This window comes from Triplophysa dalaica, chromosome 10 (assembly GCF_015846415.1).
Source record: "Triplophysa dalaica isolate WHDGS20190420 chromosome 10, ASM1584641v1, whole genome shotgun sequence".
Taxonomy (NCBI): domain Eukaryota; kingdom Metazoa; phylum Chordata; class Actinopteri; order Cypriniformes; family Nemacheilidae; genus Triplophysa; species Triplophysa dalaica.
Window position 1 is genome coordinate 18542300 of NC_079551.1, and position 144179 is coordinate 18686478.

General features: G+C 39.3%; 4 protein-coding genes and 3 long non-coding RNA genes across 10 annotated transcripts in view; 3 read left to right on the plus strand and 4 right to left on the minus strand.

Moving 5' to 3' along the window:
• Nucleotides 1-7489: 7489 nt before the first annotated feature.
• On the minus strand, nt 7490-108603 carry LOC130429885 (V-set domain-containing T-cell activation inhibitor 1-like). Of its 3 annotated transcripts, none has more exons than XM_056758730.1 (4): nt 108278-108603; nt 104242-104291; nt 101543-101725; nt 99795-100612 (listed from the first exon to the last, which is right to left on the minus strand). In XM_056758730.1, exons 1-4 carry the CDS (start codon nt 108286-108288, stop codon nt 100404-100406), a joined length of 453 nt encoding a protein of 150 aa, XP_056614708.1. In that variant the 5' UTR covers nt 108289-108603; the 3' UTR covers nt 99795-100403. The 3 variants fall into 3 exon arrangements, with proteins under 3 accessions (XP_056614709.1, XP_056614708.1, XP_056614707.1); XM_056758729.1 differs by having other exon boundaries at nt 101543-101869; XM_056758731.1 differs by lacking the exons at nt 99795-100612; nt 101543-101725 and adding an exon at nt 7490-8984.
• Nucleotides 9173-22053, plus strand: LOC130429888 (uncharacterized). The gene is made up of 2 exons (XR_008907699.1): nt 9173-21274; nt 21451-22053. It is a non-coding gene; the product is annotated as an uncharacterized LOC130429888 (long non-coding RNA).
• On the minus strand, nt 39348-42304 carry LOC130429890 (uncharacterized). Of its 2 annotated transcripts, none has more exons than XR_008907702.1 (4): nt 42152-42304; nt 40729-40766; nt 40322-40642; nt 39348-40200 (listed from the first exon to the last, which is right to left on the minus strand). It is a non-coding gene; the product is annotated as an uncharacterized LOC130429890 (long non-coding RNA). The 2 variants fall into 2 exon arrangements; XR_008907701.1 differs by having other exon boundaries at nt 42107-42304.
• si:ch211-165i18.2 (uncharacterized protein LOC100149646 homolog) lies at nt 50205-57781 on the minus strand. The gene is made up of 2 exons (XM_056758714.1): nt 57273-57781; nt 50205-52511 (listed from the first exon to the last, which is right to left on the minus strand). The coding sequence occupies exons 1-2, from the start codon at nt 57552-57554 to the stop codon at nt 51027-51029; spliced, it is 1767 nt and encodes a 588-aa protein (XP_056614692.1). The 5' UTR covers nt 57555-57781; the 3' UTR covers nt 50205-51026.
• LOC130429886 (ladderlectin-like) lies at nt 76666-78142 on the plus strand. The gene is made up of 6 exons (XM_056758732.1): nt 76666-76757; nt 76866-76933; nt 77180-77265; nt 77361-77483; nt 77652-77763; nt 77970-78142. Exons 2-6 carry the CDS (start codon nt 76873-76875, stop codon nt 78038-78040), a joined length of 453 nt encoding a protein of 150 aa, XP_056614710.1. The 5' UTR covers nt 76666-76757; nt 76866-76872; the 3' UTR covers nt 78041-78142.
• A 19811-nt stretch (nt 108604-128414) lies between the features above and the next one.
• LOC130429887 (uncharacterized) lies at nt 128415-131272 on the plus strand. Its single transcript, XR_008907698.1, has 3 exons — nt 128415-128453; nt 128620-130451; nt 130585-131272. It is a non-coding gene; the product is annotated as an uncharacterized LOC130429887 (long non-coding RNA).
• A 6649-nt stretch (nt 131273-137921) lies between these two features.
• The window catches only part of LOC130429882 (uncharacterized), a 7635-nt gene continuing 1377 nt past the window's right edge, over nt 137922-144179 (minus strand). The window contains exons 2-5 of the mRNA XM_056758716.1: nt 143496-143545; nt 141594-141920; nt 141043-141369; nt 137922-139047 (exon numbers count right to left, since the gene is read on the minus strand). Coding sequence (XP_056614694.1) covers nt 138833-139047; nt 141043-141369; nt 141594-141920; nt 143496-143545 — 919 coding nt within the window. The 3' untranslated portion in view covers nt 137922-138832. The remainder of the gene's footprint in view (nt 139048-141042; nt 141370-141593; nt 141921-143495; nt 143546-144179) is intronic.

The window sequence follows — 144179 nt, forward strand, 5'->3', positions numbered from 1 at the left end:
TTCTCCCATATGATTGCATAGTGTTCCACACTACCTGGGAAGCAAGCAGGCCTGCCTTCTGGCAGCTAGTGTCGATGTACTTAGGAGGTACGTGGTCAACCTCTTGGCCAGGATGTAGAGAAAATCTTGCCCTCAACATTCAGGACTGCGATGCTCCTGAACTGGCTAGTGGTGGTGGAGTTTGTTTCCTTCGGGATGAACACTGTAACAGCTCGTCGCCACTCTGAAGGGTTAAACTTGTTCTTCCAGGCCACTCTCAGGAGGTTTGAAATATCTGAAACCCTGGTCAGTACTTGTACAGTTTATAAGATATCCCGTTGGGGCCTGGACCTGAGGCTGCTCTCGCTTTCCGTACAACTTCTACTACCTCACTGAGTTTGGGGAGATCAGCGTTGAACAGGCAGGATGGGGGGGCTGGACAATGAACATAACCTGGTGATCCCAGCGGAGTAGACTTAGCTGGGTCAGTGTACTGCTCCTTGATGAAACTCTCCAGCTTCCCGTTTCTATTATCCTCCAGTAATTGTCTTGCATACTTGCATCCTTTTCCTTCTGCGTTTGCGGATGTGTCTGCCCTCTGACGGCTGGCTAGGTTCTTCTTCACCTCCTCCCATAGTGGCTTCAGGTTCTACTTCTCCTCTTTGCTTGCCTTTCTCCACTGCTTTCGGAGCTGGCGTTGCCTCTTCACCAGTTGCTAGATCTCTCACTCCCTCTCTTCCCTTCTGCTTCTCAGCCACTACTCCAAACCTGCTTCTGCACTCCACGTACAGGATGTCTCCAATGCAATTCAGCTTGGCTTCCAACTGGTCACGCAGTGAGTGCTTTAGGATGGCGGTGAGGTCCTCGTCGAGCTGCTGCCACACTGCCACTTCGTTTGCTTTCGGCCATTTAACTAGCTTCCTTCTGCCCAGGTTCTTTCCTATCTGTACTCTGGCCTGGTTACATTTACATTTAGTCATTTAGCAGACGCTTTATCCAAAGCGACTTACAGTTGGGGTAGGCAATGGAAGCAATTGGGACAGCATAAGAACAACAAAAGCATAAGTGCAATCAAAAAAGAAGACTGGTCTCATGGAACCTAACACAGTATACAGAGCCATTCATTCATTCTTTCATTTTTTTTTTGCTGGGGTTTGTTTATTTTACTTAACGACTACTTATCTTTTGGGAATTCTGCTGTTTAATATTAAAACTTAGGTGATTTGTCACATAGTGTTATGTGTGTTCGACTTGACATTTTTAAAAACATAACATATAAGTTTATTTTGCAAATAATTCATAAGATATGACTGCGTGCAGTGTTGGGTAAGTTACTGTGAAAAAGTAATTAATTACTAGTTACTCATTACACATTCAGTAGTGTAATTAGATTACTGTCCAAATTACTCTGTCCAAAAAGTATTAAGTTATTCATTACTAATTACTTTCTATATCCTACATCAACCTTGATTAGTTAAGTGATTCAAGGATAGACATGAAACGGCTTCTTTAATTAATTCAAATAAATAATATTATTAACTGACCAAAGTATTACAAATGTGAGAATTATACATTAAAGCACAGATTTTAAAGTAAGACTTTGTATTTTGATTTCAATTACACTATTGCACACGCATGTATTTCACAAAGTATTTAGTTTAATTACACCAAAAGTAACTGTAATTAAACTACAGAAAACATATGAGTAATCCCTTACTTTACTTTTTCAAGGGAAAAGTAATTAAATTACAGTAACTAATTACTTAGTAACTAGTTACACCCAACACGGACTGCGTGTATGAGGGATTTTATTAACAGAAGAATTCAATAGACGGCAAAACTATTTTCACAGGTAATGAAATGACTTTTTTGGTCAAATTTGTATTGAACATTATTAAATTAGTTGTTTGGCAAAGGGTTCCTTAAATACAGAAATATGTTGTACCAGCAATGTCCAAATACAGCTTTTATTTGTTCTAGAAATGTCAAATGTGGTAATTTGCATATGGCCCCGTGCACAAGAGAGAACCAGATTTTTTCCCCCCACTTCAAGCACTGCTTAGACTCGTACACAGCCAAGTGACAGTCATCAGAAGTGCAGCACTTGTTTTTCTTGTCATCATCCATGTATCGCTACGGCTGGCTCACCATATATTCATTGCTACAGTACAAGGGTCAAAGACTAATTTTGATGTCAGCTCAGTCAGCTTGAATCTCTTTACAGGTAGACTATTATTGCTGGTGGCTCTTTGTATTGCATTGTATATGTTTTCCAAGGCTGAGTTCATCACAGCAGTCAATGATGGAACAATCTGAGAGACAACTGCTTTTGGATAAGTAAGAGCGTTTTACTTATAGGCCTTATAATCACAGCTTCGTATCTGTGAGAATATTGATTTAAAATGTATGTCTTCATTCACTGAAAGTATCAGTTTCTGCTTTTTTTATTTGTTGACAGTAGATTTAATGGTGAAATGATGATGATTTCCATAGATCTCATGTGGTGTCAAGCTGCAGAGACTTCAGATCAATTGACTGATTTGGGACAAAATGTGACTATAAACTGTGATCTGGATGAAGGAGACATTTATTGGTTATTACTGAAAGTACCAGATCCTCCTGTGATATTACGCACTTTATCAACAACGTCTTTATTCTTCAACACAACATTCAGACAGAAATATTCAGTACAAAATAAAACTCATCTGTTTATAAATAACATCACTGTTAATGAATTAGGAGTTTATTACTGTATGAAAAAACATACACCTCCAAAATTCAGCAGTCGCATCAGACTACAGATAGATGGTAAGTGTTGTAATCAAGTTTATTCACATTCAGTCTTATCAACACAAATATGCCTTTAATATGCTGCAATAAAGTAAACTAATAGTAAAAATGTTATAGATCCATTGTACAATGTATTATTAAAATATTGTAAAGTGACTCATTATTTGCAGAGCCAACAGAAAGTCACATTTTCTGTAATTTAACATTGTGACACATTTTTGTGGACGAAGCTTAGGTGGGGGCAGAAAGATCCCCCTGACCACATAACTTACGTAAGGTATCATGTTTTATTAGCTTCCTTTTGACAATGACTAGAAAAATATTTCTCACTGTCTAGGACCACAATTCTTCTTAAAAAAAGTTTACTTTAGTGCAAGGAACCTGGCCAAACTGCACGCACTCCCTCAATTGATGGACGAACTGACAGGTTATCCTCCAGTTAATACCGTATATTCTCTTTAATTTTCTTGTAGTATTATTTTATTAAAAAGTGTATTTATATTTTTTAGCATTACCTTTTGAACGCATAGGGTATGCTTGCAAATTTTGTTAGTTATACATCTTTAGCCAGAAACAAAACTAAACTGTTTGTCATCTTATTTTCTTTAGTTGTCACAAGTACATTAGTATAAAGGGAGCAGAACAGTGAGAAGACTCATGTTATGTGTCAGGTTTGTTTTCAAGTAAATGCATTTGCTAACGTTTGCCGCTGTAGTACATGCAGGTGTCTAGTACGCTCTCAGTTTATCTTTAATATACACACTTGGTTTCTCTGTCTGGTAAGTGTATGGGTTAAATGTCTCTATGACAACTCCACTAGCCTTCAATAAGTTCAAAATCATTAACTTTTCTTGATTTCCTGATAGAACCACAACAAGTCATACTGTAAAAGGGATTTCTACCATTTTAGTACAACTTATTTAGTATAATTTATTATATGTAAACAAAAACATGCAGAAAGACGGAAACTGAGAGACATGCTTTTAGATGAGTAAGAGCGTTTTACTTATAGGCTTACATTCTGTAATTTAGCAGTAAGCAATTAATCAAAGACACAGATTTGTCTGATCAAATTTTATTTTGTTTTTAAGGGCTTATAATCACCAATTCACAATTTGATACCTTTTCATTACACACCTTATTGCGATCTTCCTGTTTAAAGTAAATGTTGTATGTTTGTGGTTAACGCTGATTGGTCAACTAAGTTTGAAAGGAACAGCAACTTTGACCAATGCAAACCTTTCGACACGCCCATTTCTCCAACCTGCAGAGACCCTACTAAAGGTAAGGGTCAGTTTCTAACATTAAGAGTCTTTCCCCCAAAATAAGGCTTTCAATAAAAAGGATAAGAAACGAAATGCTGGTTGCCACTGGGTTATAATTGTCTTTCGTAATTAAAAAAATAAAAAAAATGTGTAAAATGCTAGCATTTAGGCCTACCATGAGGCCCTTCCTATTGTTATTACTAGAGCCTAATGTTTAATGTAATAAGTATATAAGTGTAATTTTTTCACTTGAAATATGATAGGAATTAAGAAAATGAAAGAAAACCCTTATGAGGAACCACTCCAATGGTTGGTCAGCCAAGCATATACATTGTGGTTTGATAAAACGATTAGACAAGCTCAAAAACATGTGACTATCACCTGATGATAAACACAGAATCATGCTGACATGTAACAAATAGGCTCCTCCTTTTATGAGAGAAGTTTAGTACGGTTTTCTGAAAATTGGATCAGAGACCAGGTAGAGAGTGAGACGGATTGTGACAAACAAGGTAATTTACTCAATATAAATTAACTTTTCCATGTTTATCTGACTGAGGAATGTTTTGGCAAGTAAAAGCAATGAAATGACCATATCTTTTTATATTGCTGGCTCAGAACTTGTTGATAACTACACAAGTTTTTGACTTTTTTCATTTTCACTTCATTATTTTTCAAAGGAGGAAGACCACTGCTGAAGGATTTACTGAAAGGTTTGCAATTTTTGTCTGTCACATTTTGTCTAAAGAATGAAGAGGAAGGTATTTTATTTTTGAGAGTAAAGCAAGTGGGTCCTTTATTAAACTAAACACAAACACTGTCACAAAGTGTCCTGTTCAATATGATCAAATTCAAACACATTCAAATTAATATATATATATACCACGTGTTTCAATTTTTCAAAGTAGTTTTATAAGAAAAATTAAAAAATCATAAAAAGGTATAGTAAACCAGACATGTTTTAATTATGACGACATGTTTTCTTTTACATGAAAATGGCATTTTAAAAATAATATGTTAAAGAATAAGGTAAAATATTATAAAATGCAATATAATATGATATCACACGCATCTCTGGTTACAGTTGTTGCTGACACAGTGAGCTATGTGACAAATGTATATATTTTTTAAATAACTAAAATAACATCTACATCTTTCGAGTGTGTGTTTGATTGCGTTTTTAATTTTTGAATTCAAATTCAGGCCTTTTTACACGACAGAATTCAAGACTTTACGAATCTATTGATACTCTGTTTTATGTTAAAGACGAAACTACCCATAACAAACTGACGTGTTCAGGAAATCAAAAGCAAAACATGCAATATGACAGGAGGGGGCTTAGAACCTTATCAAAAAGTAATAACCGATTATATTTCTGAACCATAATCGGTGAACAGATGAGAGAAATTTAACATTTATTGGATTGTTCTGTTTATTTTCTATTTGTGGAATACAGAAAAAGACCTGAAACACAAACACATACCATACCATGTACCATACATTTACACATTAAAGACTTTCAGAACAGGTTTACAAAAATAAAGATCTTTGGTGTCACTGTTTTGTGCCTCTAAAAATCTAACTGTTCCCTTAAAAAAGCAGGTCTGAACACTAAGGCAGACAAAGATATAACCAAATAATTAACTTTAAAATGTTAATCCTTTAAAAAGTTTAAACAAAAATACAGGAAGTGTATTAAGTATTTTTATGTTGTTTGTAATAAACTATATGAATTGGTAATGAATCACCAAAAAAATGTAATCTCTCATGCGAACAATTACAAGTTCTGTGCATGTTGTGACATGATGTTAACATGATGTAGAAAGACATGACACACTGTTTAAGGTATATTATGAAAACATTCTTGCATGTTCAAGTGCAACAAATCTGACTGTAGTTTTCATGTAACAGAAATCCAGAGGAAATAGCCGCCTACTTGCCCAATCTTATTAGATCAGTAGTAAGTTGGGGTAGAAGAGGGATACCAGAAAAATTGCTAATGTTTGACTTCCACCAAATCAGGTGCAGGAGCAACCATAGTGGCATCCCCGTCATGCTAAGCTGTATAGTTTTAGATCTCATCCATAGTGTGAACAGAAACTAATCGTAATGATTTTGATTAACAGATTAAAGCTCTTCAGAAGAAGGATAAGACTCCTGTGATCTAGATGTTTTACAAACCCATTTATACGCAAAGAGAAAAATACTCAACAACACCACAGATACGCAAAGCACAGTAATTGATATAAACATTATGTTTGTGTCTTCTGATTTATTTCCTCCTCCTGCTTCTTTTGCTTCCGTTGATTCTGCAACAAAAAAGTTAACAAAAACATCACTTTGGTGTAATAAAGCCTTGACATTAAAACATTCAGAGAATCATTTACTGTATTTAGATTTTAAAGAGGTCTTATTTGCATCATCACATTTTAAGCTTTATTTAGGGTTGTTGTCTTCAACAGAAAACAGTGACAGTTTCAGTGTGCTACGGTCTGTAGCAATCACCCCGTGCCCTAATATTCCTTTCCTGGACTTTATTAACCAGTCCGACAGCTTTTCTGTGTAATACACTGACATATTGTGGGCCTAAATTGTATATTCAAGTTGTGCCTTTGAGAACTAAAATCATTCCAGTGATCAGTCCAACATGGGAGTCAAACACTAGACAAGTAGTGAAGTTTATACACTGCACAGCTTTTACACACTAGTTGGTGTATTTTGCTCTTGTAAATGTGGTTCTGGATAATCTGCTTGTTTTTCTACATTTGCATTTCCTGATGGGGCAAAACTGACACCATTTTTTAAAGTGGCAATCTGTGATAATTTTTGGGTAAAAATAATCCGAAATCAATTGTTGAGTAAATCACATATCAATGTTCAAAATGATTATCTTATCTTTCCCTGATTTACAAAGGTAAGCTTATAACAATATTTGCACATTTGTCAGGTCGCCTCCTGCAGGAAATATGAATTTGTGGGAGGACTTCTGGCTAGTTTATCACATGTGCTGTACTCGCACTGCTACGGTTGACAGAGTGTTTAGTCGCCTGAAATTTAAATCATCATCTAGTTTGCTGTGTTTAAAAGCGATCATCTGGAGAATGTCATGTAAACATGTCATGATAGTTGAGGACTGCAGCTTTAAGAAACAAATAATGATAAGTACATATTCTAGTAATCCCCCAAAACAAATCAAAGACTTTATAAAAGCCCATAATAGGACCCCTCTAAAAGAAAGAAACCGTTTTTACTAGGGGTGGTTGTTAAGGGACCTAACTATCGTGATTCTTTTTAAAAGATTTTAGAATCGATTGTTTTATCCCAGAATCTGTTTGTACTGTACTGTAACAAAATTCACATGTTACAGTATATGACTGTACATCCGTGCACTAGCTCTTACAGGGACAGCAGCAGCTTAATAAACATTTCTGTTTTTAATGTTCATAAAAAAATACTCACTTCTGACTGATTCACCTCTGTAAATTTAATAAGGTTTAATCTATGTTTTATTTGTAAAGTGAAGAGTATGAAGTGTTATTTTACATTTGATTATTTTTTCCAATTTCTGTACCTGATAACTACTGTTAGACCAGCCTGAGACACCTGAGAAGCACTGATTATTATTGTATATTTGCTTTATATTAGAAAAGAATCCTTATTGTTGAGCCCTGTGTGTGATGTGAGGACCTGTCTCAAACAAGACATGTTAGATGATCTCATTAGAATAGGTTCAAGGGGCCAAGATAAACCAAATTACAGGTCCTGGCTACAAAAAGTCTTTAGAGCTCAGAGGAATTGTGCTCTTCTGTTGTTTACAACAAATAAAGAAAAATGTAGCATTCAATTATTTAATTTGTTAAAAATGTGCTATAAAGTTAAGGGCTGATGCCATCAGTGCCATCCATCTCAAATGTTAGTCTAGAGCCATGTTTAAATCCCAAGTGTGGAAATCAAAAATCATAAGTGATAAATTGTAATATCGAATCGCAATAGTTATCGCAATAGAATCGCAATTCTCATTATCGCAATATGTAATGAATCGCCACACAAGTATCGGGATAGTATTGAGTCCCATTCCTAGTTTTTACTCACCATTAATAAGCAGCTGGACATTCACATGTTCTCCTGAATGTACGATGTAACATTCATATTCTCCGGCATCAGAGTGTTCAAGTTTGTTGAGTTGGAGGGAGAAGATTCCTCTTACAAACCCATCAGGAAAAATGTCTGTTTTGTTCTTGAACCTTTCTTCCTGATGCTCCACTGACCCTTTACCTTTAAGTATATCATAGACATGCATGCTGGCATTATGTCTCCAATGAACATCAACGTCTTGAAGTTTGTACTCATTTATATTTGAAGCACATGCAAGAAAACAGAACCTCCAATAACCCCGTCAACTGTGACCTGTGAATACGCTGAAATGAGAGAAAACATTAAATGCAAACACATTCTGGTATTTCTGCATATGCCATTCATTTATCTTTCACCATTAGTTTGTGTTTAATGCTTTGTTTACAATAGGTTGTTTTAAAGCACCAACTCGTGCTATAGTTATGCCTGCCATTTACAACAATTATTATTTCATAATAACATGAAAAAAAGTGTACTCAGGCTACCTACCATTAATGAGCAGCCAGACTTTCACATATTCTCCTGAATGTAAAATGTAACATTCATATTCTCCAGCATCAGTGTGGATAAGCTTGTTGAGTTGTATGGAGAAGATTCCTTTCAAAAACTTATCAGGAAAAAATTCTGTTTTGTTCCTGTACTTTGGTTCCTGATGCTCCACTGAACCTTTACCTTTAAGTATAGTAAACACGTTCATACTGGCATTGTGTCTCCAAAGCACATCGATGTCTTGAAGGTTGTGCTCATGTGTATTTGAAGCACATGGCAAGAGAACAGAACCTCCAACAACCCCATCAATTGTCACCTGTGAATATACTGAAACAAGAGAAACATTTAGTACAAACACTTTCTGGCATTTCTGCATATGACATGAATTTATCAGCATTAGTTTGTGTTTAATGCTACGTTTATAGCAAAGCATTTTAATTTTGAAACTCAGAAGTTTTTCTACGGTTATCTCTGCTATTCACACTACTTCAGTGTTTTCGACCTTTAAAAACTGATACTTTTGGAGACACTGCAGATCCTGTTTTAGTTTGGAAATTCAGTGTAGACAGAAGGAAATTCAGACTTGAAAGAAAATGAAGCTGTGGATGCACACATTTATTCCTTATATAATATTGCAACTGTCCAGATGTGCAAATTGCACCATAGGCTTCGAGTTTCTCTTTGGATGTCAGTGATCGGGGAGTCAAGGCTTAATGGTTAAAGAGTCAGACTCGTGACCAGAAGGTTGCTGGTTTGATTCTCAGGGCCAGCGGGTAACGACCGAGGTGCCCTTGAGCAAGGCAATATACTGTACCCCTACTTGCTACCCGGGCGCTGCAGTGATAGCTGCCCACTGCTCCAGGTGTATGTGTGTTCACGTCTTGCTGTACATGTGTTCACTACTCTCTGGATGGGTTAAATGAAGAGGTCACATTTCGGGTATGGGTCACCATTTCTGACAAATTGGTAACTTTCACTTCACTTCATTTAAATCAATGGTTCTCCAGCTTTTTCACTGTAAAAAGCTTGAGGGTCCCCCCTTGTATGGTCCCCAATGCTTTGTGCCCCCCCCAAATAAAGACTTATGATCTTTAACTTAGAATTTTTTTAAACCAAAGACATATGCAATTATTCTACAATGCTGGAACATCAATTCTTTAGGTTGGTGGTCATATTTTTTTTATGTTTGATTGCAAAATAATGTATGATACATCTCTATATTTCATACAATTTGTAATCAACACATTCACAGCGCACACCCATATCATAAGCAGCACAGACCTTTCTCTGTAATATAAAAAAAGCAAAAAGTAAATAAAAAAGTACAGACAAGTTTGTATTGTACTTTTATCCCCTGCTTAAGTAAAGAAAGCAGTGGTTCCCAAACCTGTTCCGGGGGACCCACTGCTCTGAGCTGAAATGAGTCGAAAGACTTATCACAACAGACTGGGGTGGCATGCAAATTGAAGCGCTGTGGTGCTTCAATCAAATCGTTTAGGGATCTTTAGGGATCTAGAGAGATTAGGTGATATTAGATTCATATTGTGAGAAAATGGCAGCAGTTTTTTAACCTTGGATGCATACAAGCGTGTTGGTGGGGACCCCAATACAATATCAGAATACTCATAAATGCCTTGCCACCCGCTCTTAACTGTTACGCTGGGCTGGAGTTAGTGGGCAGAAGAAAGTAGTCCCCCAGTACACACTTGTGCCGTCGAACTGCTGTTATCTCAAACTTGTGGCATTGACCTGAATATATCTACTTCATTCACACACAATTTTAAGCAATATATTAATGCAACATTGTTCCCGTAGTCGTGTTATATGGCTCTATATCAGCATGGCAGTAATTGTCTCCTGTTCTCGGCCTGCGGCCTTGTGCGTCTAGCCTACTCACAGCCATGCTCATATAGAACTACATTATCACATTATTGACCATTATATGTTTTCTCAAGAATTGCTGAGTTTAATTTATACCAATAAAAGCAGTATTAAACATAAATGCACTTGACTAAACAGTCTCTGGTGATCCTCACCTTTATCAGTAGTCCAGATATTTACCAGAAGTGCATAGATGTAGCAGCGGCTGCAGCGACAGAAAAACAAAGTCAGGGCTCTAGTCTAACATTTGAGATTCAATAGTTGGTCGCACCAGAGTCGTGGGGTGAGGCAAGTAAAAGGAAACACTGAAACTGCATTCAAACTTGTTTAATACATAACTAATTAATTACAAATTAAATCAAATCATTATTGTTTATACATACACTTAAATTACTGTATGCTTTGCCAAGCTCTAAACATATTGTCTGGACTTGTTTTTTGGTCACTTCTGGGCCTTTTAAATTTATTTGATTAAATCGTCTCATGTCTTTTGTTTGAGAGAAGACCTAAGGATATTTTCTACTGGCCTTGGCAAAAATAAATGTAATAAAGCAAACATACAAATGAAATAATTAGGGCCAGGTGTTTCATGAAGGTTTGAAACAGAAACTCAATGAAGAAATCAAATGTAATGTAAATGCACTTTATACTCTTCACTGTACAAATTAAGTATATATTAAAGCTTATTTAGGTTACTTAGGTTAATATGTCAGGAGCTGTGTGTTTTGTTTGTCTTAATTTAGATTAATCGTGATTTTCACTAAATATTGCTTAAATCTACCCGATTTGTGCAATCATTGTGATATCGCAGCGGTTTTGATCATGTGTTAGTGAGCAGCTTGTCTGGGAAGCACGGCTCTATGATCAGTACAAAGTGCTACCCCTTCTGAAATCACTATGAGTTTGGGGAAGGGGAGACTATTATGCATTCTGACTTTTTTACACTGTTAAACGTGTTGGCTTCTCATGCTTAACATGGTCATCTTGTTCAAAAACGAGTTGGACTTATGACGTAGTATTTCTGTGGTTGATACACTCCCCCAGCACTCAGGAAAGTCTTATATACATCTGGATCCCTGTTTCGTAACATGTTTCTCTGATTCTAACAGTCAGGACAACTTTTTGCTACCTCATCTATCTCTTCATCTAATCTCAGCGGTGGGGGTGTAATGACGCGATAAGCCCACAATAGTCAGCCAGATTGTACAGTCAGATAATTTTGTCGAATAAGGTAGGGTTTGTGTTTGTCTAACATTTTCCCTCTCTTACCCTGAGAAATCAAGGCTATCACTTCTGACAGGACAGGGTCAGTTCATGCGAATCGGTTGACTTGCACAGCAGTAAGAGGTGGACTCTGTACTTCTTTGAAGTAAAAGATCTCAGCTTGTTAACATTCTGGAGGTGAGTCTGGCAGAGCCCGTCTGGACAGTCCATCTGTGTTACAGTGCTGCTCAAATCACTTGTATGTGATGTGGTACTGATGAGAGAGGGAATACATGTTTGAAGTGGTCTGTGAGCAGCGTAAATCTGTCGATGTCATGTCCTAGGTATTCAATGGTTGGGCTAAATAATTCACATATGTCTATCTTTACCCGAAGGCCGTACTCTTTTAACTTCTGTAATGTTGCATTAGGGTTTCTGAGATTATCTTCACCATCTTTCCCAGTGATCAGTAGGTCATCGAGATCTGTACTCCATTTAAGCCACTCAGGATCTGGTCCATGGTCAGGACAGGGTTGATAGTGACCTTAAAATCACCACAAATTCTGACAGATCCATCCTTCTTCAGGAACAATTGGTGTTCCCCATTCGCTAACACTCACTTTCTTTAACACTCCTGCTTTTTCCAGAAAATCAAATTACGTCTCCGCCTTTAGCTTAATTGCATATGGAGAAGGGCGGGCCTTTAAGCATTTAGATTTACTGTCCGACATAATGGACAGCTTTTCCAGTAATAACTTTCTTTCATGCTGCCAAGTTTTTCTGAAAATACCTCTGCATGCTTCCTCAGGAAGAGGAAGTTAACTGACTCAATTAAATGCCAATTTGGCTTTATTTTCTCTAGTCATGATCGGCCCATTAGTGCTGTGTGGCTATTACCTTTCACGACATAGAGTGGCAGTTTTACCTTCTGTTTCTTCAGCTCAACAGTCAAACCACAACTCCTAGAAGAGGTACAAGCTCTCCTGTGTATGTCTTTAAAGTCATCTTAGCCTCTCTGGGAGACAGATATGGCCAGTTCTTGGTAAGTTGATTATGCCATGAGCAAAACAGCTGCTCCAGTGTCCAGTTGCATGGGAATGCACTTTCCATCTAGCAGTGACGTCACCCAGAATCCCGCAGAATTTGAAGACGCAGACATTACATGTGTAAATTGAATCCTCTTGATGTCTTGTTTCGTTTTCTACCTGTCAACTTTGTGGACTTGGATAGAAGTACTTAACCCTTGACCTCTTTTGCAGCCTTTTCCATAGAAACACTGATTTCCATTGCACGCTCCAGTATCAGATAACTTTCATATAAAATACGTTTTTGAATGGTCTCACTGCGCAGTCTGTACACAAATCTGTCTCTTATAGTGTCATTCTGTGTTGCTCCAAACTCGCAGTGTTCAGAGAGGCGTTTCAATAGCGCAACAAATTGTGCAATTGATTCTCCCTCTAACTGGTTACATTTATGGAAGCGAAATCTTTCTCCAGTGATGAGTGCTTTTTGGTGCATAATGTACTTTGAGCAATATTACAATTTCCTTGAATGAGCAATCACCAGGCTTATTAGGCTGGTCCAAGCTACGCAGTAGATTATATATTTTGCCGCCCATTACACTCATAAAGGTCGGCAAGAGAACTTCATCTTTTATCCCGTTAGCCTTGACAAAACACTCAAACCGCTCTGTGTACGAACTCCATTGCTCAATACTTTCATCATATTGTCCAATTCCCCCAACTAAACCAGCCATCTCTCTCTCAATGTACTTTCCCACTCGCGGTTTTGTTGTTTCCTCTTCGATCACATTTTGGATTGACTTTCTGGCGTGAGGCAGTTTACTCTTTTCCTTTACTTTTATTCTACTAGAGCGAGTTTTACCCACACATTCTGTGCCTCGGATGCACATGTGGATTATCAATAATGTGTGCCAAATTCTGTCTAACTCACCCAGCAGTGTCGCGCAAGTAAATTGCGTTGATCCTCGTCGACATTTTTGTTAGGTCGCTGGTAAAGTATCAGTCAATATGATAAAGACACGGTGTCATAACTTCATGTAACTTTTTACTGGTTTCAGTTTGCAAGCACAACACTTCTACACAGCACATTCGCTTAACACACATCTGGGATTACACAGGTCTCTTAAAGGAATAGAAAACAATATAGTGCGAAACATACACAACACCGAGAACACATTGATGAAGAGGAATCAAGGGCTCCATCCGAAATCGCCTACTTCCATACTATATAGCAGGCCAAAATGAGTATGAGTCATGAATAGTATGTCCGAAAACTCAGTGTGCAAAAAACAGTAGGTGAGAAACACTGGATGGTCTACTACTCTGCAAAGATTTGTGTATATGGATGGACACTTATCTATCCCATTATGCCACGGGAGCTGAGCAACGGTTACATTTAAAAAATAAATCAAATACATCTAGCGGAAAACTTCAAGGCGGACTTTTGTTTCTAATGTAAATGCTGTGCAAAAAGTTCTTTACTGCTTTTACGTTTCATGTGTCGTTTGTCTTAGCGTGTTATGCGCTAGTTAGTTGTTGTGTTTCCCCTTTTAGTATAGTCTATAAACTTTACTAAAAAGGAAAGTAATATTTCTTAGATTTGATATAAGATCTGCTGATCACTTGGTGGACAGGTGAATTAAGTTTGTCGCTATTATTAGGTCTGCTGAATCCGATAAAGTGTATAAAATAGGTATGGTTAATCAACATTAATTATACGTATTTTACTGTGATCAAACTCATAGTTCCCCGAAATACACTACAGTAGTAACAATGTTTTTTTGGTGCATTGATTACATGGGGCAAGACAAGGGTTTTTGTTTGATAACCATTGTAACTCAGTGCTCCAGATTTACTTTTACATTAGCATATAAATAACATTTCCAATTAAAACAATTAACCTGAAAATAAGAATGTAGTTCATTTCTTCTAAGAAACAATCATTGTAAGCCCAGCAGTCACACATCGATTACAAAATTAACATTTGTGATTCAACCGAGTAAACAACCCAGAAACTAATGACCTTTTTATTAGCATGTTAGCACCATATTAGCCCTTAAATGCTAAGTTAGCTAACAATCACGTTAAACATTTCACAAAAAACTATCCTCACCTGATGATCATGGTGCGAAATATTATGAATCCATGAAACAATGTAATATTGTCTTAATGAAGTTTACTTGTATGTTTATTTAATTGTGTATATGTTTATGGCGAGGTTTCGGACCACTGCTGTGGTTGTACCCCTTCTAGCAACAACCGGTTACTTTCGGTTTCTACGGAAGTTCAAAAGCGCGAGCGTCACGTGATTCAAACTGCTGAAATCGCATCATGTGACAGTATGTACCGAATTTGAATAAGTAACTAACTTTCGGCCTTTAAAACAGTGCGTTCTATATAGTATGAGTGGGAGTGCATTTCGGACATAATAGTCTTGTTCGAGTTGACCCATACTAGCCTCTTGCCACCGACTGGCAAGACCAGCCGGTTGCATCCGGGGGAGGAGTAAAACGGCCGTCAGGTCGGACACTTTTCCAGTAGGGAGCTGCAGCAAACTAAGGGATATTCATTTCTTTATCAGGGATTAATTGAACATGATAGGAATACCTGATTATATGAATTAAGATCACTACAATAAACATAAAATATTACACAAAAATCTAATTTGTGAGAATACTCGTAACCGAGTGTGTCAGAATATGAATAACATAAACACACATAATCAGATTAAAGTGTGTCGTCATCAAGGCTTTCACAGCCGATTTTGAGCAACTGTAGCGTCTGACCTTGGCGAATGGTCTCGTTTTGCTCTCGCGGTACTTTAATGGCACATTTGATCTTAAGGCGGCTGCAGCGCCGATCAAAGTTGGACAAATTGTCTAACCAGAAAGCATTGCTGTTGTCAGAAGGCTACAGATTTTTACGCCGCCGCATGATGTCGAAAACAAGCCTTCTGCGTTCGCCATGTTTTATAGTCATGTGACCTGTATGCTCTTTGACCGATGGTGTATCAACAACCTATACGTGAGCGTCAATAAAAATATAATTTTGTCACGAGAAATTCATTTATTGGCACTAACAATACATAAAAAACGGATGTCCGCCTTAAAGTTTTCCGGCATATTTATTTGATTTACTTTCGAAATTTGACCATTGCTCAGCTCCCGTGGCATCGTCAGATAGAGAAGTCCAGAGAAGTCCACAAAAACTGAGAAAGACAAAGATGCTTTTAAAAAAGTTGGGTTGTTCTCGTGGAAATTGTCAGGCTTTAATAAAATGTTATAGTTTTAAACATTATTGATCAATTGATGACTGTTCTGAGTGCTCCGGCTAGCCAATGCACAAGTATTGAGAGAAAATAAACTAACTTATTTCACTGACAAACACACTGAGATCAACACTCTTCATACAACCCTCAACAATGGTGACAATCGTCATAATAATTCAGATAAACGGATCAACTGCAATGCATGCTGGGAGTCATGAATGAGTTTTGTACTATGTTGATACCCAGCATGCATTGCAGCATGAAGCTTTCTTTTGTTGCTTGTCATTGTTGAGTTTCATATGCAGATTCTTGATGTCTTTGTGTGTTAAAGTGGTTTACCAGATAGTGATTATGTTAATTCTTAAAAAAATCACGGTACATCAAACTACAGATTAAAAGAGCTGACGTATTGATAAAACAAACCCAATTATTAAAAGTGATCCAAACAATTTCAAAATGTATAAATTACCATTCAGAAGTCATCAACTCTTTGCCACAACTATTGTAGTTTAACACACAGTTATGGCTAAAGGAAACCTAATTTAACATTCAAATATGAGAGCCAAGAGCTCAACTAAAGCTTAAAAAGATCACAATAATGGTGATTTTTGCAGGTTCAAAATTAATACTGATTCAATTCAATGAACATTGAAAAATCATCAATTTTTTTCAATCAATGGTTGCTTGTTTTCTTACTGCATTCAAATCATTCAACTCAGTTTATTTCAAAGAGTCTCACTTAATTTATTTACATATGTAAATTGAAACTAGTCTGATTAACTCGAAATTACAACCAGTTTTTACTTTGTACAGACTGGACATCAATATTAGACAACAAAAATAGGAGACACCTGCATGCAAAGCCGTAGAAACAACTACATTTTTGGCCAAAAAGGGACATCTTTTCATGGATTTATTACTTTTGAATGGGACTTGAGTTGCATAAATCCAATTCCGAACATGTTCAAGTACGAGTCGAGGCCGAGTCAAAATGCACACAAGTCCATGACAGTCCGGACGCAGTGCTTTCTCTCTCTCCCTGTTTTCCAACTGGGATATATCGCCCTCTGAAGGGCCCTTTGGAGTGACAACAATCATGGCCATCATACTAAAGGGTCGTTCGAAACCGAAGTGCTCTTACAGTAACTGGCCACTTCAAAGGGCCTTTCAGAATATAGATTTCGAAGGGTACAACTGATGGTCACTTCGGGCTCCCATGATTCTTTGCGCAGATTCTTTGCGTGGTGACGCCGCCTCCACTTCAAGAAACAGCCTCATTATTAACCTTGACTGGCATCTATTGTATAGATCTACCTTTCTTCCAAAATACACTTTGTAGTGCACTAATCAGTCATTTTTGTTCTAAATAATATGATCTACAAACTATTATCTTTTTCCTAACAGCTTTTTCTTATAATTTCCAAGACTTCAACTGGTAACTGTCTAAACATAACATAGCAAAGTTGATCTTGCCCTGGCGCGGTATAGCTGCTTTTTTGTTAATCCACTTTAAACTAGGAAAAGAAGATTCCCTTTCACGGTGCTTTTACAAATCTCACAGTTTTCAACAGTCACAATAAGTTTATAACTTTATTTGAACCAGATATTATTTGATTACAGTAAATATTATAGAACCAAACTACCGCAAATGTATATGTGTAAAACATCTCTTTCATTAGGCTTCCTCAATTTATACATTTATTATACACAATTTCAAGCACTGAAAGAAAATTAAATTTAATGAAAGTCATGAACCCAACTAAATCAAACACTCAAAATAATGGTGATTTGTTGAAAAATTTATTTTTTTATTTATTGCGGATTGTAAAGATTTTATTGATTCAATGTAATTAAAATTGACCAATCAACAATCAATTCCTCATCAATTCCTAAAAGGAATTTATATTTAACATACATTTGACAATACATTTTCTAGAGAATACATTATAATATAGTCACTGGAAATGAAAGATAAACACGTTTCCACCACTTCTTAGTTGAACTGTAGCTGATTTTTTTTTTGAATTTGCTTTAGTCGATTAGTTTTGCATTAAATGCAATGTTATTTTTGCATAACGATGCTAATTCATTGCAATAGAGCATAAAAAGATGATCCACAGATTAATGCGCAACATTAATGACATGTATGGACTGCGAGCCTTTTATCTTGCACACACAGAAGTTTGTATAATTTTGATTATGAAAAATCGTTTTTACAAGAAACAGGTTAACAATACACACGCGCTGCCCGTGAGCAGGGCTGAGTTCACCCCCGACAAAACGGAAACGGTGGTGCTGTTGAACACACTTTTGTGATGACGCAAGAGTTGAAATATGGCAGCTGAGAAGACCATTCTTTCTGTCCTTTTTGAAGAATTTTTAAGTTTTTAAAATACGAGTTGAATACTGCAAAATACATCTCTTCTCATATCTTCAATAGTTGCATATACCGAGCCGCAGCGGACACATTTGAATATCTTAACTTGGTGTACAATGTAATGTTGACACTGAAATGTGTTATTATTATCATTTTCCAAGCACAACCGAACACAACATATGCTGAAAGAAGCAAGCCAACATGGGGCTGCTGCTCAGTATAATATATTAAGCCTTGGATACTCACACAAGGACGAAACTTAACAATTAAACTAAATCAATTAAAGCAATTCATGTAATAGATAAATGGAAATCTTGCTGCTCTCAACCCTGGTCCGGGCAAACTTCCCAGTAGGCACCAATCAGAGGCCACATTTTTATGTTGTCATCACGTAGACTTCTTACAAAGTATTTTGAAACTACAAAAAATACAAACACTGAAGTATTTTGATGCAACATATGAAGCCATTTTCATTAACACAATCAAATACAAATTACAAAATACTATTTTGTATTTAAAATACGTATTTTAAATACATGTATCATAAATACTGACCAGCCCTGCTTATTTCCTGCTGTGAACACTCCAGTCTCTTCAAGGTGGATAACACAAATAAAACACAGGTTATATTGGTAGATTTATGTTCTTCCGTTTAATTTTTGGAAGCATCGGCATCAGGCACAACAGTCGCCTAACACACACTCAAACTGCCTTAAAGGGGCAGTTGCACAAAATAGCTTTTTAACAAAAACATATTAAACTAGAGTTCAACATACATTTATTTTCTTGAATAAAATAGAGAATAAACAAAGAGTATAATTATATAGTGAATTAACAAAACTAAGGTTACTTAATCATATATTTTGGTACGATTCACATACTACAGATTTATACAAATTAGCCACCTTGTTGAATATTTATAACTTTTTAATTAACAACATTAGGGAAACAGACTCATGACAAACAGTGGATACAAAAGGAAAACAATATTCTTTACATAATCAGTGATTTTATTGATGGTGTATTCTGTGTAAGAAAGGAGAGGACAATGTGGTCAGAGCAAAACTGACTTTGACTTCCTCTTTAAGAGGACAGTGTCTTACTATGAGAGCTCTACAGTTCAGATCGTCTTAAATACTGTGTGAAGTGAACAACATGAGGATTATTCACATTCAGATTTGTGAGTTTATTACATATTATGAGTATCTCTATTGATATATGTTTATAGACTTATACCCATGTTGTTTTTGCTTTTAAATGAATTTTCTTATATTGTTTTATATTATCTTATAGATATGTTAATGTGGTGTAAAGCTACAGAGACTTTAGATCAACTGACTTCTTTGGGACAAAATGTGACTATAAACTGTGATCTGGATTCTAGTGCGGTTTATTGGATTTTATTGAAACAATCTGATTCTACAGTGATACTGCAGTCATTCTTAAACCCACCGATAGCTTTTCACTTCAATAACACATTCAAAAATAAATATTCAGTACAATCTAAACATCGTCTGGTCATATATAATGTCACTAATGACGAGTTAGGAGTTTATTACTGTATGAACATGGATAAACCTCCAAAAGTCAGTAACAGCACACGACTGCACATCATGGGTAAGTAATATTTAATTGTACCTCGATTGCTTCACCCATGTGATAGATATGTTGTAAATACTCAAAATACGCAAAATTGCAGTTTGATATTGTGCATAAGTCGAGCTGACTGCAGTAACACAACACATTTTAGAAACAACTCGTCTACATTAGGTTGAATAATCACAATGATTTTATAGAGATCAGTAAAAAGGAAAACTGGACACTTTGGAAGACTTTCAGCCTCTTATCTGGTCTGTTAAATGCGGTTCTGATCATAACAGTTGTGGGTAAGTACATGTAGTGTGGTGCTATTTGTAAAAATATGATTGCTGTTCTCTAGATAGATGAGGTTGTAAATCCACAACCTTTAGTATATAAATGGCATTACTTAATGGCTTTTTATAAGATTTTAAACACACACTTGTTTAATAGTGCAATGAGTATAGAACAGTCTGATAAACATAAAGCCAATTCGTTTAGCCAATAGTATTGAACAAATGCAATAACACCTTGTTTTCTATTATCACATAATTTATGTGTTTATATAAGTCAGATCATCCTGTTATTACTTTTGTAACTACTATCTGTACGCGTTTGTATTTTCTGTTAAGCTCCTTGGCAGCAGTGCAAAAGAAAAGTACCATTGAAACAAATCTGTACAAAAAATATAATTATTATGCTACTGTTGTTTATGGCCTAATATAAAAGCCTACATAGAAGTTTTATAGTTTCAAAATACTGTAGCTTTCCTGTAGCTCAGTGGTAAGAGCATTGCGTTAACAATGCGAGGTTGTGGGTTCGATCCCAGGGGATTGCAAATACCTATGTAAAATGTATAGGATAAAGCAATGTAAGTCGCTTTGGATAAAAGCGTCTGCCAAATGCCTAAATGTAAATGTAAATGTAATTAGTCAAGGGAAATTATTTCGTTGGTAAAACCCCTGAGCTGTGCATCAGTTACAGCACTAATAATACATATATACATCCAGTTTTTGTAAAACATTCATACATAAAATCCTTTGTGTTCAAAAAAGTTTATGAATGTTGTAGCCTGTGGCCACGTGGACAGTGCTCCACCTTGTAGTGCAACAGGTCTTCAGACGACCCAAGTTTGAGTCCACTGTGTTACACTTAGAGCTAATAAAAGTATATTTATTGGATAGTTGGATGTTGGACAAAATCTGGAAAAAGCTCAGGACAATGTCATAACACTGACCTACAGCAGACACAAGTTACAGAACAGCATCAGGATACAAATCAAGTGAAGGTAAAACCATTAATATCTTTATTAAAATTCATTACAGAAAATGATAATTTCTGTTAATTTCTGCCAAACTTTTACTCAGGATGTGTGGACCATTGGGTTGGTTATGAAATGTCTATTTGGCTTGAGGGACAAATGCAGTTTAAATATTTATACTGTTTCTACTGTTGATATTTCAGTATGCAGCGGTGGACTTTACCAAAATGCATAAAAATGTCCGTCCCAGCAAAGACAACAGCACCTATACTGCTTGCACCTATGCTGCTATAAAGCTGCCAAGGCCAAAACCACAGGAATATAAATGACATCATATTTATTTCCAGTACAAAAATATTAACTGCTACACAAGTGTATAACCATTAAGATATTTTGACTTTTTTTGGAATGAAGAATATTGAGTTTGTTTGAAGTATTTTACCTTTTTGTTGTTGACTTAATTTAGACAGCATATCTAATGTATGAAGTGAGTTATCAATGATAAAAATGCCTTGTTAACTGTACAATGATTTTATTTGCCATTCTGGATTTAGGAACCATGAACCAGTACAATGCTCAGATTTTGCTGATAATAAACTTTTAAAAACTATAATCAACTTTTTTAGATCATATATGTTTGTTTTAAAGCAGTTTGAAAAGTGTTTTTGCATGTCAAGCTATATACACATGGATGCTGCTTTTGCATTTACTAAGGTGCATGTACAGTACATGAATAGTTTGTTTTACATTGCACAAGCATTTAAAACATTGTTCAAACACTTTCCAATAAAGATATGTGAAGTTTATTTGAATTTTATACATTATCTTTCAAATTAATAGTGGACAGTAACAAGTATTTTCATCCGGATACAAAATTATATTTTTTAGTCATGATATTGTTTTTTTTAGTACTTTCATCTTTAGATTACTAATAGGTTTCCCCATAACTCATGCTTTATGGCCCGCATGAAAAGGTGGATAAAAACAGTTTAAAAGTTAAACTCTCTGGAAAATGTACAGTTAGGGCTTAGTCAAGTGAATCTGAACAGGTTTTCGGTTGTTTCTTGTATTACACAGAATGAAAATGTTTTGTAAAGGATTATTATGGCATGAGGCTGATCACTACAGATTGGAACTGGTAGAGAATTACAAAAGAAAAAAAGTGATTTGGGATCGCTGTTCAAAGTGGGTTCAAAACATGGTGAAAAAAACGTCTCTTCTTCATGGTGACATAATGAGGTCTTATTTGACTCATTCAAATATTTAACCGTAACCCTAACCTAAAGGGGTCCATTTATTAAAGACATATTGAACATATGGGCCAACTTGTCTGTGTGGTTTATATTTTTGTAGAATTTGTGTGTTTTAATCAAGGCCACAAAAGGAGAGTCACACAGTAGACTGATAGTGTAAACTTACCCTCACAATGCTTATACATGTGTGTACTTAATTTCTCTTTCATTATGCAGAAATGGACTTCTTAATGCTACTTAAAGTTTCTGCCCAGCAAAGCCTACAGCATCTGTACATCTCTAAAGCTCATAAAACTCTATACTCACTGACCTGATTAATAGCGTTAAGTATTATTAGTGTATAAGTGTAATGTATACTGTAAATTCAGTTAATCATGGCTGTCTAAATTGAAAATTACACTCCGATATGTTCATCATTGCAAAATTATAATGCAATATGTAATTTAATTATGACGGGAGCTTCTCCTGTTGCTGGTAGAGGCGCTAATTCAGTTAACAATCCAGTGCAACGTACTTGAAGGAACTAATGACTTCTACTAGTTGTATGGGTTGGAGGACAGGTTGAGGTTGAGACAAAAATATTCTTATGAAACAGTTGAAAGCTTTGAAGTACAGTTTTATCTCATCTCTTTCAGTTTTGAAAAATATAGTTTTAATAGCCTTCCAAGTCATATTGAAGGGAAGCTATTGGTTTAGGTATTTTTGAATTGTACAATAATGTTCATTTAAGATTTCAGTTTTCCACAAGTCTGTCTCTTGTCATATTCGTTAAATAAATAAAATCAGTTGTACATGTCAACATGAAAGTAAGAAAGAAATGTTTAAGTATAAGAAAAAAGAAAGAAAGTAAGAAGAAAGAAAGAAAGAAAGAAAGGGGTATTTCCACACTCTGTGCTTTAACTTAAACTAAAAGCAGAAAATAATTCCGGTTATGTCACTTGTCACCCGATTACTTGTAAATCTCACATTTGACTAGACTGGAGGTTAAACTGTGAATCAAGAGCAATGTGTTTCTCATACCTGTAAACCTTAGGTTTTTTCTGTGGTCTAATCTAAACCTCAGATGGAAATAGGGTGGCATTGCACTTTGCAATGATGCTATAGTGTGCTTGTGCACATGTGCCCTTGTGTGTAGATTTAACCATACAGTCTACACACTAAACTAAAGCAAAACTCTTTATTCTGAACACAGTAAACAAAAGCACAAGACCCTCAAGGACATGTAATAAAGCCCCATAACACGATAGGCTCATTTTACACTCTGGTGCATAGTCTGTTTTTTTCCACAATGCAAAGTTTCTTCAATATCCATCTAGCGTTCCTTCGGCAAAGTACATGGACTCTATCAGGAGCAAGATGTTATTGTCTGTTCCTACCTTTCTGATTTCCCTTCAAAAAATGTTTTGGGCCTACAACATCTTTCCTTCACAAAGACATTTTCTAATTATACTTCTAACCGTGGGGGTCAGAAACCACAAACTGTTTTTTGAAGAGAAACCACAGATACAGGCCATTGATTGGGTGTTTTTTTTATTCTTTATTAATTAGACTGTATATAAGAGGAAAATTATAGAACTGAAGTATTTTTATTCAAGTACATTTTTAAAGTAGGCCTACTTGTACTACATGAATTTGTTTTTCCCGAATATATATATATTTTACAGCGAACAAGATCTAAAAAAAGTCTTCAGTTTTTAAGTACTTCAAGGTATAAACAATATTTATTTATGAAATGTAGTGGAGTAAAAAGCATGACATATGCTTTATAATGTAGTGAAGTAATTACTAATAACACTGAAGTACAGATGTTTGAAAATGTACCTGAAAGTAAAAACTTTGCATAAAAATAAAAACATCTTCATAATAAAACAAGGTTCCCTCTCCCTCTACATTTTCTCTCTACTTTTAAAGTGAACTTGTAAGTAGATAATGCTACAGACATTGTAAAGTAGAGGCTTTCCAAGTTTTTGCAAATACATTTTTTTTGGAGGGTGTGGTGTTTGTGTTTTTGACTGTGCTGTGATTAAAAAGATTTTTAAATCTAGACACAAGTGCACATGTGCACAAACACACAGAGCATCATTGCAAAAAGCAAACTGCAATACTGTACCACTCTTTTTCCTTCTGAGGTTTAGACCACTGAAAGTGAAGATAAACAAACACTACCAGACAATGCAAAGTCACTGCAAAAGCTTTTACGTTGCAGACCCTTCTTGTTGAAGTTATGGCTAGTAAAAAGCCTATTAAATATCTGTTTTAATTTTTTCTAAATTCCGTTGAATTTTTATCGCAAATTCCCTTTTTGTTCCAATTGTGCTGTATTCTGTGTTTTCCATTTTTAATTACACGAAAGTAAAATATTATAGCCCACTTGAAACAATACTTAAGTACACTACAGTTTTCACAGTACAACTATGGTAATATAAACCAGTATCTTACATCTTTCTTTTGTTTTTTACTTACATTCCATGCCCTTCAGTGTTTATAAATAAAATTAAATAACCGTTTATCTTTTCTAAAGTTATGTTGAGTTTTGTGAAGTTTATTGAGTTTACTTTTCGTTTTAACGACTTCAAAAATTGCCACGTGATTTCCGGTAAGGGAACATAGGGAGAATGGATGCTCACTGGTTATTAAATGCATTGTGGGAATTTTTAGGGAACAAACGGACTCACTGATGAAGTCTCCTCCCAAGGTGCAATACGGTCCTGCTCCTCTTTAAATAACGAACCTGAGGCCAACAAATCAACAAATCAAGTTCTTCTCTAGACAATTCAGCTGGAAGTTCAAACCTGAGTAATGAAAAGGCAGATTTGGATGCCCTTACTTCCTCATTTACCTTATCACTAACAGAAGAAAATTAACTCACCAATAAAGTCTGAATGCCCCACAGAGCATTAAATAGCGCCATGGCGGATTCGCTATTTACACAGAAGAGTTGCAAGAGCAAATACATGCATAGGAATGCATTGTGTGGCGAGCAAGACACGAAACAAAGTCACTTTCTGGTGTAAGGGTGTAAGCCCCGGAGGGTGGTTTATTTAAACGGACAATCTTATGAAGCAAACAACCAGAAAGTATGTGTCACGCGGGGGAATCCAGCTTGGGCATGTGCTTCCGGGTACTCTCTGCTTGTAGTGAGTTTTCTTCATCCGTGTCTGGTGTTTCTGCCGGTTGTCAGGAGCTCGTATCTTTAAGAGAAGAAAGAAAGCAACAGGATTAGAGACGGCTCAAATATTGGAGTTAGCGCATGCCCACCCCATGGCTGGTCATTTGGGAGCAGCTAACACCATGCAGCGCTTACGAGACGGGTTACACTGGCCGGGGAATGAAGTGGACATCAAGGGCTACTGTCAGAGTTGTCTGAAATGCCAGCGTACGTCACCCCAATGTCCTGCCCCCAGCCCACTAATACCGTTACCCATCATTGAGGTGCCCTTTCGAGGGGATTGGGATGGATCTGGTAGCTCCGCTGCCAAAGTCTGCAGAGATCTCCCGGGTGCAGGATATGAGAGTCATCAAGCCCTGCCGTAGCCCATGGTCAAGACCAATCGTGATGGTTACAAAACCTGACGGCACTTTCCGCTTCTGCAATGACTTTCGGAAGCTGAATGACGTCTCCAGCTTCGACATGTATCGGATGCAACGAGTGAATGAACTACTGGAGAGGCTGGGAAAGGCGTGCTACATTTCAAAGCAGGATCTCACGAAAGGGTATTGGCAGGTACCCCTGAGCCCAGCGTCCAGAGAGAAGACCGCCTTTAGTATCGCCATCAGGTCACTGGCAGTCTACGGTCCTTCTCTTCGGTCTACACGGCGTGGCAGCGACATTACACAGCATGATGGACGTCCTCCTGCGGCCCAAACAGGATTACGCTGCCGCCTATAAAGACAACCTAGTCATTCACTCGAGGAAATGGGAGGAACATCTGGATAGGTTACGGAGAGTGCTCAGGGAGCTGGTTTGACAGCAAACTCGAAAAAATGCCATCTGGGACTGACGGAAGCACAGTACCTGGGTAACCAGGTTGGTAGAGGCCTCATCCAGCCCATACCAATAAAGGTAGAGGCCATCAGGGACGCCCCGAGGCCCCTCAACAAGACCCAGGTACATGTTTTTCTATGACTATATCCGCAATTTCTCTTCCATAGCCAGCCCCCTGACCGAACTGACCAAAAAGGAGCTGCCAGAAAGAGTAAACTGGACCACGCAGACTGAAGCAGCATTCCAGGCCCTCAAGGAAGCCCTCTCCTCGTCGCCGGTGCCTCGTCGCACTGGACCTCAACTGCAAACAACCTCCAAACCGATGCGTCCGGCGATGATTTGGTAGTGGTACTATCCCAAACCAAGGATGGAGAAGAGCATCCTGTGGTATACATAAGTTGGAAACTCATGCCGGCTGAGACAAGGTATGCCAATGTGGAGGGGGCCATAAAAAATTCCAACCGGGGTCCAGTCCGGCGTTCCAGCCGGGGTCCAGTCCGCTGTTCCAAACGGGGTCCAGTCCGGCATTCCAGCCGACGACTCAGCCGGCATCCCAGCCGACGGCTGGGACACTTTACATGGATCATTTGTTTATTTTTAATTATAGTTTTTTTTTAGTTAAACTAAACTGATTTGTCTTCAAGTGTTCAAAAATAAGTATTGTCAAACCAAATCTGTCACAATTAGTGTACAGAACCCAAATGCAGGCAGACACAGGATAAGACTTTATTAAACAAAAACAAAAACCCACAATGGGGGAAAACACCACACACCAAACAAGAATCAAAACTAAAAACGTCCTCGAGGGGAAATATAACAAGGTCCAAGGTAACTGTAAATAAAAGGTCCAACACACGAAGGGAACAGGGCAATCCAAAAGGTAATCTACAAAGGATAGACACACTGGCAGGAAAAAACATGGAAAGGATACGGGAAGGAATGAACCAACATGTGGCAAGGGGTAAGGAGACACTAAATAGAAAAACACTAATGAGGGGAGATTGCAGGGGGACTGAGACGGGCAGGTGACAAGACTACACTAATGGGAACTGGCAAGAAGAGAATGGGACAGGTGAGAGGGATGAAACACTATTGGGGAGCTGACGGAGATGCAAGGGGGCGGAGCTAAAAGACACCACACCGGAGAGAGTGCATGGCATTACAAAACCAAAACAATGCCATGCCCGTTCTCCACATAAAACACATGGGTATGTCATGATCCTGCCACAAGACTCGAAAAACATGACAAGAAGAGGCAGGACCATGACAAAATCATGTCGGTATGTGTCATGAGTTGGACAGGAGAGAACCCAATAGCAGGCAGACTTTAAATATAAAGACTTTAATATAAACAGACTCTACAAACAGGCAAAACAAAACCCACGAGGGGGAAAACAAGACAAGATAAACTAATTACTAAAACAAGGACACGGACTAAGTAATCTAGAAAACAAAACACTTAATGCAAAGACTAAACTACACTTACAAGACATGGGCCAACAGGAACTTGGCAGACAGCAACAGCATACATTGACAGAAACTTTCACTATAACGTTCACATACAGACAGCTTACAGATACAAGCACAATGAACGAGCACAGGAATGCACAATGAAACATGAGGAGTATTTAAAGGGGAGACAGACAAAGGAAAATTAATGAGGACCAGGTGACAGAGATCAAACACTAAGGGAAAGCTAATGAGACGAAACCGCTCCAAGAACAAGAATAAACATGACATGATAGCGGAATCATGACAGGCATGTATTTTGTTACAAAAAAATGCAGGATTGTTACAGTGTTGTTAGACTTTTTAGACTGTAAGTCATTTAGCAGACGCTTTTACCCAAAGCGACTTACAAATGAGTTAAACAATGGAAGCAATTGGACAACATAAGGACAACAAAAAGCATACAGTTAATGAAATAAAACTGCTCTCATTACGCCTACCAAACTACACAGAGGATTTTTTTTATTATAAAAAGAGCGTTTTTGCCCTTCTTGGTCAATCAATTTCGTAACAAATTCAACATAGATAATAAACCCAAAATAAAAAATTATTATTACTGATTATTAGGACGTATGTTGTCTCTTTTCACGTTGCGTGCCTGTCTGCATTTGCACGTCATAAACACACGACTTAAAGTCTTTTACAATGAAAATATACTTACAGGCTGCGAATATAAAGCGTCAGCAAAGTTTTAATGCTTGAAATGGCCCCACTATTTAACCAAAGCTTTCACGCTTGACCAATCTTAATCTCTGTTCCAGGTTAGTGAAGCAATCGTCAGTGAAATGCGCTGCACAAACTTGACCATTCGGATTGTACATTTCTGGAACAGTGTTGTTAATAAAATGTAGCCATTCGTTTTTAGTTGTTTCATCTTTTGGCAGGGCAAACAAAGAGTCTTTTCACAAACTAACACACAGCGTCTCCCTGACATGGCTGCGGCGGTGACGATATATTGAGATTTCCTCATTCGTTTAGATTTGGGCGGTTGGTACGTGATTTGGGCTTAGTGAAGTCTTGTTACGAAATGACGTACATTCGCCGGGGTTTGGTTACTCGAGGTGGTTCAGGCAGGTCTGGGTTAGCATTCGCTTTTAGATAGAATGCATCTGTGGTTCCGACCTTTTAATTTTATGTGTCTAAAACATACATGGGCAACTTATAACACACCAAAGACACAGAAAAACACGTATTCACGCCATATGACACCTTTTAACCAGACTGGATGCTGTCCAGTATGTTGTTCTGCATTGGAAACAGCTGGTTACATACAACACGTTCAAGAGTTTACGCAATGAAGGGGAGGAGAGATACCGGTCTGTAGTTAACAGTGCAGAATTATGAGTAATATGGGCCTCTTTGAAGACTGTGGGAAATGTACCATTGGTGAGAGAGGGTTGATATTGTGGGTCAGAGCGGGGACAACAGATGGAGAGGTGGCCTGGAGGAGATGAGTGGGGATGGGATGGGATCTTGCGGCAGGTAGTTTGGTGGTTAGAAGACAGGGCCTTTGAAACATCGTCTTCAGATAGGAGAGAGAAAGAGAGGAGCGAGCATGTGTCGGGGGTTTGGGAGTGATCAAGAAGCAATGGGGCTGAGATCTGACTGCTGATGGTGGCCGTTTCTTTACGAAGAAAGATGCAAAATCATCAGCTGTGAAGTCTGATGGAGGTGAGGGGGCAGGCGGGCAAAGAAGAGCAGAGAAGAATTTGAAGAATGTACAAGAGTCAGGTGAGTTGTTGCTTCTACCATGGAAGGAGACAACAGCAGAGGAAGAAGAGAGGAGAGACAGAGGTCAGTAGGTTCTTTAGATTTGCGCCACTTTCTCTCATCAGACCTAAACGTGGTGCTCACGGCGAACATCAGATAACCAGGGGGCAGAAGGGGATGCACTAGATGGCCTAGATGTAAGAGGGCATAAGCTATCTAAGCAGGAGGTTAGTGTGGAGCAAAGAGTGTCGGTGGTGCTGTAAGTAATCAAGAGAGAGAGTTGTTCAGAGGGAGGGAGCTTGGCAGAGACCGCAGAGGATAAGCAGGAGGGAGAGAGTGTTCATAGGTTGCAGCGGAAAGTAACCAGTGGGGAAGCATGTGTGGTTTCTGGAGAAGTTAGTTTGAGATCAAGAGTGATGAGGAAATGATCCAACATGTGTAGCGGGGTGAGTGTAGCAGTATCATCTGTTAATAAGATCTAGATTAACAGATTTATGGGTTGCTGAAGTGGGAACTCTCTTGAGGTCAAACGACACAGTCAGGTTGTGGAAGTCGGCAGCCTCTGGTTTTTCAAGGTGGATTTTGAAGTCTCCAAGTACCATCCTCGAGGAAGAATGACAGAAGCGTATCCAACTCTTACAAGAAATGTCCAAGCTGACCCGGGGGACGATAGATAACTGACAACATGAGTTTTAATAGGCTGGATTACAGTAACAGGATGTGTTTCGAAGGAGATTTTGTCACATGAGGGTGTCAGCTATTTGAATATCCAGTCATTAGGGATAAGTAGACTGGTTCCTCCAACCCTCCCTGATATGCGTGGGCTGTGGGAGAAAGTGTAGTTATTTGAGAGAGCAGTCGGTGTGGCAGTGAGCTCTGGCTTGATCCAGGTTTCAGTCCGTTCAAAAAGCGAAAGACCCAAATTTCTAGCAATAGCTGTGATGAAATATGCTTTGTTTACAGCAGATTGGCAGTTCCATAAACCCATGGAAAATGTAACTAAGGTAGTTGTGGATACTTTATTAGCATTCATATTTATTTATATTTAGCCTAGCATTTGTGTGGCCTTCAACGTGATACCGGTTATTAACGAGCAGAGATGGGGACAAGTCACATATGATCAAGTCCAAGCAAGTCTCAAGTCTTGTCTCGAGTCACAGTTTAGACAAATCAAGCAAGTCAAGTCATGGGTTCACCCTGAGCAAGTCAAGTCGAGTCCTGATAAGTATCAAGTCAAGTCAAGTCAAGTCGCAGTACTAAAATAAACAGAGGTTAATTTTTTAGATACATGTTTATTTTTGCACAGAAAATATGAACTTATATACATACATTATGTATCTTATTCACATTGCTATATATGAATTATATGCATATCTGTGCAACATTAATATCTGAAAATAAAAGTGTTGCTTACACAAAAGAAATCCAGTCTGAAATGTATAATACAATCTAATTCAATTTAATTGAAACGTCTACACAGAAATGGAAATACTTGTATCTGACAGAATGCATTTATACAGGCTATGAAGCTTATAAACTAAGAATTGTGATTGAAAACTTGACAATTGCATGTTTTAAGTACATGATGCTGTAATACTTGTGCTGTCCATTAAAGTGCACAGCAGGCCTATAGGGAATTTACATGTAGTTATGGGAATCCCGTATCATTTTATTGACTTCGATATTGAATCTTGTTTATTAAAATGAACGGATCTTTTTCATTTCGGTAGAATATAAATTAAATGTATGTTAATATAGCCCAGTGATGAAGTTATGATGCTTAATCATCACCTCTCCAGTGGACGCGCAATATGCACGTTTCATACGTAATATATAATCTGGGAATATTTGTTTTCTATTTGACCTGGTTTCATTATTTTACAGCACAAAACGTTTTGTTGTTATTGTGAGTATAAAAAAATGCAAACAATTAACAGATTCGAACTATGAAATTATTCTCGTCAGTATGACCGAAAAGGTTTTAAAGAGATTTTTAAGTGCAAGTGATCTCACCGGCGCGTCCACGTAAGCCGGTCACTCAGTATATAAGCGAGCTGCTATTCAGCTTCCACACGCAGTCCACACAAACATTTGAGCATGCGCACATTTAATATAGACATTAGCCTACATGTAATACAGAGAAGCCCTTCTTTATTTTAAGATGATTATAATGTTTTAAGAACAGAAAAATCCGGACTACGCCGTTATAGCCAGATTCCCCAATGCATCTACTTATGAGATGAGACGCCTATCAGTGATGATCGATTATCACATTTATAATAATAAAAAACAACCAAAGCAAAATTATGACAAACAGAAACGATTAATTCATTAAATTAGTAATCGTTTTATTACACTGACTATAAAGAAATTACTTTCTTATCTTTAGTTGTGGTACTAGTAATGAAATACGACGTTGTGGTTGTCGTGTCAGAAATCCTTGCGTTGCATACTCTGCATCTGGCAAATCTTTTGTTTATTTTCACGGTCCAGTTCAAAGTCCTTGTAGCCAAACGTGACTATCTGTGGAGCTCGACTGTTGTCTGCCATTGTAACGGCCACAACTGTTTCAAACCGCCTGTCTATCGTAACTGCTCTACAGTAATTGGCCGTCACCTTGTTTGACGTGGTTTGAGTTGAGCAGCGTTAAAGGGACACAATAATTATTTTAGCTAATTTCATTACTTTACAAAGTTCAAGTCATTGTCGAGTCTTCAATTTAAAGTCAAGTCAAGTCTCAAGTCACTTGCTCTCAAGTCAAAGTCAAGTCAAGTCATTTTCTTCAATCAAGCAAGTCGCAAGTCCTGAAAATTGCGACTCGAGTCAGACTCGAGTCAAGTCATGTGACTCGAGTCCCCCACCTCTGTTAACGAGTTGTAATGACAGTAGGGATTAAAAAACACAATCAAAGCAAAGAATAAGGAATGTACAAGACGAATAAAAACCTGCAACAAGCTGCTTCTCCCGGACCCAGAAATATGGTCCAATGGTCATTCTGTAACCACTAACTAATAGACTCTCACCTTTGACTAGACCTGTAACGGAATGACAGAAGCGTGAGATGTGCGGATCCATACGCATAGCTTTATTCAGAGACATGATCAAAACAAAGGCAAGGTCGTACACCAGCAAACAGGTATTTTTCAGACGGGACACAAGAGTAATCTAAAAACAGGTGGGGGTTGATCAAAGGCGAACATAATCCAAAGGGCTTGACAAGAGGGGTAATTCAATACATAGGCAGAAGATCAGAACACGAGGAAACAGTCAAGACTTTGACTACACTGTGGAAACTAGAACAAAATACTTCAACAACGACAGGGAACTCGCTCCGTAAAGCTGCTACAATTAACAGCATAAACGCTTAAACAATACCCTGCCCTGAATGGTTTTTTGAGTCTGATTCTAATAGTGGGTGTGATTGGTAGCAGCTGTGTGTGATTGGTTTCAGGTGTGCTTGTGATAGTGCAATGGAGCATGGGAAATGTAGTCCTGGGTGATGTGTAACAGTCTGTGTGCTGTAAGAGTCAATATAATAAAAGGGCGACCTATGGTGGTAATCTGACGAAAGGCCACGGGTGGCATTTGTGACAAGACCTGTGGTTTAATCTTGATCCGCATGCAATGCAGAATTGTATTTGTGTTCTCATTATGATGGAGTTTCCCGTTCACTAGGCGTAGGTTATTATGGCACTTTTAGAATCACATAAGCGTGTGTCATTGTCTCACTGAGACTTTTTATGAGTCACACAAAGGAAACTTGTTATTTTATTCCTTGTCCCTCTCATTTTCATGTCATTGCTTTTACTGAAAGGGTAGCTCTGCTCTTTCTGTTGTCGAACGACTGTTGATTAAGCTGAAAAACGGCACGTGGAGGACATCTGCTGGCTAACATGTATAAATGCAAAGACTCAAGTCACATTATAGCATAATGCTATGAAAATTATGATATATATTGCAAGAATTGTGAGAACACAATTCTCCTATGGAAACCTTTGTTTAAAATAATATACTTTTATATTTTACTTACATATCTTAAGATGCAAACGTTAATCTAACCTCAAAAGAAGATATTCTAAGAAATGTCTTAGTGGTTTTGTGTTCTTAAAATAGACGTTCTTCAAATGATCAACATTTGAGTTTTGCAGAAGTCATACAGATTTGAAACTCAATGAGGGTAAAATGATGAGTAAATGATGAGAGAATTCCTAAGCTTTATTGATGTTATATGTCCTGCTGAGATTCCCTGTGGCTAGGTACTGCAGTCTTTTCATTTCATTCATTTAAAGTTTTAATCAACAAAATCATAATTGTCATAGAGATAGCTGCATGCAATTTACAGTCAATATCAACTAATATAATCTCACATCCTATATAATATTGTACATTATTATACAGGGGGTTTGTTCTTTCTCTCCACTCACTCTTCTTGCGTTTTGCATCTCTAAAGGATGGACTAGAAGGAGAATTCACCTTTGACCCATAAGTTTGTGCCAGGCTGCGGCCTTGTCTGTCCAGATACAGATCCTCTGCAAAAAACTGGTTCTCTCTGATCACTTCCAGCCAAGATCAACTGGAGCCTCAACAAACTGCATCAGGACACTTTCTTCCTTTTGATTGGCAAGACGTGCAAGTGTCTTATTAATGGATTCATAGAGCATCATTAATCCTTTTAACAAAGGTGCTTTTCAAGTAAGAAACTGATGTTTGGTTAAGGCTATTGATGAAATACTGCCACAAATCCATGCTTTTTTCTACTCTCTGCTTCAACTTCAACCTTCTTCCAATGCTTGACTGTATATGTGTGTATGTTAGATTAGTATGTGTCTAGTCTAGGTAATAAAGTCCTGTTTTATTTCACATGTGACATTGTTTGTAGTGAATGCTCATAATGCGGAGTCCCTAAACATGGAGATTCTTGCTACCTGCTCGTAATGCTAAGTGATTTCCCCAAATCATAAAATTTGATCCAGATAAGTATAATTGATAATCCCAATTTGGGCTGACATTTTTTTCCCTTACAAAGGGTGGTGGAGAATATATTACTTTTAATTGTGATCAAAGCTCATGATAATTCTTACATATTTAATGAAGAATAGTGTTTAAATAATACCGTTCCTCATTGAATCCTCGACATCATTATAAACTATAAATGGTATACTTTTATTTTTATATACAGTGAAAACAAAACCTTGTGCTTTTGTAAAAAAATACCAGGTTGCTTTTAGCTGTCTCTGCAAGAATCTTTCTGAAGTATACTTTTCAAAGATAGACTGGTGGGGCGTATCCTACCTTGAAAGAAACATCTCCATTCGTTAAGAAAAACGTCGGTCTGTGTGGAATTTGTTGTTTTTTAAATCATGGGGAGTGCTCCCTGAGTTCTCTCTTCACACTCGTGCACAATATGCAGTCTTCATAGAGCTTTATTCTGCTTAAAGCAAAAAAAATCACACAAACAAACGTGTTCTTGCTCTTGATATACAATCACTGATTAACACCAAATGTTCGAGTGTGGATTAGAACCCTGAACCTTAGAAAGGCTTGGTGAAAGCTCTTCCGCTATACCATTGAGGAACACAAGCAGTAAATCCCAATTACTTACTCCTACTTTATACCAGCACTACTAATATTGTATTATTTATATTATATTAATACAGTCACCAGGGGCCCGCTTAATATGTGGGCTGCACTGTCCGTAGATACGCCACTAGTGGTGGAGCAGAGGTGTAACAGGGGGCAGGATGGAGGGCCAGGCCCATGAAGTGGTACAGGGTGTGGTCTGTGGAGCAGAGGCAGGAATGGAGGTGGAAGGCAAGGAGATCAGTAGCGGCCATTTTGGATGAGACAGGAAGCTCGGTGGATTCGGCAACAGCCCTGGTGCGGACAAACAGCGCACACACAGCAGGCCAGCAGCCACCACCAACAGAGCAGACTCCAAGGGAAGAACCTCAGGAAAGGACACTTCTGGGACCACCAGACGTGGGACCTTGGGCAGACTAGCCAACCGCACAGACAACTGTCTAGTGTCTGCCAAACTAGAGACTTGAACCTGGAACATCATGTGAGCGAACTCTGGATTGGTGGCCATCTTGTGAACGGACTCTGGGCTGGGGGCCATCTTGTCAACAGACACTGGCTCTGGCCTATCAGCGTTGGGATGCAGGCTGCCGTGCTGCATCCTGCGGAACCTAAAGGCACTTCACAACACACATCCATTGACAGAGTCCTATTGATGGTAGACAATAGGATACAAGAAAGAACTGTTTGGTTATAAGCATTCTTTCAATTATCTTTCGCTGTGTTCATCAGAACAAAGAAATGTATACAGATTTGGCAGATCTTACATTTCATATTAAATACAGTACAAAATGTCTTTACTCAAGTCGAAATTTCATAATCCGTAGAAAATTTTCCTTCATTTAGAAATTACTTTGTTTGTTCTGAAAACGTGCACAAAATAAGAGAGTTTACAGTTATATTCTCAGTGTTAAAACAGAAGACTCAGGACAATCAGGTAAGTAAAACCACAGTAGGTGTATTTATTGAACAGCAGACAAGGTTGACAGTTGAGTATACTTTGATTAGAGTTCTTGCAGGAATGTAGAGACAATGGATTGACTGATAGCTTCTCGTTACCAGGTTGGCGAACACTCGGAGGGCTGGGAGAACATGCTGCCATCCCAGGAGCTGTTGACAGGTGAGAGGACACACATCTTGATACGACAGGGGGAGAAACACGGGGCACTTTAGAGACACATAGAATCAGCCTTCAGGTAAGTATCGATCAGATGATAGAGTCCTTTCCCAAGTTGGAGACCAGACAATGTGACAGCGTGGTAAGTGCTCTCTTATACTGGTGTGCTTGGGTAAGATTACAAGCTCCAGTTGTGCATGATTTGAATTTTAGTGATTATGATCGCTGAGTGGTAGGAGATCCTGGCGTGCTCTTGACAAGTGGCAAAAAATTAGTAAACTGTGGTTATCAGAATACGACACAAATAACACTTTAGACATAAACATTAAAGGACCAGTGTGTAATATTAAGGATGATTTACTGCTATATCATAAGTATGTCTTCAGAGGTGTATAAAGACCGTACATAATGAAGCATTATGTTTTTTTTCACCTTAGAATGTGCTATTTATATATAAACACACCGGGGTTCGTTTTCATGGAATTTACCATGTGTGCGTCGCCATATTTCTAAGGTTACCCTAAACGGACAAACTGCTCTAAAAGGTGCATTTTGCATATACGTTATCTCCTTTGGCAAAGAAGAGAAACGTGATGACATATTTGTCTCGAGTCAGCCACCATAGTGCTTCGAAAGGGTGGGGTGGAGTGAGCCGTTGGTTTCAATTTACAACCTCACCGCTAGATGCCACTTTATTTTACTGACTGTTCCTTTAAGAAATCCTATCAATTATATTATGGTAAACATAACACGATAACAGTGTCATTTCAGTACCACCCATTGCTTTTCATCTTGCATCAATAGTGTCTAACGCTGCACTTAACAGTATATGTTGACCAATTTTTCAGGATTTCAAATGCAAGGAAAACTGCAAAATTACTCAACTCAACTCAACTCAACTTTATTTATATAGCGCTTTTTACAATTTTCATTGTTACAAAGCAGCTGTACATGAGACACATTTAATACAAGTATGAATTCTAAAGCAGCCCCCCCGGCCAGGCAGATAGTGCAAAACAATATGCAAACGGTGGTGAGGAACCCAAAACTCCCATCGAGAAAAAAAACCTCAGGGGAACCCAGGCCCAACCAGGGGATTCCAGTTCCCCTCTGGCAAAAGCTGCTGCCTCTGCACAAGCTCATCAGTGCTTGCACAACAAGGCTTAATAAAAATATAAAAATTAAAGATTATCATTAACAATCTAATAGCATTTGAAATGTTGTAGAAAAAAACAAAGTTGTCGCGTCCTTTATCCAGCTCTATCCTCTTAGCACTTGTCAGGTCACCGCTTCCCATTCTCAGCTCTGCCATCAGGTCTGGGCATGAACTGCATCCTGCGGTAACCTTGGAACAAAGAGACAAGACTGGCTGAGAGTAGAGTACTGTTCTGCACTCTTTGATGCAACAAGTACATCATTTGTTGTTGGATGTGTTCCTGGTTCCGGTTGATCTAAATAATGCAGCCTAAATCCTCTGAGGATTAATATTATGGAGGTGTAGTGTATGCAAGATTAAAAAGATGAGTCTTTAGTCTAGATTTAAACTGACAGAGTGTGTCTGCCTCCCGGACCGTGCAGGGAAGAATATTCCAAAGTTTAGGCGCTAGATAAGAAAAGGATCTACCACCTGCACTTGATTTTGAAATTCTAGGTATTACCAACTGACAGGACCCCTTAGAGCGTAATGTACGTGGTGGTCTGTAATACAATAGAAGTTCATTCAAATACTGCGGCGCTAGACCATGTAGGGCTTTATAGGTAATAAGCAAGATCTTAAAGTTAATGCGATGCTTTATAGGTAACCAGTGCAAGGTTGACAGAACCGGGGTTATATGCTCATACTTTTTTGTACGTGTAAGAACTCGAGCTGCCGCGTTTTGAACCAGTTGCAGTTTTTGTAATAGGCCCGCAGGGCAACCACCTAGAAGTGCATTACAGTAATCTAGTCTTGATGTCATGAATGCATGAATTAATTTCTCTGCATCTGACAGTGACAGCATATGACGTAATTTAGATATATTCTTAAGATGGAAAAATGCAATTTTACAGGTGTTTGCGACATGGCTTTCAAATGAGAGAGTACTGTCAAATACAACGCCAAGATTCTTAGCTGATGACGAGGATTTTATGGAGCAACCGTCAATCGTTAAGCAGTATTCTTGGTTGTTACGCATAGCAGTTTTCGGTCCAGTAAGTAACACTTCTGTTTTGTCCGAGTTTAGTAGTAAAAAATTGTTACTCATCCACATTTTTAAGTCAACTATGCAATCCTTTATTCGATGAAACTGCTGGGTTTCATGAGGCATCGAGGAAATATAAAGTTGAGTATCATCAGCATAACAGTGAAAGCTAATTCCGTGTCGCTTTATTATATCTCCTAGAGGTAGCATGTATAATGCGAAGAGCAGGGGTCCCAAGACTGAGCCCTGTGGTACACCGTACTGGACTTGTGATTTGCGGGACACCTCATTGTTTATTGCTACAAATTGAAAACGGTCGGATAAATAAGACTTAAACCATTTCAATGCTATTCCGTTAATGCCGACGTAATTTTCGAGTCTATGTAGAAGTATGCTGTGGTCAATGGTGTCAAATGCAGCACTGAGGTCTAGCAGCACCAATAACGAAATACAGCCACGGTCAGACGCTAAAAGCAGATCATTTGTAACTCTGATCAAAGCAGTCTCTGTACTGTGACATGCTCGAAATCCAGACTGGAATTCATCATTAATGTCATTCCTTTGGAGGAAGGAGCATAATTGAGTTGAAACTACTTTTTCCAGAACTTTAGATATAAAAGGTAAATTCGATATAGGCCTGTAATTCCCTAGTTCTTTGGGGTCGAGTTTGGTTTTTTTTAAAAGAGGCCTTATAACAGCCACCTTAAATGCTTTAGGCACATGTCCTAATGTCAGAGATGAGTTAATAATACTAAGAAGAGGATCTATAATTTCGGGGAGCATTTCTTTCAGTAGTTTTGTAGGTATAGGGTCTAGCATGCATGTTGATGATTTAGATGATTTAATGATTTTAGACAGTTCATCGTGATCTACTGTAGAAAATAATTGCAATTTCTCCTTAGGGGTGCTGTAGTTAGTTTGTTCAGCGGATTTCACTACAGGTTGCATTGTTATAATTTTTTCTCTTATATCTTGGATTTTACTTGTGAAGTAGTTCATAAATTCATCACTGTTATGCTGATAATCAGAATCTGACGTCGATGACGACTTATTTTTTGTTAATTTAGCCACGGTGTTAAATAAGAACCTAGGGTTGTGATGGTTTTCCTCTATTAGTGTTGAAAAGTAGGCGGATCTAGACGTTTTTATTGCATTCCTGTAATTTCGAGTACTATCCTTCCATGCTATACGAAATACCTCTAAATTCGTTTTCTTAAAGTTGCGCTCCATTTTACGGGATGCTTTTTTTAGAGTCTGAGTGTGTTCATTATACCACGGTGTTGGGCTGCTATTTTTAATTTTCTTTAAACGCAGAGGAGCAACTGTGTCTAATATTTCCGAGAAAGTAGAGTTAAAATGTTCAATAGTAGTGTCAAAATCGTCAACGTTATTACTCATGCTGGATATTTTAGACAATTCAGGCAGATTATCGAGAAACGCATCTTTGGTAGTTGAAGTAATCGTACTGTATTGTCTTTGTACAAAAGTCTCCGTACTGCAAAATTACTAGGCAACTTTAGCATATAAAACAGTAAAAAATAAGCACATAAACAGAACAGCATAAAGCTCATTTGCCGAAGAGATCCCTTTTGATTCAATTGGATCCTTTTCTCCTGGTTTCTCTGTTAAAACAACAAATGGAAAAAGATTAAACATTTTATCAATCATTAGCAACATCACAATTCTAACCAATAAGATTTGTGTCCTCTTTAAATACTAGTACTTTGTTTAGATTTTACTCACCCTTAAAAAAATAAAGCTCTGCACTTTCAGAATGTTGTCTTGAGTTGCATGTGATAAGACACTGATATGTTCCTGCATCAGATCCTTGAAGGGGTTTGATTTTAATGGAGTAGTTTCCATTCTGATACTCTTCACTGAAACTTGTAGCTCTTCCCTGGTACTCTGAACCAGCTTTTCCAGATCCATTGATAATGTCATACACACTCTTGCCATTACCATCTCTCCAGTGAACCGAAATCTCTTCAGAATTGTTGTTTGTGAAAGAACAATTCAAGACCACATATTCTCCAATGACACCCCCAACTTTTAACATCTGGGAAACTAGAAAACATGCAAATAAGTGCAAACACAGTTTGTCATTGTATTTGTGGCATTAGTTGTACAATGTGTGTTTGTTAATTGCTCACCTCCAATAAAAGTCAGAAGTACACAGATGATGTAACATCTGTAGAAACAAAAGTCATAAAAGGACATCAACAGCCTGGTGATTTTATTTCCCCATTTTGAGAAATACACAACATTTTAGTGTAAAATGCCAAACCCAACTTTGTTCCATGTGCACAAAGTAAGATCTATATAGAAATCATCTATGAATTTGGTGTAAAAGAAGAGTGGCCTTCACACAGCCGAGAGCCAAACCCTCAACACCCAACATCATTGTCTGACTTCACTGATGCTCGTGTCTACTCTGAATGTCAGACTATTCCTTCTGCTCCCACCTAGAAGTCACCCATCAAATCCATGTCCAAATTAGTGAACCACTGCTTTATTGGTAACACCCCATTCAAAAACCAAGAGTTACTCAAACTCAAAAGGTTACACTTTACAACAAGGACTCATTCATTAACATTACTTGCAGTAACAAACATGAACAACAAGCAACATAATTCTTGAATATTAACTAATGCAAATATTGTTGTTCATTGTTTCAGAACAAGATTTGATTTTAAACATGCATCACTTGTCATGAACCAGAATTAACAAATGATGTATAAATATTCATTGTTAATTCATGTTAACAAAATTTAAACAAAATTTAAATTTTGTTGGTGTTTACCGGCAAATAACAGTATATACTAAGAAACTAAGAGCAGAAACATGTTCTCATGGCATACAGTAGCTAATGCTAACAAGAAATAACCAAACAAACATTTAAAGTTTCCAGACCAATTAATCGTTTCTAAAAAGCGGTGTAACAAATGATTTGTATTGAATTCACTCTGACATTCACATTTCTAAAAACTAAATTATGCCTATTTTGTAAAAAATAAACTCCAGCTTTCCCGACAGGGCTACAATGACCACATGGCATTGTCCGTTTCGAAGCCTGTTTAATTTCTATTGAAATACATCAATACTGTACATACCTGTTTCCCATGTTGGTTTAATTTAGAATGAAAACCACCCAAAAGAAGCAACTGGACGATTTAAATCAAATTTTGTTATTTTTTTAACCATCAACCATAAGAGTGCGAAAGAGCGTGATGACATAACACGCATGCGCGTTACACATGATCATTTCCAATGCTTAAAGTATTTATGTACAATTTGATCTATTCAATGCACATTTAGATTTTCCATTGTTTTTACTAAAAGAACTTTGAGCTTCAAAAGTCATTTTAACAATTGTTTTCTCACAACTTAATAAGAATAATTATATTATTATTACTTCAAAATGTTTTTAGAAGAATATTTTAAAGTTTGACCATACCAATACCATTACACAAGTATACAAACTTATGCTTTTTTAGGTAGATACTTAAAACTTTTGAGTAGATAGTTTACCTTTTGATAAAACTTGCTTGTTCTTAGATAGTGAAGATAAAATACCTTTCTCCTCTTGATTTTAACTCTTTTACCCCTTTAAATCACATAGCTCCTGTTTTAGGTGTTTTTATTCAGTTGAACGGAGTCCTGACTGCCAGGTGAAATACTTTTAATCGTACTCTTGTCATGTTTGTTTGAACAAAAGTGGAAGACAGAAATGCGCAACCTCCAAAACATCCTTTAAAATAAGGAAGAGAAAATGTAGATACAGTGTTTCCAATGCCATTTATTTTGATGGCTCATCTTGTGTGTAACATGAACAACTTCTCTACTGCTGTGTATACTCAGGCAAATGGCCCAGGTTGTGTCCTAGTATTATAAAGAATTTGTTAAACCCTTTAATATATCTTCAACATTTTAAAGAAACTCAGCAAAATGCACCAGTAGAGACTAACTCATTTTTTAAGAAATATCAAGTTGGACATTAACTAATCAAGTTTTAAAAGCGGCTACTCAACTGAAACTGCCTTGCCATCAGTCACGGAAGCTGTAAGGAGGGGAAGTAATTCATAAAACACTGATTTTTATAAAGTCTGCATTTGAAAGTTTATTACTCTGAGCCTGAGGGTCTCAGAAACCTGCAGACAATTGTTATTGACAATTGAGTCTGAGCTTAGGCCTTCATACATCGTAATTCATTCGAATTGCATTTGATCTGTGGTAAAATATCTATAAATCCAACCGGAGATCTTTATTCTGTATCGTAAGAGCTTTCCTTTGACATGAAGAGCCCTTTGCCAAAACGCTATAAATCCATTTGAATAGTTTTCATGAAAATTACATTTTTTTACCTAGACCCATACATTTTATTAATATTCAATTTATCCTTTTAAATTGACTGTTGGCTCAGTCTGAACATGCTAAACAATGATTGTTTAATGAAACAACAATATTGTTGATTACTAATTCAAAGATTTTTTTTTTTAAACGCTACAAATCCATCCTTTAAAAAAAAAATTGTTTGTAAAAGGAAATATAGCGATTTGGCATGAAACATTGATGGAACAGTGAATAGGTTTATTACACAGCGAAATGGCATCATAAACTCAACGGCATGACAAACTCATTTTTCTCTTCTCAGTCCTAGACTGGCCACTAAATGTTATACCAAACAGTCATGCTGTGTGAGAAGAACAGCAATTCGACAGCCTTTAAGGTCTTGGAGTGTGTTCTCTACATTAAAGACTATTTTTCTAGTGCTACTGCTTAAAAACTGCTCTCTGGTTCTGCAGCTGGATACAATACAGGAAGATATGAGAAGTGTCAGACACTTACAGACAGTTACTGCAACAGGGCCTAAAGACCAAATTACACATCTAAGCTTCTCAGGAAACATTAACTGCAATATTCAGTGTATAACATGGATTGATGATTATAGATTTAGACAAAATCCAAAAATACTGACATCTTAACATGCACGCTCATAACACAGTGTCCTTACAAAACATGGTGCATTAAGATTCCAGCCATAATCGATTTATCCGTCCACACTGAAAATAAAAAAGGGGCATGGCATGAAAATCAGTTACAAAACACAGCCAATCAGAACGGATTTTCTCTGTTTGTGCACCCTCTCGTACCGAAGAGTGAACATACATCTTACAGACTTCTGTAATGCTGCTAACATTTCGGATTCTTAACTTATTGTAGTGGAGTAGGCGGGGCGAGACCGTGGTTCGAGACCGGTGAGTAAGCTGTGCGCACACCGGTCTCGAATCACGTAGGAGATTGGGAGCATATAAGAGAACGAGCAACCGGACCGCCAAAGAGAGAGGACCGGGCCAGAACATGTTTTACGTTTGTATTTATGTTCTTGTGCTTTGTGATTTGTTTTGTTCGCCGGCGGTCGTCCGTGAGGGGTCGCCGGCTGTTATTATTTGATTAAAATGTTTAAATGTGTGCCGGTTCCCGCCTCCTTTCTTCCTTTTATATTGATTTTCTACACTTATATAGCCAGTCTCTCTTCATTCATATGTAATGATTATTATTCATGAGGTGCAGAATTTCCATTTGAATGAGCTTTCTGTGTGGGCGAAGCTGTTAGCCGTGATCTTTTTTCCATTCCATTCCATTTTCTACCGCTTATCCGAACTACCTCGGGTCACGGGGAGCCTGCGCCTATCTCAGGAGTCATCGGGCATCAAGGCAGGATACACCCTGGATGGAGTGCCATCCCATCGCAGGGCACACACACTCACTCATACACTCACACCCTACGGACAATTTTTCCAGAGATGCCAATCAACCTACCATGCATGTCTTTGGACCAGGGGAGGAAACCGGAGTACCCGGAGGAAACCCCCGAGGCACGGGGAGAACATGCAAACTCCACACACACAAGTCGGAAGCGGGAATCGAACCCCCAACCCTGGAGGTGTGAGGCGAACGTGCTAACCACTAAGCCACCGTGCCCCCCTAGCCGTGATCTTGTATAATTAAAAACGGTTCTAAAATAGAAACCACTGTCGCTCATCACGTTAGAAGTTCATTTATCACACTTTCTCCATACGACTATATTTTGGATTTAAATTTAGCATTCAATTATAACAGTGCCAATAAACATTTTCATTGAACTTTAAGTTAATGTATCCAGATCTACCTGCACCACTCTCAGCTGGCCTCGAATCGGGTCGGTCTGGCATGGGAGTCGAGCGCACTAACGAGGAGGCTTAAGACCATAGTCTCTAGTGTCTGTCTCTAGAGCGTTCCTTGAGGTCGGGGAGTGAGGATTACACACTGCACAACACTTGACTAGCTGGCCTCCGTTTCACTCACCCCTCTAAACCTCACTCCCATAACCGGGTCACGGCACCAATGTTACCAGACCAACCCGGTGCAGGTAGATCCGGTTACATAAAAATTTTGTGTTGTGCACTGGGGTGAAAAACAGACACAATTCTCATGAAATAACAGGATTCAAGAAAGACAATAGTTTACACAGTTTTTCTCATCATGTTAATTCGATTAATTTGATTGCCAATAATCACATAAACAGCCACTTGTTTATGAATAGGAGAATAATGTTGCATGTGATCAAAATATAACTACAATGCGGGGAGGTGGACTTCCTCTCTGTGGATTCTGCCAAATGGCCCGCTCTTTGTTGTATGAGGAATTATCAAACATCAACAAATTTCTGCAGTGTATTTTATAGATCTATTCACCTGCTATCAAAATGTACAGACTTTAACACATCAAGTAACAGAGTTGGGACAGCGTGTGACCATAAACTGTGATCTAGATGAAGTTGATGAGGTTTATTGGTTATTACTGAATCTACCAAATCCTCCAGTGATGATGATTATTACTGTATGAACACAGGCATATTCCCAAAATTTTGCGACGACACCAAACTAAATGTTATTGGTAAGTTTACCTTCCCCGATCAGATGATTATATTTATGTTCACTAGGTCATGTTATAGAACAAATATTGGACTCTGTAAATGTGTTCATTGTTTTTTTACAGAACAAACTCAACCGAGTTCACGGAGTGTCAGAATCAGACAATAGTGAGTTATATTGCAATCAAAACATACTGAACAGAATCAGACACAATGGATGACTTTATTCATTATATCAGGTGTGCTGATTTGAGTTTTAGCCTTTGTAGCCATTGATAAGCTCTTTAATGTCACCGATTCTGAGCCTACGAGGGGGTAACATAACAAAACAAGGAAATAATAATATGACATGACAGAACTAAGACTAACTACACTTAAACAAGACTAAAGTTAACATTAGACAAATACTATGACAAGACAAGACAGGACTAAGACTAACTACACTTAAACAAGACTAAAGTTAACATTAGACTTGAACTGAGACTAGACTAGACATGAACTACGACTAGACTAGACATGGACTAGACATGGACTAGACTAGATTAGACTAGACTAGACTAGACTTAACCAAGCACAGAAACTCACCATACAAATGACAATGAACCAGCACGGGACGGAGAACATAGGGGCATTATAAAGGGATCAAATCAAGAGGCGAACAGGTGCAGGACATGATATCATTAAAAGCAAAAATAAGGAAATGAAGAGGCAGGGATAAAGACGAGACCGGAGAGAGTGTTTAGAAAGCCATAAGGACAATAATTGACTCTCTCCACAAGAAAAGAAGAGGTTCTGACATGATTCTGCCACTAGATCAAGAAAACCAAGACAAGATGGGGCAGAACCATGGCACTTTTAATGTTATAATAACATTAGATCTACATTAGTGTCGCTATGTTAACAGAAATATTAACATAATTCTTTACTCTGGTAGGAATTACATGTCAATACAATCGAGAACATCAAAATGCAGATTTAAAGCATACTAGATTCACATCCCTAAAGCAACTTGAAGAGCTAAAGTGCTGCACACTGGTAAAATATGCTCTTTTTTGGTCTAAATTTCTATTATATCTTTTTTAACTTCATACTACATATAGTCATTGTTTGGATGTAACATGAGTTAATGTTAATATTGCTTTCTACATTTTCATTTGATTTCAGTACACTGAGGTGCTGTTTTCTTCAGTCTGATCACAGATTCTTTGCTTGATTACCAAATCGTAACCATACAACAGCGCTCAAGTCCACTCCATTCTCTGTAGCTAAAAAAATGTGGTGTGGTTTTTGGCGTAAATATTTCGACTGGTTTTGGTCACCTGATCAACTGTCAATCACACAATCGGGTAGTTTCATTTTGTTTTCCTAATGTAGGCTAGTATCACAATTGCCAATATGTACAGACCGAAAATAAAAATAAAGTTGTTTTATATGTTCTATAATGTGTATTATAATGTATTAGAGATAAAAAGTATGTATAGGTAACACTTCTCAAAGAGCTGGAATTGATCATAAATGGCTCAAACATTTATTCATTTAGCACACATTCATCCAAAGCAACTAAGAAATGAAAATGAAATATCAGATTTCCATAACAGGTTAACAATACTAATCAGACTTGAATGAAACCTTTTATGATGTTCAAGGTTAAACCACCAGCCTGTAGATAAAGGTGCAACACTGAGACCTTCACCCTTTGTAAAATGAACCACCCAGGGTTTCGGCAGTGATGTAATAACTCATTGTTTCATTGTGTTCAGCTCCACTGATATTCTAAACATTGCTCACTTAAGTTCTGGTGTTATAAGATCTTCAGCAAAACCATGTGTAAAAAACATGGGTGTGGTCTTAGATAGTGCACTTAAATTTGATAGGCCGATATTTTTTTAATCAGTTGTAAAATCACGTTTTTACCAATTAAGAGCCCTGGATGAAGTAAAGTCTTTTCTTTCTATTAAACACTTAGAAACTGTGATTCATGCTTTAATTTCTTCTAGAATGTAATTCCTTTTATCTGGGTATAAATTACTCTTCATTATCCAGACTACAAATGCTCCAAAATACGTCTGCAAGACTTTAAACTGGTGTTTGTATAACACTCCTGTTTTAATGTCCCTGCACTGGCTTCCAGTCCATTCGAGAATTGATTTCAAAGTGCCTTTGCTTGTTTTTGAATGTATAAATGGTCTTGCTCCCCCTTATCTTTCTGATCTGCTGTGTGAACACGATCCAGGAAGAAGTCTTAGATCTCCTGATCAGAGACTGATAACGGTTCCAAAGTCCAAACTAAAATCCAGGGGTGACCGTGCTTTTGCGGTAGCAGCACCTAAACTCTGGAACAGTTTACCTATCCACATTAGAACTGCACAAACTTTATACACTTTTAAGTTAAGAAAGTATTGTTTTGCTACATCTTATGACATGTGATATTTCTTGTTTTATGTTGCTGTTGTTATTTTATTTTTACTTATAACATTGTACACATTGGTTAATCTGTTATTGTTTTTAACTGTGCTTTATAAATAAATTGAGATACATTTGTCTTCATTTCTCAATTTAAAAGCAAAGCTTTGCAGACACATATTCATTAGTACATACATGTTGATTAATTCTGTGAAGAAATGTTATGAATTGAAACTGAAAGAACCTTCAGAAAAAAATCATATACAATCTCAGAAAGTGCAGCACAATCATACTTTATAGATTACATTTTAACAATAAATTACAAATGAAGTGACAAATCTAATATCATGTCATATATATATATATATATATATATATATATATATAAATCTCACAAAAATATTGGTCCAATGTAACAAAACGTTTTCAAGGCCTAGTCTCTCTTCTAAAAAAATAATAATATTAAAGTAATACTGTTACTGGCCCCTAGATGGAGACATTTAACCATGATGTGTCAGAACATAGTGAAAAGTGTATTTTTATCTGGTAAATGCTTTATCTTTAATATCAAACTTAACTGAGCATTAATATATTGCTTTGATTATTCTGCACTACAAAAGTTATTGAATGAAAAATATAAATATTAATAAAATCAGCCCACAACAATGTTTTATATTTTACAATGACTGGTCAAATTTAGTGGGAAGTTTCTGGTTTGTATCATGTCTGTGAGCAAGGAAAGAAGTAGCCATCTATGAAAGCGAATGGTTTCATAGTTTGATGTTGGGTCCAACCAACGTGCTTATGCATAGCACAATCTACCGACTGTTTAGGGACATTCTGATGCACTATTTTGCTGTTTAATGCATTATTAGCCAAATTATTGGTTCTGGAAAACCAGTTGTAAAATCCCCATTGGTTCTCCAGTCATGCCGTACATAACTCATACATAACCTTTTAAATTACTGTTCTGAATAATAAATAACAATACATGATTTTTTTTATTGGAACAACACGATGGTGCGTAAATAATATTTGGATTTCTTTTTATAAATGATCCTCTTGATAAATGTGCAGGTTACTTTTAAAATGTATTTCATTACAGATTACAAAATTCTTGCTTTAAAAAGTAATCTGTAACTTATTTAGTTAGATTACACAAATTTTGTAACTTAAACAAAAAAAATTTGAATACTTTGAAATACTAATAAGGTACAGTACTTAACACAAAGGGATCACCAAACTGAGGATTTGCCTTTCCTCTGCATTATTTTAAACAACATAAGTTTTAACCAGTTCTGTTTCCCCTTATTGCACAATATAGTCCACAACTAGTCTGTGAGTGTTGAACATTCATGTAACGACAAAAGGACAATAAGGGTGTACATGTATGCACATTTTTAATGTGGCAATTTATATAAAAAAGTAATTTTGTCTTGTGGAGTCCAGATTATGTAAACTTCTATTGTGTGAAATGGCTTTTTCAGGACAGAACTAAGAAACTTATCACTGTGATAACTGTGACTGTAGTTTAGGATACTTTTGCAGATTGTCAGAGTCAGAGAATCACTGATTGCTGTTTACATTCATTTCTGTTCATGTTTAAATGGAATGAATGATATTAAAATTCCAAGTAATTAAACTTGGACTTGAACTGAGCTAATCTCAAATACCTTTCGGATGTAATTGTAATTTGATTACCACCCATTTAATAGTAACTGTAATGATATGTAACTATGAAACTGCATAAACAATCAAAAATGTCAGGAAAAAGATTAGCTAATTCCCTAGATTAGCCACTAGTGAATTGTTGACATTATAGTAAAGTGTTTTTGTTGTGACAGCACTTATTCACTTTTTTATCTTTTACCTTGTCTGTAACCGTCAGAACCGATCCTTCCTGTACATAGATTACTTAGGTAATGTAGGGTCTGCACCACCAGGGAGCAGTCTGCTGTCGTTTCCGTCTGTAGTCGAAAATAATGCCACCAATGAGAAGCAAAAGAACATAGCAGGTGTATTTGTACTATTTTCAAAGTCTTGTAGACTAATAATTGTATAATAACATTAGCATCAGTTAAAATTTAGCTTTTAGCATTTTTACATGTACTTAGCTGTTTAAAACTTAACAGGCTAACAGGGGGATAGCAGCTGCATGACTAAGTTAACACTTACAGGGTATAACATTTTCATTAATTTGGGAGAAGCTTTCATCCAAATCACATTTAGATTTTGTCGACACACTAAACAGTACTGAAAGCTTCATTTACCATGTTACTATGAGGATTAAAGCAAGGGAGAGAATAAACAAACATGAAATCATTTTTATTGAATAGTCATAAAAACAGACAGTTTATTGGTTAGTATCTTTTTAGAAAGTTTGTTATGGATCCTTCTCGGTTGAGAACAGCGATATAAGAGCAACCAGCCGTCTCCATTTTTCCGTTATTAATTGTGAGGATCCAGGAATGTTTGCTCCACTTTGACTGCGATTCACATCTGCTTTTAAATACACGAATTTGTGGTTTGTGTCATGTACAAATTTAGACCAACTTTCCCACTGTTCATGTACGTTACTGGTACTGCTCTATGTACTTTTGTAGTTGTACGAAGACCAAAGAATTCATATGATATATCAGGCCACTACATCCTCCCGTCCTTGTATGAAGGCTACATCGCGTTAGTAAAAAAATATTCACCAGATCTGTTTTATTGGAGTTTTGAGCATGCTGCCGCGACACCGCTTCCTTTGTTTTCCATCGGCCGGCTACTAAAACGGAAGTCTAAGGCAAAAAGGAAGTACATCACATTGTTTACCTTAGTGTTAAATAATATGGTGGATAGTTCAAATAATTCAAAGGGCTTTTCTTCTCATCATCCTTTTCAGGCTGACTAGCCGCTCAATGACTACAGATCGACCCGTGACGGTAGCGTTAAACAGACAAGTGTAAAAAAGGAACTGGAACTGTCACAGTAAAACTGTCATAAACTGCTGTTAATTTCAGAAGCACATATCAGAGTATTTATTTTTATATTACTAAGATTCTAGGTTAGTAAGGGTTCTCCATGAACATAATCAATTCTACAAAGTCCTTATTAGTAATAAATGGTCGATACATTGTAAACCAACTATCATGCACATGATGTGCAACAATAATCCCATTTTCCATTGGTAGTATAGCACCACAGGTATTTTTCATTATGGTAGCCACAGGGGTGATCAGGCTTGCATGTTTTGTCATTGACAGCCGAGTGACAGTCATCAGAAGTGCAGCACTTTTGTTTCTTGCCATCATCCGTGTAGCACCACGGCTGGCTTTTATCGTATTTGGCACAGCCACGGTCACTGCGGCAATACTTCCCATTTTCAGCCTTACTCCTCCACAGCGGAGGGCTGCAGTATTCCCAGTCATCATTAATGAAACCGTGCCGAGTCCGACACCAGTAGTAGTCGTAGCCGTACGTGGCACACGGGTGATCGCTCAAGCACCTCTCTCCTTTAGCCGTGATGAGGGAGTATGGCGGGGAGCACTCTATCATCTTCTGGCCTGAGTAACAACTGTAGCCATTTAATTGTTCCTTGTAAAGGCAGGGAGATGAGCACCAGGGTTTAGTTTTACCTTCTGAGAAACATAGATAGCCTTCGCTAGAGTAAAAGGGACTTGAGCAGGGAGATCCATCGGCTGCATTCTCCCCTGTATCTGGAAACAACTGGCACTCGATAGAATCTGATCCCTCAGCTGTGTCCCTTTTTCTTAGGTCTGTTACACCATCAGTCATATACTTTCTGACTTTAGTAATAAGACAATTACTTTTGGCAAAAATCTTCAGCTTTTTTCTCACATAGAAATAATCGCTCAAACTATCAAAGCCTAATTTTGCTGTCAGCTCAGTTACCGTGAATCTCTTTCCATATGCAGCTTTTCTTTTGGTGGCCTTTGTTATTGCATTGAATGTGTTTTCCGTGACCGAGTTCATCACAACGTTCAATATAGGATCTAATAATTTCTCAAACTTATCTTCAACTTCATCCTCATCTAGATTGTTTTGATAACAATAACCTTCAAAAATTTTAAGTGACCGATACATATTTGACAGCTCACGAAGACGACGTTCAAGTGTAGAGAGAGTCATCAGGCTCACGCCATGCTCTGGCTGGTTTTGTCCTATATAGCCAAAGGAGAAAGACTTCTCAGGTAAGTTGTGTTTATAACAGACAGCTGTCCAGATGTGAGAGGGCACTGTGACCCTGTCCGAGTCCAAAGGAGTTTCCTTTTGTGGTATACGTACGTTTTCGTTCGGTACTGTACCTGTTACAATGTAGGCAGTTGCAGAACGACCATCCAGGTTAAGTTTGCTAATTATAAATCTCTTTAGAGTGGTCTCCCAGTTCCTCCAGTGGACACGATTAAAACACGGATCCATGGGTGCCGCGTTGGTCAGCGTAAATGTTGCAGTACGGCCTTCGCCGCATTGGAAGCTGTTGGGGTTCAGGTGACCTCGGTCATATGGGGTGAGGGCGTAGTCACTGCTCACGGCTTGATTTCCTTTAATGGTGTTTACATCAGAGTCTTTCTCAAGGATCATGTGATCAGTTGGGGACAGAGGGTTTGAAATCTAACAAAGAAATGTTATGTTAGATGGTTAGTTTGATGCTTTACTATCGATAAGAAATTACTTTTGAGTTTTCCCTGAATTAAATGGGGGAAAATGTTCTCTTCTTAAGAGGCGTTCACACTATGGACGATAACTATAAAAAACAAGCAAATAGTGTTAGTTCTGGTGGGTCACGTGAGTCAGCTGAGCCACATCTACCTATAGAAACATGACGCTATCACAGCTTCAGTTTTAATGTCTTTTAGCTATCAGCAGTTTATCGTGTTGCTCACAAACAATTGCCCTTCGCCATCCCCAACTCCACCTCACGTATCTACTAGGGACTTGACTTTCTAATGATCTTCTTAAGTCTCAATTACATTGAATTAATAGGAACTAAAGACGTCTGTTTGTTCTGTTCTGTTTATCTTTAGGGGGGTTATCACTGCTCTCCCTACTCTTGTTCATGGTTTATTTCAGTGCCTCTCAACCGTTTTTGGGCCAGGGCCCCGCTATCCATTTCCCAGGTCCCTTACCACCCCCACAAAAATAAGGGGCTAAATTGCTTTCATAATAATAATAAATTACTTGTTATTATAATATAATTTAAAACGCATGTCACTGAATTGGGATAATCTGTGATCTCATTAATGTATATTTGTTTTGTCTTGTGAAATACCCAAAGAAAAAAAAGCATGTCAATCAAAGTAAAAAAACAGATTTGATTGGGCAGTTGAAATATTACCGTACTTTCCCAAAGAGCAAAAGCGATGTGAAGTAGAATGTTTAAACTTCCAAATGCATAATAAAGACCTAAAAATCTGCCTAGATGATAATACAAGTTTTGAGATTAATAAATTGTGTTCAGAAATAAAGCAAATGAAAACAATACAATCTTCTTACAAGAATAAACACATATTATAATGAAGAAATTATTGGATGTATTATCTTGAAACAGTCTATATGACGATGATTAGATTAGATAATTAATATCCTACCCAAAGATGATAACAATATATTATACTGAGTCTATTCCTAACTAAACATTTCTACATCATAAATAGAGTTAAATGTAAATAATTTTAAGTGCTGTCATTAGAGTGGTAATGCATATAATGTATTGTAAGGCTTACAAATAAGTATTTAATGCAAAATTCTGTTAATGCGAACTCAACTGTCATAATTAAATTTGCCTCTTTAGTCAGCTGCCGACATGACAGAGTTCTCATGTGACAGAGGCGCCGCACCAGAATTGTATATGATACTACATCATTGTTTTTTGGTTTGTTTGCCACACTGCGTATATTTATATCTGCGCATTCGGCATTCGGATATAAAGGAGTTTAATCCATGGCGTAACTGTAACTTCTTTAAACAAAAAAACAGTTAGTCAAATGTTGTTTTTATAATCAAATAAAGTTAAAGTCATCATTAAAGTTATCACATGAGCAAGTATTTTATTCACAATAGAACATAAAATTTTAACATTTTTCAGTTTAAACAATTTCTATGCACAAAAAGAGTTCCTGTTACAGGTCTCAAAATAGTTGGAAAGAGGGCATGTTTACCATGCTGTTACATCTCCTTTTCTTTTCAAAACAGTTTGAAGAAGTCTGGGCATTGAGGCTATGAGTTGCTGGAGTTTTGGTGTTGGAATTTGGTCCCATTCTTGCCTTATATAGGTTTCCAGCTGCTGAAGAGTTTGTGGTCGTCTTTGATGTGTTTTTTGTTTAATGATGCGCCAAATGTTCTCTATAGGTGAAAGATTTGAGATGCAGGCAGGCCAATTCAGTACCCGGACTCTTCTAAGATGAAGCCATGCAGTTGTAATAGCTGCAGTATGTGGTTTTGCTTTGTCCTGCTGAATTATACAAGGCCTTCCCTGAAATAGACGTCGTTTGGAGGGAAGCATGTGTTGCTCTAAAACCTTTATATTAGTGGTGGGCCGTTAACGGCGTTAACGTCGTTAACGCAGTGAGACTCTTATCGCGCGATAAAAAAAATGTTGAAATTGGTCTGAACACAACATAACGTTACTGTGTAATTACCACATCAAACGTGACGTGCTAACATGGATGCAGCTATGAAGCCGGCGGGTTTGCTTCAGGAAAAATTTATTTTTAAGAAGCTTCCCAATGGAAACATCGACAAGACTCAGGTTGTTTGCACCTTGTTCAATGTGGAATTGGTTTACTGTACGGAATTGGTTTACATACAGTTGGTTTAAAAAAAACACTTTCTCTCAACAGGTAGTGGTCTAGCTTTAGTTGAACCCAGTAACTTTGTATTGGCACCTAATGTATTATGGCTCCTGTATGACATATCGCTTGTTGCTCCCTCACTCTTTGTAAGTCGCTTTGGATAAAAGCGTCTGCTAAATGAATAAATGTAAATGTAATGTAGGAGCTCTTCCAGTCTCAAGAACCACGTAAACGCAGAGCATCCCTTAGCTAATGGGGAAGTAAGCACAAGTACATCTTATTGAAGATAATTTAATTTTCATCATCAATTATCATAGTAGAACAGCTTTTTCAAGCAGTTTGTGATGCATTTTGGAAACAGGAGATGAGCCCCTGGTCTAATGCGTCACCTGGCTTGAGAAACCCGTTCTCAAAGATTTACTTTTAGTCATTATTTGGGTAGCACACATATTCTGAATGCCTTCGGCAGAATTCAAATGAGCCATTTTAATCTAGATTAATCTAGATCAATTCCAAGATTAATCTAGATTAATCTAGATTAAAAAAATGTATCTATGCCCACCACTACTTTATATACATTCCAGCATTCACAAAGCCTTCCAAAACATGCAAGTTGCATTGCATTTAGTCAGGGGCGTAGTTTATGGGGGGGATGGGGGGGAGGTAACCCCCCCAATATTCAAATCCATCAGTTACAACCCCTCCAATATTTCAACATGAAAATCACAGTAGATCAAATGAAAAATATGTAGAATTACTTTATTTTGTGAAAATAATTTTGTTCCTAATCCCTATGAGTTTGTCATAATAAATTAGACAAAAAATTCTCCCCCTCCATTGAACCGATTGGTACCGCCCAACCAATGAGTCGCACTTTCACCAAAACAACGCGAGTGGTGTTTGAATGGGAGAGCACACGGGTAACTTATGTACGCCAAAAATGAAGAGAAGCGCTGCACAGTGGACTATATTTAACTGCTGGTCAAAGAGGGAAGCAAAAAAAATAAAGCATTTACTGAGAATGAGGTGTGAGAATATTGTGTAATAATAGCTAAGTACACACCATATATATTAGCTAGCTAATCCATTGCAATGTCTTTAGCTATAACTATCAGTATAACAAGTTACCAAAGCAGCCATCTGTTTTGCTAGTTCATTTTTCAATAGTGTCTGTAATTATCAATGACAAAAGTATTCACATTGATGTTTGTTTTCTTCCGAAAATAATCAGACTTTTGAACGAATTGGATAAATTAATAATTTAAGTGGCTTACTCATTAAAACAGTGAATCGCTGCCGTCGCTGCCGCCTACTGGCGCTTTCAATACTCAATTTCTTTCTTTTTATAATCTCTTCTATGTTAGAATTTTATGAATGAAGATTATACTCGAATTTCATAATGTTATGAGGTGTATTATCTCTTAACAAGTTTTTTTTACAGATTCGAGGTAAATATAGATAGATAGATAGATAGATAGATAGATAGATAGATAGATAGATAGATAGATAGATAGAAAGATAGATAGATAGATAGATAGATAGATAGATAGATAGATAGATAGATAGATAGATAGATAGATAGATAGATAGATAGATAGATAGATAGATAGATAGATATAGATAGATAGATAACAATAACAATACACATTAAAAAATAAAAATAAAATAACAGGCAGCATACAACCCCAGATAGCACACGTACGTCTGGAAAGCATCTGCTGTTTACTAACATCTGATAGACATCTATAAGATGTCAGTTTAACATACATTCTAAATCATTACATCTTAAAGACATCTTCTAACAGGAAACGTCCTATAGACGTATTGCAGATGAGCAAACACTCTAAAAAATACGTCTTCCAGATGTAAACACACACATCAAATAGACGTCTCCGTGATGTTCGTGTGCTATCTGGGATCTTCAACCCCCCCAATTTTCAAACCAAATCTACGCCCTTGCATTTAGTAATTGACACAATCATGCTGGTGAGTGATGCAGTGTCATCTGAGGGCCCATCTAAGGCATAAAGGTCTCCAGCCTTGTCCCTTACACACAAAGATTTATCCAGTTTCTCTGAATCTTTTGCTGATGTTATGCACTGTAGATGATGAGATTTGCAAAGCCTTTTCAATTTGACGTTGACGAACAATGTTTTTAAAGTATTCCACAATCTGTTTACGGAGTCTATTGGAGATTGGAGAGCCTCTGCTAGAGGCTAGATGTTCTATCCTCTAGCTGAACATCTAAATGTTCTCCCAACTGAGTCTTTCAAAAAAAAATGCTTTTTTGAGACCTGTAACAGGCATTAAATTCTAAATGATCTAATTTAGTGGAAAACAATGTAAAATTTCACAGTTTAAACATTTTCTATGTTATGTAAGTTCTATTGTGAATAAAATACTGGCTCATGTGATTTGAAAGTCTTTTAGTTTTTATTTTATTAAAATTTAAAAAACGTCCCAACTTTTACGCAATTCGGGTTGTATTTGAAATGACAAAACAAAATGGAGACCAAACATTAAACTATAAGAACACCACTGTTTATGAAATACAGAGCTTAAACTTTTAAATAAAGTATACCTGTGGCTCGACATGCCAGATGTCTTTCCTCCCGGTGTCTGAGCATGTAGAATCCAGCTTGTAGGCGCTGTAGAGAGGAATCCTGTGAGAAACTGAGTAGAGTGTAGCATAATAAAATTTGTTCTGCAATTTCTGACATATTTTCTTGGCATTCTGATCCATTCCTTCTGGTGCTTTGCCTTTGTAGAAAAACGTGCTACACTCAGAAAAGCTTGTGACCACTTTTGCCTGAGTGCTGAATGCTCTCAGCGTGATACAGGTGAGGAGACCCAGAACAAACATTGTTCGAAGCTGCTCTTGAGTCAAGGAGCAATGCTTATTTTAAGTACACGGTTGAGGTCGGTGATTCTATTGTGGGTGTGCTTGAAATGAACAAACAAGAAGAAATGAGGAATATGATCGGACTTTCACTTCAGAATGCTGATGGGGTAATTTTAGAGCACAAACACTGATTTACTGTCAAACAAACAGAGAACTTTCAAATGCAGCTTTTGGTTTCCACTTCAGTTTTCGAACAGATGTTGTTTCACTTCTTCCTCTGGTGCGAGAAGCAAGATTTTTTATTTAGATAACGCTTAAGATTAGATAACGCTTTAGATTAGGCTACGGCCCGCAATGTACCGCATAACTATACAGAATTTACAGAGTAACTCATTGTAACAATAATGTACCTTCTAGGGATGGGCATTTAAAGCAAAAATAATATTCGAAGATCGATGAGAACTATTCGAAATTCGCACCCCTCCCCCACGTGGACTAATTTACAGTATTACACAAACGGAGAGAGAGAGAGAACATTTACGCTTTAAATCCGTATGACGGCACACTGCTTTATGTATTATGGAATAGGCAATCTTACATCAAGCAATACATTAAAATAACGTGCTGAAACATTAATATTTTAACAACCGAATGACGGCACTTATTAACAGTACGACGACCAGAATCAACTGCTCATAATGCTAGAACATTTACTTGTAAAATATGAGCATGCACATTTATACCAACTAAAAACAGTGCGATTGATCAAAGAAAATATATTAAAGACCAGACTTAACACGTGTTAAAACATATTAACCGAATGACGTCATTTATTAACAGTTCGGAGCGATTTCATGAATTAAAAGCTCAAAAGGCTTCTATTTCTATTGTCATGAAAAAGTTTCTCCAGTCTGGCAGTGATCGTTTTTCTAGACGGAACAGTAAACTCGGGCTGTACAAACTCCATAAGATTTTTAAAACCCTCTCCTCCGACAAAGCCGATCGGAAGCATATCCTTAGCGATCATCTTGCTAGTTAGAGCCGTTATTTGCTCCGTCCGTCTGGCATCCAAATTGGTTGTTCTGACCATAAACTAGCAACTGATTGCTGACCTGTGGATGGACCTTATTGGTGCTTCGCCCTCAAATGCTTGTGCATCGTAGTTGTTGATCGATGATAAATCAGCTTTGCATTCCAGAGTTTGCACTGCACATTATTCTCAATCATTTTATTAAAGGACCCCACACAGAATACATTTTTGACATCGTCTCAATTTATCATTTCCGTTATGTCACGCGGGTCTTCAGTGTGCGTAACTTCGTTACCAATTCTTGTGGGAAAATGTTTTCCTCTACTGTCTATTGATTGACAGCTTTTAGGTTTTAGGTGCAGTCGTTATCTGCAGCGCCACCCTTTGGTTACATGAACGCGTTACACGTAAAACACGGCGAATTTTTTAAGATCGCCCACACTATTCGAAATTCTAGAGTTAAATATACTATTCGAATATTCGAAATTCGTGACTCATCCCTAGTACCTTCACAGTACATATCTGTAGGTAACGGGGAACAATATGCAAAGTTTGGGGAAACAGTTTATTTGTTCTAAACTTTCCGAAACCTGTACAATCGCTGAGGAAGTGTATCGAGCACAGAGATTCTACGTTATATGCCAAACCAATTTTTTGACAAGTTGACCATCTCAACATGAGAAGACTCCCTGTTTAACATGGTTTTTGAAACCATTTAGAGAAGAAAAGGTAGTTCTATGGCACCACGAAGAGTGTATTGTATATGTTCTAAAAATTATTTTTCTGAATAACAACTAATCTATACCATGTCATCAGTATATCGCTAAAGAGTAAAGGATCAGTTATTTGGTTTCTTAGCTTCTGTCTACATAAATGTTATAAAATGATTGCACCAACAGTAGGGTACAGGAGAACAAACAAAGTTACTCCGAATGTTATCACACTTTATTAGCTATTCCAAACTTAAAAGTCCGATCTGTCTTGATTGAAAAGGACTTGCACTGACACAACTCAAAATATATCAATTCAATTGGGTTGTTTCAAGATGCGCACCAGTTATGTTTTTATTAAAGTACATTTAAAAAAAACACTTAAAAATCCTTATTTAGCTAAAACTTATTCCTGGAGATCATGGTGGAAATATACACTGTCGTGAAAGGGATGCGGGATGGCAGAGAGAACTCAAATGCAGGCAGACGAGGTGTGAGGGAAAACAGGCAACGATTATTAACAAAATAACAGAACAAAACAAAACACCCTCGATGGGCTAAAACGGCAAGAACACAGGATGACTGGGAATGAAGACAGCACATAGACTCACTAACAGTGGACTAAACAACACTTGACAAAAACTTAACTAACACTGACTAAGACTTGACTTGACTACTAACAACGGGAACGGTAACAGCAACACGAGCATGAGAAAACAGGATCACGGCAGTACAGCAGTGGATATAACACAGTAAACAAAAAGAACACAGAACAATGAAACATGAGGACTATTTAAAGGGGTCTAAATCAACAGGGAAACATGTACAGGGAATGAACTAATTAGGAAGCAATAACGAGACGAAAGGGGGGGAACAGAAACGAGGACCGGAGAGAGAGTATGGCAAGCCAATAGCGCCAAAAAGCCTCTCTCCACATGAAACAAGGAATCCTGCTGTGATTCTAAACCAAGACCAGGAAAGACATGACAAGTTGACGCAGAATCACGACAGAACCCCCGCCTTAAGGAAGCTTGTGACCACTTTCAAGGAGTCAAGGAGCAATGCTTATTTTAAGTACACGGTTGAGGTCAGTGATTTTATTGTGGGTGTGCTTTAAATGAACAAACAAGAAGAAATGAGGAATATGATGGGACTTTCACTTCAGATTGCTGATGGGGTAATATTAAAGCACAAACACTGATTTACTGTCAAACAAACAGAGAACTTTCAAATGCAGCTTTTGGTTTCCACTTCAGTTTTCGAACAGATGTTGTTTCACTTCTTCCTCTGGTGCGAGAAGCAAGATTTTTTATTTAGATAACGCTTTAGATTGGGTAACGCTTTAGATTAGGCTACGGCCCGCAATGTACCGCCTAACTATACAGAATTTACAGAGTAACTCATTGTAACAATACTGTACCTTTACAGTACATATCTGTAGTTACGGGGATCAATATGCAAAGTTTGGGGAAACAGTTTTATATGTTCGAAACTTTCGGAAACCTGTACAATCGCTGAGGAAGTTTATCGAGCATAGAAATCCTACGTTATATAGGGTGAACATTCGTCCTCTTTTTCCCGGACATGTCCTCTTTTTGCGACAAAAAAAACTGCCTCAGGACGGGATTTCAAAATTTCCTAAAATATCCCCGATTCGGGTTTTGCGTTCTACAGTCGTCATTCATTGTATGCGTTTTATCATTTTTGCAAAGCAACACCTTCTTGCTCGCCACCATTGGTCAGTAATGTACGTACGCACGCACTTACGTAAACAAAGTGCATCTCAATCCCTCAGCACCACGGCAACAAGCAATAGCGAGGGAAGCAGCTTGCTTGTCAGTGGCACATGGCACCTGAATAGCGTTAACGATGACCAAACGTAAATGTAAATTCACAGATGAATTACGAAGAAAATTCCCGTTTTTTCATCTGGGATGGGATCCGTTTGAAGCAGAATGCATGACCTGCAAAGAATGGACTGCACATCTGCCTTGTTCAAAAAGACTCTCCCTGATTCCGAGACAGCGCAGAAATTTTCAAGCGCTCGTACAAAGACTGAAGCAAGTCTATATTATATTGCTGAAGGACAAAAGTTGAATAGAAAGGATGTATTTGTCAGGTCTCGGGTTTAACGTTCCTCTCTTTTTCCTGGCATTCTCTGCGCAGCTGTTTTTTCCCTCACACTCCTGCGCACCTGTTTGCTATTTTCTCATTATCTTTCGACACCTTATAGTCAGCCTCCGCTTTCCTTTCCATTGCCAGTGTGTTAATTCTTTCATGATTACCACTGGTCCTCTTGTCACGTTGTGCTACTAACCTTCTACCAGTGGCGGAGCTACACTTTAAAAACAGGGGTGGCAAAGGGGTGTCAAGGTAAAAATAAATTATTTAACAAAAAATGTATATAGATTAAATTAAAGTTGTTTATTTTCCAAAATGTACACAATTATATATGTATTAAGTATACAGCAAAAATAGAACAACAAGTATTCAAAGTGCTCCTTGGACTAATCAAGTCCAAGAGAAAAAACTGAGGTAAACTTGGACCTGTCAAAACAAGGTCGGACTAGGCAGTTGTACACATTCAAACATGTACTACAAGAATAATAGTAGAACAACAATACAAAAAAACATAGAGCCCTTTAACACTGCCTCTAATGATAAACTTCAATAGTTGTACCAGGTATAACCTGCATCTACCCTTGGTATGGCACCACCAAGTTCACAAATACAAACATTCAGATTCAGAACAGCATAATTCTGCGGTTCTGGTGAGATGAAGCAGAATGTTTTACAAAGTCCTCCATATTAATGGAATATGCCCTCCTTGACTCAACACTGAGTATGCCCAGGTGACTTAATCTACCATCTGCCATTGTTGTCCTGAGGTGTGTTTTTATTAATTTAAGGGCAGAGAAACTTCTTTCGCAGGATGCAGTGCTAACTGGAATCACAACCGAAATTTTACTAAGCCTAAAAAGTTCATGGAAAACCTCTTTGTAAGGTTCCAAAAACCCCACAAACTCAAGTAGTGAAGCTGGTCTCTCTCCACTTTTCTCCCTTCTTAAAAGAAGCCGTCTCGTTTGATGAAGCTCATGCTTAAGGTCTTCTAAATCTGACTCAAATGTTTTCCCCAAAGCAAGCAGGGGTTCCTCTTTTAAGAATGATGGGCTTTTGGGGTCAAGGGACTGCACTCCTTCCATTATCTCGCAGTTCTTTTTGGAAAAACGCCTATCTATTTCTGCTGTAAGACAGTCAAGTGCCTGATAGAAAATACTTTTATTGAACTCTTCATTGTTTGCAAACTCAGAGTGCCTCTGTCCAACAGTGCTCATTACAAGTGAATTCAGAAATTTCAAATTGGTCTTTGGTCGTCTCTTGTTTTGTGCTTCTGTGCTAATGTTGCAGTGGTGCACAAGTTCTTCAATCTCCTTCCATAATTCACCAAATGTACAGTCACTTCTGTAGCTTTTTAATGTGTCTGTAAGGGAGCCAACTAGATCTATTGCTCTAACCAGATCAAGACTTCTGGATTGGAGCATGTCAGACAGGATTTTCACATCCCCAAACACTTTTCAAAAAGTAACCAAAAGTCCTATAAACTGTAGGTCAATTTGAGCCAAAAGACCCTTTGCTTCTATTTTCCTATCTCCACTATTCTTCTCAAGTGAAAACTGCTGGAAGCCTGTCTCTCATAGTCCTACATGCCATGTACCGGCAAGCCCACCTAACATCTGAAAGTCGCTGAAGTTCCCTGGGCTTTTCACGTGGGTACATTTCTTTTTGAACATCAAGCCACTTCATATGGACAGCAGAGCCAGACACAAACCTATAAATACTCTGCAGAAGAGCAAAAAACTCCTCAGCTTCAGGCACTGACTTCACCGCATCAACAAGAACAAGGTTCAAACAATGAGCACTACAATGCACATAAAATGCAAACCTGGCATTGCTTTTAATCCGTGCAGACACACCAGAATGTTTCCCGCTCATTACTGATGCACCGTCATAGCCTTGGCCAATAAGGTTGTTTCTGTAGTCAAGTCCATGCCTCTCCAAACATCCAACTATCATTTTGGTTAGACCTTCTGCATCCAAGCTTTCTGCTGACTGAAAGTGCAGGAATCTTTCGTGTACAGCACCACTGTAATAGTATCGCAGCAATAAAGACATTTGTTCTTTTTTTTGCAAGTCTTTTGTTTCATCTGCCAATACACTGAACACTTCGCTTTCTTTTACTTCTGCAACAATTTGCTTCTGCACCATATCTGCTAAAACCTGAAGCATCTCATTTTGGATTTGGTGGCTAGTGTACTTAGCATTGCCTTGTGCAGCAAGTCTTTCATCAATAAAGGGGTCATGCTTTGCGACGAGATTCAAAATGGCTAAGAAATTGCCTTCATTCTCAGACTCACCACCCTCCCTGTGGCCCCTCTGTGCAATGTTTTGAGTAGCAGTTAAGAGTAAGACCTCGGCAATTGTCTTGATGTAATTATTATTTTTCTCAACTTGCTGTTTTCTATTCTCATTTAAGGCATCAAATATTGATTTCTCACTTTCCCTGCTTCTTTTGTATTCTGCCCAAGCATACATTGCATTTGCAAGTTGGTCTGATCTTGAGTGACGTTTAAAACCAGAATCTTTAAATAATGCTTTTTTCCAGTTGGAAAACCCAAATTCAGATGTAAAGGAAGATTCGGTGGAACCTGGGAGGCAAAAGTGGCGGCAGGCAAAGCAGTAACTCGCATTTTGACTTACAGAGTACTCTAGCCATGGATTGTCCTTATACCAAAAGCTGTTGAATGACCTTGTAAATCTTCCAAATTGGGTTCGTGGAAACCTGGCGAGACATGGCTGAACAGGTTATTTATCCTTTGATCTTGAGATGTTTTTAAGTAAAAATGAAATGAAATAAATACGACAGACACTTTTTATTATACTAGATCAAAAAGTGAATAACACTAGTCTAGATCATGGCTATTATACTGTTAATGTTTTTGTACATGGCTAATGTACCTACCACTTGGTCCTTTTGGTGCACATGTGATTCTTGAGCTGAGTGTGGGGAGTTCAGTGCATTGTTCTTCTTTTTCTATTAGGACTGGCTCGCCATCTTCCCCATCCCTGGTAGAAATAACCGTCTCACTCTGGTCTTCTTCTGAAATTGAATTAATTATAAAATTATCATTGGATATTATACTATAATACTTTGCACAAAAATCATCACACAATCTGAATTTAAGACGCAATTTACTGCCTCTGCTCACTGCTCTGACCTGCTGGTGATACACTGGGTTCTTGTGTGTCATTATCTTTCTCTTCTTGACTTCCCTGTCCACCACCTACATATGGTTCACTACAACAGCTGACACTGGGACTGGGATCTGTTTGGCCCTGATCTGCACCTGACTTTTGCTTCTTTAGAAAAAAGTTGGTGATATCACTTTTTCTCTTCATTCTGCTGTCCCTATTCAAAGAAAAGCTTGGTTACACACCTTATGAAGAAACCATAATTTGGAACAATTTGCTTGTTATTATTTACCATGAGTACACCGTTAGAGGTCTAGCCTATTTGACAACACAAGGAAAATTGCTTAAAGACATCTAGACATGTTATGTTAAATAAGGGATAATGTATAGCAAGGCGGTTGTTATAGCGAATACAACACCGACAGGCTGTTTAGGAGCCCGGCGTGAAGCGGAGGGATCTTAAATCAGCCTGAAGGGGTTGTATTCGCTATAACAACCGCCTCGCTATACATTATCCCGCTTATTACATGGCTACCTACCAAATAAATAAATAATTTGACACAACATATTGATTTAAAAGGGAGTTTATTGATTTAAAAACTATTTATATGGCTTCCGCTAAAGAAAATAGTCCGTTCGGTCTCTACGGTTAGAATCCTGCGTCCATGGCACTCTGTTTTTCATGACAACGGTCTGTTATACTAAGATTAGTGCTGCATTACACGTGCCAATATGAATAAGCCTACCTAATGTCTGTGATTGTTGCTGAACATTTGCTAACGACATGTTTTAAGCATATTCACGCAGGCGTGACAGTATTAGTCAGTCAGTTTCACGACTAGTAATGCTCATGAAGTATTAATGCAAAGCACTAAAGTGCAACGTCTCCCTTACTTCCCGTTAAAACACTACTTTGTTGAATTTAATACCAATAAAAGCCGTACATACCCGCAAAATGCTCTTCATCGATCCCGTGTGCTGTCGGCGTTGTTTTGGAGCCGTTTGGAGCACGTCACGAAGGTGCTGCGTGTCAGCTTAACCAATGAAAAGTGTAGCAGCAACAGCACGCTGCGGCTGCACGCTTGTGCGTGCTGCGTAAGGATGCATTCACGTCCGCTGGGAGATTTGGGAAATGTTCGTAAAAATCTAACAGTGTAATGTTTTCAGCGGGGTGGCAACAGGGTTGACAAGGACTTCGTCTGGGGTGGCAATTGCCACCCCAACTAGCCCTCTGGCTCCGCCACTGCCTTCTAGCCTCCAGTTGTACTGCTGGTGGCTTCTCGTCCGCAGGCTGGTCGTATCGCCGCTGCCTTCCCGTTGGATTACCTCTTTTGTCAACTCTTTTACGGTTTTGGCTATTTGCCTGACCCTGCCTGTCTGACACCGAGTTCTCTCCACTCCCACGGATCCTGTTGGCACCACGATTGGCCTTCGCCTGTTTGACTCCGATTCTGGCTCACTCCTGTTTACCTTTGGCCTCTTAAGGCACTGTTTATGTTTAATTATTGAACCTTCTAAGTTTATTAAAAGACTGTTCAAACGCATCTGCATTTGGGTCTGTCCGCTATTCCTGACAGTGTTACTTTATGTATTAAAGTTCAGAAACAGTTTCATGGTTGTTAACGCATTTTTCAAGTATTTACACCAGTGCCGGCCCGAGCCTTTTGGGGGCCCTAAGCAGAATTTGATTTGGGGGCCCCCTCCCAGCACGCGGAGTCACCTGTGCTTGAAGATTATTGACACAAATGTCACGCTATAATGTTACATTATAAATGAATAAAAATACTCAAAACGATACTTAAATAAAAGACTTTACTCTTCAACTTCTAAATACAAACTGTCACAAAACAAGAAATAAATAATTTGCAAATGCAAATTAAATATGCAATCTTTTAAATACATTTACATTTAGCAGACGCTTTTATCCAAAGCAACTTACATTGCTTTATCGTATACATTTTACGTAGTTGCAATCCCCTGGGATCGAACCCACAACCCTTTGTTGATAACGCAATGCTCTTACCACTGAGCTACAGGAAAGCTGTATGAAACCAAAATAGACAAACATTCATATGTATTGGTGCCAACCAACATGGTATTGGTATATTTTAACATTCACTTCAACACACACAGCAATGCTAGCGGGCATCCCTTTAACTTAGAAGGTTAAGTTCCCCTTCGGCTGTTTTCTCCAACTTAAACTGATGTCTATTATCAATACGTGAAATATAGATAAATGTATATTAATAATACGTGACATTTCACTGTTGATGGCGGGGATTTAACGTTAGCTCTGGTGAGGGCTTATGTAAGATCACGAGTCATGGCTAGCAGCTACCTCAAGTGACGTGAGCACAATTTTCACTAATCATGCAAACATACCTTTATCTTGCTCTTTTTTTCTCCTCCTCTGTCCTTTTCTTCTTTCTCTTTTCGGCACCAGGGGATACATCCTTTTTTGTGACATAGCTTGTCATTTATGAATTACAGTGACACGCACTTGCGCGCCGCCGCGAATTGTCAATGCACGCGAAATTTGTCTAAGCGCAATTGCGCATGACTCAACCGCTGGCACTCACAGCAGCAGTTGTCGGCAAATCAGAATTTTCTTATCTTGAATTATTCATTTCATTTATTTATTCATTCATATTCATTAATTTATTTATTCATTCATTCATTTATATAACTTGTTTTAAGTTATTTAATTGTAAAAAAAACGATTGGGGGGCCCCCTGGTGGCAAGGGGGCCCCAAGCAGCCGCTTAGTTCGCTTATACGTCGGGCCAGCCCTGATTTACACCCAGCCCGATCCTTCCACCCGCTGTGGGTGTCCATCTGCCTCCTGCCCCCTCTGACTGTCCTCTTTTGTTGAAAGCTGAAATATGGTCACCCTAAGGTTATATGCCCAAATAATTTTTTGACAAGTTTACCATGTTAACATGAGAAGTTTAGTGAAGTTTAGTTTAGTGGTTATGTACTTAAGATACTAAAATTGCTTAGTATTGTGGTCAGAGGAAACTTGACTTCCTCTGTTGGGTGTGGTCATAAAAATAGGTTTAGTACATGTTAGTGTTAATGACGACAACAACATGAAAATAACAAGGCTTTGAATCTGTGAGTATATCGACTGAAAGTTAATGTTTTCATTTGGTCAAAGAATACTGGTTATAGTTTTTGTTTTAGTCTTTGATAATGGTTGACAGGATATTTAATGGTGAAATTTATATTGTCAATTTATGATTTCCATAGATCTGTTCATATGGTGTCAAGCTGCAGAGACTTTTGATCAATTGACTGATTTGGGACAAAATGTGAATATAAACTGCGATTTGGATGATGATGAGATTTATTGGTTATTACTGAAAGTCGACAACAATTATTCTTTTCAACAAAGCATTTAGACAGAAATATTCAGTACAATCTAACAACCATCTGTCTATAAATAACATCACTGTTAATGAATTAGGAGTTTATTACTGTATGAAGAAAGATGCACCACCAAAATTCAGCCTTGGCACCAGACTGCAGATAAATGGTAAATGCTCCTTTTTAACCAATTTATTCATATTTAGTCTTATAGATATAAATATGTGTTTACTATGCTGTAACGGAGACAGTTAAATTGATTATAGATACAGTAAAATATCAAAAAATTACTCATTATTTGCAGAGCCACCAGAAAGTCCAAATGAAGAGATCAGATATAAACATCAGAATCATACAGAAGTGAAATATATTCAACAGAATCAGACACTATGGCAGACTCTTACACTTATACTTGGTCTGCTGAATGGTGTTTTATTCATTTTGGTCATAGGTGAGTTATTATTCTTTAGTTCAGGCTCAATATAAACATTGTCTTTGATAAGGTCTTTGATTCTATTGTGTTATTCTGAAGGACTATTAAAGGCTTTTATTGATGGGAATAAAACAATTGAAGAAGGTTTTATAAAACTCCCCAACACTGATCTACAGCAGGTGACCTACAGACGCTTTTCTAATCTCAAACCAGTTAAAGGTAATGATCTCAAATCACAATGTTTCATAGTTTTTATAAAGTACAGTGTGTTAGCATCATTTAGATAAATGCCTTCATCATGCTAGATGTTTTCATTTGCTCTTTCAGTTTGCAGAAGTGACTTTTGATAGCTGCATAAAGTCTTGTTCCAGGAAATCCAATCACAACTGTGCTGCTTCAAAGCTGCCAACATAATCTGTGAAACATACCTGACATATATATCTCACAGTGTACAGAAATGTGTATGATGAATTATATTACATTACCAATTTAGTGATATTGATGTTTTTGATGTAATGATGTTTTTATTCTGTAAATTATATTGATAGCACATGATAGTCTCAGGATGTTGGCAACAATTAGTTGTAGTTCACAAGTTATTTTCACATCCACTCAAATTTCCACAAAAAGCTATTAATCGGGAATTTCTATGAGCAAATGCTTGGTAATTACCATATAGATTTGATCGGTCAAACTGTAATAAAACGAGTATTATCTAACTTTACTAACCTATAGCTTGACCCAAAGGAACGTTAAATGATAAAAGTGTCAGTCATACACTAAAAGTGTGTGTTTTAGTCAATAATCATGACAAAAGAAATGTATGACTTATGCTTCATCATGTGGTTTTGGAATAAAAAGAGTTAAAGTGGTTGTTTGTTTTCACACTTTCTATAGATCAATTTGTAAGTGTTTTATCATAGACTATTTTTTGTTAAACTAAACTGATTTGGCTAAGTGTTAAAAATAAATAAATTATCATGTCAGTATTTATTTTATGTAATGTATTAGAAAAAAGGAAGGGCTATTACAGTGATGTTACACTCAACACTCACTAAAACCCACAAATGTATTACAATAGTCACTCTGCAACAATGACTAATAATAAATCTCACCTTTGACAAGACCTGCGGTTTAACCTTAAACCAAGTGGAGTGTTTTTCTCAGACCACTTAACATTTACATTTCACACAAGTATTTTTCCAAACCTTTAAGTCAGATAGTTGTGGATATAAGAAGATAACTTGCATTAAACATTTTAAAATATTGACCTCAATAACAAATGTAACATTTCTGTTTATGCTCTATGGTTATTCTATTCTATTCTAAGTTTGAAATCTTACATAAATTATAAAATCTTAAAGTTGTTCAACAATTTGATTCGGTTATGAATGCTCTGTTGGTTGTTTGTACATTTGTGGAGTGTGAAAAACTGAAACAGGAAGTAGTTCTCAACCATCATTGCATCGTTGCATATACATTTTCCGTATATATTGTATTGTAGTATCGACATTTAGACACACCCGACGCACGCACACACACACACACACACGCACACACACACACACACACAAACACATACAGATATCTAAAAAAAAAAACTCAGGTAATATTTTATGCAGACTTTCCATTCCTATTCTCATTATTTAAATCTGGAAATAGATTGATTATAAAAAATGAGAAAAATGAGAAAAGACAACTGAGAGCAGAATACCGTTCTACAAGTGCATCAGTTGTTATAGGAAGTGTTCCTGGTTCATGTTGATCTAACATACATGTTGTTGATTTGGATGATGAATGATTTTAGACAATTCGTCCTGATCTTCTGTATAGAATAATTGCAGTTACTCCTTGGGGGAGCTCCATTTTCCAGGCTGCTCTCTTAAGAGCATGCCTATGCTCACTACACCACGGTGTTGGACTACTATCTTTAATTTGCTTAAGGCACAGAATAGAAACTGTGTTTAGTGTTTCAGAGCAGACAGAATTTAAATTTTGTTAATAGTATCAGAAATGCTGAGAATAAAGTCTTTAGAAGTTGAAGTTTTTGTTCCACAGTACTCGTAAAATGGAGGTTGATTTGCAGCTATCAAGTGTCATTTCATGTTATGAGGATTCATGTTAAGAATCAGGACCAACTGCTTCATTTTTTTTTATGGCAGACACTTTAAAAGAAATAATGGTGACATGTTGCTCCCACATAAACATGCACTGAGTCCCAACATAGTCCAGCAGCTGTCAAGGACGAGCTTGTTTTTAATTTCATAAGAAGCTTTCCTGTAGCTCAGTGGTAAGAGCATTGCCTTAACAATGTAAGGTTGTGGGTTCAATCCCAGGGTATTGCAAATACCTTTTTAAAATGTGTAAGATAAAGCAATGTAAATTGTTTTGGATAAAAGCGTTTGCCTAATGCTTAAATATTTAAGAAATTCAAATTTTGTCCACCCTCCCAATGCATTTTTCTCCGGCCTAACCTGTTTAAAAGAAACCCAATTGAGTGGGATCCGCCCTATCTGGCAACACTGCATGAGACTTTGTTGTCAGATGAGTTGAGGATAGACTAAAACAGGGCACGTGGAGGACATCTGCTGTTTAACATGTGTAAATGAGAAAACAAAACAAGATCTACAGAATATTTTCCTTAAAATCTCAGCAGCCAGATAAACATTGATAATAATTCTAACCGTAATATCCTTTATTTTAGGTAGAATTGGCCATTTAAGATAATTACAAAACGTTTTTAAGAGTATTTAAGGCAAGAGTTCCCTTTTTTTATTGAAACATAGGCCTGATGCTTTGGAAAAAAAAATATTGTTTAGCGCTTTCTTGACTATAGATTTATCTTTTTAAAATATTTCTGTATCAGCCGCAAATTGACTAATTTGATACTCGTACTTAGAAATGGTAATTCCCTTTTATTGGGGATGATTGACAAATAAATAAACTAACATTTCATGCATAAAATAAATAGTTTTGGAGAGATTGGACAACCTTGTCCAAATTCCAAGCAAAATCTCAATTCTAGGAGTCATACCTGGATTACGAGATACATAACTGTAAATGTTGTTATAAAACATTTTGATAACCTTGCAAAACCCTTCCCCAAAACGGAACGTTTTTAACGTTGTAATTATAAATTCATGTTCCACTGTATCCAATGCTTTAAATTCTATAAAACAAAGGCGTTCTAATTATATCAATGATTGATAGTTGTTCATATCCAAATTAATCTGATATGATTTTGAATGTATCTTCCCTTAATGAATACTGATTGATACTCATCTACAAGTTTCCCCAAGTGTAAATTTAAGACAGTTAGCATACACTATGGCAAGTCATTTATGACCTGTACATAACAGATTTATTGGTCTCCAATTATCTAATGACATCTGTTGTTTTCTGGGATGGGTAGCAAGGTTACTAATCCTGTTTTCATAGGTGATAAGCTTCCTTTTTAAATGGATTTAAAAAAAGCATAATATAACAATTTCTGATTATCTTTGCAAAAACGATTTTAAAATGATGTAGTTAAACCATCTATACCCGGTGATTTACGGATATTCACTTGTTTTAGACTAGCGCTACATCAATTGCCTCTAAAGTCAATTTATCCTCAAGTAAGTGTTTGTCTTCCTCATTCACTTTATGTTTTTTTTCTCTTATATTCATAAATAAAGAATCACAGTCAGATTTATTATAATTTGATTTATAGCAAAATTTCATTCATTTACATCCTGAATAATCCGTTATAATATCATTAATCTTAAACTTAGAAATGTTCTTGTTTTTGCCTTTGTTTTTCAAGGTCGAAACGGTATGATGCACTGTGTTGGTGGCTCTTCCATAACAACCTAGATCTGTTTTATAGTAATTTTGCTAAATAATAAAAATTGGGCGCCAGGTGGACTTTAACTCCACCAATTGTGTATACCAGTAAGGGTAACTCTTAATATAGCTCAGTTTAGCTATTATCACCAATTACATAGAAAGATAAAATTATTGCAACGACACACAGATTTCAGTATTAAACTCAACATATTGTTTACTTGGGTTTTGTTTCAGTAAAAAAAAGTATAAATTCATACATTTTTCACATCTCCATTATCAACATAAAAACAATAATCACGAAACAAAATGGGGAAAAAGTAAATCAATTGAATTCCCAATCAAAATACATGTATGACGTATTACTTCCGTGAGTAATCCATTTGCAAGCCCGATCAGCGGATAACACGCAGACTAGTTCCACATGTGTTGGCAATTGTGACGCTCAGATTTCTCACCACGCTGTTGCAAAAACGTCCTCTTTCTGGCAAACAAAAAAAGAAAGTCTACTACCGAGCTCATTACTCTTCTCTCTCACACTTACTGACTTACTTCCGGTATGCCGCTTAATACACTTCGACTTCCATGTTAATTGGTGACGTGACTGAAAATTATGCGCTTGTATACCATCATAGTCACAACTTCTTTCTCCTTTTTTTCAATAATAAATGTATTTCCCCTATCAGTTCTCTTTGTTTTTATTTTCCCTTCACTGATAAAACTTTGCCTATTTCAAATGCTATTTGTTTGACCTTAAACCATTCCCATTTATTTAAATAAGTTAAATCTAACTTTTCAATATCCTCAACCAGAGCAACACCTCTTGATAAAATCTATCATTCTTTAACAAGTTCTTATTAAACTTCCAAATATTTGAAGAGATTTGAGGTTTCTTAATTATCGATAAGGACCGAGTAGTGATCTGTTTGTGGGGCAGATACAATTTTACACAGTTCGCAAGAATAAGCCAATAATGTAATCATGAACATTGTCCACTACCTGAGGAGTTAAACCATGTATGCTGAATACTGTTTGGGATAGAAACCCTACAAGTAGTCAATTACATTTACTTTTTTACAGAAATTCAATATAGTATCATTGTACACTGAATGTGAAACTTTTTGAGGTCTCCTATCTAGCTTTGAATCAGGAACTATATAAAAGTCACTCACTATTATTACATTTTTCTGCTTTATAGTTTTTTTCCACTCATTAACCAAATTACCAAGTTTCTCCAACATTTCTCTATTAGCCACTTTGTTATTATAACCATAAATACGAAGAAAACTATAACATCTGACATGTATTTCTACTACTATCATTAACCAGTGGCCTTCCGTGTCCCCTTAATGAACAATTAGCCTAAACAGAGCCTTCAAATCTGTTAAATAATACCATCACACTCGCTTTACGCTTTACCTTGTTTTTTAACCCCCTAACATTCAAAGATAGAAAAGAAACTGTCCTGATTCTGCCTCATCATGTCATGTCTTTCTTGGTCTTGTGGCAGAATCATGACAAGATTCCTTGTTTAATGTGGAGAGAGACATTTTCATCCCTATTAGCGATTCACATGCTCTCTCCAGTCTCGTCTTTGTTCCCAGCCTCTTGAATTCCTCGTTATTTAATTGTTAATTAGTTCACGCACCGCACATGTCCCCTCTTGATTTCCTCCCCATTAAATAACCCTTGTGTTCATTATCCTGTGCTCGTTCATTGTACTATTGTGACTTGAATTAATTGTGCTTGTACCTTGATGCCTGTGCTTCATGCTCGTGTTCCTGTACCCGTGTCTGGGTATTTATTGTTCATTCACATATTGTCTTAGCTGTTGTAAGTAGATTTAGTTATCCTGTTCCCTTTGCTTTTTGCCCCCTTGAGGAAAGTATTTTTTTCGAGTTTATACTGTCTTTTACTGTCGTTTTCCCCATCATGGGTGCATTGTTTTATTTTATGTTTAATAAATCCCATTTGTTAACCCCTTACACCGCCTCCTGCAACTTCTTCCCCCACGTTTCATGACAGAAACAGACATAACTTAATGTAACTTCAGTATGCACTCAACTTATTGCTATTACATTGGAGTGAACATTTTGTCCCTAATAACTCAATTTCTAAACCATTCTGACTGCTACATAAACAATATCAATTTTAGTTTAAACACCCTTTATACCTTAATCTGTTTAATCAGATATTTCCATCATCTGATATACGGCAAACTTCACATACTTAAACAGGAGACTATGTGTTTCCTTGAAAACCTCTGCCACGGGTCAACTCTGAGTCCATCAATAAAAGCATTGCCTTCTTTTTCCTGGCTTCTTGCACTTTTGGCCACATCTTAGCACTAGCTTCTCAAACTTCCTTTGAAAAGTCTTCTTTGAACTTAATGTTCCTCTTTTTACAAGCTCTTGCCTCTCCTGATCTTTCCACGCTTCGTCTCAACCTGTCCCTATTGCAAACTGGATGATCACTGGCCTGGGTAACTTGTTTGTAGCGGCGTCATATCACTTTCCTAAACGATGCACTGTATACACAGACTGCCGAGCTTCTCCGCTGACCATGGAATCACCCGGGTAAGAATCCCGACGACCGATTCTCTTGTGTTTTCGTTTTATTTTTTTGGAAGGCAGATCAGACTAAGATCCCATCTCCTCTTGTACCTGGCATGCTCCAAACACTGTTGTCTTGTGAGATATTCTCTTTTCTCAAGTCCGCTATTTCTTTTTTCACTTCGCTGAAGTCTTCTTTGTTCTCTTAAACCACGTGTGCATTCTCCTCTATTGTCTTTTCAATTATTTTCATTCGTTGATCTTGGTGATCAAATCTCTTAATTATATTTTGAATTACATGGAAGATCTCTTCATCTGTTCTTTCAACACTCTGAATTTATATGGGCGTAATATGTAAATTATGACCGATAACAGCCACAACATTTATGAAGGTATGAGCATTTGACATTTTGACGGCAAACAAATATTTAATGAATTACATGAAGACCCTGTTGTTAAACGATTTCTTCACATGGATCTGCGCTCATTTCTACGTTAGATCGATAAATGAGATCCAATGTCATTACTCTTCAATTTATGGAAAAATTATCTACATAACGTCATCTTAGATCACTACATGGCATACATGAAAAGAGTGAAGGATAAGTTATTTGGTTTCTGCCCAGCACCTTTCCAAATAAGTGTTATAAAATGCTTGTACAAACTGTACACAGAAACTAATCTTGTAGTGTAAATAGTAACATTCAATCAAGCCAAACATTCCAGGCAATGTGCTTAGAGGATGTGCTGACCAGCTGGCAGATGTCATCATTGACATAACATACACCTGTTCGAGCTTTGGTATCATTTCCCATATGCCTTAAGACTACCACTGGCTGAATTCGAAATGGCATTCCTTGCTATAAAATAGGAAAAAAGCAGTAGGCGAACGAATAGTAGCTATGTCCGAATCGTCAGTTTTCACAAAACAGAAGGCGAGAAATAGCCGGTTGGTAGACTATTTTTGGACTTGCGTATACTTATGTTGTGTCCGAATATGACTACTTACCTACTAAGTAGTAGGAGAAAACAACACTTGAACAGAGGATAATGTCCGAATCGTCAGAATTCATAAAATAGGTGATGACTTCCGGATGGTTGACTGGTTAAACCCAGATTCTGAAGCACTCAGTGACGGATATTTGAGATACTTATATATTCCATGAGCCCACGGGACAGAATACATTTATGTATTTTGCAGACACTGTTTTCAAAAGCGACTTACATTACATTAACCTATACATTTATACAGCAGTATGTGCAATCCCCTGGGATCGAACCCACAACATTGGGTTGTAATGCAACGCTCTTACAACTGAGCTAAAGGAAAGTTGAATACCACGCAAAGCCCACAAAACAGTCTGATCCGAGTTTCAAGTACAATTAAACACGTTGTTAACTATTGTAACTATGTAACATTAACAGTGACCTTGCTTTGTTCTTAAATTGACCGTGTTTTATATTGTGTATAGTTTTAATTTATTTGAATTTAAATACGAAGCATTAATATTGAGCTTATTTTCAGCAGTTTATTCACGCTTGTGTTTTATATGTATATTTCCCCTTAACAATTTTATTCCTTTTAATTGTTTACTTTTATCAAAAGCATATAGCCCTACAAGTTAAAATGAAAATACATGAAAATCAAAAGCTCTGAATGTGCTGTACTTGAAGAACATGGAAAGCTTTTTTCCATCTGTTGTTTACTTGTACAAAACCCATGTTATGTTGTTAATGTAACCTGTCTCTCATTAAAATGCTTGTACAAACAGTTGGCTACAAAATAATAACAGGCAACTTAGCATATGTGTGGAGTCAATGATAACAGCCAATGTGTGAAGTCAATGATAAAAGCCAATCAAGTCCAGTATCTAACTATCTATAACACTATGAGTACCTCCCAAAATTCCAAGTAAGTGTTTTGTAGAACATACAAGCTTATAAAACACGTCATTTTACTCTGTTTACATATCAAGAAGAAAATGGTATAAAAGTGGGATTCTTCATACAGCTTCACTCAATCCTCATTAAAGTTCTGAAAGCAAGAATCCAAAAAGCGGTGAGTTTAAACACTGACCTACCGATGCTTTTGTCTTTAATATTAACTCCTAAAAAGTCTGCATTTGAGTTCAGATGTGTCACATTGGTGTTTTTTATTCATTTTCAGATTTATCATGGCAGTGATGAGAGGTCTTGTGCTTCTATTCTTGGTCTTTTCTGTGGAGAATGCAGCAGGTAACAAACACATTTATTTGTTAATTTAATTACAAAGTATAAACAAATTCTGACAGACTGACAGATGTGCTCTTAATGTGATAACAGAAAATATGTGACATGAATCAATATTTTCATGATTAGAAGAGATTTTACAGTCTGAAGCATAAATCACAGAAAGATAAAAAGATAGCTTTAATAAGTAAAACCTTTCTTTACTGTCAGTGTTAGAGCGAGTTAATCTCTAATATTTCATGTACTGTATAGCTGAAGACTGTTCATTTGGATGGACACCTTTTGGAGTTGAATGCTTCAAGTTCTTCCCCCAGACAGTTGACTGGGTCACAGCAGAGGTACTTTCATCTCAACATCTTTCAAGAATAATTCATTTCTGTATCTAAACTAAAACGGTTTGATTTTGGAATGACTTTAAAAAATCTCTTTTTAGAAAAATTGTCAAAGCCTTGATGCAAATCTTGCGTCTGTGCGCAGTAAAGCACAAAATGAGTTTCTCCTGAGTCTGATGCCTGTTAGCACACGTGTTTGGATTGGAGGTCATGGTGGTGAAATGGTAAATATTTCAGATTTAAAAATATTTACATACAAACATTTTTCAGTTAAAACAGACTAATTTGTCAGTTTAGACGGTAATTTATGATTTTAACTCAAATAAAATTCACTGGGATTGTTAATTTATTCATATATTATTTATAATGTTTTTGGCTCTCTCATTCTTAAGAAACAACAATGGCTGTGGACTGACGGATCTCCATTTGACTACACCAACTGGTGCAAAACAGAACCTAACAATAAGGGTGGTTCTGAGCACTGCCTGGAGATAAACTGGACAAGTAAGAATTCTACTTATGTTGTGTGAATTCTTTCAATTCTGACAATTTACAAGGCTGTATTAGTAAAGTTGCTAGTTTTGTTGACACATATTGTTTTTATGTAAATGACATATTATAATATTGTAGATTAATGTATTGGTATACATTTCAATATTCTGACAACTATATTCATTTAATGTAAATGTAATTTTCATCTCATTTTACAGGTAACACTTGCTGGAACGATGAAGCCTGTAGTACCACATCAGGTTACATTTGTGCTCGAGACCGCGGATGAGAATTTTGCATACAGTACACCTTTGAAAACACCATATTATTTCTAAACTTCCATAAATTGAAATATGTCTCAAAACAATAAAAGCATTTCAAAAGCAAATAATCTGAATTGTGGTGTCAAACTTTTAATCATGTAAAAATGTTTTTAATCAAACATTCTCTTGATTCAATAATATGGGTATGGTTTGGCTGAACTATTAAAAGCAGTCGTTTTTCAATGTTTTGTCACAGACTGAGGGTGCGTGTCTGAGAAATATGTGACGACAATATATACAATTACCCCCTGGTTCACCCGCTAGCTTCGCCTACGCACTCAACATACAGCTGGTCGCTATGGGGACAAAAAGTAATGATATCATGTTAACATTTTTAAACATCCACTCAAAAAAAAAATCTGATCAAAAACCACAAACAACCTGGATATTATGTTTTTAAATGAAACATGGCTAGAAAACAGTTGCAGCGCAACAATCCTCAATTTAACAGCCCCCGTTAACATCTCGGTTATGTAAGTTACCTTTTTTCCATGATGAAGGGAACGAGACGTTGTGTCGAACGGAAAGATGGGTTTTCACTTGAGACACTTCTGACTAGTTATGAAAAGGCAAATGACATTGGTGAAAACTCCTCCCACATTTTATTATGTCACGCAAATAATGAATATTTATTCTGCGAAAGACCACTGAAACATGTAAACGCTGGTCCAGAATACACTTTCTGCATTTTTCGGTTATGAATGCTCTGTTGGTTGTTTATATATTTGTGTAGTGTTAAAAACTGAAACAGGAAGGTTTCCTGAACCAGCATTGCATCAGGGTTATATACATTTTCCGTATATTGTACTGGAGTATTGAGAATTGGACACACACGGAGGCAGACACTCACGCGCACGCAAAAACACATACAGATAGAGAGATCTAAACAAAAACCATGTGTAATATTTTATGCAGACTTTACATTCCTATTCTCATTATTTAAATGTGGAAATAGACGGTCACGAAACGTGTGGTGATAGAGAAGAACCCAAATGCAGGCAGCGGTACGGGGCAACAAAATATCTTTATAAAACACAAAACAAAAACCCACAATGGGGTAAAATACAGGGGATTAACAAAGACAGCCAAAACAGGAACGAAAAACTCACGTAGGGTAACAAACTGTAACAAAAACTCTCAGGAACAGAGTGCTGGAGCAGAAACGCTGGGACACAGTGTATGGAATAAATCCTGGGTACAGCAGTTCAGACGAGCAAAGTTACAACTATGTACAAGAACAAACGAGCACAGGACAGAGAATACAAGGGCATTAAATAGGGAGACGAATAAAGGATAATTACAATAGGCAGGTGTGGGTAATAAAACACTCAAGGGAAGCTAACGAGGAGACGAGAGGGGCGGGGCCATAGACGAGACACGAGAAGGCGCATGACAGCCAAAATCTAAGCCATGCCATGTCCTTCTCACACAAAACCCTAGACTTAGTCATGACTCCGCTGCAAGAATAAGAATAAACATGACATGATAGCGGAATCATGACATAAGCCCCCCCTCAAATGAACACCTCCAGGTGTTCACCAAGGGGTAACTAACAAGACAAGACAGACTGGGTAACAGACAAAAACCAACAGAACATTGAAAACATGATTAGGGGCATACAAGAAATAATAACAAACGGGTTGGGGTGAGACAATAAAAATAACAAACAAGGGAGGGGGGGTGGGGGCAAACAAGAGTACCTAGGGGGCAGTCCAAAAGGGTAGGGGCTGTGTGGGGAAGTCCTAGCCCGTGGGGGCACGCCAGAGTTCGGAGCCCCAGAGGGCTTGACAGGGGAAGTCCTTGGAGGAACTGTCCTAGTCCCCTGCTGGACTGCCGGAACGGACCATGGCTGGAGAGGCCCGGGAGTGTCGGACGGGACCGGCTGGAGAGGCCCGGGAGTGCCGGACGGGACCGGCTGGAGAGGCCCGGGAGTGCCGGACGGGACCGGCTGGAGAGGCCCGGGAGTGCCGGACGGGACCGGCTGGAGAGGCCCGGGAGTGCCGGACGGGACCGGCTGGAGTGGCCCGGGAGTGCCGGACGGGACCGGCTGGAGAGGCCCGGGAGTGCCGGACGGGACCGGCTGGAGAGGCCCGGGAGTGTCGGACGGGACCGGCTGGAGGCCCGGGAGTGCCGGACGGGACCGGCTGGAATGGCGGCTGGGCAGCGCTCTCCGGTGGCTGGGCAGCGCTTGGTGCCGGCTGCTGGACCGGCTTGAAAGCCAGCCTCGGGAACACCGGATGCTGGGCAGTACTGAAACGATCTCCCCTCTTGGGCTTCCTCTTCCAGGAACGGCCCACAGGGACTGCGGTCGACAGAAGAGAGGCGGTGGGAGGCACGGCTAGCTCCGTGCAGGAGGAGTCGGACGGGGATGTGTTCGTGGACTCCGCACGAGCCGCGGCGGCTAGCCACACGGCTTCGAAGTCCAACGGCCTCATCGCTCTCATCTCTGATCGGGAGAGTGGGTCTCTGAGACCGGTGTTGAACCGCACCGCCAGCTCCTCCTCCCCGAAGACGCCTTGCCCGGCGATGTCGAGGAACCTCTCCCCAAACTCATGCACCGTCTCCCTCCCCTGGCGAAGGCTGCAGAGGCGACGGGCAACACCACAACGGCCAGTCTTCATGGCTGCTTGCTGGGTTCAGTAATGGCTCGTTTGTTCTGTCACGAAACGTGTGGTCATAGAGAAGAACCCAAATGCAGGCAGCGGTACGGGCTAACAAAATATCTTTATAAAACACAAACCTGTACTATGTCAAAGGGTTACATTTGTGCTCAAAACCGCTGATGAGAATTCATCATAGTGCACCTTTAGAATTTATCCATCACATCATCCCTAAACTTCCCATATACTTAAAATATCTCTCAAAGCAATAAAAGCATTTCAAAAGCAAATTGTCTGAGTTGTGGAATACATTTTTTTGTCATGTAAACAGTTTAGTGATCAATTAATCTTAACATTCAATAGTATGGGCAACTCATTTGAACACTGTGTATTAAAACTTACTAAAAGTCTGCCCTTTCATTGTTGTTAATCCAGTCATTTAAAGGTGAACTGTGTAAGTAACAGAGACCACTATTGGCGAAGTTGGAAAATGCAACCTAAAGCTCCGCCACCATCCTCTCCCTTCTATTAGAGTAGCTACGGTTGCCGTCACAGGACAAAAGGGTTCAATAAATGATAGCGGCCATTATCGGTGGTGTTGATAATTGCAATCTACATCTCACAGGCGAACAACACACTGAAGTTACGGACACAGGACAGAGATGTCGTCGTCTGAGACAGCAGAGAGTAACCTTTGCAAATCAAGTGACGAGGTTTATTTACAAAGAAAAACAAATTAATTAAATTGACTTAATTCATTATTTACTCTAATCGTTATAGTGAAAATGATTGTTACTTGTATAACATTGTGTCAGTGATGTATTCGCTTATTTTGCATAGCCTTTTTTGGCACGGTAACTTGGTTCGTAACATACAGCCTATTTAAACCGCTTGCTAATGCTAAAGTAAGGCATCACCCCAATTGATCAATTGTATCTTCTCAAATCTTCGTTGACACTGTATTACTGATAAACTATGCAACGTGGAAGTTTGGATTTTATCCTATCAATTATTAAATTACACATTTGTATGCACAGAAGCTAAGCAGTATTATAATATAATTTACACCCAATGTATGCAAATTATGATTGTAAAAATGATTTCTAACTTGATTTGCACACGGCCATGCAAAAAGGAATAATAGTACAATAACAAAGTGCTAAAAACAAGAAAAACTCACTTGATGCTAATGCTCATCTATTAGCTAAAGCTATCAAACAAACACTTCACTTATATAGCGGAAATTAGACAAACTTACCGGTCCAGCAGAAAGCTTGCAACTTCGGCGTCGCTTAGCAAACCCTTTTCCTGCTTCAGTGCCCTCCATTTGGGAAAAGCCATGCCGATGTTTATTCGGGTTTTCTGCCGTTTTTTGTCTCGACTTCGCCTTGCTGCGTCGTATTTTCTCTTTTTTGAACGAACAGATTGACGCTCTAACGGCTCTTGTGCGGAGTATGTGTGGTCCGCCATTAGAGCAAATTTTGCTTCTTACTGCAACAAAGAACCGTTTATATTTCTACTAAAAAACACGACAAGTAAATGCTGTTATTGTTCTTCCTCTTCTTCTGCTAATCCTTCTATGTAGTCGCTTTGAAGCTGCCCCAAAAAACAGCCGAAGAAGAAGAACATATTCTCGCGCATCCTTCGTTTTACGAAACGCGCTCAGTTTGTCCGTGTAGTGCTACTATAGAAACATGGCTGTGCACATTAATAAATTACATGTAAGGGTGTGCCCGCGGTGTATATACATAAAATGGCTCATTGTAAGGTAATATAAACATTTCGTTTCATTTTGTAAGGTATTTCTTCACCACTCACAACATAGTTTTGTATTATATATTACATTTAGGTGAATAAATCCTTCAAAATCCTACACATTGTACCTTTAAAGTCTAATTCACACTGATCCAACAAATGGGAACAGATTTGCTTGAGTTCATTTATTTATTTTATTATCTTTGTCTTATTTATATATCATTTTTCTTCCAACTTTGCTACTGTTTGAATGCTCTTTCTTACTACTCTGCGCTTTGCTCCCTGAATCTGTACTATTCTCAGATTTCTACTTCAGCAGATCAGAACAGCACACAAACAACACAATTTTGGCACAAACACTAAAACTAAAAACTCTTCAGGACTAGCATTAGTCGTTATGCTTTTTTGGCTAAAGATTGCAGGTTTTCCATCATAGCTTCCCAATTTCAACAGATTGACCAATCAAACAAGGTTTACGGAATTCCAGCCAATCAAATTACAGAGGCCAAGAAGCAGTTCAGCCAAAAAAAACAAAGAAGACAGTATGCAGGCAGGCGCTAAGGGCAGTGACTGTGTGGTGAGATGTGAGAAGGCAAACGATTTTACAATAAAAATGATAAATGCTACGATGTCAGACATGCAAACTTATAGAAATACAGGCTGATGGTCGACCAGCTGGGCTTTACTGCCTGACGCACAAGCTGAGCCTGGATTGGGAGAATCCTCCACAGGTCCGACCATGACAAATGCCTGTCAGTGACACCCTACCATGATATCCAGCCTCCCTGTCAGCTCTGAGACACCGCCTTGATGTTCAGGCACTCCTGCTTGGTCCTTGTCACTTCTGCCACCACCATGCCTCTCCGCTCTTCCTTGGAGGCCTTTGACCAGAAGAGGGGGGTCTCGCTCATCCCAAGGCCTGCTGGACCCTCCTGGACTCTGCCGACTACTTCATGATGTTTTAGCCTGCTAATTGCCCTGTCGACCACTTCCTGGGCTTTCCACTTCCTCCCTGTTCGTATGTTAGGGCCATCTGCTCTCACCAGTTGGTCAGTGGATTCCCTCAGTTCCATTACCATCCGACCCTTCTCCTGCTTGCATCCCAGGCCAATGGATGACAGTGGCAGCTGTAGCGTGTTCCTGCCGAAGAGGCCTAAGCCTGATAGGCATCTCGGCAGACCCAGCCACCTCCTGATGAATGAGTTTGCCAGCCCATCCATCTTGTCTGCCACCGAGGAGGGGATTCGCTCATCTTCAGAGGCCAAAAAACCCTTTGATACAGTATGAACTGGTAGCTCCATACTTTATACTTATCAGGGAGCTGGCTCTGATATATCCTGGCCAGGCCATCTGCGAGCTGCTTCCTCACTGTTTCCCCCATCTGCCTATCGTAGAGGTCTCCTGTGAAGGTACGACCCAAGCTACAGTCTGGTTGATTTACCAGCAATGCGATTTCCTCACCGCCTGCGACAAAGATGGTATTGTTGCTTCTAATCCCTTTCCTGAGGGACAGGCTGCGTGTTTTGGTGGGTTTGATCTTCATCCTCGCTCACCCCACAAGCTCGTCAAACCTCTTCAGCAGTCTTGTTGTACACGCTCCTGTCTGGAGAATGGTGGTAATGTCATCCATATAGCCTCTCACTGATGGTAGCCTTTGGTCTGATTGTAGTTTACTTCAACCATCACCCTTTCCCCAATCAGGATGACCTCAAAGGCTGCAACAAACAGGATGGGAGAGATTGAACATCCCATGGCAATGCCTACTTCCAGCTATGGCCAGCCTGTCGGGAAGTCCTGATGGGATGCAACTCATCTTGATGTCTTCAAAGTACTTGGCCACCAGGCACGAATGCTGACAGGGATGTAGAAGAAGTCCAAGGCATACTCTATGAGTTGATGGGGGACAGACCCGTATGCGTTTGCAAGATCCAGCCACACCACATGCAGGTCACCTCTTTCTATTTTTGATCACTGGATCTTCTCCCATATGATTGCAGAGTGTTCCACACTACCTGGGAAGCAAGGCACGCCTGCCTTCTGGCAGCTAGTGTCGATGAACCCATTGCTTATGAGGTATGTGGTCTCTTGCCCAGGATGTAGAAGAAAGTCTTGCCCTCAACATTCAGGACTGCGATGCTCCTGAACTGGCTAGTGGTGGTGGAGTTTGTTTCCTTCGGGATGAACACTGTTGAGCTGAACTGTGGGCCACGCCCCTCCAGCCTTGACACACTAGGCTGAGTGCACCAGGTGAAGGTGATTTACTAATCATTTTGGGGTTGGAGTCATGCACCCACAAACTCTCTACAAAGCAGTAGTGGGAGCAAGCAGCATGAGAGGTGAAGGAGATCTGGACGTTTAGACTGAAAACCTAAGACTGTTTGTGCAAAACAAAGCTTTCAAGGAAGACGCAGCCGGTGAGCTCCTTGCTATTCTTGGATGTAACTGGGCATTATTGTTGTTGTCCATTGGTTGCAAGTCATTGTAGGTAAATGCAGTTAAAACTAATGTCTTTTAAAATCATGTGAGCTGATTGAAATGCAAATGTTATGTATTTAGATGTGTCTTAAAAGCTGCTAATTTATTGCATAGTAAATCACGAGGTTGAGCCAAATTCCACACTGTGAAAGTATTGCAGATGTTTGCCATATTTAAATTATTTATGGGTATTGAGAATTTAATACTCATGTGTTTCATAAAATGTATTTATTTTGTTTCATTGTTTAAAATGGTATTTATTCATGTTTAAAGGTTTTTCACCTGGATATTCATATTGCATCAATCTTCTAAATAAAGAAAAGAAAGCAAAAGTGTGATGAGTGGAATCCTGTAAAGTCTTCCTGAAAATTAGCTGCCCTGTCAAGTGGGGAGTTTTGCACACTATAACTTTGCAAAAGCAAAGGAACTTGACAGTGAAAAACCGGCCGACGCGACCGGCCAGGCCTGGAAACCCAGAAGCCTGGTGAGAAACAGAACGTCACCTTACTTCATGCTTCTGGAATAGAAGATGTCCGACTCAAAATCGCTGGAGCAGCTTAAAGCCAACAGAACAACGGCGAAGCGGCAATTCTCCCGGCTGGCCAACAAGGTTGTGAGGATGCATGCAATATTGCCTGAAGAGGAGCTCAGAGACAGTTTCAAAAGGCTTACAATTGAGGCCAACAAAGTCATGGAGGCAAATGATGATGTGGAGGCCCAGTGTATGGCAGAAGTGGAGTTGGATAAAGGCGCTACAGTTCCTGTGCTGAGTGAGCAACAAAAAGCCGATGTTGAAAAAACGGCAAGTGAGTGTGAAACCAAACTGAATGATGTGGAAAATCTTGTCCAAAAGACACTTTGGGCTAACTTTGGAGAAGAGGAACTGACTATGGCGGTAAAAGCTGCAGAGGGTAACTTAGAGTGTCTGGCATCCTTCGAACTCAGCAGAGGCAAAGAGGCTTTCGACTTTATGTTCGACTACCTGGAAAGACTGGTTGAAGAGGCAAAAGAGCTGCACAAGCAGTGGAAGTGTTGGGCCCCTCCTGCTGAGCAGAAAGACTTCCAGTGGCGCATACGAGAGCTTGACCAGGCTATTCCAAAGTTAATGTCAAGAAAAGCAGAATTTATTCAAGCAAAAGCTGAAGAAGATGCTGAAAAGGATTTGACTGCAGCTCCCAAAGGCTACCCATCGTCAGCCATTAGACTGAAGCCAACTTCCCTCCCTAAATTTACTGGCATCAAGTGTGACTTTCACTGCTGGAGAAGAGACTGGGAGGCCCTTCAGGTGCAAGGGGAACCGACTGGGTCGAAAGAAGTCAAAAAGTTCCAGCTTCTTGATAGTTTAGATGAAAGGATAAAGAGAGATCTTCGCTTGACAACTTATAAAACAGCAGACGACATCTTTCGTCGACCAGCTGTCAAAAGCTACCAGCCAAAGAAGATTGTTGAGCTCATCCAAGCTGTTGTGAAAGCTCTTGAAGACCTGAGTGACCTTGGAAACACTGGTGCTTTAAAGAACCCTCTGGTGACTAGGTCCATTGAAAGCAAACTCCCTGATGCACTGAAGAAAGAGTGGCTACTTTGTGTAGCTGAAAAGGGCAGTGCTGATCCAGACAAGCGCTTTGATGGTCTTCTAGCTTTCCTCAAGGGTCAAGAAAGCATCTATGAGCAGCTGGACCAATTGAGGGATGAAGACCCACCAAGAAAAGAAATCCGGGCTGAGCAAAGGCAAGCCAGAACCAGGGCCTTAAACCAGTCAAGCAGCCATCTTTACGGATGTGTCGTTTGTGGCGACATCAAGCATAGGAGAAAACTCTACTTCTGCAGAAAGTTCCGCGCGCTCAGACTCCCAGAGAAGAAGGATGCTATAAGGAAACTGGGAGCCTGCGGGAAATGTTTGGAGGTTCATGATGATGATGATGACCACTGCAAAACGTCCTTTTTGTGTAGAAATCCTGAATGTGAAGGCAGGCGGGGGGCAGAACACCACTATTACCTATGTCCCAGTGCTGAAACATTCAGAGGCAGCACAACCCAGCGGAAGAGCAAAGGCAGCATGGTGGGAGGTGGAAGCACAAGGAACTACACTGAGGTACAAGAAGAATTCTTCAGCAAACTATCGCCTGAGTTAGCCCAGCAATGCCAAGATGTATTCTGCAACACAGTGTCTAGAACCTGCCATGCTGCAAAAGGGCACTCAAGTCTTCTGAAGGGAGGCGACTTAGTAGAGTGGCCTGTCATCATGATGCTACTGGAGGTTAAGGCCAATGCTGGACAAAGGATTGGTACCTTGATTGACCTAGCTTCAGACACCAATTACATCACCCACGAGGCAGCAATCTAAGAAGTGAAAGAATCACACTCGTGGTCCATGGTGTAGGAGGAATGAAAGTCTTCGTCAAAACAAGGCGTTATCTCTTAAAGATCCGCGTTGGCACCTCAAGAGGTACCTTCAGGTCTCACCAGTTGATTTGCTACGGGCTAGACAGCATCGCAGATGTCCATAGGCATGTGGCAGCTGAGAAACTGCAAAAGTTCTTCCCTGACATTCCGCTCAGTGAACTGGTGCGACCAAGAGAGATCCACCTCCTTGTAAGTCACAAGGAAGGTCAGCTGGCTCCCCAGAAAATCCGAACAGTGGGGGACCTTGTGCTGTGGGATGGACCACTGGGAAAGACTGTTGCTGGCACACACCCTGAGCTGTTTGAAGAGGTCGCAGTATCAGCCCATATGTCTAGAACGCATTTTGCAAGGTCAATGAGGACCGCTGCGGTGAAATATGAAAAACATACCTGTGTGGTCCCTATCCATTCTCCACAAATTCAACCTACCCCGATAATCACTCAATGTCAGCATTCCAGTTCAGCACCCACTGCCTCCAACTTCCTCGAGTGGTGGAAATGGGACAGTATTGGTGCCGGCTGTGTCCCGAAATGCGGAGGCTGTCGCTGTGGAAACTGTCAGCCAGGTGGCAAAGAAATGACGCTTTCTGAAGAAAGAGAGTTGGAGGTGGTGAGGCCTTACATATGCAACTTCTGACGATCACAGTGAGAGCCCACACTGGCATGCCAGTTACCCCTGGGTGGAGGATCCAGCTGTGTTGCCGAGCAACAGGAATGCAGTCGAAGCCACCTTCCTGAGGACAGAGAGGCAGCTGGCGAAGGAACCAGAATGGAAGGCCGCCTATGCTGCTCAAGTTCACGATATGGTTAACCGGCGAGCCGCAATGAAGATGTCTAAGGATGCCCTACATTCGTGGATTGGACCAGTATGGTACATCAGCCATCTCATTGCACCCAATCCACACTCAGTCATGACTCCTGTAAGACTTGTCTGGAATAGCAGTCAGAAGTTCAGAGGTTTGAGTCTTAATGATCTCCTGCTAAAAGGCCCAGATGTCCTGAATCCAATCCGTGCTGTACTTCTGAGGTTCCGGAGTGGAGCCTTTGCTGCTTTGGGAGACATTAAGAAAATGTACAATTCAGTATGGCTTGAAGACCGAGAAGTACATTTGCATAGGTTTCTATGGCGTGACTCAGAAGAAGAGGAGCTCGGCGAATACGCAGTAACAAGAGTCAACATTGGAGACAAACCAGCAGGCTGTATTGCTCAACTCGCAATGAGAGAGACAGCTAATCTTCCACAGTTTAGCCATCTTGAGGAAGAGCGTCGAGTACTGCAAGAAGACAGCTATGTCGATGACCTCCTGACCTCCCATGACAAATTGGACAAGCTCAAAATCATTACAGAAAATGTGGAACAGATTCTGAAAGAAGGGGGTTTCGAGTTAAAGCCGTGGGTTTTCTCTGGCCAAAGGAGGGAGGAGTCGGCTGGAAGACTGCGACAGGAGGCAATTACAAAGATGGTGGTCCTGCCAAACCAGCTCAAAGATGAGGACAATAAAGCTCTAGGCCTTGGCTACACAGTGAAGGATGACAAGCTTCACATCATGGTTGGGATAAACTTCTCGAAAAGAAAGAGAAATATGAGAATTGGAAAAAATCTTGTTCTGGAGCAAGTGAGAGACCAGACGCCAGACCCACTGACGCGGCGGGAGTTGCTCAGTCAAGTCTCTTGGCTGTATGACCCAATTGGCCTGATGACGCCTGCAAAGCAGAAAGGGGCCATCTTGGTTCGAAGAGCATTCCAAGAGGCCAAACCTAAAGGTAGCACCACCAAAGACACATGGGATCTTGCGCTGTCAGACAAGCTCAGAGAAGATGCCATCAGCCTCTTCGAGGAATACGTTCAGCTAAGCAAGGTCAAGTTTCCTAGGGCCTTGACCCCTATGGGTGCTTCTACCGTACCTGATGCAATTAGCTTCTCTGATGGCAGTGAACATGCTTATGGAGCTGTCTTATACCTGCTGTGGACCAGTGACCATGATTCAACCTTGAGATTGGTGGAGTCCAAAGCAAAATTGACACCCCTAGACCACAAGGGGGAAGCAGTGAAGGCAGAACTTTGTGGAGCAGTCTTCGCTACCCGCTTAAAGAAGTTCTTTGAGAAACAGGGCCGTATCCAAGTCAAGCAGTGGTACCACTTTGTTGACAGTCAAACAGTTCTTGGTGCAATCCAGCGCGAGAGTTATGGTTTCCAGACTTTCTTCGCCAATAGAATTGGAGAGATCCAAGGCAGCACACGACTTGAAGACTGGTGGTGGATCCCTGGACCCCTGAACATTGCCGACATCATCACTCGAGGGGCTGGTCCGAAAGACTTGGACAAAGAGTCAGCGTGGCAGCAGGGGCCAAAGTTCCTGTGTCTACCAGCAGATGAGTGCCCAATCAAGTCTGCAAAGGATGTTTCTGCAATTGCCAGAGAGAGCATTGGTAAGATGCAGAAGAAATCATTCGTTGCTGCGCTTACGAGAGCTCAGACAAAGAAAGAGCCGCCAGATCAAGAGCATCGAAGGCCACCAGCAGGTGCAGCTGTCCGAAGTCTGGTGAATGAAGGACGGTTCAGCAATCTGGTTCGCCTGGTCAAGACTGTTGCATGGGTCTGGAGGGCAGCAAAGAGGTTTGCAGCCCATAATAGGACCTTGGGAACTCCAAAGTGGGAGGCAGTTTCATTGAGCGGAGTCATCACTATAACAGAACGCCAAGATGCGCTAAGAGACCTTTTCCTTGCTGCACAAGAGTGTGTGACTTTTCCCACCACCACTACAGACCGGCTGGTAGTCTATAGAGAGAAAGAAACTGGACTGCTGGTTTGTGGTGGTAGGGTCCAGGCCTTTAAAGAAGACACACTATAACTTTGCAAAAGCAAAGGAACTTGACAAACACTGTAACAGCTCGTCGCCACTCTAAAGGGATAACCTTGTTCCTCCAGGCGACTCTCAGGAGGTTTCACAGATATCTCTGAAACCCTGGTCAGTACTTGTACAGTTTATAAGTTATCCCGTTGGGGCCTGGAGCTGAGGCTGCTCTCGCTTTCCGCACAACTTCTACTACCTCACTGAGTTTGGGGAGATCAGCGTTGAACAGGCAGGATGGGGGCTGGACAATGAACATAACCTGGTGATCCCAGCGGAGTAGACTTAGCTGGGTCACTGTACTGCTCCTTGATGAAACTCTCCAGCTTCCCGTTTCTATTATCCTCCAGTAATTGTCTTGCATACTTGCATCCTTTTCCTTCCGCCTTCTGCGTTTGCGGATGTGCCTGCCCTCCGACGGCTGGCTAGGTTCTTCTTCACCTCCTCCCACAGTGGCTTCAGGTTCTAATTCTCCTCTTTGCTTGCCTTTCTCCACTGCTTTCGGAGCTGGCGTTGCCTCTTCACCAGTTGCTAGATCTCTCACTCCCTTCTTCCCTTCTGCTTTGAGCCCTTCTGCTTCTCAGCCACTACTCCGAACCTGCTTCTGCACTCCTCCTACAGGATGTCTCCAATGCAATTCAGCTTGGCTTCCAACTGGTCACGCAGTGAGTGCTTTAGGATGGCGCTGAGGTCCTCGTCGAGCTGCTGCCACACTGCCACCTCGTTTGTTTTCGGCCATTTAACTAGCTTACTTCTGCCCAGGTTCTTTCCTATCTGTACTCTGGCCTGGTTACATTTACATTTAGTCATTTAGCAGACGACTTACAGTTGGGGTAGGCAATGGAAGCAATTGGACAGCATAAGAACAACAAAAGCATAAGTGCAATCAAAAAAAATTGCACTTGTTTATTTTACTTAACGACAACTTATCTTTTGGGAATTCTGCTGGTTTATATTAAAACTTAGGTGATTTGTCACATAGTGTTATGTGTGTTCGACTTGACATCTTTAAAAACATAACATATAAGTTTATTTTGCAAATAATTCATAAGATATGACTGCGTGCAGTGTTGGGTAAGTTACTCTGAAAAAGTAATTAATTACTAGTTACTCATTACACATTCAGTAGTGTAATTAGATTACTGTCCAAATTACTCTGTCCAAAAAGTATTAAGTTACTCAATACTAATTACTTACTATATCCTACATCAACCTTGATTAGTTAAGTGACTCAACGATAGACATGAAACGGCTTCATTAATTCATTTAAATAAATAATATTATTAACTGACCAAAGTATTACAAATGTGAGAATTATACATTAAAGCACAGATTTTAAAGTAAGACTTTGAATTTTGATGTCAATTACACTATTGCACACGCATGTATTTCACAAAGTATTTAGTTTAATTACATCAAAAGTAACTGTAATTAAACTACAGAAAACATATGAGTAATCCCTTGCTTTACTTTTTCAAGGGAAAATAAATTAAATTACAGTAACTAATTACTTAGTAACTAGTTACACCCAACACGGACGTATGAAGGATTTTATTAACAGAAGAATTCAATCGACGGCAGAACTATTTTCACAGGTAATGAAATGACTTTTTTGGTCAAATTTGTATTGAACATTATTAAATTAGTTGTTTGGCAAAGGGTTCCTTAAATACACAAATATGTTGTACCAGCAATGTCCAAATACAGTTTTTATTTGTTCTAGAAATGTCAAATGTGGTAATTTGCATATGGCCCCATGCACAAGAGAGAACCAGATGTTTCCCCCCACTTCAAGCACTTCTTAGACTTGTACACAGCCGAGTGACAGTCATCAGAAGTGCAGCACTTGTTTTTCTTGTCATCATCCATGTATCGCTACGGCTGGCTCACCATATATTCATTGCTACAGTACAAGGGTCAAAGACTAATTTTGATGTCAGCTCAGTCAGCTTGAATCTCTTTACAGGTAGATTATTATTGCTGGTGGCTCTTTGTATTGCATTGTATATGTTTTCCAAAGCTGAGTTCATCACAGCATTCAATGATGGAACAATTATTTTCTCAAACACATCCTTAGCTTCATCCTCAGCTTCATTGTCTTCATGACAATAATCCTTTAACATTCTAAATGACCAATATGTTTTTTATAGCTGTCTATAAAGTGCACTGAGACCATTTTCAAGGTGTGGGACACGCATTAGGTTTATGCCATGCTCTGGCTGGTTTCATCCTATATAGTCAAAAGAGAAAGACTCTCTGTCAGAGAAGTAGGAGTCCACAGAAGTTTCACTTTGTGTTTTTACAATGGGTGCTGTACCTGTGACAATGAAGCCAGTTGCAGAACCCCCATCTTTTTAATGTCACAGGGACTTTAAGTTTAAAATCCAAGACCACAAAATCCAAGACCACAACATCTGTCAGCTTGAGTGCCCATGTGCTCCACCAGAGGGCACTCCCTTGTCCATTGACATTATACCATACATGATAAAGACAACATGAGAATCACACAGCTTCATATCTGTGAGAATATTGATTTAAAATGTATGTCTTCATTTACTGAAAGTTTCTACTTTTTTTAATTTGTTGACAGTAGATTTAATGGTGAAATGATGATGATTTCCATAGATCTCATGTGGTGTCAAGCTGCAGAGACTTCAGATCAATTGACTGATTTGGGACAAAATGTGACTATAAACTGTGATCTGGATGAAGGAGACATTTATTGGTTATTACTGAAAGTACCAGATCCTCCTGTGATATTACGCACTTTATCAACAACGTCTTTATTCTTCAACACAACATTCAGACAGAAATATTCAGTACAAAATAAAACTCATCTGTTTATAAATAACATCACTGTTAATGAATTAGGAGTTTATTACTGTATGAAGAATCATGCACCTCCGAAATTCAGCAGTGGCATCAGACTACAGATAGATGGTAAGTGTTGTAATCAAGTTTATTCACATTCAGTCTTATCGACACAAATATGCCTTTAATATGCTGCAATGAAGTAAACTAATAGTAAAAATGTTATAGATCCATTGTACAATGTATTATTAAAATATTGTAAAGTGACTCATTATTTGCAGAGCCAACAGAAAGTCACATTTTCTGTAATTTAACATTGTGACACATTTTTGTGGACGAAGCTTAGGTGGGGGCAGAAAGATCCCCCTGACCACATAACTTACGCTAGGTAGCACGTTTTATTAGCTTTCTTTATGACAATGACTAGAAATATATTTCTCACTGTCTAGGACCACAATTCTTCTTAAAACAAGTTTACTTTAGTGCAAGGAACCTGGCCAAACTGCATGCGCTCCCTCAATTGATGGACGAACTGACAGGATTTCCTCCAGTTAACACCGTATATTCTCTTTAATTTTCTTGTAGTATTATATTATTAAAAACTGTATTTATATTTTATAAGCATTACCTTTTGAACGCAAAGGGTATGCTTGCAAACTTTGTTAGTTATACAACTAGCAGTTAGCCAGAAACAAAACTGTTTGTCATCTTATTTTCTTTAGTTGTCACAAGTGCATTAGTATTAAGGGAGAAGAACAGTGAGAAGACTCATGTTATGTGTCAGGTTTGTGTTCAAGTAAATGCATTTGCTAATGTTTGCCGCTGTAGTACATGTAGGCGTCTAGTACGCTCTCAGTTTATCTTTAATATACATACTTGGTTTCTCTGTCTGGTAAGAGTAGTGGTTAAATGTCTCTATAACAACTCCACTAGTGTTCAATAAGTTCAAAATCATTAACTTTTCTTGATTTCCTGATAGAACCACAACATGTCATACTGTGAAAGGGATTTTATACTTATTTAGTATAATTTATTATATGTAAACAAAAACATGCAGAAAGACGTAAACTGAGAGAGAACTGCTTTTAGATGAGTAAGAGCGTTTTACTTAGGCCTAGATTCTGTAATTTATTATCAAGCAATTAATCAAAGACACAGATTTGTCTGATAAAATTTTATTTCGTTTTTTCGTTCTTATGATCACAAATTCACAATTTGATACCTTTGCATTACACAACTTATTGCGATCTTCCTGTTTAAAAGAACATGTTTGTGTGTTTGTGGTTAACACTGATTATTCAACTAAGTTTGAAAGGAACAGCAACTTTGACCAATGCAAACCTTTCGACCCGCCCATTTCTCCAACCTGCAGAGACCCATACTAAAGGTAAGGGTCAGTTACTAATATTAAGAGTCTTTCCCCCAAAATAAGGCTTTCAATAAAAAAGGATAAGAAAAGAAATGCTGGTTGCCACTTGGTTATTATTGTCTTTCGTAATTAAAAAAAATATTTTTTTTGGTAAAATGCTAGTATTTAGGCCTACCATAAAGCCCTTCCTATTGTTATTGGAGCCTAATGTTTAATGTAATAAGTATATAAGTGTAATTTTATAATTGAAATATGATAGGAATTAAGAAAATGAAAGAAAATGAAAGAAAACCCTTATGAGGAACCACTCCAATTGTTGGTCAGCCAAGCATATACATTGTGGTTTGATAAAACGATTAGACAAGCTCAAAAACATGTGACTATCACCTGATGATAAACACTGAATCATGCTCACATGTATAAGTCAATTGTGACGCGTGGCTGACCTGGGATCAGCATCACCTGGGCAACAGCCCGTCAGCTAGCGCTGATTGCGCTACACCTGCGCTGGATTAGCTGCCGGGCATAAAGGCCGCGTGAAAGGAACACTCAGGGTTCCTGGGTCGAGAGACAACACCGCTGTAACCATTGGCCCCAGAGTGGAAGACGGATGGACAGCGAGGGAAGCAGAGACGAGGACCTTCGATCACGAGCACGGACTGGCGTATTATTATTTAAGAGCACCCTGAAGTTCACCTTTTGGAACTATATATTTTATGTTGTTATTAAAATCCCCACTGGGGTTGCTTTTACCGTTGCTCTGTGTCTGCCGTGTCTCTTACCCCGTCACAGTTGGTGGAGAATGCGGGCGATTGAAGGTAGGAGACCGGTAGGAGAAGAGTGTAAAAATTAGTGGTGGGCCGTTAACGGCGTTAACGGCGTTAACGCAGTGAGACTATTATCGCGCGTTAAAAAAAATGTCGCCGTTAATCTATTCTCAAAGTTGGGTTGTGAGCTGGGTCTATACTACGCAAGCTATGATGACTTTCACCTTGATATTTTAGCGCGGATGTATACCAGCTTAACTGCACTGTACGGGGCGAGAACGAGATTTTTCAACTCGCGTCATTCGCAGAAGCAGAAGCCGGCTCATCATCTCATAACCAGGGCTTCATTCGCGCGATTCGCGCAGCAAGTAGGTCTATTGGCTCTTTTCATTAACATATAAATCACTCGCGCTTGAGGCGCCATTCGCGTTTGGTCTGAACACAACATAACGTTACTGTGAAATTACCGCATCAAACGTGACGTGCTAACATGGATGCAGCTATGAAGCCGCCGGGTTTGCTTCAGGGAATATTAATTTTTAAGAAGCTTCCCAATAGGAACATCGACAAGACTAACGTTGTTTGCACCTTGTGCAATGCGGAATTGGTTTAAAAAAACACTTTCTCTCAACAGGTAGTGGTCTAACTTTAGTTGAAACCAGTAACTTTGTATTGAGATCTAATGTATTATGGCTCCTGTATGACATATCGCTTGTTGCTCCCTCACTCTTTGTAAATCGCTTTGGATAAAAGCGTCTGCTAAATGACTAAATGTAAATGTACTGTAGGAGCTCTTCCAGTCTCAAGTACCACCTAAACGCAAATCATCCCTTAGCTAATGCGGAAGTAAACGCACGTTCATTTTATTGAACATAATTTAATTTTCATCACCAATTATCATAGTAGAAAAGCTTTCTCAAGCAGTTTGTGATGCATTTTGGAAACAGGAGATGAGCCCCTGGTCTAATGCGCCACCTGGCTTGAGAAACCCGTTCTCAAAGACTTACTTTTAGTCATTATTTGGGTAGCACACATATTCTGAATGCCTTCGGCAGAATTCAAATGAGCCATTTTAATCTAGATTAATCTAGATTAATTTTGGAATTAATCTAGATTAATCTAGATTAAAAAAATTAATCTATGCCCACCACTAGTAAAAATCCTCGTACTTCCTGGGTCTCGGACCGGACGGACACGCCCTCTCACTCGACCGCCCAAGAGGGAGGAACCCGGGGACGAAGAAGAGGAGAGAGGCGGAGAGATCGATGGCGCCGAACCAAGGGACGATCCCGACGGCAAGAGGAGCGGACAAGCCGACAGAGAGCGCTACTTAGCTGCCCGACTGAGCTGTCCAGCCGCCAGAGCCTGCTGCTAGCCGCCCGACCGAGCTATGGAGCTGCCGGAGAGTGCTGCAGAGTCACCCAAGTGCGCTGCTTAGCTGCCAGAGTGCGACCCAGCTACCGGAGGAAGCTGCCTGGCCGACCGAGGAAGCGGCTCAGCGGGACGAGAGCGCTGCCGAGGACGGGAGTCCCACTCGAGGACCAGCCGGAGATCCAGTCCGTCATTAAGCCGGCCTTTCAACCAGCCAGCATGGGCTGGGATGTTAGGCCCCATTTCCCCACCCACCCCTACGATTTTCCCGAGGTGCCTACAGGAGCGACCGGAGACCAGGTTGACGCTTGGGGGGGGGGAATGTGACGCGTGGCTGACCTGGGATCAGCATCACCTGGGCAACAGCCCGTCAGCTAGCGCTGATTGCGCTACACCTGCGCTGGATTAGCTGCCGGGCATAAAGGCCGCGTGAAAGGAACACTCAGGGTTCCTGGGTCGAGAGACAACACCGCTGTAACCATTGGCCCCAGAGTGGAAGACGGATGGACAGCGAGGGAAGCAGAGACGAGGACCTTCGATCACGAGCACGGACTGGCGTATTATTATTTAAGAGCACCCTGAAGTTCACCTTTTGGAACTATATATTTTATGTTGTTATTAAAATCCCCACTGGGGTTGCTTTTACCGTTGCTCTGTGTCTGCCGTGTCTCTTACCCCGTCACATCAATGTAAAAGTTTGGGACGGTTTTCAGAATACTGGATCAGAGACCAGGTAGAGAGTGAGACAGATTGCGACAAACAAGGTAATTTACTCAAAATAAATGATGTTTTCCATTTTATCTGACTGAGGAATGTTTTGGCAAGTAAAAGCAATGATATGACCATTTATTTTGATATTGCTAGCTCAAAGCTTGTTGATAACTACAGAAGGTTTTTTACTTTTTTTGTTTTCACTTCATTATTTTTCAAAGGAGGAAGACCACTACTGAAGGATTTACTGAAAGGTTTGCAATTTTTGTCTGTCACATTTTGTCTAAAGAATGAAGAGGAAGGTATTTTATTTTTGAGAGTAAAGCAAGTGGGTCCTTTATTAAACTAAACACAAACACTGTCACAAAGTCTCCAGTTCAATATGATCAAATTCAAACACATTCAAATTAATATATATATATATATACCACGTGTTTCAATTTTTCAAAGTAGTTTTATAAGAAAATTAAAAAATCTTAAAAAGGTATAGCAAAACCACACATGTTTTAATTATGATAACATGTTTTCTTTAGCATGAAAATGGCCTTTAAAATAATATATGTTAAAAAATAAGGTAAAATATTATAAAATGCAGTATAGTATGATATCACACGCATCTCTGGTTACAGTTGTTGCTGACACAGTGAGCTATGTGACAAATGTATATATTTTTTAAATAACTAAAATAACATCTACATCTTTCGAGAGTGGGTTTGATTGCGTTTTTAATATTTGAATTCAAATTCATGCCTTTTTACACGACAGAATTCAAGACTTTACGGATCTATTGATACTCTGTTTTATGTTAAAGACAAAACTACCCATAACAAACTAAAGTGTTCAGGAAATGAAAAGCAAAACATGCAATATGACAGGAGAAGACTTAGAACCTTATCAAAAAGTAATAACCGATTATATTTCAGAACCTTTATCTGTGAACAGATGAGAAAAATGTTACATTTATTGGATTGTTCTGTTTATTTTCTTTTTAAACAATTTGTGGAATACAGAAAAAGACCTTCAACACAACAAATCAAAACACCTATAGTTAGATTTGACTAAATTGACAACCCCATTGTGGTTAATTATTTTAAATAAATTAAGTCACCTAAGTTAAGATGTTTGAAAGAGTCCTCAAAACATGACATGAAAGCAAGATTGGAGGCTATGATAAAAAGAACAAGGTACTGCAACATAGAATTAGTCAAAACACGAGACAGCAGGTAGAACAAAAAATGCATCTGATAACATCATGAATGTCACTGCAGCCTATCTGCAAAAATGTTCATCGTCTGTCTGTACACACACATCATTGATTGTCATGTATATACTGTAACATACAATCTCAGACACATTTTATAACTCTATTCATGGGGACCCATAAAATAGGAAAATTATTCACATCTTCATCTTTGGAAATCTTCGACTTATTTTTAGAGTGCAACTTGAAATAAATAGAAGAGTAAAGAGAAAACAGAACTGCTAAAGAATATTGCAGGATGATATAGCTGACAGCAACGATCATGAGAACTACACAAACTTCTGTTCCATTATGATCGTCACTTATAAGCTTCAAGTCATTATGTTTTTTCATCTTAGTTTTACTTTATCAACTCATGAGGGCTAAGGTGGCGTGTGGGTGCTATCGGGGACTTCTTAACCGGCTTTGTTGGTATGAAACTGTCTGTTTCTGATACACAACGATTGTCAAGTGATGTGAGGGCATACAGATTCATACATTAAACTCTGTTAATGTGCCCAGAGATATGCTAGGTGACAGAAACACGAGGCAATTGTGTGAAGTTTAAATATACAAGGTTAGCAAATATGACAAGAACAAATATACATTGTGGTACAAGGTAGTCAAGTTCCGTGTGCTAAGTAAGCAAATCCTGTGTGTCTTTCCACACTTTGGACACTTCTGTTACAGGTGAATATTACACCCATTTAAAGCCTTACTACGAAAGATACTGAAATAGGTAGTTTGCGTACTCCTTTGGAGGTTGTGCTTCAGCACTGCTTTGAACCAAAAAAGTTTGCATAGATTGCTGCTTAAAAAGAATGTGCCCTTGGTACCTTGTGACTTACTTCCAGGCTCCTTTAAAAGAAATAACATCAATCTGTGGCCAGTCTGTTAAAGTTCTAGCCAGTAGGGTAAATGAGTTCTTTCACTAAATCAATTTTAAAGAAAAAACTAAAACACAGTTATTTCTCACCATCAGGTGACATCAACCTTATTCTATTATCACTGCCAAGAAAAGAGAAAGAAATATTGCTGATTTACCTTTTATAACAATAATAATGCTTATAATACTTTAATAAATATTTGATCAAATTCATTATTTTCTAAAAAAATTCCTTATACTTATATTATTATACGTTTTAATTCTATTAAAATATGAATGAATCAGAATTTAAAATCTAAAAATAAATCAGAAAGACAAATTGCCAGGGCTTCTTGGGCCCCTGAATACAGAGTGACATATGAGAGACCAATCCTGCATTACTATTGAATATTGTGTTTTCCTATTGACCACAGACGGGGCTAAAACACAAACTGGTACAGCAAAGATCACAGATTTTATAAAAAAAAGTAAAGCTAGTAAATAAAGCTTAGTACACATTTATGCAATATTCACTGTACCATACATTTACACATTAAGGACTTAGGGAACTGGTTTACAAAAATAATGATCTTTGGAGTCACTGTTTTGTGCCTCTCAAAATCTAACTGTTCCCTTAAAAAAGCAGGTCTGAACATTAAGGCAGACAAAGATATAACCAAATAATTAACTTTAAAATGTTAATCCTTTAAAAAGTTTAAACAAAAATACAGGAAATAAAAGTTACGTATTTTTATGTTGTTTGTAGTAAAACTATTAGTATTGAAATGAATCACCAAAAAAATGTAATCTCTCATACAAACAATTACAAGTTCTGTACATGTTGTGACATGATGTTTACATGATGTCAGAAAGACATGGCACTGTTTAAGGTATATTATGACTGTAGTTTTCATGTAACAGAAATCCAGACGAAATAGCTCCCTACTTGCCCAATCTTATTATATCAGTAGTAAGTTGGGGCAGAAGAGGGATACCAGAAAAATTGCTAATGTTTGACTTTCACCAAATCAGGTGCATGAGCAACCATAGTGGCATCCCCGTCACTGCTAAGCTGTATAGTTTTAGATCTCATCCATAGTGTGAACAGACACTAATTGTGATGATTTTGATTCACAGGTTCAAGCTCTTCAGATACATAATAAGACAACTGTGATCTAGATGTTTTATAAAACCATTTGTACACAAAGAGAGAAATACTCAACACCACCACAAATACGCAAAGCACAGTAATTGATATAAGAACTATGTTTGTTTCTTCTGATTTATTTCCTCCTCCTGCCTCTTTTGCTTCCGTTGATTCTGCAACAAAAAAAGTTAACAAAAACATCACTGTAGTGTGATAAAAGCAAATAATCAGTGACCTTAAAACATTCAGAGAATCAATTACTGTATTTAGATTTAAAAGGTCTTATTTTGCTTCATCACATTTTAAGCTTTATTTAGTGTAGCTGTCTTCAACAGAAAACAGTGACAGTTTCAGTGTGTTGCGGTCTGTAGCAATCACCCCGTCCCCTAATATTCCTTTCCAGGACTTTATTATCCAGTCCGACAGCTTTTTTGTGTAATATACTGACATATTGTGTGCCTATATCCATATTCAAGTTGTGCCTTTGAAAACTAAAATCGTTCCAGTGACCAGTCCAACATGGGAGTCAAACACTAGACAAGTAGTGAAGTTTATACACTACACAGCTTTTATACACTAGTTGATTTCTTTTGCTCTTGAAAATGTGGGTCTGGATAATCTGCTTGTTTTTCTACACTTGCATTTCCTGATGAGGCAAAACTGATACCATTTTTCAAAGTGGCAATCTGTGATAATTTTGGGGTAAAAATAAATAGAAATCAATTGTTGAGTAAATCACATATCAGTGTTCAAAACGATTATCTCGCACTGCTACGGTTGTTGCTAGACTGTTGTTCATTCTTATAAAGTCGCTTGAAATTTAAATGATCATTCAATTATTTAATTTGTTAAAAATGTGCTATAAAGTTAAGGGCTGGTGCCACCAGTACCTACATCTCAAATGTTAGTCTAGAGCCCTGTTTGAATCCCAAGTGTGGAAAACTAAAGTCATAATAAATTGTAATATCGAGTCGCAATAGTTTTATAATCGCAATTCTCTATTATCGCAATATATTTTAAATCGTCACACAAGTATAGTATTGAATTGATAGTATTGAGTCTGGAGATAAATGTATCGTATCGTCCCAGCCCTTTTTACTCACCATTAACAAGTAGCAAGACATTCACATGTTCTCCTGAATGTATAATGTAACATTCATATACTCCAGCATCAGTGTGGATAAGCTTGTTGAGTTGGATGGAGAAGTTTCCTCTTACAAAGTCATAAGGAAAAATGTCTGTTTTGTTCTTGAACCTTGGTTCCTGATGCTCCACTGAACCTTTACCTTTAAAAATATCATAGACAGGCATGCTGGCATTATGTCTCCAATGAATATTGATGTCTTGAAGTTTGTGCTCATGTCTTTTTGAAGCACATGGCAAGAGAACAGAACCTCCAATAACCCCATTGATTGTCACCTGTGAATATACTGAAACAAGAGAAACATTTAGTACAAACACTTTCTGGCATCTTTGCATATGACATGAATTTCTCAGCATTAGTTTGTGTTTAATGCTACGTTTATAGCATTAATGCATTTTAATTTTTAAACGCATAACTTGTGCTACGGTTCTGTCTGCAATTCACCGTACTTCAGTGTTTTCAACCCTTAAAAACTTTTGAGACTTTTGGAGACACTGCAGACCCTGTTTGAGTTTGAAAATTCAGTGTAGACAGAAGGAAATACAGACTTGAAAGAAAATGAAGCTGTGGCTGCCCACATTTATTCCTTATATAATATTGCAACTGTCCAGATGTGCAAGATGTGCATTGGGTTCAAGTTTCTCTTTGAATGTCAGTGATCGGGCAGTCGTGGCTTAATGGTTAGAGTCGGACTCGTGACCAGAAGGTTGCCGGTTCGATTCTCAGAGCCGGCAGGTAGTCTTCACAGCCCTTGAGCAAGGCACCGTACCCCTACTCGCTGCAGTGATAGCTGCCCACTGCTCCGGGTATTCACAACTTGCTGGATAGGTTAAATGCAGAGGTCACATTTTGGGTATGGGTCACCATATCTGACAAATAGGTCCCTTTCACTACATTTAAAGCAGTGAACAATTTTCATTGTAAGGCCCCCCTTGTGTGGGCCACATTGCTTTGTGGCCCCCCAAATTAAGACTTATGATCTTTAACTTAGAATTGTTATTAACCTAAGACATATGCAATTATTCTTCAATGCTGGAACATCAATTATTTAGGTTGGTGGTATTATTTTTTTTATGTTTGATTGCAAAAAACTGTATGATACATTTCTATATTTCATACAATTTGTAATCAACACATTCACAGAGCACACCCATATCATAAGCACCAGAGACCTTTCTCTATAATAAAAAAAAGCAAAAAGTAAATAAAAAGATGTGTTGTACTTTTATCCACTGCTTGAGTAAAGAACAAAAATTTTCTGCTCACCTTTTTGAATTTTCTTATATTTCATAAAATGCCACAAAAACTGCCCCCAGTTTCAGAAACACTAATTAAAAACAACACTATGTATTTTTTTAGACCCTAAAATAATGTCTCCAAAATTATTTCAGTTGTAGAACAACTCTTAACTGGACTAATTCTACTATCGCTGCTATCCGAGCAGCCTCCTACCAGCTACAACCGCACTCTGTAACTTTGGTGATCTGGTCGGTACACACAGCCCCGTCCATCCCCTAACTGCGGAATAGTAGGGCTCCAGACTGTGACTAAAATGGTCGCATTTGCAACTAAAATATTAATTTGCGAGTTATATTTATTCAGAGATCGCCAGTGGCGACCATGCAAATTTACTTGTTTTTAAATTGTTTTCAATAAATCCGTCGCAAAACTCCAGTGTACCGAATGCCAACGGGAGTGAAAGAGAGATAGAGAACTCTGCAGGTAAACCTCACCTCCCGACCCCAAGATGTGCTCTAACAACAGACACTAGAGGCTGCAGTCTTTCCTCATAAGAGCGCCCGACTCCAATGCCTCGTAGCAGGACTGGTGTGAACGGTTACAGCAGCAGCTGGCCTTTTTCCCTTGTGCTCAGCGCTCTGCTCTCCATTTTTGGACCTTCAGTATGAAGGTCTGGCTAGGCAAGACTAAATGCGTGTGGTTGTGGAGTTACTTGGAGTAATGCATGACAGAATCAGGCATGGAGTTGTTTACACTTTTAAAGGATGATAATGTAAAGCTGGGGTTCCCAAACCTGTTCTGGTGACCCACTGCTCTGAACTAAAATGTAGTTGTGGTAATGGACGTTTAGTTTCCAACCAATCACAACAGACTCGGCTAGCAGGCCAATCGAAGCACTTTGGTGCTTCAATCAAATTGTTTAGGGATCTTTGAGAAATTAGGTGATATTAAATGCATATTGTGAGAAAAAGCGTGTTGGTGGGACCCCAAAACAATATCAGGACACTTACAAATGCCTTGCCACCCGCTCTTTAACTGTTACGCTGGGCTGGAATTCTTTGCCGAAGAAAGTAGTTCCCCAGTACACACTTGTGGCGTCAATCTGTTGTTATCTCAACCTTTGGCATTGACCTGAATATATCTATTTCATTCACACACAATTTTAAGCAATATATTAATGCAACATTGTTACCGTGGTCGTGTTATATGGCTCTATATCAGCATGGCAGTATTTGTCTCCTGTTCTCGGCCTGCGGGCTTGAGCGTCTAGCCTATTCACAGCCATGCTCATATAAAGCTAAATCATCACATTATTGACCATTTTATGTTTTCTCCATAATTGATGCGGTTTAATTTCAACCAATAAAAGCAGTATTAAACGAAAATGCACTTGTGTAAACAGTCTCTGCTGATGCTCACCTTTATCAGTAGTCCAGATGTTTACCAGCAGTGCATAGATGTAGCAGCAGCTGCAGAAACAGAACAGAGTCAGGGCTCTAGACTTACATTTGAGAGGAGAGGCACTGATACTACCAAGTTAAACAGTTGGTGCAACTGTCTCTTTATTTGGAAGCACCAGAGTCGTGGGGTGAGGCAAGAAAAGGGAAACACTGAAACTACATCCAAACTTGTTTAATATATAATAAATGAATTACAAATTAAAACAAACTATTATGGTTTACACATAAACTTAAATTACGGTATGCTTTGCCAAGCTCTTTACACATTGTCGGGACTTGTTTTTTGGTCACTTCTGGGCCTTTTAAACTTATTTTGAGTAATTCACCCATGTATCATGTTTGAGACAAGACCTAAGGATTCGTTCTACTGGCCTTGGCACAAATAAATGTTAAAAAGCAAACATACAACTGAAATAATCAGGGCCAGGTGTTTCAGGTAGGTTAGGAACAAACAGAATGAAGCACTTCATTTTCTTCACTGTACAAATTAAGTGTAGATTAAATCTTATTTAAGTTACAAAAGTTGATATGTCAGGAGCAGTGGGTGTTTATTGTCTTCGTCCTAGGGCTGCACGATTGATTGCGATTTTCACTTAATATTGCATAAATCTATCACACTCCTGCAATTATTGTGATATCGCAGCGGTTTCAATGTAACTCGCAGTGTTCAGAGAGGCTTTCAACAGCGCAAAAAAATGTGCAATTGATTCTCCCTCTAACTGGTTGCGTTTATGGAAGCGAAATCTTTTCACAATGAGTGGTTTTTGGTGCATAATGCACTTTGAGCAATATTACAATTTCCCCGAACAATGTAGTGTATTTCGGGGAACTAATTAATGTTGATTAACTATACCTATTTTATACACTTTATCGGATTCAGCAGACCTAATTATAGCGACAAACTAAATTGCACTCGTCCAGAGAGTGATCAGCATATCGTATATCCCATCTAAGAAATATTACTTTCCTGGCCTTGGAAATATAACACTCTTACTGTAGTACAGTACCGCTCCAGAAATTATAACAAAATCAAGCAGTTTAAGTGACGTTAATATGTGATAAAGAAACACAGCAACAATTCGAGTGTAGATAACAAATGCGGTTTATTGACTATACTAAAGGGGAAACAAACAAACTAATTATCAAATAACCAACACTAAACAAAACAACACAATGAACGAAAAAGTAGTAAAGAAATGAAAGAAATAGACAAAGCAAAGATTGACAGTATTACATCAGCTATTCACATCTGCATAAACCATCAAGGACAATGACGATCAAATGCGATGAAATGATTTTGGCGTGAAATCCAGTTTCTTTGTCCTGCACAATAGCTCATTTGCATTTATGGTCACCTCGACTTTGGGGCTGTAATACTCTTAGAATGCCATAATAAGATTCATGATAGGGAAGGAAGGAGTCGGGAACCGGAAGACATTTTCAAACATTTAATAAAGTAATCCCTCACGGAAGACCGCCGGCGAAGTAAACACAAACACAAATACAAATACAAACGTAACACAAGTTCGGGCCCGGTCCGGTCGCTCGTTCCTTTTATATGCTCCCAATCTCCTAATTGATTCGAGCCAGGTGTGCGCACAGCTGGCACTCATTCACAATAACTCACCGGACTCGAACCACGGTCTCGCCCCGCCAACTCTACTACAAATACGATAAAATGAGCATGGTATAAAACACAGTACTGTGCTATACACAATCTTTTAAGGAATGAAGAGAGAAACATTTAGATATAAAACATGCCAGGATTATAAGTACATTGACCTGAAGTTTGTACAAGAATGAAAATATAAGCAGAATACAACTAAACACACATGCTTTTGAGGTTATAGGTGAGGCCGAATAACATGGGGACAAGCATACAATGTGGAGATATAGATATATCAATTTAGACCATTCTTTTGTGGTTAAGGAGAAAGACATTTCAAGAGGAATGAGACCATTTGCCAAATTCATCTCTCTTCTTCTCTCCCTTCATTCTCTATCTTATCTGGTGTCCTTGTTGGAGGGAGCACTTTATCCTCCTCGTTGGGACTCCGTTGAAGTTCAGGAGAGTGTGTTGGAATCTATCCTGATCAAATGATGGATGCTTTAAAAGAGAGGGAAGTTGGATCAGACTTGCTGGCGCCGGTTAGACTCCTGCTGACAGGTCAGGGTGTTTTACGATGGCCAAATGGTCACCTTCGGTCCGGCCAGATCCTTCAACAAGCAATCACCAGGCTTATTATGTAAATGTATTAGGCTGGACCAAGCTACGCACTAGATTCTACACAGCACATTCGCTTAACACTCATCTGGGAATACACAGGCCTCTTAAAGGAATAGAACACAATATAGTGCGAAACATACACAACACCGAACACACATTGACGAAGAGGAAGCAAACGCTGCATAAAAAAATATTTATCCAAAAGCCCCGATAGTAAAAAAACGTTAAAAGTACCGAACCGATAAAATCATAACGATACCCATCCCTATGCTCGCGCTAGCAGCGGCTTCTAGGGTGGCAGGGAAATTACCAGAAATGGCACCTGCATCGCTAGCTGAGGCAGCCTCACGCTAGTGGTCGAAGGAGGCGGCATGGGTCAAGAGCCAGGGACGGGTAATGAGTGAGACAGCACCGGAGCTCCAGGTGCTGGCGAGCTAATGTTTTGTGGACGGCCCAAAGTGTTAACTGCTGGCAGGGCGTTGGCAGGAGGTTGAAGCTGGCTACGGTGAGAGGGACGAGTTGTTGGAAGCCCCCGACCGGTGGGTTCATGGCATCCGGGAAATCCCTGGCGTTACACGCTCTTGCGGAAGGCCTTAATTCATGTCTGGTGTGAACACAGCATTAGTGATTTTTTGTTTAAAGTTTAAATACTCTTTTGCAAATGTTGTTTCCTCCGTTAGCTGACACTGCATACAACACACGCAACGCATTCATCATCGTTGCTGTTTTGTACAATAGGCCGGGAAATTCTTGCTGTCTGCAGGCAAAACATACATTTAAATTGCAAGAGTGAGCCCTTCACTCGTGCGCGATTTGGGTCATTCAGCATTAGCATTAAATAATATCAAATATTTGTTGTATGCAGCCACGAATAGGGGCGGGGAGCAGGATCTAAGGAAGTTAGCGATTCCTTTATTTTTGTAAAAAAAATGGTTGAGGGTCACGCCATGAGGAGAGAAAGGTCAAACCCTGGCAAATCCATCTGGTCGCACATCTTCACGCGATACAAATTCACAGGTCAGAGTTCAACAAACCTGAACTTTGGAACGCAGGGAATGCAAAACTTTGCAGCAGAAGCTTGCGTTTCCAATCTATCATATTCGTATGTGTATGGATGTAAGTCAATGGGGAAAAAACTTCCGCACATTTACCAGCACAGTACGGCTGTGGGGACAGGGCATCTGATAGATACAAGATTTGCGGTACAAGTGTAGTAACCATGATTTTTTGGTGCATTGATTACTTGGGGCAAAACCCTGGTTTTACTTCAGTAACCAACAGGTTTTTTTTACAAAAAAAACATGTTTTTTCAGTTTAAAATGTAGTAAAACCATTGTAAATTTTCGTAAGGGGGTGCATGACCTATATAGTGTTTTAAAAGCAAGCAATAAGACATTGAATCAGTTTTATAGAGGACATACCCTTAAAATTTTGCTATAATTTGACTATAAATAAAACCAATTAAAACACGTTTACTCAGGGCTCCAGATTTACATTTTATATTAGCAACAAGCGTTAGCATATAAATAACATGTTATTAAATAAAACAATTAACCTGAAAAATAAGAGTGTAGTCCATTTCTTCTAAGACACTATCATTATAAGCCCAGCAGGCTAACATCGACTACAAAATTAACATCAGTGACTCAACCGAGTAAACAACGCAGAAACTAATGACCTTTTCATTAGCATGTTAGCACCATATTAGCACTTGAATACTAAATTAGCTAACAATAAAGTTATACATTTTAAAAATAATTATTCTCACCTGATGATCATGGTGCGAAATATTATAAATCCATGAAACAATGTAATATTGTCTTAATGAAGTTTACTTTCATGTTTATTTAATTGTGTATATGATTTCCTTACAGACGCGGGTGTAAAAGCGAAACCGTCGAATCGTTACCTCCACTCGGCATGCGCACTTCAATAACGCGTAATTTTTGTCACGCTGAAATCAGTTGATTATTATTTTATTACTATTCTAGGGTAAGGTTTAGGGTTGGTTTATGCGTTATCTAAAACAATTTATGGTAATTTTATGGCGAGGTATCGCACCACTGCTGTGGCTTTATCCCTTCTAGCAACAACAGGTTTCTTTCGGTTTCTACGGAAGTTCAAAAAGCACGAGCGTCACGTGATTTATACTTGAAGACTGCTGAAATCGCATCATGTGAAAGTACGTACTGAATTTAAGTAACTAACTTTCGGCCTTTAAAACAGTATGTTCTATATAGTATGAGTGGAAGTATATTTCGGACATAAAAGGCTTGTTCTAGTTGACCCATACAGTCTCCTGCCACAGACTGGCAAGACCAGCCGATAGTGACAATGAGGAAATTAGGTTTTTCAAACCGTCCATCAATGCACTCAATGGTCAAACACCGCTACAACATACAATGGCTGTAATCGAGCAGATGAGTGGACTCTGTGGCAAACATATAAAGAGTATCTGGATTTCTTGATTTGATCTACGTCAGAACCGACTTGCACCACCTGCTGGTGAAGCGGTCAGGAAGAAGGAAGAGATCATGCATTTGTAGAATCGGCGCTCTATTGCTTTTCCTGGAATTCCCGGATGTGAAACTTTGAATTTCAAGCCGAATTTGAACCAAGCCGAATTTGAACCCCTAAATTTGTGGAAGCGAATTTTTAAATCGATATAATATGTACTGAAAATTATCTGTCGAATATTAAAGGTTGTATTTAAAAACAAGTTGAATTTTTTTAAATACATTTAAAAGGTGAATTTTGATTATGGGGGGTTGGGGGTTCGATTCCCGCTTCTCCGGTACTCCGGTTTCCTCCCCTGGTCCAAAGACATGCATGGTAGGTTGATTGGCATCTCTGGGAAAATTGTCCGTAGGGTGTAAGTGCGTGAGTGAATGAGTGAGTGTGTGTGCCCTGCGATGGGTTGGCACTCCATCCAGGGTGTATCCTGCCTTGATGCCCGATGACCCCTGAGATAGGCACAGGCTCCCCGTGACCCGAGGTAGTTCGGATAAGTGGTAGAAAATGGAATGGAATTTTGATTATTTCATTTTTAGAGAGTGACACCGAGTGAGAAATGTTTCAATATGAAATATTCACAGCTTAAATGTGCAACCATATTGAATTGCAGAACCTTAAAATGCAAGAACTGTTAATACAATGCATTTTTTTTCAGTTAGTGCTATTCAGCACGTCTCTTTGCTTCAAACACATTTGTCACTATTTTACTTTCATACACTCGTTTACGATTATTCTCACAAATTTGATTTTCATATTATATTTTGTTTATTGTACTGATCTTAATGCAAATAATCAGGTATTCCTATCATATTCACTTAATCCGTGAAAAATAAATGAATATCCCTTGGTCTGCTGTAGGTTCAGCTCCCTACGTGAAAAGTGTCCGATCTGACGGCCGTTTTACTCCTCCCCCGAATGCAACCTACTCCAGTCATTCCATTTTCTAGGCCTGAGTCCTGGACTGGCATAGTGTCTCTGGGATTCTGTGCTCCACTATCTAGCAAAGTAATAGGACCAGCGTTTTTGCTGTGGACATTTTTTATTTTCCTTTGAACCCTTTGCCATAGCCGTTTGTATTCTCTTTTCCTGTCTTCTGCAGGCATCCAGCTGTGTGACACAGCTCTGTGTTTTCTTGTCTGCAAATGGGTATAATGATGTTTACTTTTTGTAGCCAACCTTCAGATTGTTAATTTTGTATGCAAGCAAATTTCTGACACACCAGAACAAAGCATTTGTATTATTTTACAAAGTATAAATTGTATTGTAATAACTAGGGCCATGCGGTATATCGCGTTTGTAATCGACATAAGTGATATGAAGGGGCCTATAAAATCTGTATTAATTTTTGCAAATTCCGTTTTTTCCGTTTTATTTTTTTTACTCACCCCCATGTCATCAAATGTTCATATGTTTCTTTCTTCAATCAAAAAGAAATTATGATTTTTGAGGGAAACATTTGTCACGTGACATTACTATGTATACAAAGATACATATGGCTGATTCCTCTTAATTATTCCTTGGCTGGAATCATTTTGAGCCGTTTTTGAAGCTGCATTGAAACTGCAATTTTGGACTTTTAACTCATTAGCCTCCCTGAAGTGCACTATATGGTGAAAATTCCTGGAGGTGTGGAAATATTCATAAAATTGTATTTCTGAGGTGAACTAATCCTTAAATACACAATATATAAAGCGATATATTTTGTATATTCTAATAATGTAAAAATATTACTATAACATGATAAAATTGTTTTTGAACAACAGTGAAGAAGGTGAAGAACATCTTAAGGAAAAAATAACATTAAAATGTGAAATTGATCGCATTTTTTTGGACTGTCAGTAGTATGCTGCTGTAATAATTTAGTAAGATAAGCCTACCTTTAGAGATGACATCACAACCTGTATGCGAAGGTCAGGGTACAAGAAAGGATCTAAAAAGCACAGAAAAATAAATTGTATGAAAACATTGAATTTATTTTAGTACAGATTTAATGTTTACTGCTAATCAAAGGAAAAAATGGGCACAAAAAACAGTAAACACACAATATTTTAGGGGGGACTGAGCTAGAACTTTAGGGGGGCTTTAGCTCCCCGAAAAAGTGCCCTGAAATGCCACTGGTCTGAGCCCAGTGGCGTTGCTAGGCCCTTTTTAGGGGAGCTAAAGCCCCCCTAAAGTTCTAGCTCAGCCCCCCCTAAAATATTGTGTGTAATGTAATCTGTTCAAGAATTCGAGATCGCTTTATAGCCCCCTTTAAAACTCTTATTATGAAAACGGCGTTAGGCTGCGTTATTTAGCGCATTCTTCAGTTCACACAGTAGCACATTGGAGTTAACGTCATTAGCAGAGTAACTTTACAAGATGTGTTCATTACCATGACATCTGCATTTTTGCCATTCTTTGTTATAAATGCATCTTAATATGATGTGGAAGCGATACAAGACCCTTTCCCATCCACTCTTTAAAAGTTTTATATGCGCTCACCCCTCGTTAACTATTTGTTAACTTTACCTCAAGCCAAATGAAAGCACCAAACACCAATGACGGCATACTTCCACGATCAAGATGATATTGTAGCGCACAGAAAGTGTCATTAATGATGATGTGCTATAGTTATAGAGAGTTGACGGTAGTTTTGACAGCTCCGGAAAGAGGACGGGCAGATAAGAGTTACTGTAGATCAGCCCGGTGCGGCAGTGTTATTCATTGTTCTGAGTTCAGAGGAAATAAAAGTGTACAGAAGCTCTATGTCGTTTTTCAGACGCTTCAGTATTTTTATCATTAATTGAAAACATATTGTGGAGGTAATAGATGAACACGCAGTCATGCAGAGAGTAACAGCGCTAGTGCTAAACAGAATGAATGGCAGAGATACATATTAAGTTATTCTTACTAAATAATGATTCAGCAGTTGATTGTGACATTTTATTTTATGGATTTGTGACTGTTGTTGTCACTTTGAAATATAAATGTTGCAGATTGACCGATTAATGTGATATTCATTTGAATAACAATAACTTGTATTTATGCTTTTCTGCATATTCTTTCTTAATGATTTATTTTAGTAACGTATACAATATGTGGTGATTAGAGTGTGTCTCTCTCTCTATATATATATCCTCATTGGAGGCTGAGCCCCCCTAATATTGAAAACCTAGAATCGCCCCTGTCTGAGCCATTAATTAAAAAGAGAAGGTGTGGGTACAAGAAAGACTGGGGAAATTAAATAGCTAAAGTAAATCGTAAGTGGAAGTGCATTTGTCAATTCATTGAATGTTCAAAATTTTGTGAATCTTTATTTAAAAAAAATATACATTGGCTGGCCTATTCATGAGCATACATCAGCAATTACACATGTTTAGGGGAATAGGGCATTATTAATATACCATGTAAGGTGGTATGTGCTAGAAATGGGTAAACCACTATCTGTGAATCTGTCTGGGGGGTGGGGGCACCACCTCGCCAGGCAGTGTCCCACATTGTCCCTCAGAAACATACCCCTTGTCCCCCCTTGGGCTTATTAGCAGGTGGTCACCCTACCTGCAGCATTCATTTACCTCTTGTTCTGAAGAGCCTGAGAGCCTCTCACGACTGCAGCAGAATACGATACTTGTTTGTGGCATAAGGGACACAACGTCTCATTTCCTCCATCAGGGAATTGAGGTAACATACGTAACCAAGACGTTCCCTTTCTGTCGGTCTCTCGACGTTGTGTCGAGAACGACGGATGGGATAACTATGGAAAACGCCACAACGCTGTATCGCGTCACAATCTATAGCGAAGCGACGGTAACAGGCCTGGGCGTGTCAGCTCGAAGCTTTTGCAAAACTGTAACCTTCCAGTGTGGTGGTCGGGGGTTCCAGAGCTTTCTAGAAAAAAGAGGGGTACAGCCCTGACCGGCAACCTTTCACGGACGGGGGCCTTCGCTCTCTAATGGCGAGAATGCGTCCGGCTCGGGTTTACACCGGGTAAGCGCAACTCTTAATCAGAGAAGCGCAGCAGAGGCCACCTCATTTGGGTGAAACTACAATAATATTTCATAACGTCGACTTTTTGAAATGCTCTATTTACCATGACAACGCACAATTAGACGAAATAATAGTATTACTAACGTATTTTAAGAAAAATAATAATTTTCTTGATTGATAAGCAAAACACAACATGCATGTTATCACACTGAGAGTTTTTATGACAAGAGTAGTCACTTGACACTGACTATCATCCTGCTCCAGTCGTGGCGGAGTTTGTTGTGGATTAGCGTCTTCTTCCTCGTCAGACTCGACCTCAAATTGGTACGGTAAAATCGCCGCCATCTCTATCTACACATATATATAAAGAGATCCAAACACATGTAAATCATAATCCTGTAATGATGGTAGGCGTTCACTTTGCGACAAATGATGAACGTGTTTGACCAATCACAACAGAATACACCATCTGACCAATCACATGACACGAGATTACCAGGTAGGAGGGGCCTAGACGGGTGAATCGTGGAACGAATCATTTGAGAGTCAGTCAAGAAGTAGGGTACGAATAACTGCATATAATTACGAGATTAAAGTGTTTTTACACATTGTATGTAGATAAACTTGTTGTTGGACACTCCATTACCCAAAGTAGGGCCTAAAAAAACATATGTTACCTACTCTTTAACATTTTCATATCACACAGTCTTTTTCCAAACCTTTAACCTAGAAAGTCCTGAACAGAAGAAAATAACTTACAATACACATATCAAAATATTGGCCTTAATAAATGAAACATTTCTGTTAATGCTCAAACACTATTCTGTAAATCCTGCCAGTGACATTTTATTTGAACCCAGAATTAACAGACTGTAGTTAATTGATGAAGCATAAAAAACATAATCTTTTAATTGTCAACTGTACCTTTGGTTACTGTTAAATCATTTATGTAGTTCAAAATTGTAGGATAATAAAATATTATTAACTTACTGGTTGTGAGAATTTGGGTTTTGCCTGTGTCCCACATATATTGTGTGAAATGTATTGTAAAGATTATTGTTCACAAATCATATTGTGAGAAATGTATTTCAATGAATATTGTTCTTGAATTATGTCTAACCTTACTTGAGTTCAAGCGCTGACCAAGTTAACAGAATGTTCATAACATCGTGCTGCCTTTTGCTAAAAATACTACTGTACTCATAAGGACTTCTCAATGCAAGTGTACTAATGAAGAGTTATCTCAATACTAATGAACTTATAAGGTGCTCTAAGAACAAGGAACTAACCACGTGAATAATATTAACAGTTTCAATGACATATTTACTTCCTCTTTTATGAATAGAAATATGGGAACTATGTTCAATAAACTTTGGACTCTGATTGAACTGCATATCTCTGTGTCTGTCTTTCTTGGTCTCCAGGATTCTGAAACTCTGAAGGTTCAATCGACTAGACTCTTCAACCTTAAATAATAATTACCTAGACAAGGGGACAAAAAGTAATATTCTTACACTGGTGTAGTCACTTTTGTTGCCAGCGGTTTAGACATTAATGGCTCTGTATAGAGGTATTTGAGGGGACGGCAAATTAACACATTGTTCAAGCTGTACAATCTCTACTTTACATTGTAGCAAAGTGTCATTTCTTCAGTGTTGTCACATGAAAAGATATAATAAAATATTTATAAAAATGTGAGGGGTATACTCACTTCAGTGAGATAATGTACATGTCTACCTTACTAAGAGGGGACTGTTGCTGTACACTGACCAAGAGGGGACCAGTGTTTCTGGTCATTTTTAAGAAAAAAAAGTGACATCAAAAAACCTCCAGATTGGGGGTTCGATTCCCGCTTCCGACTTGTGTGTGTGGAGTTTGCATGTTCTCCCCGTGCCTCGGGGGTTTCCTCCCCTGGTCCAAAGACATGCATGGTAGGTTGATTGGCATCTCTGGAAAAATTGTCCGTAGGTTGTGAGTGCATGAGTGAATGAGTGAGTGTGTGTGCCCTGCGATGGGTTTGCACTCCATCCAGGGTGTATCCTGCCTTGATGCCCGATGACTCCTGAGATAGGCACAGGCTCCCCGTGACCCGAGGTAGTTCGGATAAGCGGTAGAAAATGGAATGGAATGGAATGTTTACCCTGTCCGATGTCAACTTCTCCAACAGGGGAACTCCATAGCCTACAATGGATGTGTAAACAAACTTCACATATAACACAGAGGGAAGCGCAGTAGTACACAAACATGCCAAATATTACGCCAACCCATTACACATTAAGCGAATCGGGACAACCTGTTTAGAAAATCATTTTTAGAAAAGTTTTTTTTTTTAGGTAAAAATTTCCACTTAAAGATACACTGTCACTTACCTAAAAGCACTATCAACATGTAACATTACATTATTGTACAGCTTGGGGAAGTCGTGGCCTAATGGTTAGAGACTCGGAATTGTAACCCAAATGTTGCCAGTTGGTGGGGGGCACGGTGGCTTAGTGGTTAGCACGTTCGCCTCACACCTCCAGGGTTGGGGGTTCGATTCCCGCTTCCGACTTGTGTGTGTGGAGTTTGCATGTTCTCCCCGTGCCTCGGGGGTTTCCTCCGGGTACTCCGGTATCCTCCCCTGGTCTTCCCCTGGTTGATTGGCATCTCTGGAATAAATTGTCCGTAGGGTGTGAGTGCGTGAGTGCGTGAGTGCGTGAGTGCGTGAGTGCGTGAGTGCGTGAGTGCGTGAGTGCGTGAGTGCGTGAGTGCGTGAGTGCGTGAGTGAGTGAGTGAGTGTGTGTGCCCTGCGATGGGTTGGCACTCCATCCAGGGTGTATCCTGCCTTGATGCCCGATGACTCCTGAGATAGGCACAGGCTCCCCGTGACCCGAGGTAGTTCGGATAAGCGGTAGAAAATGGAATGGAATGTTGCCAGTTGGAGCCTCAGTGCGAGCAGGGATTGTAGGTGGAAGGAGTGAATGATCAGCGCACTCCTCCACCTTCAATACTACGGCTGAGGTGAGACCCTTGAGCAAAGCATCCTTTAACCGAACTGCTCCCCAGGTGCCGCAGCAATGGCTGCTCAATGCTCTGGGTGTGTGTTCACGGTGTGTGTTTGTGATACTCACTGCTGTGTGTGTGCAGTTGGACGGGTTAAATGCAGAGCACATATTCCAAGTATGGAACATACTTGGCCTGACTTCACTACACATCACACCACATTTCTTCATAAAACAGGAATAACACTAACTACTGTTTATAAGTAAGTCCATGTTTACATTACAAAAAATAATTTGTATGTTTTGTGTGGATGATAAGTCTTGACTTGTTGAAATCTTGTCATACATCTAAATGAAGAACATAAACAGTATATTTAAACATGGAATTAATGTAAAACTTTTCTGTCTTATTCATTTTTGTATTGAAGTAAGTTTTGAACTGAAGTTTAACTTAACTTTAGGTTTAGTTTTTGAATAGATTATGTAATCATTTGCATATTAGTATATACATGTATTTACATAATAAAAATAAACTTCATTAAACTTCACCTTCCATGATACTTTTCTTTAAACGTCCCATGTTATCTATCCGTAAAACATAAAAATGAATATGAATAAATATCATACTATTTCTAAATTATATGTGCAATTTAGCATTTACATCCATATTATCCACCTTATTTGGAACGCGGAAGTAAACAATGTGACATACTTCCTTGATGTGTTAATACTTCCATATTATAAGCCGGCCGGTGTAAACAATGGGAGTGGATGGAGGGCATCACACACCGTTGAGACGCTGGAACTTCAAACTAGTAAGCTAATGACATTTTTTTTTGCCAAATCTCCATAAACTGTGCTGTGAATGTAACATCATGTCAAATAGTCCAGATGGGGATGAAATGGATTAGATGATGGCAAAGCGAATAGAAAGAAACGAGCTTCGAGAGAAAGAAATAGAGGAACAAGTAGAACAGAACATAGCGAGTCAAGTGAGAGACACGATAGCAAGAAACAGAGAAGATGACTGGACAATTATAGTTGAGTTTAACAAGAATGGTGGACATTATCCCCCAATCAAACTTACCAGGGCGATTGAGAAGGAAATTCCATCCATCCATCCATTTTCTACCGCTTATCCGGGGCCGGGTCGCGGGGGCAGCAGTCTAAGCAGGGATGCCCAGACTTCCCTCTCCCTAGCCACTTCCTCCAGCTCTTCCGGGGGGACACCGAGGCGTTCCCAGGCCAGCCGGGAGACATAGTCCCTCCAGCGTGTCCTAGGTCTTCCCCGGGGTCTTCTCCCGGTGGGACATGCCCGGAACACCTTACCGGGAAGGCGTCCAGGGGGCATCCGGAAAAGATGCCCGAGCCACCTCAGCTGGCCCCTCTCGATGTGGAGGAGTAGCGGATCTACTCTGAGCTCCTCCCGAGTGACCGAGCTTCTCACCCTATCTCTAAGGGATCGCCCGGCCACCCTGCGGAGAAAGCTCATTTCGGCCGCCTGTATCCGGGATCTTGTTCTTTCGGTCATGACCCACAGCTCATGACCATAGGTGAGAGTAGGAACGTAGATTGACCGGTAAATCGAGAGCTTCGCTTTGCGGCTCAGCTCCTTCTTCACCACGACAGACCGGTACAGCAACTGCATTACTGCAGAAGCTGCACCGATCCGTCTGTCAATCTCCCGCTCCATCCTTCCCTCACTCGTGAACAAGACCCCCAGATACTTGAACTCCTCCACTTGAGACAGGAACTCTCCACCTACCTGAAGTGAGCAAGCCACCCTTTTCCGGCTGAGGACCATGGCCTCAGATTTGGAGGTGCTGATTCTCATCCCCGCCGCTTCACACTCGGCTGCAAACCGTCCCAGTGCATGCTGAAGGTCCTGGTCTGATGGGGCCAGCACGATGACATCATCCGCAAAGAGCAGAGATGTGATCGTGTGGTCACCAAACCCGACGCCCTCCGGCCCCTGGCTGCGCCTAGAAATTCTGTCCATAAAAATTATGAACAGAACCGGCGACAAAGGGCAGCCTTGCCGGAGTCCAACATGCACCGGAAACAAGTCTGACTTACTGCCGGCAATGCGAACCAAGCTCCTGCTCCGGTCGTAGAGGGACTGGATGGCCCTTAACAAAGGGTCCCGAATCCCATACTCCCGGAGCACCCTCCACAAGATGCTGCGCGGGACACAGTCGAATGCCTTCTCCAGATCCACAAAACACATGTGGATTGGTTGGGCAAACTCCCATGAACCCTCCAGCACCCTGAAGAGGGTATAGAGCTGGTCCAGTGTTCCACGACCGGGACGGAAACCACACTGTTCCTCCTGAATCCGAGGTTCTACTATCGGCCGGATTCTCCTCTCCAGTACCCTGGCATAGACTTTCCCGGGGAGGCTGAGAAGTGTGATCCCCCGGTAGTTGGAGCACACCCTCCGGTCCCCCTTCTTAAAAAGAGGGACCACCACCCCGGTCTGCCAGTCCAAGGGCACTGTCCCCGACCGCCACGCGATGCTGCAGAGGCGTGTCAGCCAAGACAGCCCCACAACATCCAGAGACTTGAGGTACTCAGGACGGATCTCATCCACCCCCGGTGCCCTGCCACCGAGGAGTTTCTTGACTACCTCGGTGACTTCATCCCGGGTGATGGGCGAGTCCGCCTCTGAGCCCTCGGCCTCTACTTCCTCAATGGAAGACGTGACGGCGGGATTGAGGAGATCCTCGAAGTATTCCTTCCACCGCCCGATGATATCCCCGGTCGAGGTCAACAGCTGCCCCCCTCCACTGTAAACAGCGTTGGTGGGGCATTGCTTCCCCCTCCTGAGGCGTCGGACGGTTTGCCAGAATCTCTTCGAGGCCGACCGATAGTCCTTCTCCATGGCCTCGCCGAACTCCTCCCAGGCCCGAGTTTTTGCCTCCCCAACCACCCGGGCTGCAGTCCGCTTGGCCTGTCGGTACCTGTCAGCTGCCTCGGGAGTCCCACAAGCCAGCCAGGCCCGATAGGACTCCTTCTTCAGCTTGACGGCATCCCTTACTTCCGGTGTCCACCACCGGGTTCGGGGATTGCCGCCTCGACAGGCACCGGAGACCTTACGGCCACAGCTCCGAGTGGCTGCGTTGACAATGGAGGTGGAGAACATGGTCCACTCGGACTCAATATCTCCAGACTCCCTCGGGATCTGGTCGAAGCTCTGCCGGAGGTGGAAGTTGAAGATCTCTCTGACAGGCGATTCGGCCAAACGTTCCCAACAGACCCTCACAGTACGTTTGGGTCTGCCGAGTCTGTCCAGCTTCCTCCCCCGCCATCGGATCCAACTCACCACCAGGTGGTGATCGGTTGACAGCTCCGCCCCTCTCTTCACCCGAGTGTCCAAGACATACGGCCGTAGGTCAGATGAAACAACAACAAAGTCGATCATTGACCTCCGGCAAAGGGTGTCCTGGTGCCATGTGCACTGATGGACACCCTTATGAGAAGGAAATTGTTACATTTAAATTTGCAAGATTTATGAACGATAAAAGAATATTGATTAATCTGGTGATTAGGATGTGCAGACGTTGAACTGCTACAACTTCAAGGAGAAAGGATTAAGTCTCACATCTCAGGAGCAATGACAGAGTTAGAAGAGTTCTATAAGGAGTTCCACCGAGTATGTCAATATAAGATGTTAAAACAAGATTCAGGGAGGCAAAGTTGTTGAGGCTATGCGGTTAAAAGCTAAAAGAGTTGGATTATTAAATGAAACGTTAACTGTGGTAATGAAATTTGAAAGAATCCTTCCCATATCAGGGAGCAGCCGTGTTCTAAGTTACCGACTTGCTGTGGATGTGTTCGCTACTCTCTGGATGGGTTAAATGCAGAGGTCACTTTTCGTGTATGGGTCACCACATCTGACAAATAGGTCACTTTCAAATCAGTGCAAATGGGATATATGAATTACAGCTTGAGAGAGTACATCCCTAAACCTCTCAGATGTTACAAATGCCAAAGAATGGGGCATACGGCAAAGGAAAGCTAAGGTGTGCTAGATGGGTTGGTCAACATGACTATGATAATTGTGAAAAGGATACAAAGGTTAGGTGCTGTAACTGTGGAGGAGAACACAGTGCAGCATTTGGAGGATGAGAAGCCAGAGAAGTCCAGAAGGTTAGGTTTTTGAATAAAGTATCATATGAAGAAGCATTAAAGAAAGAGAAACAGAATCGATTGAAAAAAACTCCAGTGGAATGGTCAAAAGAAACATAACATCAGTCAATCAAACACAAATTTAGATTCCAGCAAAGCCATTGAGAGAGACGGTCCTGCCAACTGAAGTCCAAAACGCTGGAGCTTCCCTTGATTCATGGAGCCTTCATATACTTCAAGGAAGTTATGTCTTATCTTAAAGTACTTTATTTCTTTCATTTTTCTATTCATTAAATGGCTTTGGTCTCTAAATGGGTTAAAAGTTTACCCCAGTTGGTCTATTTAGTCGCAGCTCCATGCGTTGTAGTAATTTCCCGGAACTATTGAATCTGTGAAAAAACTGTTCCATTGGAGTCAACGTCGAAGATGCGACTCTCTATCTCAATGGCTCTGGATTCCAGGTCATATGCAGAATTTTAGTAGTGAAGAAAGTGAACTTTGTGGGATTTATTTGTCACACTATCAATGTTGCAACGCAGATAAAAAGAAAACTTATGCATTCAAAAAGGAAGTACAACAAACAGATGGTGCATCTAGAGAGCTGACTGGGAAAATTTTAGACCATGTTTTTAGGAATCAGTAAACCTGGTAACGTTAGAAGGAGATATAGTGTAATGCACAAATCAAATTCCAGAACATATTTTAAATGCAGCAATATTGAGTATTCTAAAAATAACAACAAAAGGTAGGAAGCAAGTGGTTCCTTGGTTGCATAAAGTAATGTTGTAGAGTTGTAAAAGAGCGGAATATGGAAAAGGGCAATAGCACGTATATGACAATTAAGTATATATAAAAAGAGAAGTTGGAGAGAATTCTGTTCCACCATAGGTAGAGAAGTTGAGTTAGGGGTTATACAGTATGATCTAGGTTTAAGAGAATGAGTGTGAAAAGGAAGGCTGTTAATATTCCAGCATTGATAGATGGGTAAAAGGTGATTGTGTCTGACAAAGAAAAGGCAGAGGTGTTGGGTAAGACATTTATGTCAGTTTATAGTGGTGATCAGTTTACGGATATGTATAAGCAACTAACAGATATTGCACTCAGAGAGAATAAGGATGTTAAGCAGAAGAGGGAGGATGATTGTAGTAGAGTAGGCGGGGCGAGACCGTGGTTCGAGTCCGGTGAGTAATTGTGAATTCGCGCCAGCTGTGCGCACACCGGCCTCGAATCACGTAGGAGATGGGAGCATATAAAAGGAACGAGCGACCGGAACGTCGAAGAGAGAGGACCGGTGTTGTGCCGAAAAATGCACCCCTGCCAGATTAAGCACCCCCTTCAAATACACGCTGTCTGATTGGCTAATTCTAACCACTCCCCTCCCCACACCTAATCCTAACCCCTCCCCTAACACCTAATCCTCACCCTAACCATTGTGGGGATGAGGGGGTGCATAATCTGGCAGGGGTGCATTTTTCAGCATAACACCGGCTCTTAAATTACTTTATTAAATGTTTAAAATGTCTTCCGGTTCCCGCCTCCTTCCATTTTATTGAGATTTGTTACAATGATATATCAACATTAGATGTGGATATTACAATGTCTGAACTCAACAGCTCCGCTAAACACTATACAAGCACCATACAAATCCAGGTCAAGATCAATAATGTGATGGTATTCCTCAAGGGAGCGTATTCAGCCGATATTATTCAACATTACGATAAATGACATGTATTCAGATTTAGGTGAACACATCAAATCAGCGTTATATGCCGATGATTGGGCCATATGGATGAGAGGAAGGAATGTGACTGAAGTGACAGAGAATATAAAAAGGGTCATATGAGTGGGGGTATAAGATATCAACAAGAGAATCCTGTTATATGATTTCCACAAAAAAACGCAAGTGTCATTTTGAACAGGTAACATCATATCTTAAGTTAGTCAGTGGAGAAAGTCAATGAATTTAAGAACCTGGGTTTATGGTTTGATAGTAAATATACATTTATACACACATAAAGCACTTAGAAACTAAATGCAAAAAAAGTAAATTATCTAATAAGTCTAATAATTGTTTCTTAGATAAATGCCATCTCAACAGGTATACAGATGGATCCAAGAACAAACAGGATTGTATTGAAATTGGAATATATATTCCAGAATTTAAGCAGAAATTGTGGCAATAATCATTGTCTTACAGTGGGTTGAAGAGATCAGACCTGATAAGGTGATATTATATCCTTAGCTGTCATAAAAATAATTCAGTCAATGAAATCTGCCAGAGAAGATTTACTGATAGAACTCTATCACAGTTTGTTAAGATTACACAGGGGTGTTATAGATTTTCAGTTTTGTTGAGATCCACCACATGAGGGAGTGAAAGGGAATGAAAGTGCAGATAAATGAGCAAAAGGGTCATTGCAAAAATACTTTTCAGTTCCAATCCACTTGGAAAAGCAGTAGTTAAGAAGAAAGGTATTGAAAAATGGCAGAAATGGTGGGAGGAAGATGCAAGGGGATATTATAAAATACAAAAGTCTGTTAGCATTCAAAATGATAGAGAAAGGAATAAGCGGAAATAAATGTTAATAACAAGACAGAGAGTGGATCACACAGGACTGAATAGCACCTTGTTTATAATGGGGAGAAGGAATGGTGAGAAATGTGATAAGTGTGGGGTTAAAGAAAATGATGAGCATGTCATATTACACTGTGTAACATATGAGGTGGAAAGACGGGTGTGTCAAGATAGGGTTCAGGAGGCAGGGCGGGAGTGGAGTCTGATGTGGATAGTAGATACATAAGGAGAGGGAGGAAAGAGTACCAGAAAAGCATTAGTTAAGTTCCTTAATGATACAGGGCAAATGAGCAGAATATGAGTAATCTTAAAATTACATGACGTCACACACTCTTGTACAGTAGGTGGCGCTATGACCTAAACGTTGTTTGTAATCCACAATTCACTAAGAGACGAAGTGTGTTAAAACAGCTCTGATAAATATTTTTCACACAGTTGGAGGATGATGTGGGCTGATATTTCATATAGGCTATGGATTTTTTCACTTAACGTTACTTCGTATTTTCTCTCGGAGTTGACGGGTCTTCGATGAGCAACCGTAAAAGCACAGACGTAACATTACATGCACAGTGGGGAAGTCAGTCGAAATTTGTACATGACAGACCACAGACCACGAATTCGTGTTTAAAAGCAGAATATCAGTCAACGTGGAGCAAACATTCCTGGATCCTTCAACTTATAACGGAAGAAGGGAGACGGCTGGTTATATCGCAGGTCTCCACCGAGCTGCAGGATCAATCGCAACTTTCTTAAAACAACTCAAAACATACTAAACAATTACTGTATGTTTTCATATGTCTATAAATAAAGTAAATATTTAATGTTGTTCCTTCTCTCCCTTTCATGCTTAAGCTTTAATCCTCCTTGTAACATGGCCTGGTAAATCCGTTAGCAGTAACGTTAGCCTAAGTTTCCGTCCTTTGAATAGAAGCGTCAGGCAAATTAATGAAAATATGTAATATTTTGTAATATGTAACGACAGGGCAAGTCCTGTAACTGTAAGTCATTTAGCTGCTATTTTAAAACTTTTAAATATACTAAAATGCTAACAGCTAAATGTGAAGTACTGCTAATATTGTTCACTTATAGCAATATTTGCATACCGTTTTACTTGTGTTAACCCCCCGCAAATTCCTACCGTTAAACATTTATTAAACACAAACAACTCTAATGTAGCTGCACCTATGTTTTCGCCCAAAATAAGTTGGATAAGATCAAACAAGTACTCCCCGCTGCAGACGTCATGCGCGTTGACGTCATGCATTTCGACGTCATGCATGTATAAGTGCGCATGCGCCACGTGACGTACTGAGTGCCTTTTTGTTGACTTCTGTATACGCGAACATGTTCAAACAACACGGGGATGGATTCGATTTCAATGTCACAAAGTGATTGAGCATATTTATTTTTATAACAGTGCTGTCTTTGTCATAGTCACAGAGGATGTCATTAAGAAACGTTAGTTTGTGATACGGGTTCAAATTTGAAATGGCATGGTTTCTTTATAATATATTAAAAAAAGAGCCCTTAAATAAATTAAGGCTTGAAAATGTCAGAGCGTTTCTTTTTTTAAACGTTTTTATTAAAGGATTGTTTATCTGTGCATTTACAACCTAAGTACTGCTGGTTGTATCAGCTGAACTTCTATGTTCTTCTCTTTTTCTCACATTTTTAATCAATTTTATTGCTGTTTATTCTTTCTTAAAATCTAATTTGTGATCTTAAATAATTAGCATTTTAAAGAAACGTCTTATTTCTCTTTGTCAATCATTTTATGTAAAGCACTTTGAATTGCCCTTGTGTATGAAATGTGCTACATAAATAAACTTGCCTTATCTTGCCTCCAGACGCACTTACTCTATTAATGACACAAGCAGGTTATTTCTGTGTCACTATCGTCACCCAACGATCAGATGGCTAAGGTGAGACAGGGGTATCTGCAGATCGGAGAACTGGGGTAGCCGAAATGTAGGGGAGTGTCGAAAGGTCTTTTCAATTGGACAGGACAGCTGCCTGTTCAACATCATCTATTGGCCTACATCTAAAGCCACTTTGTAACTGTGGTGTTTTTCTACCGAAGATTTTAAATATGAAACCGATAATCTGCAGTTGATTTATAAAGATGTTAGTGCCTATTTTTAAATTGGGCTCGATTCGAATCTAATGTGGGTCTCCGTGATCACCGGGCTGTTAGCGCCGCCAAGAACAGCTTGATGGCAAATGTCTCTAAAACAATAACACTTACAACTGCACTAGCATTGAATAAGATCAAAATCATTTATATTCCTTGGTGTCCTGATAGAATAACAACATGCACACTAAGAATTGCTGGGTTAGAAAATAACCCAACCTTAACCCAGCTGCTGGGTAACTATGGGACAGAACACGCGCTGGGTTATTTTGACCCAAGTGCTGGGTTGAACCATTTGACCCAAAATGCTGGGTTGTTTGTTTGACCCAACTAGTGGGTCGGGTTAACTGTGTTTCTGGGTTAACATAACCTAAACATTGGGTTATATGTTGTCTCATTGGCTTGCTTCTTTTATATTTACCAATAAAAAGAAATAATCTGAAGGGAATGTAAAATTATTATAATTTTTCTGTAATACAATTACAAAAAACAAATAAAATGGTAAATATGCGTTTTTATTAAATTTATTTCTTTACATTTATTGAATGGGTGCAATTGTCATACATTTCATCCAACACCGACAGACACATTTGTAGATCAGTTTCTTTAAAAACACAAAACTGGGTGAATTAGGCACTGTAGATTCTTATTCTATATGTCACATTCGCAGCATTAGAACACTCAAAAATATATTATTGGCACATGAGAATCAGTCCAAACAGTGTCCCATTAAAACTAAGCCAAACAAAGACTCCAAACAACAGACAATACATGTGACAACTTAAAGCATGTTACAAGTGCCCAGAAAAAAACTGTTGTCCTCAAAAACTTTCCACATGAAGACTCATGTCCATCAATACGATAAACTGCATGCTGGAGAAATTCCTAAGTAGGAAGAGACTGCTTAGTTAACATCAGAAAAGGACTTGAAACAGATCAACTGAGAAACAAGTCAGTTTTTCAATGGCATGTCCCGAAACAATGGTGAAGGTCTGGGATGTCGTTGCTGCCTCGTCCCAAAGGCACAAAATGTGCAGAATACATCACTGTTCTCTGCATTTTGCAAGTATTCCACCATGAAAGTCCCCACCTGTTAAATATATGACAGTTAGTCTTAAAACATAACTAACATTTAAGTTAATATGCATTTAATAAACAAACACAGAGGCCTTATAAAACTGCTAATTTTAGAAGAAAATTTCGAAAATCACTTTTAGTATTTTACATTATTCACTTCATTCATATTGTATATCATTTACTTCTGAGGATATAACATACAGTGATGGCCAAAACTATTAGAACACTTGTATTTTTACCAGCTGGAAAATGGAATAAAAGTCAGTTATTTCTATCGTTTGCTGTCGTGTGTCAGAAGGAAATCTCTGTCTAATTTTCCAAACATTATTTTTGTCATTAATTGTAATAATCAGTGAGATTAAGAGGCCTAGCTTTTAGCTAATGCAGCTAGCGGTAACGTTACCTGAGGGAAAAAAAGCGCGAAAATGCTAAATTTTAAATTATTGCTAGTTGGTTGGACCCGGCACGTCACAGACACTTGAAAAAATATCCCCTTAGATTAAGTTTTGTATGAAATTATCTAATTCTGACTAAACATTACAAAGCCATACAGTAGACAAACAGTAACCGAACTATACCATGTATTTCTGACCTAAGGCTAGTTCATACATTTCCATGAGGATTTAACGTGAAGGATAAAAACCTTTTAAAGTAAAAATATGCACACATACACACATATATATATAACATAAGGATAAAGCGATTGTTAAGGCCTTTTTTTTATTATGCTAAACTGCTAAATTACTTAACGTTAATCAATCACAGAATAAAACACTTCCTCCGCACAGAGACAGATCAAATACTGCATTAAACAGTAAAATCAGTGTGCTCTTACCACAAGTTATTAAAAATAATCATATTATCATATTTATTTACCTTATAAAATCAGCTTGATGTGATGTGCGTTGCCGTCTGACAATGAGAAACATGAAGGATCCAGAAGGTTCGATGAAGTGGTAAAATGAACAAACCGGTTGGGTCAAAATAACCCAACCCAGCTGTTCAGTGGTGAAAGAACCCCTACAGTCCATATGAACCCAACTGTGTGTTTACAGTACCTCAAACAACCCAAAATTATGACCCAGCACAATTAACCCAAAAATGTGTTTACAGAAATAACCCAGCATTTTTTTGAGTGTGTCATACTGCAATAGGCATTTCTACCGTTTTAGTTCAACTTGGATGATCCAGAAGAGGATTGGGGGAAAGTCATATGGTCAGATGAAACCAAAATAGAACAGTTTGGTAAAAACTCAACCCTTCGTGTTTGGAGGAGAAAGGATGCTGAGTTGCATCCAAAGAACACCATACCTACTGTGAAGCACAGGGGTGGAAACATCATGCTTTGGGGCTGTTTTTCTGCAAAGGGACCAGGACGACTGATCCCTGCAAAGGAAAGAATGAATGGGGCCATGTATCGTGAGATTTTGAGTGAAAACCTCCTGCCATCAGCAAGGGCAATTAAGATGAAACGTGGCTGGGTCTTTCAGCATGACAATGATCCCAAACACAACGCCCGGGACACAAAGGAGTGGATTCGTAAGAAGCATTTCAAGGTCCCAGAGTGGCCTATCCACTCTCCAGGTCTCAACCCCATAGAAAATCTTTGGAGGGAGTTGAAAGTTTGTGTTGCCCAGCGACAGCCCCAAAACATCACTGCTCTAGAGGAGATCTACATGGAGGAATGGTCAAAAATACCAGCAACTGTGTGAAAACTTGTGAAGACTTACAGAAAACGTTTGACCTCTGTCATTGCCAACACAGGGTATATAACAAAGTATTGAGATGAAATTTTGTTATTGACCAAATACTTTTTTACATTTGCAAATAAATTCATTAAAAATCCTACAATGTGATTTTCTGGATTCTTTCTTTCTTATTTTGTCTCATAGTTGAGGTACAGCTATGATGAAAATTACAGGCCTCTCTCATCTTTTTAAGTGGGAGAACTTGCACAATTGGTGGCTGACTAAATACTTTTTTGCACCACTGTATGTGTGTGGTTAACGCTGATTGGTCAACTAAGTAGGAAAGAAAGAGCACCTTTGACACATGGAAAACATTTCGACACGCCCATTTCTCCGACCTGCAGAGACCTAGAAGCTTAGGGTCGGTTTCTAACATTAAGAGTCTTTCCCCAAAAATAAGGCCTTTAATATATAAAGGACAAGAAAAAGAAATGCTTGTTGCCACTAGGTTATACTTGTCTTTCGTATCTAAAAAAATTAGCATTTAGGCCTACAATAACACCCTTTCTATTGTTATTGGAGCCTAATGTTTAATGTAATAAGTGTATGTGTAATTTTTATAATTAAAAAATATGATAGGAATTAAGTAAATGAAAGAAATCCCTAATGAGGAACCAGTCCAATGGTCAGCCAAGCATATACATTGTGGTTTGACAAAACGATTGGACAAGCTCAAAAACATGTGACTATCACCTGATGATAAACACTAAATCATGCTGACATGCAACAAATAGGCTCCTCCTTTTATGAGAGAAGTTTGGGAAGGTTTTCTGAGCACAGAATCAGAGACCAGGTAGAGAGTGAGACGGATTGTGACAAACAAGGTTATTTACTCAAAATAAATGATGTTTTCCATGTTTATCTGACTAAGGAATGTTTTGGCAAGTAACAACAACGAAATGACCATTTATTTTTATTTTGCTGCCTCAGAACTTGTTGATAAGTACACAAGTTTTTGACTTTTCATTTTCACTTCATTATTTTTCAAAGGAGGAAGACCACTACTGAAGGATTTACTGAAAGGTTTGCAATTTTTTTCTCTGTCACTTTTTGTCTAAAGAATGAAGAGGAAGGTATTTTATTTTTGAGAGTAAAGCAAATGGGTCCTTTATTAAACTAAATCAATGTTTGTCTCAAAGTCTCCAGTTCCATATGATCAAATTCAAATACATTCAAATTAATATATAGCATGTTTTAAGTATTTTTATAAGAAAAGAAAAAAATCATAAAAAGGTATAGTAAATCAGACTAATTAATTAAATTATGATGACATGTTCTTTTACATAAAATGGCCTTTAAACATATTAAATAATAAAGTAAAAAATATAAAATGCAATATAATATGACAGTTGTTGCTGACACAGTGAGCTATGTGACAATTTTTTTTTTTAAATAACTAAAATAACATCTACATCTTAAGAGTGTGTGTTTGATTGCATTTTTAATATTTTAATTCTAATTCAGGCCTTTTTACATGACAGACTATAGGATCTATTGATACTCTGTTTTATGTTTAAGACGAAACTACCCATAACAAACTGACGTGTTCAGGAAATGAAAAGCAAAACATGACAGGAGAAGGCTTAGAACCTTATCAAAAAATAATAACCGAGTATATTTCAGAACCTTTATCTCTGAAAGAAAAATGTTAAATTTTTTGGGTTCTGTTTATTTTCTTTTTAAACAATTTGTGGAATACAGAAGAAGACCTTCAACACAACAAATCAAAACACCTATACACTCTAAAAAATGCTGGGTTATTTGTTTAACCCAACAGCTGGGTTGAGCCTGTTGGGTCATTTTGTTGGGTTATTTTCTTAGTGTTGGGTCATTTTTTGAGTAACCCAAACGCTGGGTTACCAGTCTGGTCCAATTGAGTGACAGTTGAGAGAGTAAACCCCTCCCACTCCTCTACGCATCAGACAAACTTTACCTTCGCGGGCATTTTGATCCACTTCATCTCGGAAAGTTGTTATTCGGAGAATAAAAGGTATGTTTTACGAGTTTTTAATGTATAAAACTATTACTGTAAAAAAAATGCAAAAGTATGCAAAATTCGGCTGTTCGCATTAGGTTTGAAAGTAACGTTACAATCTAGCTTCGTTAGCTTTGGATAGCTAGTCTGTAACGTTATGCCCACGTTGTTCTAATTTACAGCTTTTTAATCATTTAAACTTCATTTTTGGTGAACATTTCCTTTGAAATGTGTGACTTGTGTGAGGAATTTAGTTAAGTAACTTACGCATCTTGATATTAGTTAAAGGTCGACGAGAGAGCTTCGTGTCAAAAGCAAACATCCAGCTCATTTTTTTTATAAATACCACTAATGTTCAGTGACGGAACTTAGATTTAAGAGTCTTTTAGACGAAAATGTTGTTGTTAAGAACTCAAATACGTGATTTATATATAAACATAACGCCTCTTTGAGATTTTGTTAAGACGCTGTCGGAGGTGTGAGCTTCAGGCTGTCAGCGGTCGTGTCTCCGTGGAGAGCAGCTCTATCTCGGCCATTGCTTCGGGAATAGCCGCTGGCTCTTATAACGTTAGTGGTTAACAATGCGATATAGTTAATTTTGGGTATATGAGACGAACAATTGTTGCTCTTTTTAGACTTATACTTATTCCCGAGTGTGTCGAATTAGTGAAGGGTTGTTTTAACGTTTATAATATTTTTTTTAAGACTGTATTTAACTTTCTGTACTAGATCCCACTCTTCTTCTTTCCCCCACTGACAGGTTGCAGAATAACAGCTAATATTAATGGATCATTCTATTCAAGAGAATGTCAACTGGAACTTGGATGTTTTCATAACAGGCTTAAAGGTAAACATTATTTAGGTAAAATGTTAATGTACTTCTTTATATGTTTATTATAATCCATTGTGCTCTGGGTAGGCCAGTTTCCTTACATTCTTCTCTTGTCTCTTCTCTTGTCTCTTTTCTTGTCTCTTTATAGATGAACAAATTGATAAAGAAACCCTCCTGCTGGACATCCACTTCCAAAAGTGCACACCACACTGTTGTCTACAACTCCCAGGAAAAGAATCCTCTTCAGTAAGACTGCTCAGTGGATATTTTAGGTTAAGCAGTGCTGAAACCGAAAGAACTAACACTATTTAAAATGTTTTGTGAGTTTATATGAAGAGGAAAGTTACGGTGTCCCTTTTTCACATCCATAACGCTTGTTTATTTCTTTTTTTATAGAAAACTTGTGCATAGACTTATATTTTATCATATAAATGCGGTTCTATCAACAAGGGTTTAGTAAAATACTTTTTATAGTGTTTTGAAGTGTTAAGTTGTCTAACTATTTATATTTACTTGTGCCACTTTAATAACCTTGTTAAATGTATATGTTAAAATCTAAACTAATGTAATTTATTGAAGTTAATTTTCTTTAAATATGTATAAACATACATTTCATCAAAGTGTTTTATATGCCATTTTATTGTTCATTGAGCATAACATATTGCATGTTTTTATGAATTCCTTTTGTCTTGCATTTTGATCCTTAATAAAACTATTGATTCTTACTGATGCCTCGAGTATTTCTCTGTGATTTTGTTATTATTATTTTTAAACATTTCGGGTTTGTTTTAAACCATCAATGTAATTTTTAAGCAAAAGTTGATTTAAATAAAACAACCCAGCATGTTGGGTCAAAGATTTAACCCTACTGGCTGGGTTAAAATAACCCAACGCTGGGTTTGTCCATATTTGACCCAATGTTGGGTTACCAAAATAACCCAAATTGGGTTGTTTTAACCCAGCCTTTTTTTAGAGTGTACTTAGCTTTGACTATATTTGACAACCCTATTGCGGTTAAGTATTTTAAATAAATGAAGTCACCAAAGTTAAGATGTTTGAAAGAGTGGTCCAAAACATTACATGAAAGCAAGATTGGAGGCTATGAACAACAGAACAAGGTACGGCAACATAGAATTAGTCAAAACACGAGACAGCAGGTACAACAAAAAATGCATCTGATAACATCATGAATGTCACTGCAGCCTATCTGCAAAAATGTTCATCGTCTGTCTGTACACACACATCATTGATTGTCATGCATATACTGTAACATACAATCTCAGACACATTTTCTAACTCTATTCATGGGGACCCATAAAATAGGAAAATTATTCCCTTTTCTATCTTTGGAAATCTTCGACTTATTTGCAGCTTTGAATAAGTAGGTGGGTAGAGAGAAAACAGAACTGCTATAGAATATTGCAGGATTATATAGCTGACAGCAACGATCATGAGAACTCCACAAACTTCTGTTCCATTGTTAGTCACTTAAAAGCTTTAAGTAACTATGGGGTTTTAATTGTAGTTTTACTTTATCAACTCATGAGGGCTAAGGTGGCGTGCGGGTGCTATCGGGGACTTCTTATCTGGCTCTTTTGGTATGAAACTGTCTGTATCTGATACACAACGATCTTCAAGATGTGCTGTGAGGGCATACAGATTCATACATTGAACTCTGTTAATGTGTCCAGAGATATTCAAGGTGACAGAAACATGAGGCAATTGTGTGAAGTCTAACTATACAAGATGAGCAAATATGGCAAGAACAAATATACATTGTGTCTAATGGTCGTGAAGTTCCGTGTGCTTAGTAAGCACATCCTGTGTGTATATATCAGACGGAACAGCCTGGGGGGGGGGGGGTGTTACTGTGTCCTACACTGTCCCAGCAAAGCCTCCAGGAGAGTAACTTACCATGGGTAAAGATGTGAAAGATTAATTATATATGATTGTCTCACAAGCTTAAATGTTTGTTAATTATTTTCATTAACAAGATAATTTGGCTTTTAAACATTCTTTTTGGCATTGTGGGTAAGATAAAATATGAAGACTTTTGTGGGCTGCCAAGGACTTTTATTATATCGGGCCGCCCATAAGAGGGGTAAGGTGGGCATTTTGGAAAAGGTCTTCTTGTTTGGTGAGGTGGCATGTTTTGGGTAGAATCAGCTCTGGATCAATTGGCGCACTTCTGAGGAACATGAGCTGGGGAATAACTTGGTTTTGAGGGGCCATACACCAGTGGATTCTACTTTTTCACCTATGGGGACATGGGAACTATTTTTGCCTTCATCTGGATTTTTGTTACCTGATTTCCATATCTTATCAGAAAAGGACTGAGACGACCTACTGATAAGTACTTTGATTATTTTTTCCTCTTCTTTTTACTTGCCTGTGGATTAATTTACTGGAAGTTGCATCCAATGCTTCAATTGAAGAACTGTCATGCATGGGACTATGTTTGTTTGAATCTTTAAATGTCAATAACCTTGTTGTTGTTTGATATTATTGTAAGACCGGCAAAGCAACAATTTGGTCAAACGTTTCCCGTGATAGTAATAAAAACCCTTCTGAAAAAAGTTGTGTTTGTTATAGTCCGATAGCACTAGATCCGGTTAGAGCTATCTGTGATAGGGCAAATGGTGTCCCGGCATAAGGGGGAAGGCTGCTCTGCCCAGCCAACCCCCGGGGTGCTTGCTTAGTTATGGATGGAATGCCTGTCTTTAACCAGTGTCTGGGTAAGAAGGAAGGTTGGTGAGGTACCAGTTTCTTAACCATGTGTTTGGGTAAGAAGAAAGGTAGATAGCACACTGACCCAACCTCTTGGAGGGTGGGAAGGTGCTTTCGCAGGCATACGCCCCCCCGGATGCCAGTCCTGCATGTCGCCACGCAGGACTCGGGCTGACACCGGGTTTAGGCGAAGGTTGTTAACCCTTGCAAAGGTGTTTGGGCGTAGCCCAACCCGCAGCTCTACCGATGTCTTCTAGAGAGGCGCTTCTGGCCAGTGCCCAGGAGGTGGCTATACCCCGTGTGGAGTAAGCCCTCAGTGGGCATGGAAGACCCGGTACTCCAGCCTCTGCTTGGAGACAGCCTTCCCCTTCTGCTGTCCTCCAATACAGACAAGGAGCTGGTCAGAGCTACTGAAGCTCTGCGTGCGGTCCAGGACACAACACGGATGGGGTTGGGTATTCCTCCCTGATGGAGAGCACCTGCAAGTTCACCACTTGGTCCCGAAAGGAAGTAGTGGGAACTTTGGGCACGTATCCGGGCCTGGGTCTCAGGATAATGTGAGAGTTACCAGGGCCGAATTCAAGGCAATCCGGGGACACAGAGAACGCTTGGTGGTCCCCTACCCTCTTGAAGGAAGCGAGCACCAACAGGGGGCCGTCTTATTCAGGTGAGGAAGATCGGAACCTCTGAGGGGCTCTTGGACCCACGTTAGGGTCCCAAGAGGGTATGGAGCAGAGATGAGGCGGATTCCGCCCTCTCACGCCCCTAAGGAACCTGGTGACCAGGTCGTGTTGCCCTAGAAACTTTCCATCAACTGAGTCGTGATGAGTGGCGATAGCGACTACAAAAACTCTCTCTTAGTCTCCAGTCTCGTAAGAAGGACAAAAATATCCTGATCGAGCACCTCAGTGGGTCTTTCTCGTTGAGAGAGACACCAGGACGAGAAGAGGCGCCGTCTAGAGGCATGTAACAGCCTAGTAGATGGGGCCCTAGCCTGTGATGGTTTCTGCCGTAGAGGGGGAGTAGCCATCTCAGGATCTTCTCGTCCCGTCTAGGGTGTTCCAGAGGTCTGATCTGGGATGCCAGAACGTGTCCTTCCCCTGAGAGAGCAGGTCCTCTGTCAGGGGAATGGTTCAGGGGAGTCGCTGTCCAGAGCATCAACTCTGAAGCCAAGTGTGGTTAGACCAGGGCGGTGTAATCAATAACACTGGTGCTCCTCTTTCCTGACCTTGTATCTGTGCAAGGAGGCTCCTGGGGGGGGAGGTGTGCTTCCGCCCATCCCGCGGTCAGCTGTGCGCCAGGGCATCCGTGCCGAGGGGGGCCTCGGTCAGGGAGCACCAAAGCGGACAATGGGTGGTGTCGCGGGAGGCAAAGAGGTCTATCTGTGCCTGTCCGAACAGCACCCAAATGAGCTGGACCTGGGGTGGAGTCGCCACTCTATGCAAGGCGTATACTGACGAGATAGCGCGTCGGCTGTCTGTTTCAGTTCGCCTGGGATGTGTGTGGCCCGCAGGGACCGGATCACCTACTGACTCCATAGGTGGAGGCGTCGGGCAAGTCGTGTTAGCTGCCGTGAGCGTATACCCCCCTGGCGATGTAGGCTACGGCTGTCGTGCTGTCCAGGCGGACCAGCACGTGCTGGCCCTGCACTAGAGTCCGTAGCCTTATCAGCGCAAGCAGCACAGCCCACAACTCTAGGCAATTGATATGCCAGTGCAGACGGGGGCCCGTCTAGCGCCCCGCTACTGCGTGCCGTTGCACACTGCGCCCCACCCCTGCAGCGAGGCGTCCGTCGTCACCACGACGTGCCTCGCAACCTGGCCTAGGGGAGTACCACGCTCGGAGTAAGGTCATGGAAGACCAAGGGGTTAGGGTGCGTCGGCAGCAAGGCATCATCACCATGCGCCTGCTGCCGGTGTGCCACGCTGTCCTCGGAACTCGACTCTGTAGCCAGTGTCGAAGCGGTCTAATGTGCATCAATCCGAGGGGTATTACCCCCACGGAGAACGCCATGTGTTCCAGGAGCCTCTGAATTTGTTTCAGGGGGACCGCCGACTGCCCGAAGTGTTCCAGGCAGTTCAACACTGACTGGGCGCGTGCTGCGTACAGCTGCGCCGTCATGGTGACAGAGTTTAGTTCCATACCGAGAAAGAGGATGCTCTGCCCTGGGGAGAGTTTGCTCTTTTCTCGGTTAACCTGAAATCCCAATCGATCTAGATGCCGGACCACCAGGTCCCTCTGTGTACACAACAGATCTCGCGAGTGTGCCAAGATAAGCCAGTCGTCGAGATAATTTAGTACCCGCACACCTTTTGTCCCGAAGGGAGACAGGGAGGACTCTGTACTGATATGCCTGCCCCTCGAACGCGAACCGTAGGAATACCCGGTGTCGAGGGGGATCGAGACATGAAAGTAAGCATCCTTCAGCTCCACCTGATGGATGTCAGGATGCGCCTCTGCGTGAGCATCCTGAACGGCAGCCTGTGAAGGTGCTTTGTTCAAGGTACGCAGACCCATGGGGCGCAACCTGCTGTCTTTCTTGGGAAAGAAAGTGCTTGTCGTGACCCACTGAACATCTTGGTTTTGAGGGACGAACTCGATGCCTGTTTTGCCAGAAGGGTGGTGACCTCTACCCGAAGTACGGAAGTGTCCCTGCCTCTGACAGAGGGAGAGATGATGCCCCGAAACTTGGGAGAGTCTCTGGCGAACTGGATCGAGTAACCAAGACGGACCGCCCTCATTAGCCAGCGAGACAGTGTGGGCAGTTCTCGAGCTCCCAGGGACTGTGACAGGGTGACCAAGGGGACGGTCTACTTCATCATTCCCACGGGGAGTGGTTCGTCGGCTGGCGAAGCTAACCGTCTGTCGCAGGGGTTTCCCCGGAGGGATGGTTGGCTCCGCCTTTTTGTCTGCCTGGCGGGACAACGGCACACACTGTCGGTTTGAGAGTGGTGGCAGCTGTCGTGTGTGTTCGCCAGGGCGTGAGGTCGGGTTGCCTGGCACAGTCCAGTGGAGTGCTTGATCGGCTGCAAGTACACCCGGGGAGAACAGAAAAACTCTGCGAGTAAGTGGGCGCCAGGCCCTGAAAAGGCCCGCCGTCTCATACCGACCGATCAGAGCCATGGCTGTGAAGGTCGGGCCCGATGTTGTTCTCCCTGGGGTCTTCCCATCAGTGTCGCTTCTAGCGAGAAGGTTGCTGACGGGGTGGAGGTTTCCCCCTCGACCTCCGCTATGGGGTGCAGTCTGTTGGGGCACAGGAACCGGAGCCGATGTCAAAGGGGTCCTGGGTTGCCGGGAAGCAGATGTCACGCGAGATCTCGGAGGACTCTAGGCGGCCGAGTCGCGGCGTGAAAAAATGTGGCTAATTGCCACTGTCTGCTTCACCGCCAAAAACTGCTGAGCGCAGTCCTCGACGGTGTTACCAACAACCCACCCTGCGAGATGGGTGCATCAAGAAAGCGGACTTCGTTGGTGTCACTCTTCTGCCCAAGGTACAGCCGGGGGTGTCTCTCCTGGACCAGTACCGTGGACATCGTCCGACCCAGGGCCCGTGCCGCCGCCTTAGTCGCCCGTAGATCGCTGTCAGCGACGGCATGGAGATCCTGCATTATACCCGGGTCGGCCTAACCGTCGTGGAGCTCTCTCAACGCCTTGGCCTGGCGGACCTGGCCCGCGGCATCGCAAGCTTTCGACACCAGTGATGCCGAAGTCTTACGCGCTTTGGACTGTAGGCGTGGCCGATTCCCCCCAGGTGGCAACCGTTCCACCCGGGGGATCTCGACGTAGTCCTTGACTGCCCCACTATCGAGAGAAGTAAGGGAGCCGGAGCTGGTTTCACTGGAACGTGAAGTTTTACACAGCTCCTCATGCACCTCCGGGAAAAACATGGCACCCGGGGTGGGCGCAGTATTCACCAGGCTCCGACCTCAGAAACCACTTATCCCCGGGTTAGCATGGATGACATCACTTCTGCTTCCTCCTGAACTCGACCGCTTGGGGTGGAGCTCAGATTCGTCAGAGTCGGATGCCAGTCTCCCTCCGATGCTGCAAGCGACATCTCATCTACGTCACTCATCGTTTCCGAGTGTGTGCCTGAGGATCCGGACGGTATGTCACCGCCGGTTGGGGAACGTTCAGACGAAGCAGACGAAATGGTGGCTGGTTCCCGTAGGAAGACAGCCACCCGTGACCGCAACTTCTGAATGACAATCTGCCCGCAGTGCAGGCTCTGAAGAACAAAATGTAAATGAATGCTGCATGCAAATTTAATTCGCCAAATGTCATTGGCCTTTTCTATAGTAGTCAGAGTTGATTGGTTCTCAAGGGCAAACCACATCTGTCGTTCTCGACACAACTACGAGAGACCAACAGAAAGGGAACAGTTATTTTTCACCATCAGGTGACATTAACCTTATTCTATAATCTCTGTAAAAAATAAAGAAAGAGATATCACTGATTTACCTTTTATAACAATAATAATGCTTATAATACTTTAATAATGATTTGATCAAAATCATTACTTTCTAAAAACAATCCCTATACTTATATTATTATACGTTTTAATTTCATTAAGTTATGAATCAATCAGAATTGAAAATCTAAAAATAAATAAGAAAGACAAATTGCCAGGGTTTTTTGGGCCCCTGAATACAGAGTGACGTATGAGAGACCAATCCTGCATTACTATTGAATGTTGTGTTTCCGATTGACCACAGACGGGGCTAAAACAAAACAAACTGGTATAGCAAAGATCACAGATTTTATTATAAAGTTAAGCTAGTAAAAAAGCTAAGTACACATTTATGCAATATTCACTGTACCATACATTTACACATTAAAGACTTAAAGAACAGGTTTACAAAAATAAAGATCTTTGGTGTCACTGTTTTGTGCCTCTAAAAATCAAACTGTTCCCTTAAAGAAGCAGGTCTGAACATTAAGGCAGACAAAAATATAACCAAATAATTACAAAATACATTGTAAACCAACTGACTGAAAAAAAGAAAGCACACAACTAGTAAATTCAAAATAAGTTATGTAAAAAAGTTATGAAACCACTGCAATATAACAAGGTTAGGCAGTCTTTTTTCAAGCATTCAATAAATACATAATCAACAACAGCAAAGTGTTCGCTGTTGTAAAAGTGGATTAGTTTGAGAATGCACATGCATCAGTTCTACAAAACCTAAACGATACATTTGCATAAAGCAAACTTTGAAATGTTAATCCTTGAAAAAGTTTAAACAAAAATACAGAATAAAATAAGTATTTCTATGTTGTTTGTAACAAACTATTGGTATTGAAATGAATCACCAAAAAAATGTAATCTCTCATCCGAACAATTACAAGTTTCGTAAGTGTTTTGACATGATGTTTACATGATGTCAGAAAGACATGACACACTGTTAAGGGATATTATAAAAAAACATTCTTGCATGTTCAAGTGCAACAAATCTGCCTGTAGTTTTCATGTTACAGAAATCCAGACGAAATAGCTGCCTACTTGCCCAATCTTATTAGATCAGTAGTAAGTTTGGGCAGAAGAGGGATACCAGAAAAAATTGCTAATGTTTGACTTCCACCAAATCAGGTGCAGGAGCAACCATAGTGGCATCCCCGTCACTGCTAAGCTGTATAGTTTTAGATCTCATCCATAGTGTGAACAGACACTAATCGTGATGATTTTGATTCACAGGTTCAAGCTCTTCAGAAGCAGGATAAGACTCCTGTGATCTAGATGTTTTATAAAACCGTTTGTACACAAAGAGAGAAATACTAAACGACACCACCACCACAAATACGCAAAGCACAGTAATTGATATAAACACTAAGTTTGTTTCTTCTGATTTATTTCCTTCTCCTGCCTCTTTTGCTTCCGTTGATTCTGCAAAAGTAAACAAAAACATCATTGTAGTGTGGTAAAAGCAAATAATCAGTGACATTAAAACATTCAGAGAATCATTTACTGTATTTAGATTTTAAAGAGGTCACATTTTAAGCTTTATTTAGTGTAGCTGTCTTCAACAGAAAACAGTGACAGTTTCAGTGTGTTGCGGTCTGTAGCAAACACCCCGTGCCCTAATATTCCTTTCCAGGACTTTATTAACCAGTCCGACAGCTTTTTGTGTGTTATATACAGACATATTGTGTGCCTAAATCCATTTTCGAGTTGTGCCTTTGAAAACTAAAATCATTCCAGTGATCAGTCCAACATGGGAGTCAAACACTAGACAAGGAGTGAAGTTTATACACTACACAGCTTTTACAGACTAGTTGGTGTCTATTGCTCTTGAAAATGTGGTTCTGGATAATCTGCTTGTTTTTCTACATTTGCATTTCCTGATGAGGCAAAACTGACACCAATTTTTAAAGTGGCAATCTGTGATCATTTTGGGGTAAAAATAATTTGAAATCAATTGTTGAGTAAATCACATATCAGTGTTCAAAACGATGATCTTATCTTTCCCTGATTTACAATGGTAAGCTTATAACAATATTTGCACATTTGTCAGGTCGCCTCCTGCAGGAAATTTGAATTTGGGGGAGAACTTCTTTGCGTCATTACATCACGTCCGTAAACACAAAGGAGAAGATCATCAGACGATCATCTGGAGAATGTCATGTAAACATGTCGTGATAGTTAAGGACTGCAGCTTTAAGAAACAAATAATGATAAGTACATATTCTAGTAATCCCCAAAATCAAATCACAAATTAAAGACTTTATAAAAGCACATAACAGGACCCCTTTGAAAGAATCAGACCATTTTTACTAGGGGTGGGGGTTGAGGGACATAACTATCGTGATTCTTTTTAAAAGATTTTAGAAACAATTGTTTCATCCCAAAATCGTAGTATTTGATTATTTACCAGCACAGAGAGCAGTTACTCATTATTCCAGCAGAGGGCGTAATGTATTAGATGACGTTGTATCTGTGTCAAGCTGGCACGAGAAAGTAAAACAATGGTGGAAGAGGATTACTCCATCTTTCCATACCTTTATGTTTTAAATCCAGATCTAGAACATTTTTCCTCCCCGGGCTACCTTTTTTCTTAAGGATCGCTCCAGTGCGACTCCAGGACTGATGAATATACAGTATATTTAAACTTATATGCGCAGAAATGTTGTATTGCACAGGCAATGCATCTCAGACAAGGCAAAATACTGTACCTAGTTTTTTTTCATGTCTTCTAACTACAGACATATCTACACAAAATTATGTCCAAATGCCCATATAAGAATGTATCCTTGTGAAAGTAGTGCGTTATGTGAACGTACAGTTGGAAAACAAAAGCACATGTTACAGTATATTACTGTACATCAGTGCGCTAGCTCTTAAAGGGACAAGCAGCAGCTTAATAAAGATCTGTTTTTAATGTTCATAAAAAAATACTCACTTCTGACTGATTAACCTCTGTAAATTTAATAAGGTTTAATCTATATTTTATTCGTAAAGTGAAGAGTATGAAGTGTTATTTTACATTTGATTACTTTATCCCATTTCTGTATCTGATAACTACCGTAAGACCAACCTGAGACACCTGAGAAGCACTGATTATTATTGTATATTTGCTTTATAACATTAGAAAAGAATCTCTATTGTTGAGCCCTGTGTGTGATGTGAGGACTTGTCTAAAACTAGACATGTTAGACTATTTTATTAGAATAGGTTAAAGTGCCATCTCAAATGTTAGTCTAGAGCCGTGTTTAAATCCCAAGTGTGGAAAACAAAAATCATAATAAATAATAATATCGAATCGCAATAGTTACATAATTGCAATTCTCAATTATCGCAATATATATTGAATCGCCACACAAGTATCGGGATAGTATTGAGTCGGGAGATTAGTGTATTGTCCCAGGCCTAGTTTTTACTCACCATTAATAAGCAGCTGGACATTCACGTGTTCTCCTGAATGTACGATGTAACATTCATATACTCCAGCATCAGTGTGTTCAAGTTTGTTGAGTTGGATGGAGAAGTTTCCTCTTACAAAGTCATCAGGAAAAAAATCTGTTTTGTTCTTGAACCTTGGTTCCTGAAGCTCCACTGAACCTTTACCTTTAAGTATATCATAGACATGCATGCTGGCATTATGTCTCCAATGAACATCAATGTCTTGAAGTTTGTACTCAGTTAGATTTGAAGCACATGGCAAGAAAACAGAACTTCCAATAACCCCGGCAACTGTGACCTGAGAATACACTGAAATGAGAGAAAACATTAAATGCAAACACATTCTGGCATTTCTGCATATGCCATTCATTTATCTTTCACCATTAGTTTGTGTTTAATATTTTGTTTACAATAGGTTGTTTTAAAGCACTAACTCGTGCTATAGTTATGCCTGGCATTTACAATACTACAGTTTACAATACTCCATCAAACAGTCATAATAATGTGTAAAAATGTGTACTCAGGCCACCTACCATTAATAAGCAGCTTGACATTCACATGTTCTCCTGAATGTATAATGTAACAATCATATTCTCCGGCATCAGTGTGGATAAGCTTGTTGAGTTGTATGGAGAAGATTCCTTTCAAAAACTCATCAGGAAAAATTTCTGTTTTGTTCTTGTACTTTGGTCCCTGATGCTCCACTGAACCTTTTCCTTTAAGTATAGTAAACACGTTCATACTGGCATTGTATCGCCAAAGCACATTGATGTTTTGAAGGTTGTGCTCATGTTTATTTGAAGCACATGGCAAGAGAACAGAACCTCCAATAACCCCATCAATTGTCACCTGTGAATATACTGAAACGAGAGAAACTTTTAGTACAAACACTGGGTCTCATTCACTAATAATTGCGTAGATTTTTCGTATTTATACGCACATTTGAACCTACCACGAAAACGTTCTGCACAATTCACAAAACGTGCGTACGTACATTAATTTGTTCTTAACCTTGTTCTAATGTTAGTGAATTTGGAGTATTCTAAAAAATAAAAAAGTAAATAAAAAAGTAAATAAAAAAGTACAGACACAAGACAGGTACTTTCATCCCCTGCTTAAGTTAAGAAAAAACATTTTCTTATATCTCATAAAATGCCACAAATCCCCTCCCCCCGGACACAGCTTGGGCCCCCCAGTTTAAGAACTACTGATTTAAAGCAACACTATGTAGTTTTTCGACCCTAAAATAATGTCTCCAAAATTATTTCAGTGGTAGAACAACTCTTTACCGGACTAATTATACTACCGTTGCTATCCGAGCAGCCTCCTAAAAGCTACAACCGCACTCTGTAACTTTGGTGATCTGGTCGGTACACACAGCCCCATCCATCCACTAACTGCGGAAGAGGAGGGCTCCAGACTGTGACTAAAACGGTTGCATTTGCTACTAAACATATTCATTTGAGAGTGAAATGTCCAGAAGAAAAAAAATCCAGTTTACTGAATGCCAACAGGAGTGAAAGAGAGATAGAGAGCTCTACAGGTAAACCTCACTTTCCGACACCAAGATGTGCTTTAACAACAGACACTAGAGGCTGCAGTCTTTCCTCGTATGAGCGCCTGACTCCGATGCCTCGTAGCATAACTGGCGTGAACGGTTACAGCAACAGCTGGGCTTTTTCCCATGTGCTCAGCTCTCTGCTCTCCATTTTTGGACCTTCAGTATGAAGGTCTGGCTAGGCAAGACACTTTTAAAGGATGATTTTGTAAAGCAGGGGTTCCCAAACCTGTTCTGGGGGACCCACTGCTCTGAGCTGAACTGTAGTTGTGGTAATGGACGTATCGTTTCCAACATGCAGTATATACGGAAAGACCAATGACAAAAGACTGGGATGGCAGGCCAATCGAAGCACTGTGGTGCTTCAATCAAATTGTTTAGGGATCTTTGAGAAATTAGGTGATATTAAATGCATATTGTGAGAAAAAGCGTGTTGGTGGGACCCCAAAACAATATCAGGACACTTACAAATGCCTTGCCACCCGCTCTTTAACTGTTACGCTGGGCTGGAATTCTTGGCCGAAGAAAGTAGTTCCCCAGTACACACTTGTGGCGTCAATCTGTTGTTATCTCAACCTTTGGCATTGACCTGAATATATCTACTTCATTCACACACAATTTTAAGCGATATATTAATGCAACATTGTTACCGTAATCGTGTTATATGGCTCTATATCAGCATGGCAGTAATTGTCTCCTGTACTCGAACTGCTGCCTTGTGCCTCTAGCCTACTCACAGCCATGCTCATAAAAAGCTAAAGCATCACATTATTGACCATTTTATGTTTCCTCAAGAATTGCTGCAGTTTAATTTCAACCAATAAAAGCAGTATTAAACAAAAATGCACTTGTGTTAACAGTCTCAGCTGATGCTCACCTTTATCAGTAGTCAAGATGTTTACCAGCAGTGCGTAGATGTAGCAGCAGCTGCAGAAACAGAAAAACAGAGTCAGGGCTCTAGACTAACATTTGAGAGGGGTGGCACTAGGGGTGGCCGATCTAGAAAAAAAATTAAATCACGATTTTTTCCAGATAGATCACGATTCACGATTTTATCCCGGTTCTTCGTCAAGTTGGTTTTAAGACTATTTTGAAAATTAAAGGGGCTTCAATACAGCCAAACTAAGTCCCCATATAAAGGGAGGGGATGGCAGCCACCTGAGCTGGCTAGCGTATCCATGCTCGTGCTAGCATCGGCTTCTAGGCTGGCAGGGAAATGGCCGAGAACCGGCGCCTGCATCGCTAGCTGAGGCAGCCTCACGCTTGTGGTCAACGGAGGTGCCATGGGCCAAGAGCCAGAAGCTGGGAATGAGGAGAAAGCACCGGAGGTCCAGGTGCTGGCGAGCTAACGTTTCGTGGGCGGCCCCCAGTGTTAACTGCTGGTGGTTGAAGCTGGCATACGGCGAGAGGGACGGGTTGCTGGAAGCCCCCGACCAGTGGGTTCAGGCCGGTAGAACACAGCATTAGTGATTTTTTGTTTAAAGTTTAAATACTCTGTTGCAAATGTTGTTTCCTCCGTTATTTTACACTGCATACAACACACACAACACAATTCATCATC

What these genes read in the sequence shown, in the direction of transcription:
- LOC130429886 (XM_056758732.1), top strand. Translation starts at nt 76,873, where the DNA reads ATGGCAGTGATGAGAGGTCTTGTGCTTCTATTCTTGGTCTTTTCTGTG. An exon ending in TTGACTGGGTCACAGCAGAG is followed by an intron (nt 77,266 to 77,360) that starts GTACTTTCATCT and finishes ATCTCTTTTTAG; the next exon opens with AAAAATTGTCAAAGCCTTGA. An exon ending in CCTGGAGATAAACTGGACAA is followed by an intron (nt 77,764 to 77,969) that starts GTAAGAATTCTA and finishes CTCATTTTACAG; the next exon opens with GTAACACTTGCTGGAACGAT.
- si:ch211-165i18.2 (XM_056758714.1), bottom strand. Translation starts at nt 57,554, where the DNA reads ATGTTTGTTCTGGGTCTCCTCACCTGTATCACGCTGAGAGCATTCAGC. An exon ending in TCTGGCATGTCGAGCCACAG is followed by an intron (nt 52,512 to 57,272) that starts GTATACTTTATT and finishes TTTCTTTGTTAG; the next exon opens with ATTTCAAACCCTCTGTCCCC.
- LOC130429885 (XM_056758729.1), bottom strand. An exon ending in CATCTGGACTACTGATAAAG is followed by an intron (nt 101,870 to 104,241) that starts GTGAGCATCAGC and finishes CTCTTGTTTCAG; the next exon opens with TATATTCACAGGTGACAATC. An exon ending in TGTCTTGCTACTTGTTAATG is followed by an intron (nt 100,613 to 101,542) that starts GTGAGTAAAAAG and finishes TTTTTGTTGCAG; the next exon opens with AATCAACGGAAGCAAAAGAG.